Source organism: Varanus komodoensis, unplaced genomic scaffold, assembly GCF_004798865.1.
Source record: "Varanus komodoensis strain SLA01 unplaced genomic scaffold, ASM479886v1 scaffold9, whole genome shotgun sequence".
NCBI lineage: Eukaryota > Metazoa > Chordata > Lepidosauria > Squamata > Varanidae > Varanus > Varanus komodoensis.
The window spans coordinates 30,949,035-31,093,213 of record NW_025336598.1 but is presented as its reverse complement, the minus strand read 5'-3'; the positions used below and the strand labels follow the sequence as shown (position 1 = coordinate 31,093,213).

General features: G+C 42.0%; 2 protein-coding genes across 12 annotated transcripts in view; both read right to left on the bottom strand.

The window, feature by feature from the left end:
• The window catches only part of SLC38A11 (solute carrier family 38 member 11), a 24,204-nt gene extending 12,342 nt beyond the window's left edge, over positions 1 to 11,862 (bottom strand). Inside the window, exons 1-7 of the mRNA XM_044418312.1 lie at positions 11,785 to 11,862; positions 7,027 to 7,141; positions 5,413 to 5,487; positions 3,858 to 3,992; positions 2,486 to 2,551; positions 1,207 to 1,313; positions 407 to 486 (exon numbers count right to left, since the gene is read on the bottom strand). Coding sequence (XP_044274247.1) covers positions 407 to 486; positions 1,207 to 1,313; positions 2,486 to 2,551; positions 3,858 to 3,992; positions 5,413 to 5,487; positions 7,027 to 7,141; positions 11,785 to 11,862 — 656 coding nt within the window. The remainder of the gene's footprint in view (positions 1 to 406; positions 487 to 1,206; positions 1,314 to 2,485; positions 2,552 to 3,857; positions 3,993 to 5,412; positions 5,488 to 7,026; positions 7,142 to 11,784) is intronic.
• A 52,429-nt stretch (positions 11,863 to 64,291) lies between these two features.
• Positions 64,292 to 127,632, bottom strand: LOC123017145 (sodium channel protein type 2 subunit alpha-like). 11 transcript variants are annotated; one of them, XM_044418285.1, is made up of 27 exons: positions 127,366 to 127,632; positions 124,777 to 124,895; positions 123,905 to 123,994; positions 122,095 to 122,223; positions 121,534 to 121,625; positions 120,118 to 120,390; positions 118,352 to 118,415; positions 112,965 to 113,106; positions 112,512 to 112,718; positions 111,005 to 111,277; positions 105,752 to 106,138; positions 104,066 to 104,071; positions 103,558 to 103,690; positions 101,950 to 102,188; positions 99,422 to 99,595; positions 96,672 to 97,028; positions 94,565 to 95,050; positions 83,344 to 83,464; positions 81,408 to 81,562; positions 80,847 to 81,020; positions 75,810 to 75,932; positions 73,137 to 73,418; positions 70,915 to 70,968; positions 69,907 to 70,044; positions 68,457 to 68,561; positions 67,758 to 68,028; positions 64,292 to 65,484 (listed from the first exon to the last, which is right to left on the bottom strand). In XM_044418285.1, exons 1-27 carry the CDS (start codon positions 127,630 to 127,632, stop codon positions 64,292 to 64,294), a joined length of 6,054 nt encoding a protein of 2,017 aa, XP_044274220.1. The 11 variants fall into 11 exon arrangements, with proteins under 11 accessions (XP_044274220.1, XP_044274219.1, XP_044274222.1 ...); XM_044418284.1 differs by lacking the exon at positions 121,534 to 121,625 and adding an exon at positions 121,340 to 121,431; XM_044418287.1 differs by lacking the exon at positions 104,066 to 104,071 and having other exon boundaries at positions 105,788 to 106,138.
• Positions 127,633 to 144,179: the final 16,547 nt, after the last annotated feature.

The following is a 144,179-nucleotide window of genomic DNA, read 5'->3' as shown; positions in this document are numbered from 1 at the left end:
GCAGAGAGAGCCACGCTTGGCACTCCGGTCTGGCCGGCACTTCACTGGAGCGGCAACTGGAAATTTGTTTTATTTATGAATTATTTTATTTATTAAATTTATTTAAAAGCCATCCATTAGCATCATGTTCTCTGAATTCTTGTGCTACCCTGGGAACCAGCAGTCTCACAGAGGAATTACTGTTAATGGTGAATACTACTCACTCCTCTTTTGACTTTGCTCAACAAGTCTGCGGCCTCCAAAACCTATTTGAAAACACATGACACTGGGACAAAACCACTGATTATGTAGACTGTGTACACAGTCTCGAGTCCCATTCAGCTCTCATAGAAAACACCAGGAGTCCCCACCAATAAACTGTATGTATTTCACAGTTTTGGAGAGCCAGAAATGACAGGATACTTACATCTGTGAACTAAATGTTATTGTCCTTATAATCCCAATAACCAGGATGACAATCGTTAAAATTATAGAGATAAACGATACCTGCAGAAAGCAGTAAAATATTAAATTAAAAGCTTTTAGTAGCTTATAGTCAAAACTTTCAGAAATGACAAAAGCATAATCTTATTTTTCAAATAGGAGAAAGACAGAGAATCCATGATCAAGAGTAAGCATCGGACCATTACAGCTGTCATTTTAATATTAAAACACATGGGGTTATATCTAATATTAGTCAAATGTAAGCCCTGCTCGTTTCCAGGAGTCTGTGTATGACTAATATTACATAGAACCCAAACTGATGAAGAAACAAAGGCAAAACATAAAGCATATCACTCTGAAACTAACACATTTTTAAAAGGTGGTGCATTTTGTTTATTGGTATTGGTTGCAACCTTAAATGATTTCAGTAATATGTAGGGCTGCAAACCTGCTCTCCAAGCACATCAAGTGCAACTGGGCACTCTAGTTCCACAGACAGTAGCATAAAAAATATTCACATCCCTTTTCCATTAAAAAAAAGTGCCCATGAAAACTTATAAAATCAATTCCAGATAATAAAAAACACACAACATGATACCATGGATATCACATTAATTCATACACAAGTTTTATCAAGTGTTTTATAATTCATACACAAGTTTTATCGCACCCAAGATAAAAGTTTTATCGCACATAAAAGAGCCGTGCAACTTTTGATTATCTGACTTGAACATCCTCTAAAGTTCTAGCCAAGATCTAGATTTTTTTTCTGTAATGATTTACCTTCCCCAGTTTTGATATATTTCGATAAAGAGAAAGAGGAAGGGTGAAGATGATGGTAACACACAGAATAAGGACATGGCGACCAATAAATAAATTATCTCGACCAACTGTTTAAAAGAGAGAGAGAGAGAGAGAATTAAGGTGTATACTTCTATAAGTAATTGAGGTTTGATTGCTCATTCAACAACAGACTCAGCATCCAAAATTAGGCTGAATTTAGAAAAGGATAGAGTAAATGTTGCAAAAATTCTGTTCACACGGCCTGCCAATTTATTACCACAATAGCATGGATGAGAAGTGAGATGAAAAATTAGTCTAAGGGTAAAATCCAGATTTGTCTGTCCACCAAAGGAACAGTGTCAGTGGAACAGATTGCCTCTCTTCACTGCAGTCTCCCACGCCTCCAAATCTGCTCAGGTGGGCTGGAGGACCTCCCCAATCAGAGCTTGGGGGTATGTAGAAGGCAGAAGTGTGGAAGGGATGGGAGGAAAGTTTTTTCCACAGAGATGGCATTCAATAAAGTCTGCTCATGTAGCACTCAATGACAACACTAATTAAAATGCAGTATTTTCTAATTATTCAGTTCTGAGTATCAGTTGGCTGAGGTTTTGGGGAACTTGTTTAAAATTCCAATTAGCTGCAAACAATATTAAATATGGAGGTATTATAAAGAACTGAGCTCATGACACAAGCCTTGCAATCTCATTTTTAATGTAATTATGAAGCAGACTATTTCCTAGTAAGAATTCTCCAATGTTGTACAGCTACGAATTGCAGGTAATACACAAGTTTGTTTTGCATAAATGTACTCCATGTTCATGCTTTATTGTGAATGTTTTAATTTTTTGTGCAACAACCAGTAACTGGAAGGTAGGGGCAAAATTTGGTTAGCTGATGGGAAAGTCAGTCACAAAACTGGAAGAAAGTGACTGCAGGCTATGAGGAAGGATCATGCAGTTAGTCATGAAAGGAGCCAATGCTCCATCCCAGCAAAAAAGTGGAGACTTTTTAGATACCAAATCCCTGAATCCATAAGGAGCAGGAACCTGCCTTTCTAAAATGCAACCAGCTATTCTCAGTTCCTGAGCAACTGGGTCAAATTATTTACCAGCTACCAACACCTGAGCCTCCAAGAATCTCAAAGAACAGGGGATCACTGCATAAAATAAGCTTTTAGCAGGGGTTTTAACTTTAAAAAATGCAAAGAGTTTGACTAGCTTTCCTAATATACTATATGATAATATTCACCAGGAAGAACAAAAAACCCCAAAAGACTTACCTCCAGGAATTCTTTGGAAAACTTTCGTCAAAGTATCTCCTGTTATAATGTTGTAGCTAATCATGGCTAAATAAAAAAGGAGGTGCTTTATTTATATTATTTTGAAAGCTAACGTTTAAGACTAAACATACACATCTGCCAGTTGAAAAGATCGTAGAAAGGACCCCCCTGCAACCCACGTGCACCGTCCAACTCTGCTCTGGAGGAATTGCCAAGACTCCAAAGCAGATTTGGCAGTACAAAGGGGAAGAAAAGTTCCACTACAGAACGCTAGAGGGCACCCAAACAGAATTTCGTTAGAGGCAAGCTGTGCTTTCCCTGAGCATGCAATTCCATGTTAATTACTCCTCAGCTGAAATCTTAAATATACAGGGTAAGCCTCATTGAACTTGGTGGGACATGCACAGGAGTAAACTCTTAAAGTGATCTCCTTCCTGCCTTCCTACATCCAGAAGCTCTTTCAAATATGGGGTGTTGCTCTCTGGTTTTCTTAAGCAGAACCGGAAACTGTTTTCATATTTATTATTTTAATATTTGCATTAGCCGTTAAGAATGGGGATCTAAACAGATGGTTGAGCATTGCTGTTGGATTCTGTGGTTCAGGCACTTTTTTTTTTGAAACTTTAAAAATGCTTTTAAGGTTTCCGCTGTCTTCTATGGAAATCATGACCAGTCAGCATTTTAAAATCAACTCCCGGAGTTCGGGTCTGTGTGTTGACATTCATCATTAAACTGTAAAATCAACTATAGCAGAAAACTAGTGGTACCTGGACAGAGGGAGGGAGGCAGGGACACTGCTAAAAGAAACAAACAAGCAAGCAAACAACCAACAAGGAAAGTCAGCCATATGAATTTGTAATTTAAAAATCACAGTCTAGAGTTCAGTAATACTTTTATTAGAATGTAACAAAAATGCTACAAAATAATTATCAAGATTAGGAATTCTCCAGGTCTTTTCAGGGCTGCAGAATGGCAGAATTTCCCCAAGGAGTCCTTCCATGGGTACAAGGGAAGAGTAAGGGAAGTTGTGGGACCACACAGGCTTCCTTGCTAGTGATGTACCCAGTGGCTACATGCACCATTGGAACATTTCAAGTACATCAAAAGGGACTTCACCCATCTACACAAATAGAGCTCCTCCACACATGCAGACATTTCTTATTGGGTCCCACAATTCTGCTCTCAATTCTTTCCCCGTGTGTAGGGGTTGCATGAATCTCCCTTTCATCAGGCTGAATGTGAAGCAACAGCAAGGTTGAAAGACACACAGAGAAGAAAAACCACTAGTTTGATCTAGCCATAAACAGAATTTTAACCTCCAGTTTTCTTCTTTTACAGAATTGCTCATCATGCACTTGCAGTGTGACCTTACCAATAAAAGGATATAAAAACTGGAGAGCGGAAAGAATGAGGTGCCCTACAAAGCCATAAGCTTTATTGACCAGTGCTTGATAGCTGTTGGTTCCAGACAGATGCCCTCCTTTAATCAACAGTATAATAGAATAATCTGTTGTGGAGAGAGAGAAAATAATAATGCAAGAAATTCTGTTAAAAATCATCTCTTTTGGATCAGGCACTCTTTAAATACTTTAAAAAAGAAGCAGACAGAGAAAGGCCCAGGTGGATAAGGACTGCACACTTGGAAAAATGCTGTGGTGGTTGTGAAAATGGGGAAGATTTTGCAGAAAACTGAAGTGTCAGATCTGTGCTCTCAAGCAGAGGGGGAGACTTCTGCTGCCCATTCTGTCGAGAGAACAGACCTATTCATTTGGTAGGCAGAAAAGGGACCCCACTGATCCCATTAGATGGTTAAGCCAGTGGGGTCATTCCCTCCAGTCACATCTCCTGCATGGGTGGTGTTCACAGGCATCCCTTGCCATGGAAGGTGATGTGGCCCAGATGTTTCACCATAAAACTCCAAGAAGTCCCAAGCACTGGTCACACCAGCTAGGATTTCCAGGAACTGGAGCCCAAAGCATCTGGAGAAGGCTACTAGGTCGCCTGCCTCCCCATCGTGTACCTAGCCGCCTTCTTTTGCATGTACTCTGCATTAGGAGTGCAGTTTGTGTCTGTACACATGCTGTGATTTGGCAGAAACTGAGCTACTGGAGCAAGGCAAGGTCTGGGTGTGAATGCGATCCCCTTGCTCAGACATACAGCTCTCAAGATTTACACAGCCTTCCCCAACCAGCTGTTCTCCAGATGCCTGGCCAAGGGGTGTTGCAGTCCAACACATCTGGAGGACACATGGTTTAATTCAATTGTTTTAAAATTGAGTTCTGCATGCCTGAAATATGTCACTGACACAGAATAGTTGTGGCATTGTATATTTCTTACTTGTTTTGTTACACTTCCTCGGAAGAATTCAAGACACCACAGATCGTTCCTCACCCCCCCGCCAACTATCCACATTTTTCCTCATGACAAACTTGTGAGCTAGCTCAGATCAAAAGAAAACGATTGCCCAGGACCACCCAGTGAGCTCCATGGCCAAGTGAGGAGCTGGGCCTACCTCTGCCTCGGCTGTAGTATGAAGTCCCCAGACCACACTGACTCTTACACATGAGAATATAAGACGTGTAACTAAATCTGTAAAGTTCCTTATAGATTTAGTGTTTTGATTAAAATAGGAATGCTAAATCCTTGGTTTTGCACTGGAAATGCACTCATTTGCAATTCTAATTGGCAAGCACTAAAATTAAGTGATTTGCAAAAATCTACCTTTCCTGCCACCCTAATCTTGTAGAGGAAAGAATATCTAGCATGGCACAAAGCTCTACTTTTCCTAATCATCTTGTAAGATTTGTTTAAATAAAGATGTTTTGCATATCCCACACATCTTAATGCCTGGATCAAACAGCCTACTGTTGATTGAAAATCTTAACACTTTTGCCACTTGGCAACAGCAATAGTATTTAAAATGATACCTGTGATGCAAGCAACACCCAATAGGAGCAATATTCCCAGTGGAAAGCCAGCTTGCTTCAAAGAATAGGGCAGGCCTGTGGGCACAAAGCAAGCAAGCTAGCGACAGTGAAGAGATTTAAAATGCAATAACAGATTTAAAGCAGAAACTGAAAAATGGAATGCCTGGGAAAATAAAATGGCTGGCACAGAAAGGAGCACAGTGTATGTGCCAGCTAAGCCTCTCTGGAAAGCTCCTTCCACAATCAGGAGCCACAAGAGAAAAGACTCTTCTTAGTAACTACCCAGCCCATTTCCTTTGGTGGGGGCTCTCAGAGAGGAATTGCTGAAGACAATTTTTGGCTCCAGGAAAGAATATAAATGAGGAAACTATAGTTCAGGTGACCCCAAGCTGTTTAGGGCTTTGATGGTTGATACCAGCACTATGGATCAGGCCCAAACATGGACTGGTGGCCAGGGCAGATGGAGAAGTGCTGGCATAATACGATCATGCTGGCCAATCTCACCACCCTCTTCTGAGGCACTGAATCCCCCATTTTCAACATAGTCCCATGTATAGCACATTCCAGTAATTTAGATGTGAGGCTCTCAGAGCATGGATAACTAGTCTACTCTGCCCAGGTAACTGTAGCGATGATGCTGGATCCAAACTATGAACCAGATTCTTTAGTAGGATTGCAACCTCCTCCAGAACATGTTGAACATCACTTTGCTGAGCACGCACTAACAGTAGCTCCATTTTGCCGGGATTGAATCTCCATTTTTTGGCCGTTATCCAGTCTATTACCATGTCCATGCAATGGTTCAGATTGCCCACTGCTTCGCCTAGATTTGATGAAAAGGACAGGCGCAACTCACTGCCATATGCATATGGAGGGCACCTCAATCCATCTCTTCCCCAGCCATTTTGTGCAGATGCTGAATAGCATGGAAGATAAAACAGAGCCCTGTGACACCCTACATTTGAGCAAAAGGCTTATTTATTTATTTCATGTTAAGAAAAAAAGCTCTAAGGTTGGCCATCCTTTATCACAGGGTTGAAGGACCAGTTTCAGGTAGGAGGGCTGGATGACCTCTCTAGCCCTCTGTAGGCCAGAAGACATTAGGAGATGTGGCCACACATCCCTCATATGACTTGGGTCCCATGCAATTCATCCACTGGGGAAAGCCCACAAGCAGGAAAACCACCCCCAGCTGAAGCAAGAACTCAGTGGGCCACCTCCCCCAGGAGAATCCCCTGAAATTCAGAGCAAGGGAATTCCCTTGATATCTCCAAGTGTAGATCAAAGATAATGAGAGGATTACCATCTCTGCCTCAAAGCTGTTAGTCTCTAACCCAAGGGGCATGGCCTGGGGAGGGGAGTGGGCAAGGTGATGGAGGAGACACAATGGAGAAGTTCTGTGGGCCAGATTAGCTGTATGGGCCAGAGGTTCCCCATCCATGCTTTATAAAATGTATACGAGCAAATGGTGGCTAGTTATGGCTTACCCTTGGTCAGTGCCCTCAGTATAATCTGCTGAGGTCTCTAGCCTTGACCATAGACAATAACTGTAAGTATGACTGTTACTTACCACCCCCTCCAAAAATAAACCCAGCTGAAAGTGGCCGTACCTACCTATCATACCAGATCCAATAATAGAGTTGATAACATTAAAAGCAGCTGATGAGAAGTTGCTAGATCCTTGTCTATTCCTCAGTTTGCAAAGGGCTGTCCTTTCATCCATTTCCTCCTGTTTCAATAACGTTAGAAAATAATGTTGATGCTAGAAAAGTATTCACTAAACAGAGAGGGAAAGAAATCAGTCCTTTCTATTCATAGAACTTAGCAAGCCTAAATATGACAAGATTTCCATTTCAGAGCTGCTGCCGCTTCTGAAACAGAAACATTCACAGTTATAAACTGAGTTCCATGAAAAATCTCGGCAGTTATGACAGCATGAATCTAAATGATAACTAGCATCAGAAAGGACTTAAGTGTTGTGCAAATCTCCGCGTAACTAGAACAGCTGCTTTTCAAGATGCTTTAAGGCTGCAACCCTAAACACATTTTCTAGGCAGGAAGTGCCATCAAAGGTAGCTGTGACTTGCTTCTGCAAAAACCTCCAAGTGTAAACTTGGACAGGATTGGTTTACAAGTCCTTCATAAGTAGCAAAACAGAATCTCAGAATAGTACAATGGAATTCAGATAAAAGCAAGTACAACAGAAACTCCAGTCACACGAACTTCAGTTACATCATGATCATGATCATGAAAATGCTTCCCCTCCCTGCTCCAGGACAGGTCATACTAATGTAATGTTACATAGGTAGCATTGGTGTTTATGGGTGAAGATGAAGGACTCCTCAGTAAAGAAGCTGGTTAACCCTACTGCAACTTTTCCTCCCCAACAAACTTTTTCTGGGAAGAAAAGGGACTAAAGGAGCACTGGAGGAACAAGGGAGGGTTACAAATGGAAAGGGGTGGCATCTCTACCTCTTTTCTGCCACACCCTGTAAAATACCGCAGGTGAGGCAGGGCGACTGTGGTATAAAAGGCTCATCTAGAAACAAACTACATTAATTTGAATGTTTGGGATACTGTGCAGGCTACTCAAATGACGTCCCTCTTAGCAGTCTTGGCAACAACTAATCCAATGCAGAACAAAGCAGTTTTCCCTTTAGATGGAAGGTGGGGGATGTCAAGACATTTGTGTTCTACCTCCGTGGAGGAAAAGCTAGATCACAGACCTTCTTCCCATGGCAACAACGCTGTCATTCAGGACCATATACATCACCACTAACAAGCATATGCGTCTTTCTCCCAATCCAAACTCCGTACATTCAGCTGAAAGCACAGGTCTATTATCCTTCAACTTTTGTGCAAGCCATTTTTTCGTGCAAGCCAGAAAGCTGCCCCAACCTTTTTTCCTGCTGCCCCACCAGCCACATCATGGTCTTTGTGTCCACAGCACTCCAAATGCATCATAAAGCAATGCCTGGAGTGATGGAAATTCAACTCTCCTGCCTCTCTGTGCCCACTTCATTCCTGATCCTGCATTCTCTGTTGCTCAACAGGTACTCCCACCAGCTGCTCCTCCCAATAATCATAGAAACATAGAAACTGAGCGAGTCAGAAGGGGCCACCCAGGCCATCTAGAATGACCCCCAGCTCCAGCCAGATCCGCTCACGACATGCCCACCATGTGCATGTCCAGCCTATCATTGAACACCCTCACCATTGGGGCTTCAACCACCTCCCGTGGAAGCCCATTCCATACGTATACGTGATTGTTTTCCTGTCAGTAAAAGGAACTGGGGGTTTAGAGTGTCTTAGTAATGTTTACTTAATTCATACATATACAAGAAAAGTATATTGCTGTCTGATGGACATTCTTCTAATGGGCAAAAAATTCCTAAGTAGAAATTCCAAGTATTTCAAAATGTGTTCTTTTTTCTTGATTCTACTGTTTTTACTATTATTGCATTGTTATTTATAATTTTATATTGTTTCAAACTACCAGAAACAGTCCTGGAAACAAGTGTGTGTGTGTGTGTGTTTCTGTCTGTCTGCCCACTATTATTTATTTATTGCCAATACAGTATTTATATAGAAACATACAAACGCAGAAACAGAGCGAGTCAGAAGGGGCCTCCTGGGCCATCTAGTCTGACCCCCAGCTCCAGCCGGCTCCCCTCACGACATGCCACCATGTGCATGCCTAGCCTATCCTTGAACATCCTCACCAATGGGGCCTGAACCACCTCCCGTGGAAGCCCATTCCTTACCCTCGGAGTCCTAACTGTCAGAAAGTACTTCCTGGCATCTAAATGGAACCTGGGTTCCCTGACCTTTGCTCTATTGAAGTGCGTCCTGCCTTCCTCTGCAGGTCTCTACCCACCTCCGTGTGACATCCCCTCATACACCTGTATGTCACCAACAGATCCCCTCTGAGTCTCCTCTTCTCCAGGCTGAAGAGACCCAGTTCCCTCAGTTCTCTCATACGGCATCCCTTGCAAACTGGCCACCAACCTTGTGGCCCTGCGCTGCGCTGACTCCAACCTGGCTATATCCTTCCTGAATGAGGGGCCAAAAACTCAACACAATATTCCAGTTGCGGGTGCACCAGAGTCATATAGAGTGGTAGTAATACCTCTCTCGATCTAGAAGTCATGCTTCTGGCTAATCCAGCCTATTTCCAAATATCCAAATGAATCCTGCTATTCTGGAGGGTTTTCAACGTAAGCAGTTTGTGCACCATCCCTCCCAGTGAAGTTCTTGACTGATGGGCCCTCAACCTGGCATAGCCTGCAACCCTAAGAAGCTGCAACTCTTTACCCTCTCTGGTCTATGGTGACTGAAGTTAGGGTGACCAGATGCAGAAGAGGATAGGATTCCTATATTTTTATAGTAAAGCAATAATTGTCATGCAAGGTACACCCAATTCCCATCTCCCACACAACTACTTAAATTGCAGGAGACCTGTCTTCTTCTCCAGCAGCAGTTCTCCAGGTTTTCAGAGATGGGTCTTTCCCAAACTGAAGCAGGGATGCCAGGAATCTTGGCCGTTTTACATGCAGAGCAGGTGCTCTATCCCTGAACTACAGGCTCTGCGTGGGATATATTATTACCCAGGAAAGGGATCTTAAGGTCATGCAGATAAGTATAGAAGGAAAGAGTTGGTTCAGTGTGCTGTGGCAGTGAAAATGGCAAATATCCTGCTGGAAATTATTAGATTAAGAACTGAAAGGAAAAATAGAGCAGTCTCATGATGGCACTTGTGGCATAGCGATGACAGGGAGAACTTTATTAATAAACTTACATTGTGTCCTTCCACTAAATTTGTGTTCAAGGCAGCCAATGATAAAATATACTGAAGTACATAATGTCTGCAAAAGCTTGTCCCAGAATAAGTATTATAGTCTGGAAATTGCCATACAAGTCTCTTTGTTGCTTTTGCTGCAAGAAACTAACAGAGCTACCTGTTTGGAAATCAAAACATTAAAACACATCAAATGAAAGCATTGGTTGAAAATGGGTAATGAAAGAAAACACAAAAACAACCAAAAGCACCCCCTGGATTGAAGCATACCTTAGCAGCAGATTGCCTTACAGGATGATAACAAGCGCAGAGCCTGCCTAAATGAAAAAGCATTTGCCTGCTAGCAGGATTAAAACTCTACTGGCCTCCCTTTGTAGGGTTTCCACAGCCTGGGAACTTAGGTCTAGAATTCTAAACACACTGGTTTGGATCCAGAGTTAAACAAATGGAAGCTGGTTGGTGAAAGCAGACTTCCTTGCCTGTCTAGATCCCCCTTCTCATCCAGCAAAGTGCTGCAGAGAGCTCCCAGAGGCTCTGGTGAACTGGATAGGCTGTGGCGCTAGCAGTTTCCCCCCAGACTAGATGAAGGAATCAGCTCCCAAATAGTGCTTCTGCCCAATTTTGAGGAACTCCCTCCATTCTCCCTGCACCTCATTCTCCATGCAAGCAGGGTGCCCTGACCGTCTGTCTTCCACGTTCAAGAAGAGGCTGCTATTAGAAGGTGAATGGAAAATCACTTTCTATCAGCCCAGCTGTGCAAACCTATCTAGGTGCCTTCCCATTCTGGTGCATTCAGATATTTTGGATGCACCTCCCAGAATTCCTCAGCCATGCTGGCTGGAAGATTCCAGGAGTTGCAGTCCAACATCTCTGAGGCCACCAAACAAGCAAATGATTGCATCAGGGACCTGGGAAGGGTTTCCAATATTTGCCTTGTACCCTGGAAGCCTACTGACAAAGAGGGTTATAAATCGGGCACAGAGGTGGTGTTGCAAGTTGCCTATTAGGAGTGGCACCCCAATATCTGGAAGGCCATCTGCCCCACCAGCCTGCTGAAATGAAGGTACCAGTGGCCTGATGATCTCATTGATCTGATTTCCCAACTTAGCTGGCTTTCCACCCACATGTTTCACCTCCTGCTGTTCCTGCTCACCTCACCGTGAATCTCAGCCTTAGGCTTTTTTTTTTTTTCCTCGTGAAATGAGGTGCCCTCCGCTCTTCTTTCCACATCCCTTGTCCATACATCCCTTTTGACAAACAAAGCTATCGTTAGGAGGCCGGGTTTATTTTAAAAAACCGCACACAGAGATGCCCTAAGCATATGCGAATTAGCACTTGCGAACCTGTGCGGCTTTTGTTTCGTTTCGTTTTTGGTTCTGTGGGTCCGCACCGTGGACTGCCTCCGATCAGACGAGATCAATTAAGGGTGTAATCCCAGACATCTTTAGACAGATCAAACGAACAAGTCCTAGAACTCTCATGCTGGGACTCTTCTCGAGTTTAAACGTGCATAGGATGGCGCCTTAAATTAAACTGAAATTAAAACGCCCCCCAAAGCTCAGGCGTTCGCTTACCTGCTGGGCAGGGCTCGGGCTCGGCGTGAGCAATGGATGGTGCTGGACCAGTGCCGCCGCCGCCGCCGCCTCTTCCATGACGGCTCTTGCGCGCTGCCCAAGCGCTTTTCTCTCTCCTGCGCGCGTCTACCAGCGCTGGTGCCGTCCAGAGCCAAGCAGGCAGCCGGGCGGACGCTCGGGGCGGAAAGGGAAGACGCCAGCGCCAGGCTCGCCGGCTCCGGGCCACGTGAAGGGCCCCGGCAGCCGCCAAGCCACGGGCGACACCTAGCAGGGAAAGCGGAGGCGGCGCAGCGCGTGTTGCGCGGGTCAAGCCAGCGGCTCAGGCGCGGGGCGAAGCGGCGCTCTCTCCGCCTTTGGGGTCGCTTTGCGGGACCACCGGCCGGGATTGGAGCGTCGGAGCGAGGCAGAAATCAAGGGGCGAGGAGGGCGTGTCGAGAGACTATCGAAGATCAGCGCCACGTGAGAAAGCCTCGCTGTTCCCTCGGGCCTATCTGGAGCTGGGCGTAAATGTTCCCCTGCGCAGCGATCCCAGCTCGGGTTGCTAGGCTTAGTGCCAGCCGGGGAAGAGCAGTGAAACGATGCGAGGTAGAGGAGCCTTACCAGATATATTCATTTGTTATTAAACTTATATCCCGCCCTTTCCCCTTTTTTGCAAGGCACACAAGGTAGTTCAGATAGCCCTCCTTTCTGTATTATCCTCGCAGGAATTTTGTAAGTTAGGTCACGCTGAGAGCCAGTAATGACCCCAAGTCGGCCAGTGAACTTTATGGCCAAGTGGGGACTAGAACCCGAGGCCCCAGTAAAAAAACAGCCATTTGCACAACACTGGGGTGAAAGTTCTGCAAAGCAATCCCAGGAGCTGAAACGAAGCTCCCCTCACCCTGCACCCGATCACGTGGCTTCGCTTGTCAATCTCTTCCTCAGGAGAAGGAACCTTATCCTCCTGAATTTAGCTAGGGTAATGCATTAGGCTGTCAGTGGCCACTGGTCATGATAGCTCTTTATTCTCATGGGTACCACAGCCGAGGTGCCTCCTTATACCAGCTGCAGAAGAAAACAACCAGCAGGGCACTTGTCCTGTTTGTTGACATCTCTCTGGGGCATCTGGCTGACCAACAGTGCTGGTCAAGTTGGGCCTTTGGTCTGATCTGGTGTGCAGCTGATTATACCTATGTCCTGTATATGAATAATAAATATCACCACTGAAGGGTTTGGATAGTGTATGCTGTATTTTGTCCATATTTTGGGGTTCTGGCAGTTCTCTACAGGTTTGTGAAGTGAATGGTCAGAACATCCTGTTTACAAACTGGAATAGAAAAGGCAATGAAAGCTGTCTGCATGAGGGACAATAGTTTTCCCGTTTCCATAGTAGAAATCAGGTTGCCACAAAAGCTTTTGATTAGATAGCAGGTAATACTCAGGATCCATTTCATAAGTGACTGGATTTTTCATTCAGTACTGGCTTCTGGTGTCTTGAGTCAACAAGTATAGTGGGGGAAATGGAAGAAAGATATCTGGGCTTTATTATCCTCACAGAAGGTTCATTCCCTTTAGGCAATGCCTTTCTTTAACAATGACGCAGGTACAAAGAAGATAAATCAGAGTTTAATAACAGTCTGGTCATTTGTGGCACATTGAAGCTGAGCACACAATTCACCTTCTGTTGTGTTGAACTTCTTTGACTTTTTCACTCTTCTCCACTCTTACTCTTTTCTATCTTGTTACCAAGTTAAGGAGGGCTGATGATCAAGATGTAAATGGTCGGACTCAATCCTTTGGATTGCATTGATCCATCAAACCTGGACAGGTAGATGCTTTAGGCATTTTCCTGACCTATATCAACTTTGCAGATGTTTTCAGCGCAATCATGAATTACTAGATCTAGAAAATGTTTTAAAAAGCTGATCACCACAAGCAATGTAGTACACGCCACCTGGGATGGATGGATGAACAATCCTTTTGCTAGCAAAAGAAATTCATCTGGAGAGCACTGGATGGATGCTGTGGTAGAAAAGGAAAAAATGCTTCTTTGGAAGTCACTCTCCTCACTATAGCACATGCTCTGAAATGGACTCCAAGTATCTGATTGATACATGTTTAAAGAAAAAGTCCTACGACTCCAGCATGTATGTACCAGCCAACAGGGCTACTGAGAGAAGCTAGGAGTTACAGGACGTTTTTGTTTTGTTTTGGTCTGAACATGCATTGATTGTGCCCCAAACTTTGTTTGTCAAGTTGCTTCCAAACAGTCTTTCACCTGTGCTCAATCCCAGGGGTACAGATAGATTATTTTAGACCCTAGACTCAGTGGTCATAGTGAGCCCTTTATGCAGCCCTGGACATTACTTCAGTTGTGAAATGCACCATTAATAATTTTCCCCACCATCACTTCACACTTACAACTTCCCCTACTTGACTGATACCTTAGAATACAAAAAACTGATGGCCAACCCTGCTAAATGAAAGAATACTTTCAGCACATGCAATTTCACATGTTAAACTCGTCTAAATTAAAGCGCCATGATGACTACAGGAGCAATAAGAAGTTTGCCCGACCAGATGCTGACCTATTTGCCTCTGCCCCATAATCCACTGCTATCTGGGTGATCGTTCCACAGCCTGCTAGAGAAATGGAACACTGGCAGGAAACCACAATAGGCAACCAGCCCAGAATTTGGAAACATTGCACAAGATTAGACAGTCTGGAACCAAGTAATACCTTTATATCTGGGAACTCAAAGCTAAATCATAGAATTGTAGAATCACAGTAGAGCTGGAAGGACCGGGGACCATCGGGGCCAACTCCTGCCTGGGTGTGCCTGGGGGAACTTGGTGGCTGACTTGGGCAAAGGTGGGCAAGCATGAGCAGGAAATTCCCCAGGACATTCTGGAACCCCCTCCCCTAGATCATTAGGCCTTAGGTGGCCAACCAGCTTAAGTGCCCCTCAGCTCAGAAGAGCCCCAAATCTGCCTCCCCCCACATCAGGAAATGGTCAGATAGCAGCAAGGGTGGCACTAATACCTTAGGATGTATCATCAGCTTTCTAGCCGAAGAGCTCTGTTTGCTGAAATAATATTGTATCATCAATCAGTTCATTAAGACAATAATGATGATAAATAAGTGGGTGTAAAATCATCCTGGTCCACTGATCTTATCCTTTCCCCAGACAGATAAATTATCCAAGAGAGGCAGAGAAGGACGCCTGATCTGTGTCTTCCTGGCATGGGAGGTGGTGGGTGGGTCCCTGCACTAGGGCACTCAGCACAGATGCAAGATCAGGGTCTAGTCCTACAAGAGCCTGTAAAATTCTGTGACCAGATGCTCCTTGGCTTAGGCTGCAAGGGCATCCCATTTTTCTCTACCGGGTCAGCTAATCACAAATACAAGGCAGTTGCTTGTAAGAGCTCTAATTAGCTCTGTTCAAAGCCACGCTCTAAGAAGTGCACTGTGTGTGACCAGTCATCTGACAGGCTCAGAAGGTTAAAGAAAACCTTTCACTCCACAGCAGCTTATGCTGCTCCCAACCCCCATCACGGCCATTCCCACTGTCATTATACACGGTTGGCTTATGATAAACCACGGAGGTCAAGATGGGACCACTTCACACAGGATGGATGCCTTCAAAGCACTGTCAAATAAAAATGCCAAAAGGCTGTTACGAATAATCTCACAAATCTGTGATGGATTTTGTTGAAGCAAGTGAACAGCATTTTGTATTCTCACAGGGATTTTTATTTTAAAGCTGGTATCTGTATTTGCAATTGCCTGAAGTGCTGCAGTTGTTTGAAGCCTATTGAGGGAGGAGGCACAATACATGAGTTTAGGGGGAAAGGGGCTTACAAGTTCCAGCATTCCCCAGCAAATTCCCCTTGCTGGCTGAGGCATGCTGGGAATTGTAGGAATTATTGGCGGGCTGAACAAGCGTGGGATTGCAGCCTTAGGGATTTGATTCAGGCTTAATACCTCCCTCTTCTTGAGTGGATGCAATGGCAAGGCCTCTTAGAGCATAGTGCAGGCCGATTTGCAAGGTTCCTCTTCCTCACATGCAGAGGTATGAAAATCCACAATCATAAGCTCACTTCGGAGACAGTTTCCGTTTCTCTTAAAGTAGAGGCAAACTTGTTAGAAAGAGCCAAAACTTGTCCTTTTAGGGCAGCAGCAATTTAGGGCACAGCTATAGAGAAAAGTTGCTTGATAACTCTCTATCCTGCCTTTTTTCTTACAAAGAACTCAAAGTGGCTTCCATGATGTAATGCTGGGTAGGAAAGGATGCTGGAACGCTGACTGGAATCAGCATAAGTCCTAGGCCCCCCCTTCCTGCCCTCCCCACTCTTTGGGACCCCCCCCCCCACACACACAATATGCATTTCTTAAGAATAAGTCATGGCAAACTAACTTAATCTCATTCTTTAATTGGGTTACCACCTAAATGGACAGAGGAAATGCATAATTTCCCTAGACTTCAGTGCCCTGTGACATCCTAATCAATAAATTAGCAAAATGTGGACTTGACAGAACTGCTATTAGTTGGAACCACAAGTGGCTACTAAATTGGTCACAGAGACTGATCAGCAATGGTAGCTTCCCAACCGGAGAGAAGTTACAAGTGGGCAACACAGGGCTCAATCCTGGGACCAGTACTCTTCAACATCTTTATTAATTATCTTGATGAGGAAATCCAGGAAATGATAATTAAATTTGTGGGTGATGCTAAGCTGGTTGGAAGCTAGTACCCTGGAAGACAAAAAGAAGATCCAGTGGACAATGATCTGAGATATTTCAGACAAGCTTGAACAGTGGGCAGAAAACAACAGAATGAAATTCAACTAGGACAAAGGCCAAGTTCTGCAGCTAGGCAAAAATCAATCAATCAATAAATCAGCTGCATTGAAAAAAGATGGGAATGAGAGTGAAAGGGACTTTGGAGTTGTTGTAGACATCAAGCTAAATATGAGCCAGCAGGGTGATGCAACCGCAAAAAAAGGCAAACACTCTTTTGGGGTGCATAAAGAGAGATATCCCTCTCAGAAAAAGAGAGGGAAATACTCATTCCCTGCTACTCTGCATTAGTCAGTGTATTAGTGCAATACAGTGTTCAGTTTTGGGCACCCAGGTTTAAAGAAGGATGCTGATAATCTGGGGACGGTTCAGAGGAGGGCAACAAAAATGATACAGGGCCTGGACAATGAGTCTTATAACGAGAGGCTGAAAGAACTAGGCCTGTTCAACCTTGAGAAAAGAAGACTATCAGGTGACATGCTAGCACTCTACAGGTACTTCAAAGGCTGTCACAAAGGACAAGGAAAGACCTCTTGCTCATCCCAGAGTATAGGTCATGGAACAATGAACATAAACCATAGTACACCAGGTGCAGGCTAGACACAAGGAAGAATTTCCTAACTGTAAGAGCAAAACGACAGTGGAAGCAGTTGCCAAGAGAGGCTGTGTGCTCTTCCACGCTAGAGGCAATCAAGAACATAGGCAGTTATCTGAGCGCGATGGTGTAATGCATCGTGCACCAGCACGGGCATAGATTTGATGGCCTTCTTGGCCCCTTCTGATCCTCCTATTCTATGAGTCTATGATATTGTCTTAGGTGGGTGTGCCTCATATTCTAGACAGTCCACATCACACCACACTGGTTCTTTGCAGCACATTGGTGCACCAGAAAAAAAAATGAATTTCCTTGTTGTGAAAAGATACAAGCAAAGGGTGTGTGTTGGCAAGGAGGAGTGAAATCAGGAACATGTGGCTGCAGGAACATGACTCTTTTGTATGGGCAGTTTACAGAATGTGTACACTCATACACAACCCAAACATGAAAGGTGCTTCTAAGCACTCCCTCATATAATGCTGGAGGAGGTGAAGCTGGAACAACAATGTGCGGTTTTCCATCCCTGCGAAAGACAGCTGAGTTTGAGGAAGGCTTTTATGGCAACCAGCCACAGTCTTAATGTTATCTCATTTTTAATATACAGCTTTTCCTCTTTTGTTTGTTTACCTCTGTACTGTTCACCACTCCAGAATCTACATGGATGTGGTATACAAATATTAGTAATTAAATAAGTAAATGATGCAAAATTCCCTAAGAAAAATGGGCTTCCTAATCAGCAAAGGGTCACAAACCCAGGAGAGGAAAATTCTTCCTATGGCATCCACCCCCTGCTAAATAAGTGCTGCAGAGTCTGAAAGACTCCTCTGTTTCGTTCCTAAGCTACCACTTGCTGTATTAGTCACTTCTGCCAGCTGCCCACTATATAGATATTTTTATTTCTGCTGTGTGTTTCCCACACATGCATGCACACACTTTCCCCCCATTATTGTCCTGTGGCTCCATTTCTGAGGTTGGGAAGGAAGCACAGCACTCCAAACATTGCAGCCCACACAATCATAAATATTTTACTTTTCTGATCGTATCCTTTCTATTTTACTGTGGTAGGGGCATATATATGGCGATTTTATCTGTTGTTATTTTGAGTTCCTTTAAAAATGAAGCATCGATTTGTTGTGACTGAAGAATGAAACACCCAAAGCTGCAGACTTTCAGGGTTTACATTCATGTAAGAAATTTAATTTCCACTGGGTGCAACTTATTAAAGAGCAGAACTCTATCAGGAACTGGAACAGGCAGAGATAGGGAGTGATTTCTCTGCTTTTATCAGGAGCAACTGGACAATGCCAAGGACAAAGCTGTTGGATTGTTTATGTAGTCCTGAACCATCGCCTGTTGTGATGGACATGTGAATATCCAAGTCACATTGTTGCTTTTGTACGGCCTTCCCCTGAAACTATTTTCTTGGCCCTAGTGTGCGCCATAAAAAACTCATTCCTGTTATCTTCAGCTAATTGTTCCAGAATATGTGGATTAAAGTAGGTCATTTTACTTACCTGAGAATTCAGATGTTGTTCTCTGGTCATCCCTGCCCTAGGCAGATAGCTACAAGAAAGAGGGCCTTCTTAGAGGGGCTTCCCCACTGCAAAGATGGACTCCCATTTAGCTTCAGCCAGCATGGTCAGTGTTCGGAGATGATGGTAGCTGTAGTCCATTCTCATGATATGTGCAACGGACAGGAAGGTACATACTTGGAAATTACATTTGTTTTCAGTGTTTGCTTATTGCATTCCCACCATCCATTCTTGCTGAAAGATATCCAGAATATCTCAGATCATTGTGCATTGTATGTCAGTGTTCCCAGACACAGGATTTTGAAATCCAAACTGCCAAAAATTGTCATGATTTAGATGGAACGCAGGTTCTTCTTTCAAATGCTGCACAGCTGCACATTTAGGGTGGAATCTTATGGCACCCCAACACCATGAGGCTGCAGCTGGGCTTTTGAGGGAGGAAAGGGGCGCACCAGCGAGTGTGGAGGGTGGCGGGGGCTGGGGTAGGACTTATGCTAATTCCAGTCAGAGTTCCAGCATCTTTCCTCCCTAGCACTGCATCCTGAGTGCTGGAAATGGTCATCTAGAGGCGTGAAGTGTGATGGAGGAGATTTCTACTGCCACAGGTCATGCCACATAGAGGATGCAGGCAAGTCTTCAAGTTTGGAGGCCGTGGGAATGCTGGGATTTCACCCCAAGAGAATTTACCTAGGCACAAATCAATCCTTCTGTAAAATTCAACTCGACTCGAACAAAGAAGCTTCTTTCTCTCATGTACATACACGTTTTGTACTTTAGAATGACATGCTTTGTACTTGAAAGTAAGGTTTAGTAGGCCGAAGATGGAAAGCAGCACCTTTGTTGAATGACACTGTTTTACACAGTATTCTAGCTAGGAGAGGAAATAGCTCAGTGAAGGGAAGCATCTGCTTTGTGGGCCCAAGGTCCCGGGTTCACCGCCTGCCATCTCCACTGATCAGGTGACCAGCGATGGGAAAGGCACCCCTCTGAGGCCTTGAAGTGTTTCTGCCAGTCCAAACAGGCAGTATTGGGATAGATGGGCTAAAAGTTCGACGTGGTATAAAGAAGCTGCCAACATAACATTTGAGAACTTCACGCACTGAATATGGAGTGTTTCTTTTTCCAGTCATCCACGCTCACATGCCCTCATCCCATGTGTATGCACATCAGCATCTACGCATCTGCTCTCAACGGAGACAGAAATATGAGGATCTCTTGCACACTCGTGGCATGCATGGGCCAGAGGATGCCCTGTACCCAGAAAAAGTGGGGAAAGCAGCTCACCAAGGAAGATTCCAGTTGAAGCACAGCAGTTTTACAGGACCTTACATGCTTGGAAAAAGGAAAGCAGTGAATGTTATGCAGTTCCCCATCAGTGGAATGGTCTCTTATGATTCCTAACAAGCGTGTGAGAGCAGATGGAGAGCAGGATCACAAAATAAAGGACAGGCAGAGGGTAAGGAAAATAGCAAGGCAGCACTTGGGAGCTCCAAGCCCTACAGGTGACCTTGAGTTTCAGTGGCATGGGGCCAGCCATACACAGGGTAGAATGAGAAGTATCAACAGAAAGAGAAAAGGGCAGCGTGGGCAAATTCACTGTTTCATACGTGCCTGCAGTTTCCCACAGAAACAACCAAAATGGGGTGGTGGACTGAGCCATGGCAAAAGGAAGCACAAAACCTTCCACTTCCTGGTTCATCACAATTATTAGGAAAGCCAAAGTTACCTGTGGCTCTCTGTGATTAGCCAAGCATGTGGATACCAATTCACCATGAACAATGAGGCGATCTGTACAATGAGGCTGTGTATGTATGCGACAGCCTCTGCCAAAGGGATGATGGTGGACCAGTGGCAGGCTGAATCATTAGTAGGGCTTCCCGGGCCTGGCACGGGGCAAAATGTGGTTCAAAAATGAAATGTAGCACGATTATCAGTGCACCAGTTCCTCTCCTTCATCTCTGAGAAACCCAAGGAAAATCACATGCCCGGAGAGAGGCAAGGTAACGACAGATGGAGGAGGAAGGCTCAGTGTTGGATGCACTGGCATGAGATGCTCCAGAAACCCTGGAATGGCGCCTTCAGCAATTAGCGTGGCCAAAGGAAGGGCAAACCACCGACAGGCAGAAATTCTCAGCTGCTGGAGTGCTTGCTTCCACTGCAAGACACAGGCTTCCTGAAGTCCAGCAGACATACAAGATGCCCACAGCGCCAGTCTGGCAGCTGCACAGAGATCTCTTGGGTGTCTGGGCCCTTCCCGGACACAATGAGCATTATGAGGACAGAAAACAAAATCCATTAGGCCTGGTGGCGCACCCCTCCAAAGCACTACTGATGAATTATGCATTTCCATATAATATGCTACGTATATTCCCCAAATGAAAAAGGAGCAAGACTGCCGCATTTTCTTCCCTTTCTTGGCAGGCCTGCTGTGTACGTCTAGCAAAACTCCAGCAGATAAAATTATCACTCTCACTACATCTCTGTGCAGGGAAAACAAATATGAATTTGAATTCGTATGCCATACAGCTGTTAAAATCACATCAACTTTGCCAGCAAATAAATTTGCAACTATAAGGAAGTGCATGTAAGGGGGGATGGGACACCCCTCCCCCTTTCCATTATATCAAGTTTGTCTAAAATAAACCTAAATACTAATATGTTCTGGGCACTATCGTATGCATGGTTACACAAGTAAAAGTCCTGCAACTCCCAGGATTCCCCATTCCACTCTCCATGGCTGGCTGGGGAATTCTGGGAGAAGGAAGACTTTTTCTGCCTTTCTGAAAAACTTTTCCCTCTGGCTGACTAGTCACAGACACATAGCATTAATTTGCTATCTGAGATATACCATAACAGTGTTCAATCCTTGACATTCTAAGAAACCAGTACAGGAGTGGGAGATACACAGCTGAAAAAAAAATCTTATGACTATGGAAACATCCTGGAAAAAGATCGCCAACAGGATTTTAAAGGCTCAAATGCAGAAAGGTGATGGCTGCAGCCTTTAATAACCTTCACAAATCAATTTCCTATTTTGTTCTTATTTCAAAACAATGCTCGATATGTTAAGGTGGCCTATTAAGAAACCAGGACTTAACTGAAATGCTACTGAAAAGTGATGACATGTGCAATGTGAAAAAGCTAATTATTCTGCGCTGTTCATTCACTTCAAGAAGCAGGTCAGGGAGAAAAAGAGATCTCTTTTTATTTTAGAAGAATCACATGGCTCTGTTTCTCATGACCGACTTACATTCAGAAGTGGCTTCTGTCGGATCATCTCCCTTTCATGCCTTTTATCTCACCCACATGTTTTCAAGAAGTTCAGATCTTCAGAGTGATGTTAGACAAACAACTCTATTATTGATTTCTACCCTCATTTTGGTTTTGTTCTTGTGGTGTCACCCTACTTAACAATCTCTCTGTTAACACACCACACTCTATGCAATTGAAACTGGATTGCTGGTAATGGAATAGCATTTAACAGGATACACCCTAAACCGAACTGCCCTGAGCACAGACGGATGTGATAATGTCCCATGTGCGATTTTTCTAATTTATATGTATGTGTATGTAGGGCTAACAACAGGGATAGGGTGGCCACGCATTCTCCTTTACAGGGAACAGCCTCTATTTGAAGGTCTGCCCCTTCCCAGTTGGCTTTGAAGATGAAGAACTATCATCCCAGCAACAGTTACCTGGACAACAGACTGAGCAGAAATTGCATGGGTCACTTGGACACAATCTTCCCTGGTGGGAAGTATTCCATTTCTGTTTCAACAACAGCGATTTCTACATTTCCATCAATGCATATACAAGTGAGTCTGTGCCCTCTTTGGTCCTCCTTTTGGTGATGCACCTCCTCTTTTCTTGATGATGTGCAAGTAGCCGGCCGAGTCGGGAGGTGGTGCTGCTGGATATCTGAAGGCTCACAACCCCAGAGACCCTCTCAATCTCTTCCTCCTTACCATCCCCGCATGTTCACCTGTCCAACAGGCAAGCAAGGAGATAGAGTGCTGCCCCTAAGGGCTTCACTTATGAAGCTTCAAGACTGAATAGGCTGCAGTGATTATCCTGACTTCCAGTGTCATGGAAGATTGTTCTCTGGGGAAGACTTGGCTGACACATGGAGTGCAGACGGAGGATTGACAGATTAAAACCTGGAAAGACCTTCCCTTCATCTTTCATCCTGATGATGAGGCAGGAGATGAGGCAGCTAAGGTCCTCCTGTCAGGTCCCCCATCACTAATCCTCCTTGTTTCCTACCTGCTGTGATGCAGGACTCCAGGTGTGATACACAGCAAGAGAAGATGGAGGATAGGGCTGGGGGAAATTGTGGCAGCTTCATCTTCTGATTCAGCTGTTAATTTGAAGGTAACAAGGAGGGAACGGTCATTGAGGAGGCACTCTGGGAGTCTTAAGCAGAGCAAAACAGGATGCTACAAGCTCTCCACTCCTACAGTACATGGCTCAGTTTCCAAGTGGTTGTGTTTCAAGCAGCTGGAGGGGAGTGCTTTACATGCCTGCTTGCACATCTGGAGTGTAACCCACATTCACACAGCAGTCCAATTACTTACAAAGGCTTCCTCTCTTTTTAAATAATATGCCCTAAGCTTGTGGGGTGGGACATGATAAAAATGAGGCAAATGAATACATTGAGCCTCATTTTGGCTGTAATACGCAGCCGAGCTATCACTAACACACTAGCTGAGAAATTAGCATGCATACAATCTCTTCTACTGCACAACAGCACCATTCAACAAGCTGGAGGAGCTTTTAGGTAGCGGACCTGTCTTCCTTTTTCCCCATCCCAAATCACTAGAGGGCAACATTTGCCTTCTTTTCTCACTCAGCAACTGCTTTCCAGCCAACCCATCCTTCTGAGCTTCCAAATGCAGCTTTATTTGATTTAATATTTATTTCTAAAGCAGTTTTTAAAAAGACTCCTGTATGCTAAATTCAGAACACTGAGCCTGAACACTGAGATTTGCAGACGATATGTGCTGAAATTACCCTATGCAAAATCACAACAGTTTCCAAAGGGGTAACTGCATTTGTCTGTAGCAGCAAAATAGGCAAGTCTTGCTGCACCCCAAAGACAAACACATGTATTTTTTCTGGTATAAGCATGTATGGCACTGTCCACTTCATCAGACACAAGTGTCACTCTTAATCATTAAATCGTTACTAAGTGCTGTTACTAAAATGAGAATTTCAGAATCCTGGGCTCATTTTGTAGCCAATTATGTGGGTGTGAGAAGAGAAATGCAGTGATGCCTCTGGAATTTTAATTCATATGTTTATGTATTTAAAATACATATATAACATTCTTTACCAGAACTATTTCAAGAGCAGTTTACAAAATTAAAATAAAAAACCAGCAGATCACAGATTAGAAGATGTCTGTGGTGTTAGAAGATGCCTGTAAGGTCATCAAGTTCAACCCCTGCTCAGTGCAGATTGCAAGTTAAAGCACCCCTCTCAGATGGCTCTCCAGTTGCATCTCAACTGCCTCTAGTTTGGGAGAACCCACCACCTCACTACCTCATTGGTTCCATTGCCAGAGAGAGAGAGAGAGAGAGAGAGAGAGAGCGCAATCTGAATTTAAAATTTCTAAAATTTAAAATTTTTTCAAAAAGGATTTTTCCAGTTGCATAAAAGAGAGCAACACTAGCATCAGGGATGCTGTTGCTGCCAACCACGCTCCCCACTACCCCTCTCTAGCTGGAAGATTATGCACAGGAATGTTTGAATTTTGCTAATTCTCAATTGGTTTGGATACAGAGGAACATGAATGGAAGTCTGTCCATGCAAACAGGCTTTCCCGGATGCAGCTATGATTTGTGGTTAGTGAACCTGGATTCAGACAGCCCAGTAAACCAACAATCAAGGGTTGAGTGCATTGGTCATCAATGAAACATAGGTTGGTGGTGAAACTGAACTGAAACATGGGTTATTGTCTTGTTTGGATGCAGCCACACTAACAGAGCATGATTGGATAGCCACAAACACCTCACAACTGACAACAAACCAAAGCTTCTTTGGTCTGTGGTTCACACAAAGTGGCTTGTTCAGACTACATAATAAGCCACATTTCAACAGCCAGCCGTGATTCAACACACTCAACCCATACCCTTGAATTGTTAGGTATCATGTTGTGTGAACCCAGTCATAGAGTTGGGTTAAAGACCATCTAGCCTGAGATTGATGTAAGGAATGTTGAATTAGAATATCCTAACAGACAATACTCTGAAGATTTCCTTTAAGGAAGAGCTCACCAACCAAGAGGTTTCTCCTAACATTTAACCAGAATCTGCCCCCCTGTAACTTTTAAGTCACTGAAATCCCATTCTGCCCTCTGGGAACAGCAGAAAAGGAGTATTCACCTTCTTGCATATGACAGGCCAAGAGGTGCTTGAAAAGTGATAAGAGATCCTGCACACATGCATGCATGCACACATTTGCACACGTGCGTGCACATACACACACACACTCATCTCTTCTCCAAGCTGCACACTAGCTCTTGGTTATTTATTTACTGAAGTTATAATACTTGACTGTAAAAAAGCACTTTTCATGATTACACAATGACAAGGCCTTTCATTCCTATTCATTAAAGAATATGCACCCACAGCCCGATGAGGGACTACAAAGTATGCCGGGCTGAACAAGTTATTTGGGCATCTGAGGTACAAAATTCCAGAAGGAAGTCTCTGGAAGTAAAAACACAATCAGCTCTACTGGCAGGGCGCTCCCTGAACCCTAAACCAGCCTACTCAGCCTTCAGTGGAGCTTAATACCAGGTAAGAGTGCGTACGATGGCAGTCTTTCAGACGTTAAAAGTGAAAATAAAATCATCTGTTGGCACAATCGTATGCAAGATCAGACAGAAAAAAGCCCACAGCTTTCAGCAAGCCTTAGCCAACATAGCTGGAATATTATTGAAAGCAGTATACTGTTGACATGGCTTGGCCATGTATTGATCCAGCACAATCAAAAGGAGTTCCAGCCCAGTTTTAGCAACGTTGTTTCTTAGCAGCCAGTAGCTGAAATCACCATCATGGTGTTTCACAGGGCTTGCCTTGACATCCGAGACTGCAGGTCTTCAGAAGATGGGAGCATGCATTGTCTGCGGCGCTTGTAAGGCTCCACTCCAAAAGTAGCCTGTCTGAACATAGCCCAGCAAATGGCTGCTGAAACATCACGTGATAATGAAGAGGGTCCATTGGGCAGGACAAACTCTTCCACCATTATCCTGACCAGGAGCTGGATTTCAGTCTGGAGAAGCTACATGTTACATTTAATGCACAGCATGTACCTACAGCCGACTTTGGACTCTCACACACGGGGAGCGGCCTTACTGCGAATGCCGCACATGGGTGAGGAAGCCTACACGTTTTCTTCCCTAGCGGGATTGGAACTAAAATGGCTGGCTCACTCCCACCCAGCACCACTAGATCACTTGGGGGGAAAATTTCACTGGGCACAAATAGTCATTGTTCTAAGCTTTATAACCACCCAGCCTGTTCAGGGGGCTTTAGGGATGCTGCTGCTGCACAGCATTTCCCAGTGACGATTTCCTCTATCTGCATGCACATCTGCAATTAATACAAGTAAACTGGGAGCAATACTCTTCTCTTGCTTGTTAACTATCACGTGTTATTTGACCCTTAGCAATCTTCTGCCTTACACAGAAAAACGTCTTGGACCAGACTTGGAGATATATCAGGGCCTAAAGATCTTTGGACAATGGAGACAAAACATGGCTACATTTTGGTCAACAGCTATGGCAGAAAAAAAATGACCTACCAAATGACATTGGCTAAAAACAAGGGCAAAATACTGAATTTTAATAAATTGGCATGGTTGTATTGTATGTCCATGTCAGGGAACAACTGAAGTAATATCTATCAAAGCCTTTCCTAGATTTTGAAAAAGGGTCTAAATATAAATTGTTATCATGAAGAACCACATAAAAATCCTCCATGCACAAAATGGATTCCAGTCATATTTTTGACTGCAAATTAAAGGACAGGGAGACCCCTACATTTACTATACTCTGCTAATAACTGCATTCAATACATGGTTTATTTGGCTTTGAGTTTGGATAATAACATTTACAAAAATAATATTGTGGGACTCCAAATATTGCGTTCATTTTTGGTCCAAACATGTTACTGGCAATCACAGATCTCAGCTAGCCATGCTGACTTTTACACATTTATTTTGCTGGCATCACCATAACACCTGGGCAAATATATTTCATTGTTCTGGGAGCATACGCAAGGCAGCAAGGAATGGAAGGATGCTGATTGCAGTGTCTGTGCTATTGGCAGCAGATATAGTTTATGTCATCTATCTGGGCTGAATTAGGAGGCATGCCTTCTGTGAGTGTGTGCAGAACGATTCACTAGAAAAGAAGAAATGAATGATCAAAAAGAGGACACTGATTTGCATAAATTTGCAGGCACAGATGCAAACTCAGAAGCAATGTTTATACATTAAATAGAAATACAATGTATCTCACAACAGTGAGGAAGGCTGACCCAGTGGCCTGGGTCCCTGCTCAACCAGCTGTTCAGGTGCTAACTGCTGATGGGCAACTTCAGAACCCTTGTGCTCCCTTCATATTATAGGTATTTTTTTTAACCTTTAAACTGGGCTTGGACTTGACAACCCTTCAAACAGAGGACTATTTTCTGTATAGTAGGACACATGGCCACCCTAACAGAAAATGTTAGATATATACAGCTGCAAATGCCTTGTAATGAAATCCAGACAACTCAAGAGGTAAACTCAAGAGCCCTGACAGGAAATCCCTTCCAATACCAACGTTTCCTCTCCTCCAGGCAGACCATTATGTTGAAACATTACTAGGTGATCGATCCCTTGTGGTCCATTTTGTTCTAGCAAACAAAATTGTTTGTCCCTTGGAAACATGGCTTTATAATGCTTAGCCAGCTTCTCCTTAATCCAGGAGCCATGCTATGAAATCTTTTGTAGAAGCTCATCCGGAATACACCCAAAATTGAGAGCTAGTGTGATATAGTGGTTAGAGCCTTGGAACAGGACTCAGGGCACTTTGGGGTTCTTCAGACCAGTCATTGAGTTCCAGCTTAACCTACCTCAAACAGTTGTTGAAAAGATAAAATGGAGAGGAGGAGGAGGGCCATGATGTATGCTGCCCTGCAGTTTCGGTAGGAAAGGTGGACTATAAATACAACACATAAAGAAGAAATTGTTGGTGCTCTTGACTGAACTCTTACTGCACGAGTCTTTATGTTGAGGCCTGACAAAAGCCCTGCACCCTTATCTTAACACCTGCCCTACTCCTTATTTGGAAAATCAGAATTTCCTTCCTTTTATATGTTCTGTCTCATATGTATATGTTTCATCAGTTTTCTTGAGCTAATTTCCCACTGTGCCTTGAGTAGTGTACAAATAAGCAGAAATGTATCACAGATCACAGATCCTGATATTTCAGGGTCACTGAATACGAGTGTACAGATGTTTGTGTACATAGCGAACAATGCCACAGTAACACAGAGAACCTGAAGAGTGCTCTCCCTCCCTCCCTCCCTCCCTCACACACACACACACACACACACACACACACACACAATCCAGTATTTAGCAGCCTCTGTAGGCCCAATCTACATAGCTTTCTTTCTTCATCTATAATCCTAGTTTTCTTGCATCAGCAGTTCAGCCGGGAAGATAGACACATCTAACACAGATCACTACCTTGCACCCTTCATTTTAACATTCCAGTTTTCTTCCAGGACTGAATTGCTTCTCTCCATGGTATTCTTTTTAAAACTTTCTCACCTCCCACCTACTTGTACTTCCACCCACCTGATTTCTAAAGCTTCTGTCTTCTCAAGGTTTTGTGCTTTGCTGTCAACGTTAAAATGATTCTGCTTTCTGTCTCCCAACAAAGTGTGTTATTCCCCACTCCGATAATTAGTCACAGGTCGGTTATTCATTCTTTTGCACTGTTGAATTTATAGCTTGCACTCCACAAGGAAGACACCAAGTGCCTGTAGCAATGATATGTACTTTGAGTAAGTGTATTTTCCCCAGCTGTCTTATCCTGCACATTGATTTTTAGTATTACCTACTGAAGAATCTGTGTCAACAGTCAGCCAGAACCCTGTATTTTGCACAACCAACCAAATTAGTGAGTGTCTGGATTGCATTTGTTATGATCTCATTTATGCTAGAATGTTCAACCACATTGCCACTTTGGTTCACAGCATTCTTTCAGATGAGAATAACTTCTGAGTTAATCTGGAGTAAGTGCCTATGGCAACAGAGGTGCTGTCTATTAAACGTTAGATCTTGCTTTGATTGTTCAGATGGCATTTGGCAGTGATGGCCGGTGCCCTACAAAATGTGGGCTTGATCATAGCAGGGGCACATGAGGGCTCAGAAAGACACCCTTTCTGGTTCTAAAAATAGAGGGCCAAATAATGGCATGTCCATCTAGCCCTAGAGTTACACAAGTCTACCAACTTCAGACAACCTGCTCCAGAATAAACACTGATGCACTAATAGGGACTCCAGAAAAGCAATGATGCAGGCAGATGACACAATGACCTGTCTTGGTTTGTTGTAGTATGTGGGCTGCACGAACAAGGCCTGGGTCAGCCAGGGTGGCTTCAGCATGTTTTCCATATAACTAACCCTGAGAAGCCATAATAGGTTGTTGTGTTGTGTTGTCAGAACCTGGAAGACACAACCCACCATGGGCAAGATCCAACAACCAGCCAGCAAGCTGTTTGGCAAGAGATTTCACAAAAATTCCATTCTTTCAGATGCGTATGAAGGTGTATCTCATATTGCACTATTTGTGTTGAGATAAGGAAATCTCAACGAGCACTGTGTTGAAAGGAGGAAACAGACTGCAAAGGTGATTCCCTATTATATTAAATTATTCACTGGATGTTTTTATCAAACATATGTTCTAGCTATAACCTTTGTGTTAAATGACGCCCGGATACTCATGTTTTATGCATATGTCTTAAATATTGTTATCTTTGCATTTGTAACAGCCTATGTCTACAAGCAATAAAATTCTGTAGCTAGCCCAATATATGTCATGTGGAATGGGGGAAGTCTAACCTTGGTTTAAAAATGACAAGGCTGCCTCAAATGTCATTTCTTTGGTAGAAAACTGGAATATAAATCAAACAAAATACTCAGAGCTACCTGCCCCTGCCAAGCTCTAAAACGGGCTCGGCATGGTGGCTGGCGGCAGAGAGGTGGCATTCGCGGCATTGCTGGCCCACCCAGAACAAGTGGCAGGGTGGTGGGAAGCAGGGGTCACTCCCCACCGGCACTGTTGGCCTGAACCCACTTGTGGTGATGGTGGGGAGTGCAGGACGCCTCTCACAGCTGCCCACAAGTGCTGCATGGGCATCTGGGAGGCAGCTGTCAGCGACTCTCGCCACTCGATAAGGGTGGCAATGGGTTTTTGCTGCTCTTGCCATGTGCTACAGTTGTAATTGGAATCAATAGGTGACCTGTTTGCAGTTAGCAGAGTTATCTGCCCCGCCACCATCGCCGCAAGCCTAGAAAGGGGCTCCAGGCAGCAGAATGCAGTGCAGGGCTCTGTAGCCAGGTTGGGAGTGAGCTTTGGCAGGCTGTGCTGAGTTCAGCAACGGAGTGGGAGATACTGATCACCACTTCCCTGCTGCCTGCTGCTGGGTCCCCCTTGGAGTTCAGCCCACAGAACTCAACAGCACCAGTCCTGACTCCCCAGCAGGCCTCACAGTGCCAATGTAGTGGGGAGATTGCCCCAGCTGGCTTGGAACCACAGTGGTGATGGAGTACAGAGGGAAATTTCAGGATGGGGTTTCCTAGGCCCATGGCTGGCTCGGGACAGCTAGGAGTGGGAGGAATTTTGTCATCTAGGATTGTGTATTATGGCTGCAATTCCATAAAGTTTTGGCCTGTAACTCCCATCTTCCCTCACAGTTGGCTATGCTGGCTAGGACTTTGTAGGCCCAAAGATCTGGAAAGCCACAAGTTGCTCACCCTCATTGAAGCACTCCTATCCCATAAGACATGCCTGCCACCCACTTACAGCCTTTTCTCAGTGGAGGACTAGGAGCATAATTGAAATAACGTAAGTATGTAATCCTAAACTTGTTTGTGGGGAGGAACTCCCACAACTTCCAGCTTGGCTGGCTGGAACATGTTTGGAGTTGTAAGACCCTTTTCTGTCTAAACATGCATTGAATTGCATCCCTAAACCTTGTAACAAATGCATGCATGGATGCTGCACAATCATATCTTAAATGAAGAACCTCCATATTTCTGCTACTATAGCTTGTAAAGTGATAGCAATCACAAGCTTGTACTGTTTGCAGAATTCATGATGGAATCACAACACAAGCAAGAATGGTGTTCTGAAAACACATGCACTGCAGGGCACTTAAGCTTTGGTTGCACATGAGATGTAACAGCAGATCAAAAAAAAAAAAAATCAAAACTAACAAATCAGATAAGTCCTTAATGGCTTTGCAACACATACCCATTTTACACTATTTTTTTCTGTCATGTCTGCTCCAATCTCTGCAAATATACAATGTACCATGGATACCATCCTGCCATAGTTTACATGCCACTGGCAAAATATTTCCCAGATTATGCTGAATATCATGAAAGCAGTAAAATGAGCTATTTTATGCACATGTACTTCATCCTATTTGAGCTAATGAAATTACTGTATAAAAAGATATGCAAAAGCAACCCCTTAATGCAACCAAACTCATACTAGTAAGGCCCTCAGGATGGATGGTGTGCTTAAGGGGCCTGTGCCTGTTCCTTCTCCACTCTTCCTGAAGCTCAGAAGGACTTCGTGCATACAGCTGTGATGAGACTGCACAAAAGTGCCAGCAGGGCTTTCCCTTCCTTCTCCAGCTGCCCCCAGTCTCCTGCTGCTCCCTCCCCCTGCCCACTTCTGCTTCTGGAAATTAGGAACACTATGGGGTATGGTCAGGGGGCTGCAGGCGATAAGGGACTCGTCAGCAATCTCTGGCACTCAATGATGTGAATGTGGAGCAATTTAGAATCCAAACTTATCAATACACAGTTCTTCACAGATTAGATACCATTGCAATAATTTTCAATGCTGAAAGAATTTCCTATTTTGTCATAGAGATATGGAGGACAAAGGCACAGAACATCAGTGGCAGGGGAGCCCAAACCATTTTTTTCTAGATACAGGAATTCCAGTTGTTTTACTGTAGCTATGAAAAGTAATACCTATGTAATCATTATTGCTAGTGAAGCAAGAATCTTAGTTCTCCCACTGACAATTCTGCTTGCCACTATCCTGGGCATTCTTCCAAATCTCAAGTCAGCACTGAAAATTACAGGCTCATCCTACACAGCATTCTTTTTTAACAACTGCATCTAGGCCCCACATGAACAACTTCTAACTTTGTTCAGATTGCTTCCTACGCAAAGGTTTCTCTGCGTGGATCAGGACTGGAATGAAATGGAAACTGCTATTAAAAAATCTGTTGCATGATTCCGAGATGAAAATCATTCTTGTTTTCCAAATAAAGCAGGGTGTTTGAGATTGCCCTGGGATGATTCCTAACAGTGATTGCCAGAGCTGAATCTGAATATTTTCCCCCTAAAACTGGTCTATAGGGTAGGATATTGGATATTTTAAATGTGCTGGCCAAACTCTTCCTACATCTAGAAAAATAAAACATCATTCTGTTTTTTGACCCTGATATCTAAAATGTTGAGCCATGCAGAGAGCCCAGATATGGGCTATTGTAGTGGCATATAAATCTAAAATGTCACACAGTCGTTTGTCTGCTTCACCATGATGAGGTTTAAAAACAAAAACAAAGAACATGCAGATGCAGAAAAGACAATATTTATTTATTTATCGATTTATATCCTGCCTTTTTCCTACAAAGGGCTCAAGGCAGCTTACATCTCCTCCTCCATCTTATCCCCACAACAACAACCCTGTGAGGTAGGTTGGGCTGAGAGTCTGCGACTGGCCCAAAGTCACCCAGTTGGCTCCATGGCTGAGTGGGGACTAGAACCCAGATCATCTGAGTCCCAGTCCCTTGCTCTTAACCACTACACCACACTGGCTCTATATAAGGTGTGGTGTAGTGATTAAGGTGAAATATTTGTTTGAATAAATATTCACCCCCATTTTTGCATATAGCGTGGCCAACAGTTCTGAATCATCAAACATCACACATTCTAATTGCAACTACAAGCAACAAAAATGTTTTGGAACCAAAGAGGAAGAACATCAAGGCAAATTGATATGAACTGAGAACAAAATCATGCATAAATGTAAATGCTAGCATTGTTTGTTTTGGGGTCATTTTTATATCCCCTACACAAAATTTGCTTCAGTGAGGCTTATGTACATGTGAAGGGCCATGGCTTGGCAGAATCTTTTCAGCATCCATATAATTTCAAGTTTCAGAGACTTTCAGCTTCTCAGGTTTTGGCTGTGAGAGGCTTTTCTTCCTCTTCCTGGACCTCAAAATAGAGTTAAGATGACCTGTAGTAACCTTGAAAGAACTTGGGAGATTTTGTGGCCCAGTATGTATATGTTGTGTAGGGTAGCAAAAGCATCACAGTAGCCAAAAGTGAATAGATTACTGGGATATGTTGTGTCCTGGACATGATTTAGTTTGTAGAAAGAAAAGCGTAGAACATAGGTGGCTGCAATTTGGGGACATTTGTTTATTAAGATCCAAGTAACCAAGTCCGGGAAGAATTAGAGCCTGAGTTCACTTAAGTGGAAATTACAGTACAAAATCTGATCCCGAGGAACGAAAGTCCTCCAAGTTGTTTGAAGAAGTGTTTGACCTTGGCTGGATTGTGTCTGTATCAACTAACAAGAAAGAGCCCACAGGTGCACAGGTGAAGGCTGGAAACCTGGAAACAGGCGAGGGTGAGCATGCAAGCTGCGGCCAGTGTACCTGAGCATACTGGTCCTGCCAGGTCCAGTCCGCCCTGCATCTTGCTGTGCTGAGCAGCCAGGAGAGAACTGGGCTTCTGCGCCCTTTTGCTCAGGCCCATTGTCACCTGAGGTGTCTGGGGTGGAGGCGCCAAATAAGGATAGGAGCTGTTATACTTTCAAGTCAAAATGGGAAACTTTTTTAATTTTTGGCTTCCAAACAAAAATAAAATGGCAGCAGAGAAACTTAGCTGGATGACAGGCCTTTGTTTATTTGAAGGTGAACAGACCTGTCTGTGCAATTAAGAATGCTGATAAAGCAGAGTCCTCACACATATGGTTAAACATTCATTTGAAGAGTGGTTATGGCAAAAGCGTGGGGGGTCATGGGGGCCCTGATGAGAAGATCAAGGGCCTTCGTCACCAGATGAGGACAGGATGCCATACATGACGCCGATAGCAGCACTGACTCATCTTTTTTAATATGTGGAATGGTGGGCAATGCTTTGCCGTTATCAAATACTAGACAATGAACTGCCCTGCATCTCAATCTGGTCTTGTTTGTGAGGGAGGAATATTAGTTGCACTGGGACAGCAGAAGTGTGGGAGGAAATGTATATACACTTTTGCCTCTCCCTCAGAGGCATTGTTGGCTGAATTGTGTTTTAAATATATTGTAAAGCCTTGTGAACTTTGCTCAGTAGACAGGGTAGCAATGCTAACAAGAAAATGAAACAAAGCAGGCTTGCTTATATTACGAAAGGGAACTGATTTCTTGACTCTGTCAGAAAAGTCCCATTGAAAGAATAGTCTCCCATTGAAAGAACAGTTGTACCTGCTGCTTGATCCTCAGGCTGCAGCCCCATTTTGTGGAAGAGAGCCCCACCAAATGCAGCAGGACTTACTGCTGAGCAAACATGCATAGGATCATTCTGTTCTAACTACTTTAAACTCAGACAGGGATGAAATATGGGGAGGGGGCTTTAAGTTTCAGCCATGTCTTATGATGTGAGCTGTGCTGAGATTAGTGGTGATTCGTGGGGTGTGAGCCCCTTGGGGCATGTGCTGGAGGCAAGTTATCTCCCAAGGAACAGTGTTTAAAGGCTAGAGACTGATCTGCTCTAGAGGAAGCTGGATGATGAGCAGCCTGGTTTGAAATAAAAGAGTTTAGGAAAGTTGATGGGTTCAGTTTTTATTTTTAAATTCTCTGGAATGGAGCTCATTCACTTAGAAAGCTCCATCATCTCCCCACTCACTTCTCCAACTCCATCCTGCCTATTCTTCTCCACAGGAGATTGTTGTCATGCTTTCTCTTGAACAGGGTCAACCCACCTTCCCATTCTGGAGCAGAAGTCCCAACACTCCTGGTGTGTGCATTGACACAGGGTCAGGACATACATTACTTTAAGCGCCTGTTTTTTCTTCATTTTTATTCTAGAGTACATGCAAGAGGAGGAAGGCAATCCAGACATTAAAAGCTGTCCTACTTGCTGTGCAAGGATGCCAGCCCAAATCCACTCTCTTCCCTCCCATGCTTAGGTTGGAGGGGACTTGCTTGGCCTAAGCAATTGCCCTTTAACAACCTCAAGCAGGGCCCAACAGCAGTCTCTCAAAAAAACATAGGAAGAAAACCAGGGCACAGTGAGAATGAACTTCGATGTCTCTATTCCAATGCCCAGAATATGGGAAACAAACAGCACAAACTTGAGCTCATAGTACATGAGGGCAATTATGATCTTGTAGGAATAACAGACACTTGATGGGATGACTCACATGACTGGAACTCTACAAATGATGGATACAACCTGCTTAAGAGAAATAGAAAGGACAAAAAGGGAGGTGGAATTGCACTATGTGAGAGACACATATATCTGCACAGAAATACAAGAAGAGAAACCTAGTAGCCCCACTGAAAGCATCTGGCTAAATTTAAAGGGAGCAAAAAATAAGAAAAACATAGTTATTGGCATATATTACCGTCCACCTAGTCAAAAAGAGGACAAGGATACAACCTTCAAAAAGCAACTTGTCAGCATTTCCAAGAAGAATGATGTAGTCATCATGGGGGAACTTCAGTTTCCCTGATATATGCTCAGACAGCAATTCTGCCAAGCATGGCCCCTCCAAGAGATTCCTGACGTGTTGCCAACAACTTTCTCCAGAAGAAAGTAGAGGAAGGTACAAGAGGATCAGCTAGCCTCGATTTAATACTAACTAACTGGGATGCCTGGTGGACAAATTAACAACCATGGGAACTCTGGGGGAAAGTGACCATGCAATACTTGAACTCTCAATTATAAAGGAGACAAAGGGTAACTGGAGCCAAACACTTCAGGAAAGCCAACTTGAACAAACTCAGGAAAAAGATAAGTGAAGTGCCATGGCAACACACCCCTAAGGGAAAGGTGCCCAAGAGAGGTGAAAAATCTTGAAAAATAAGTTTCTCCAAGCACAACTATGAACAATTCCATCAAGAAAAAAGTGTAGAAGACAGCAGAGGAAGCCCATGTGGCTCCTCAAAAAGTTAAGTCTGAAAGAAAAAATGGACATGTACAGGAAGTGGAAACAGGGCCAGGCCATGAAGGAAGAATATAAGAAAATAGCAAGGAATTGTAGGATTAGCTTTAGGAAGGCTAAAGCAGGAAATGAACTGAGAATAGCAAGGGATGCTAAGAACATGAAAGCCTTCTTCAGATACATCCAGAACAAAAGACATGAGAAAGAGAAGAGTGCCCAGCTGCCTAAAATGGATGGCAGAGTGAAAACTGACAACAAGGAAAAGGTAGAAGCTCTCAATTCCTACTTTACCTCAATCTTCTCCCACAAGGAAATCTGCAATCAAGAGGAAGTACAAGGTGGAAGATGGCAGCCCAAGATTGACAGACAAATGGTCAAGAAATACCTAGATGGAATAAACACTTTCAAACCTCCAGGGCTCAATGAACTCCATCCCGGAGTCATAAAAGAGCTGGCAGAGAAACTCTCAGAACCACTGGCTATTACTCTCGTATCTCTGAGAAATCTTGGAAAACAGAAGTGCCAGACAACTGGAGAAGGACTAACATTGTCCCATCTTCAAAAAAATGGGATAAAAGATGAATCTGGTAACTACGGACCAGTTAGTCTGACATCAATCCCTGGAAAAAATCTGGAGCAAATTATTAAAAAATCCATCTGCAAGCATTTTGAAGAAAATGCAGTGATTAATAGAAGCCATCATGGATTTATCAAAAATAAATTCTGTCGGACTAATCTACTCTCATGTTTTAACTGGGTAACCTCCCAGATGGACAAAGGAGACACTGTGGACATCATCTACCAAGACTCTAGCAAAGCTTTTGAGACAGGGCCACACAACATTCTGATGAGCAAATTAGCAAAAACTGGACTAGATGGAAAAACTGTTAGGTGACTGCTACACGTAAATCAGACACAAAGAGTGCTCATCAATGGCACCTTCTCAAACTGGAGGGAGGTAACTAGTGTGGTGCCGGTCCTGGGCCCAGTGTTCTTCAACATCTTTATTAAAGATTTAGATGAGGAAGTACAAGGAATGATAATCAAATTTGCATATGATACAAAACTGGATGGAATAGCAAACATCCTAGAAGACAGAATGAAGATCCATGGTGATCTTGATAAACTTGAACACTGGGCTGAAAGCAACAGAATGAGATTCAATAAGGAAAATTGCCAAGTTCTCTACCTAGGAAAAAGAAACCAAATGCATTGATACAAGATGGGAAATACATGGCTCAACAGAAATGAAGAAGAAAAAAATCTCAGAGTAATTGTGGACAATACGCTAAACATGAGCCAACAATGTGATGCAGTCACCAAAAGGGCAAATACTATTTTGAGATACATTAACAGAAGTATTACTTCCAAATCCAAATATTCTATAGTTCTCACTAGTCAGACCTCATCTGGAATACTGTGTCCAGTTCTGGGCACCAAGATTTAAGAAAAATGCAGGTAAATTAGAAAGGATCCAGAGGAGGGCAACAAAAATGATCCAGGGTTTGGAAACACTGCCCTATGAGGAGAGACTGAGAGAACTGGGCATGTTCAGCCTTGAGAAGAGAAGACTGAGGGGGGACATGATATCCCTCTATAAGTATCTCAAAAGCTGTCACAAAGAGGAAGGTCAAGATCTCTTCTTGCTAATGCCAGAGTGTAGGACACAGAATAATCAATTCAAGTTGCGACAACCCAGATTCAGGCTGGACATCCGGAAAAGCTTCCTCACTGTCAGAGCAATATGACAGTGGAACCAGCTGCCTGGAGAAGTTGTGGGTTCTCCCACACTAGAGACATTCATGATGCATCTGGCCAGCCATCTGAGTGTGATAGTGTAACTTGGTGTCCTGCAACAGCAGGGGCTTGAACATGATGACCTTCATGGCCCCTTCCAGCTCTACTATTCTATGATTCTAATGAATCTCAGCATGCATACTTAGTATAAATTGCCCGCCCTTTTCCATTTTGTTTTTGTCCTTGTTCTAGGAGGGCTAGATCCTTGGTTAGAATAAATAGACAAGCTGAAAAATACTTTTCCTTGGATCTACAATGCTTCCTTTGTGCATCTGAAATAATATTCCATGTTCTGCCAAAGTCTTTCAAATAGAGATTTTTCCAGATTCTCTTGATAATCACCAAAGCCAGATGATAAAATAATTATGGCCAGAACAGGTGCATTTTGCAAGAACTCCATCTCTGGTGCTATTTAGATCAACCTGCAGCCCACACAAGAGCTAGTGCTGCTAGAAACCAGGCTTCATCTTCTTGCAGTGCATGCTAAATTGTAATTATAATGCAGAGCTTTTTAAAAAACATAGTTCTGCACTTTTGTTATGAGCCTGAACATTTATTAGCTATGATTAGTAACACCTAGCCTGATTGACATGATTTGCTGGCTTTTTAAAAGTGCTCGACTCCGTTTTGAGAAGCAAGGGAGCTTCCAGGGCTGACCACCCTACTTGAAATTCACATTCTTTCACTATGTGCAACACAAAATGTACTTCTCCCCTGCCCCCTCCCCAGTCATGATTTAATTTTTATTGTGATTTTCAGCAAAACAAAACTACAATGAAAAACAATGTACAATTTTCCTAGACAAACTGAAATAAATCACTCCCAGCAGATGAATAAGAAATGTGTACCCTGGAGTATATATATGAAAATACAGGTATCAGTAAAGCAATTATACATAAACTTTGAGAAAGACAAAACAAATATCCATATATTTATCAATTTGCAGGTGACATCTATATACCACCTGTTCAAATGCTGAAAGTACTATTAGTTCCTTCATGCATTGTGTTATACACAGTGGGTATTTATCTTCCCAGTGTTGAAATATCAGTCTTTTAGAAAAAATCATTTACATGGATAAGACAGCAGGAAGGTAATTAAAAAGACCATATGTAGCAGTACATATTAAAGAGCCTTCCAATACTGAGTTCATCACTTTTGTGACCTCTTTCTAAAAAGAGGCATCTACTGGACTTTGGCAAACATATGCCTAAGAGAAGCACGGATTGTTTTATACTTCCAGCAATTAGCCTATACTTATTGAAAAGAAATTATGGCACCCAAAAAGCAATATTTCTGCTAAATAAGATCTACTGATCTAGCGTAAATATGAATATGACAATCTGTTGATTAGGCATAACAGAACAGTCCAGTTCCCTATCCCATTCCTGCCACAGAATAAATATTTATAAATATGGATCGTGGGCCAACGAATCAACCTTCATAAGTACTTCCAACATTGAAGAGGACTCTGAAACTTTAAAAACAGCAGGCCAATCCCAGATTCCATTGAAAGTTGCAATTGTAAGTATTGTTAATCAACCACAGCAAGCAAGAAGTATTTGGCAGGCAAAGCCAAAAATGACAGAAACTCATCAGCAGCACCCCCTTATGGATCCAAGGTAAAAACCGACATATCTGCCCACTGTACCTTTATCCATTTTTACATGTTCAAATATCTTAACCAAAAATTGAATTTTAAGCATCTCATCACTGAGAAAAGAAACATTTACATGCTAGTGACAAGAGGGTCTCCGTGAGACTGAAAACAGATTGGAGCTCCAAACAGATTGGAGTATACCTTAAATGATCAATGTTTCAATCCTGCAGACACTTGTTTGACATCATAAAGATGCAGAAACAAACTTAAAGCAATCAAATCTAAAGCCATTATAATCAAACCTAAAGCAATTAAACATGTGGTCTTATTCATCGGGATGGAAAATTCTCCAGGCATCAATCAAACTAAGTTCAGACACGGATGCCTGAACTGTGCCTCTCGCCATCATGCGCCTCTTCAGAGCTGATCTGTCCCCCATGCAGCCAAGCATCTAAAACCTCATTAAAGCTGCCCACAATCAAATGATCATAAACAATATGAACCAGTTTGCTAACATATTCATGATTGTGACTGAACAATCATTATTAGGCCCAAAGACATGGATCAAAGCAATTTCTTTTTCATTATACTTTTTAACCAAAATCAAAAAGTGGCCAGCAGATTCACTATTGACCTGTTGAACTGAAAAGAAAAATCACTTATGGATTAAAATTGCAGCAACTTCAAACCATGTCAAAGTTATCAGTTCAGTCCCCTCAACCATTTTTCATCTGCAGCCATTAACTGGATTTCTTTTATAAAAGCCACATCTACATCAAGCTGTTTAAACCTAGAAATCACTTTTTCTGCTTACTTGGATTCCACAATGCCTTGACGTTCCACAAAGCCACCTGAAACACAGAAACATAGATATTACTTGCCTTTCCACACTTTCATCTTACTAATTCTGCAGAAATTACCTACTTTTCAATAATACAACATATAAACCATTAATATAATATGTCAGTGAATGTTCTAGGCTAAAATCCATGTTAATGAATTATACATAAACAAACAAAATAAATCAAAAATAAAATTGAAAATAAAAACGAAAGAAAAGCAATTTATTATATGGTGCCCACTCCACAGTTTGCACTAAAAGACCCCCCACCCCCATTGTAATAAACTTTGGAGAGCCAGTGTAGAATAGTTAAGAGCACAGGACTGGGACTCAGGCAATCTCGGTTCTAGTCCACATTCAGCTATGAAGCCAACTGGGTGACTTTGGGCCAGTCACAGACTCTCAGACCAACCTATCCTCAGAGGTGTTGGATAAAATCAAGAGTAGGAGGAGGAGAATGATGTAAACCGCTTTGAGGTCTTTGTAAGAAAAAAGGTGGGATATAAATCTAATAAATAAATGAATGTGATAAGCAGCACATTAAACAAAGAGCAAAGCAGAGGGGGAGGGGAAGAATAACTTTTTTCTTCCATAAAAAGTCGCAATTTTTGCACATTTCTCAGTACCCTGAACCCTTAGCAAACTGAAACATCCTGACTTTCCACACACTCTGCCTCCTTCAGATCTGGCTTGCTAGGCATGTGCAACCATGTCACAAGGAGTCATGCCTTCTAGAGTGCTTCTGGACAAAGCTTTGATCATGCCATTGTCTTGCCTCATTCATGGAATTTTCAGGAGTTTTACTGCCTGTGGATTTCTGCTCTTAAACCACCTGGGTTTTCCATCATTTCTTCACACCCCAGAAAATCCACTGGGGGAAAATGGAACAGCTGCACTATGTAATTCCATTGTTAATGCTGGGTGTTCTCCACCTGGAAGCACCCACCATCGCAAAGCATGTTATCCCTGTGATCCGTTGGGATGTCAGTCACAGCATCAGTGGGAAGCATTGCCGGGCACTTGGTGTGGTTGCACAGCCTGGCAGGAGCCTAGCAGCAAAAGCCTCCCTGAGCAATTCCTCTTCCTCACTGCAGCAGCCCGCTGGCTCACATTCCTGTTGCTCTGGTCCAGGCAAAGGCAATGGCAAGGAGGAGGAATGGCCAATGCCTGTGCCCATGAGGACACTGTAGCACTGTAGCATTGGGTGGTACATTTCAGTGTTAACAGCAAATGAGTGGCAATGAAATTCTTGGAGATGGTTCAGAAGGCTTCGCTCTTATGGTCCTGGAGTCAACAAGCACAAAAGTGGAGGGATGGAGACAGGTGAGGGAGATCTTAATTTCCCTCCAGGTTCAGGGAAGGTTCCAGGTCTTAATTTCTCATGAGAAGACACAAAATGCTTTTAAGAATATTGCTAGTAAAATCAATTTAATATTTCTCAAAATGGTCAATATAGAAGTGATATATAAATGTTACTACTAGAAGTATTATTATTATTACAATTATTATTATTATTTCATTAATAGGCACAATATTTTTCAAAGACCTCCTAAACCTTTTGTTTAAAGAAGTCCCCTGACATGCAGAGACAAGATTTTCAACAATTCAGCATATTGGGGGTGAGGAAGAAATACAAGTCAAGCCTACTTTTATTGCTGCAAAACATTTGCTATACATATTGCAGAGGTTTTCAAACATGTATGAAGCCAGATAAGCCAAAATTCTTTCATCTTTTCTTGTGAAGTCTGTTTTGAAAGATTTGTTTCTGAGGATTGTTTATGAAATAGCACCGCCCTCCTAAGCTCACAGGCCCTGAAATCTTTTCATCAGTTCACTGTGTTATGCCGTACATCATCTCCCCACTGAGTTGAGTTCTCTGTGTACTGACAAGACCACAGCAAGACCGAGAACTATTCTGTGCGCTCATTTCATGCATGTGTAAGTGTCCCTTATCACAATTATTCTCCCCAGCATCTATGTGACTCATGGATATATCATTGCAGCATTACAGGAGGTAGCCAAAGGGATCTATGGTGGAGGCTGAATTTCATGAGATTGCAAGTCTCTCTTTCTGGATTTGGATCCGCTACAAAGTTAATGAGATAGAAAGATTCATTCAGTGCCACCCTGAGATTCCACCATCAGGCTGAAAGACATCTGAGGTTGCTTTGGAACCTGAGGTGTTTGGTGGAGATTAAACAACATGGATGGTAAGGTGCTGCTGTTGAAAAGAAGTGATTCATGGGAGAATTAAGTAACTTCTCTTTGCAACATCACTTTTCAACAGCAAATGTGCATACATAAAGGCTTGTGTATTTTCTGAGACCCCTTTGAAGGCAACGGGGCACTGGCTGAAATATAAATAAGCAAGCCATCTATTCCTGCTCTGAAACAGGTTCATCCACCACCTCCACATTTTAAAGGCTTTTTCAAGGCCCGCTGGAGGCGTTATGGTCTCTGTAATTTGGGGCTTATAAAAGTTTAGTCCTATTGTACCAGATTTTATTGTTCCTATGTATTTTCTATTGTAGTTTTAAAAATATTATCTAGACAGTGTGTTTGTTCTTAACTGCATACTCCACCCAGAAAATTATAGGACATCATAGTCCTCTCTGAAGTTAAATAAATAAATAGTCAATGTGTTCTTGCAATGTTCATTATAGCATATTTATTAAATTGGGAGTTTTTCTGCCTAGTGGTAAGTATGTATAATATATCAGTTTTCTGCAACAGTAGCTAGACATTTTCTGCTCTTGTAATCCGCTGCCAGTGGTGGAGCCAGTGGCGGTCGATAATGGTTTCAGCATTTGCATCACTGAGCACATTTCGCAAGCACTTTGAACTATCCTACCATTCATTCATTCATTCATTCATTCATTCAGTCTAGGGAAATGTTGCATCTGTTTTGACCACACATTAAGTTCACTTGTAACACTCTTTTCATCCAGTATCAAATGGCATCTGTTGTCTGTCAGATTCAGTATTTCTCTTTTTTTTCTTCTTGGCAAAAATCCTCCTGAAAAACAAGAGTTTTTTTTGTGCGCCCCCCCCCACAAAAAAATTATTTCCTCTTAAGCACAACTATATTTTTTAAAAAATTAACCTGCAAAAAAAACTGCTTTCAAGTGGAGGACTTGTGTTACATGACAAGCTTCAGCCCCAGGTTAATTTAGCACTAAGCTTTTGGCCTCTGAAGGAAAAAGGAAAACCCAGAATATCCTTCAGTGAAAATGGCAATTAAGTCTCATCACTGCATCCACTGAGTCATAATGTTAGCAACAGAGCCATATATATTGCAAATAAAAGGGCTATCTTGCATATGAATTTAAGAAGGACAAGTAGATATACTATACATGTCAAGAAACAGCTATAGATTTCTCCACACAAACGGCCCAGCTTTCCATATAGATATTTCCAGCATAATAATGGTATAATGATGAAAAATAAAACCATAAAACACCACCCTTTACAGTTAGATCCAGGATCAGTCTTTTGTGAAGAAGGCTCCACTTCTGAAAATCCCATCCACCCAATTTTTAGGGATCCCTTCCACATGAAATGGTTCACTCCATTCAGTGAGGTCTCTGTACAGCATTTTCAAGGGTCTGGAGGGGTTGCTGTGGGAAGGAGGGGGTTATGAAGACTGCTTAAGTCAGCCAAAAACTGAATCCAACCCCATAACAGCATAAAACAATATCAAGGATAAATCGGTCTTAAAAGTAGCACTCAAACATTATCCTCAGAGTTAGAGAAACTAGAAAAAATAAAAATGATTTTGCCTGGCACTGGAAAGACATGAAAGTAGGTGCATGCCTATTTACATAATTTTTGAAATGGATTACAATTTTATATCCAACCCCTGGAGCAAGACTTTGACTATTGGTCTTTTCCCCCCAGCTTTGTTTTTACTTTGGAGAGGTACAAGACAGGAACATTCACCTTCTCATGGATAATTGATTTATGCTTGGAACTCCTGGAATGTGTCATTAGACAGAATAGTAATATTCATAACTTTGTGCATGACCATTTACAATTTTAAATTATTCTTTAAGCAGACTATCTCTTACTGTTTATTTCACAACTTCAGGTGCCTGTTCCAGCTTTGATGTAGTTGTTATATACTTTGGTAATTTGTCTGGCTATTCGGTTAATTAGTCCAAGTCAGAACTTATGACCATTGGAGACAATAGCTAATAGGCAATTTCAGTGGTGCCTGGATTTCATTGCTTAGTTGAGAATACTCATCCCCAGAGATACAAAACCATTAAGCTAATCCTGCACAAATTCACTAAGGAGATCTCACAGGATACAGACAGATGGACATCACTGAAGCAGAATATGGGGGCAAGGTTAATACATTTAAGATGAGTATTTCATTTTGGGTTGTTTATGTAGAATTCCCCTATCTATATCTGGCAAATATGTAAAAACTAATCTTCTCTTTCATAAATTTTGGGTGGATTGTTTTCTGCCACAAACACCCTGGAGAAGGATGCAATTGTCTATCATGGAAGGTAGGTATGAATTACCAGATCTTGCTTTATTTCTATGTGCTGACTTGTACTACATGAGGGTGTTGGCATATTAAAATGGGTAGGGTTCTTCCCACAGTTATGACTGTTAGGGATAATACCCATCACTTACAGTTGCATCTGTTTTTGCCTGCCACTCTTAAAGCTTCACCTCTGGGAGCAGTGTGGGCAGGCCCTCCATCTTCCTCTCCTAACCGCAAGATCCTGTTTAATGCTGTAGCACAGGGGTGGGGCACCTCAGGTCCGAGGGCCAAACCTGGCCCTTGAGAATTCCCCAGATGGCCATAGAGTTATTCCCCACCCATCAGTGGTTAGGTGGCGTCTTGGCTTTTAGGACGCACAAGGTTGAAAGCCCCCTCCAAAGGCTTAGCTCCTGATAACAGGAGCTTCAAATATGGGGGAGGGGGTGTGGCGGGGCTCTTGCGTTTTACTGTACCCCTATGTGGTTAGCTCAGTCTCCTCTTGCTTCCAGCTGTTGCAAAATTGCCCTTGGTCTTTTTCCTGGAGGGTCTCAATTAGCAGGAAAAAGAGAAGCAACACCCAGTAGAGACTTAAACTGTTTATTTTGCATGCAGAAGAGGTCAGCAGCATGGCTCATACCCAAAAGTGGAGCTGACAGAAAGCAAAGGTTTGGGCATGGTCCTTATAGCTTACAGATTGGCAAGCAGTTCTGACTGCACGTGTCCAAGTGCTCTCCTGTTTCAGATCTGCCAACCCCAGCGTGACACCTTCAGAGTGTCATCAGTGAGGTCTTGTGGCCAAGTGTTTCACTGGTACTTTTCTGAGAACTCTTTCCCAGGATATTTGGGGTTTCGTCAGGGACTTCTCTCTGAGCTAGCTTGCAGTTGGACACTTCTGATAATATGCTAGGTGCTACTTTCCAAACATCTAGGTGGTTTCCTCTCAGCGCATGGGGTCAACCAGCTCTTAACTCAGGGGTCCTCAAACCTTTCCACCAGGGGGCCAGTTGAAAGATGCCGGTGCTGGGCGCTGGCCGGAAAGGTGGTGCCGGCGGGGGGGGGGGGGCCGGGGGGGGGGGGGGGGCACGTGCGGGTGCGCGTGCGGAGGCGGGGGCAGGGTGGGTGATGAGGCAAGGTGAGGCAAGGCGCAGGTGGCTGGGCATGGCGAGGGGAGGGGAGGCGCGGGCGCGCGCACAGCGAAGAAAGGTGAGGTGCAGGCAGGGGCAGGCACATGCCGTGAGGCGAGTGCACGAGGAAGCGGCTTGCTCACCTGGAGATCATTTTCTCCGAGCGAGCAAACCACTGCTTCCCCATGCGTGGGGCAAGGTGGGCGGTGGCGGAGGGTGCATGCGTGGGCACGGTGGGTCCAAATGGGCATGGCGGGCTGGATCTGGCCCCTGGGCCGTAGTTTGAGGACCCATGTCTTAACTGATCTGTAGCTTAGACGCACAGAGCTTAGGAGCACCATCTGGGAGTTGCTTTTGGCAGCACCAGAGCTGTTGGTAAGGCAGGCTCCCCAAGGCCGTGGTGGCTGGGTCGCAGAAATGGTCTGTGTACGGCATTCTTGCAAGTTACAGCAAGCCAACAACGTTATAGAATGGCTGGCCTTTTTCTAACACAGCCCCACCCACCACTGAAATGGAATGGGATTCCGCTCCAAATGAAAGAGTAGAATTCATCCCAAAAAGGGTATTCAGCTCTTGTGCTGAAGAGGTTTCCCTTCCCTCCTGTATCAGTTCTTTGGGAGCTGAAGTAAGCGTATTAACAGTAGCCACGGTAGCGAGAGCCCAAGAAACGGAAAACCTGTTTGCCCGCCAATTTGAGTGGCTTCATACAGCCTGGAATGCAAGCATACTACAATCAGGTCCAAATACAGGGTGTCATACAGAACACCTTTCCAATTAGGTTATGTTTGCAATGTTATGGATTATATACATAACACAATATTAGACCATATGGGTTATTTTCATCCATTTGTATTAATTTTAAACAATTTTTGTGGATGTTTATAATGTTTACATTTTTAGTCAGCTCTCATTCCCCTTCCTATTATGTTTTTAGTTATATTAATTAATGATGCATTAAGGTGCTTTGAAGAGCTTTTAAAGTTTCTATTGTGCATTTCTAGGTGCTTTTGATAATAACAGCCAGTGTGGGATAGTGACTAAATTATTTGGACTGAGATTTGAAAGATCTCAACATGGTTGCAAAGATCAGTGCGTTTCTTGGACCACTCCCTGACTCTCAGTCTAACCTACCTTGCAGGGTTGTTGTGAAAATAAAGTAGAGAGGAAAGACATCATGTACTACTTTGGATCCTCAAAGAGAAAAGTGAGATGTGACAAATAACTGAGCTAATGGATTTTAGATTATGTTTCTGATGATGCAAGTGCTATGTTTGCTTGCATGAGGAATTTTTACAAATCAAATAAAGCAGTGGCTACTTATTTTGGCTGTTGTTATAATACTAAATATGCCAAATGAGCTCATTCAACACTCTTTCCCCATAGAGGCCATAATGGAATTTAGACTCTCATCCAGTATAGACCATTCTTGAGACTACAAGTGCAGTCTAGGTGTGACCCTTTTCTGATTCCCTTCCCCCGGCAGAAAACAAATAAAAAGCCAGCAATCATTTCTGAAGCGTGATCCTGTCATGCTGAACAGACAAACGTACAACTGACACAATGGTGAGTGTGTTCTGGCCAGCCGTCAGCTCCATCCATTTGTACAAGAGATGAAATCAGGAGGACATGACAGTAACTTGCCTGCCCAGAGGGCAAGACACCAGTCTTGGCCAAAGGAAGACAGCCTGGAGAAAAGCAGCCTGCCTGGTTCCTCTTCCCATGGAGGAGCAGCCCCAGGGACGTGAGGCCCTGATGGACAGAGGCCTGGCTGCCTGCAAATGGTCTATCAGGAGGCTTCCTCAATCAATCCAGTCATTTGGATAAAGGGCTGAACAGCAGCGATGGCATTTGTCCCTCAGGGGGCCATTCAGCGGACCAACTATTTCCCTTGTCTGTCAAAGGCACTCTGACAGAAAGGATGCCTCAGAGATTGCCAGATTGCCAAACAGAGGCATAAAAGAGAAGGCAGCAACCTTTCCAGAATTCTACAGAACCCATGAGGTGTGGAGACAGTAGTCCCACTCTGCGTGAGCAAGGTTAGGTGAAAGGCGAAATGACTTTTAGTGACACCACCAGGGTTCTGTGCCGGAAAGCAATTTCTTTTAAAGCAGCTTGAAATTGCAGACTTGTAGAGCATGTGTGCTAGCCGGGCCTGCCATGCCAAGTGCTGCACAGCTGCCAAGGTTAAGAAGTGCTCCTTAGGGAAATGCATGGACCAGCCAGCTGAAGTTTTTGCTTTGCTTTGCGCTCTGCTCTGCTCTGCAAACAAGGCCCATGTTAGAATTTTAGCAATGCCAGCCCGCCCACCTGCCTGCCTACCTTCAGGTAATTGTTCACCAACCTTAAGGACCTCAGCGCAGCATGAGGACAGAGGTGGATGGAGCTTCACCACAAATAGCAGTGTGCATCCCTTGTGCAGACGGCAGCATTACTTTCTCGCTGTGGCCCAGCCCTGGCCAGCCTTGTGTACCCTCAGGAGACCAGTGCTGGGAAATGGCAGCCAAGTGTCAGAGAGGGTTGCGAGCCAAGCTTGCTGCCTTCTGAGGTCATGGAAGATAACCATTTTCTTGCCAGGCTTCCCACCCTCCTGATTTTTGTTTTATTTAGTAAGATCTTTTAAAAATATTTTAAAAACACAGTTGGGAGGCAGGCATTTTTCTTTATCTATTAAATGTATCTCACCTTTTTTCTTACAAAGAACTCAAAGCAGCTTGCATCATTCTTCTCCTTTTGCTCTTGATCTTACCCACACAACAACCACCCTGTGAGGCAGGGTAGGCTGAGAGTCTGGCCCATAGTCACCCAGTTGGCTCCATGGCTAAGCAGGAACTAGACCCCAGGTCGCCTGAGGCCACCTCAGTCCTGCACTCTTAACCACGACACCACACTGGCTTTCCTGCCAAGAGGATTTTGGATTCAGAGTGGCTTTGCATTTTGGGACTCAGACCCCCACTTCTGTCCAGCACTTACCTTCTTGGGCAAGATAGTTTTCTTTCAGTCTTGCTAGTTTTCCTTCTGAAAAATGAGTTTTGTGACCAGCCCTGACCACCATGTCAGCCATTTTATGAAAGGGCAAGCACACCCCACAGCAGCCATTTTGATGCCTACTCATGTACTAAGTTTTGTGAGTACATTGATGATGGTCTGGCAATCCAGATGTGCCCAGCAATCAAGAAAGAGGTTGAAAATCTCTGCTACAACACATATTTTCTGTGCTTCTGATAAGTATCTGGGATTTTGGAGGAACAGATTGCAGCACTGTGCAAATCAAAACATTCCTCAGGATACATGATGAGAAGTGATTGCATATCCTAAATATGAACTACCTCTGTTCAATATTTATCTTGCAACACCTCTGCGCATACAGGTTGATGTGTCTTATGTGGTCCATCGAATAATAAATACTCTTGGTGGCATTCTGCTAACTGTGGACATATGGCTTTGTGCTGAGTATTACCAGACACCTAACTGTCTCCTGCAGAAATTCAAAGCATATAAAAGGGATTATTCCTCAGCACTTGTTTAAATTTTAATTGCCTTTTCTGGTAACAAACAAGCTTTGAGCAAAGACTTGCAGATGTTGAAAACTAGGTCATCTTGTTTATGCACAAAGGCTGTGTTCTATACTGCACAAACGGCACTTCAAAAGAAATGATGTAGGACAATTCTGCTAAGGTGAAACAAGTGCAAAAGTGTTCTTGCAGCTCCTCACTGCCCATCCACCACAGGGCTATCCTTGGTTCTTTCACTGGGAGCAGTTTAGAGGCATTTCTTCTGCCACGTGTAGGCCTGGACTTAATGCTGGCTGTCTGATGAATGGCAGCTGCCTTGCAATCAGAAGGAAGCAGTGCATCAGGTTTCCAGAACTGGCAGGAACGTCCTGAGTAGCCTTGCTAGTGAGGGACTAGCTCCGCCTCCGCCTATTCCACCTCCCATTGTTGTCTCTACTATGTAGCCTTCTTCAATCTAATGCCCTCCAGGTGTTGCTGGACTACAATTCCCAGCATCCTCCAGCCACACTTAGTCTGGAGGCAACTTTCATGTTCACTGAAGCTTTGGGTGTAGGCCTAGCTGTTGCTGTGTTTTTCTGTTTACAATATAAAGCATGGTTGTAGTGGATGAACTGTAACATCTCTAGAAGATGGCTTGAAGCTGTGAGATTTAGCCCAAAACTCTAGCTTCTAGATCTCACCGAGAGCAGCCTAGTTCAGGGGTGGAGTGCATGGAAGGAAGACTTCAGGCTTCATATAGACCTGGCTCTGTAGCAGCATAACCCGGAAAGTAAAACTTTTGTTAGAAGAGCAGGGCCAAGAGATGTACGTCAGTCTAAACTTGACAGCACTGCCTGAAGTTTTCCCCAAACCCACCTTTAAGCCTTAAGACTTACTGTTCTTTTGGAAGTTCTCATTCCACTGATAGATCCCAACCCTAACCCTGAAGGTAAAGGGGGTTGGGCAGTGTTACAGATGCCAGCATGTTTAGGTAAAAACTCAATAAGTAATCCCATTAGGCAAGACATATCCACCTGTTAGAATAGGGAAAGACAACACAAAACCCAAAGTGGTTGGGTGAAAGTGGATGAGGGTCAAAAGAAGAGGGGGGGGTCTTCTGAGGAACTCTGGAGGGCCAGATTTGACCCTCAGGCCCTCGATACCCGACCCCTTCCAAACAAATTGAAAGCTGAGTCAGACTAACGGTGGGAACTGCTCACAAGGAGACAGCCCATCCCTGGGAACCTGCTGTGCTTAACTTCAGTTCCACTGATCACGTTATAGCTCCCCTGATTTACAAATAATTGTAATGATGCTGTTTACAGCTTAATTGTCTGTGAGAATAAAGGCCAGGGGCAGGGAGAGAGAATCATGAGTCCCATCCTGAACTTTTTGGACAACTGTCATAAATATGTAACTAAAAAGAATTCTGAATAGCTCTTTCCAGGCACTCAGCCTGTGTATGTAAGGACTAAAAGGGGGCAGGTGGATCGTGAGCACCTGCACCTAAGCCAAATCCCCGTGCCTTTGGTTGGAGACCCTGCTTTACCTCGGTCCCTGATTGTGTGGAGGTTAACCTTAACCCTAAACCAAATCAGCCCTCCCCATTCCTCCCCAGAGCTGACACAGTGCTGTGGTTGACTTGGCCCTTTGCTAAGGCTATCAACAGTGCAGTGGTTGGGTGACCGTTGTCCCACTCCTTACGTTTGCTTCCAGGGGAGGTTTTTCCCATGGAATCACACCATTGCATTCAGGGTCGTCCAGATGCTGCCATCTGCCATTTGTAGCCATCTTTAGTTTTCCCACCACTTTCCTGCCTGCAAGCTGTACATGAAGCTACCACGTTGAGCCACGAAGCTAGCTGTACATGAAGCTAGCACACTGGCAAGGAACAGGGCTGCAGCTGGATGGGTGACCACATGTGACCACTGGGCACCAAGATTTAAGAAAGATGCAGGAAAATTAGAAAGTGTCCAACAGAGGGTAAAAAAAAATGATCCAGGGTTTGGAAACACTGCCCTGTGAGGAGAGACTGAGGGAACTGGGCATGTTCAGCCTTGAGACGAGAAGACTGAGGGGGGACATGATATCCATATATATTGATACCTCAGATTATAGACTGGCATACCAATCCTAATGCCTATTTAAGATTAGGTTCTATGGGATAAGCAGCTGAATGATGGCAGAATGAAACTCCCCAAAGGAAATGTAAGGTAGTCAGTGTAGAAAGAACTGTTTTGGGTGTTAAAGGCACTCTCTGATGCCTACAAAACTGAGACACACTTACCTGTTTGCCATAGCAACTGTATCATGGGGAAAATGGCTCTCTTTGTGAGTCATGTCTGACAGTTTCTAGAATCTTTCTGCAGCACAGTTTCCATTTGCTAGGCTAAGGGAAAGATACTGATAAGGGAACATCTAGGAGCTACCAATATAAGAAGTGTTTATCCACATGTCTACCTTCCCTAAAAGCAGCTAAAAATATGCAGGCCAATCTATATTTTGACTATGAAGAATTCTGTGCAAACAATTAAGACATGACTAATCTGTCCCAAGATGTTTGTAGGGCACCAGATTGAAAAGCTCTTAATAAATAAAACCAATCAATCAATAATGACTATCTTTTTTTTGTCTTTCAATATCAATTGTCCCATTCAGCAGGGATTATATCAGTTCTCCTAAAATATTGGAATGCGTGTGGATGGGGGAAAGAGACAAATCTTTGGCCTGATCTAAAAAAAACCCCCTCAGAGCAGACATCCATACCAGTCTCTGGCGTCACTGCTGCAGAAGGGCCTCTCTGCATGCAGCGGTGGCCAGATGTGGACACACTTCCCACCTGCTCGGATATGATCTCCTGTAGATAAGGAAGTGGCTCTGAGCGGGACCTGCGTGTCCTTACCCTCTCACTGTGTAAAGAAACCTGCCACTACTTTTTATAATGATCATAATTTGACAAAAAGAAACTGCAACAGGGAGAGGAGTCAGGGTACAGAATCTGTCTGCAGCATACGTTTATTATTTATTTATTTATTAAAACATTTTTATGCCGCCCCATTCGCCGAAGCCTCAGGGCGGCTTACAACAATAAATTAAAACATCATAAATAACATTTTAAAATATATACATTAAAATAAGATACATATATACAATATAAAATAAGCCGCCCTGGCCCAATAAAATTCAATAATATTATCATTTAAAATGCTGCTTAAATAAAAAGGTCTTTGCCTGGCGCCGAAAAACAAATAAAGACGGCGCCAGGCGGACCTCTCTGGGGAGCGCATTCCATAACTTAGGTGCCACCGCTGAGAAAGCCCTCCTCCGAGTAACCACCCTCCTAACTTCTTTCACGGAGGGTTCCCAGAGAAGGGCCTCTCCCGCCGATCTCAGGGGGCGGCTGGGCATATATGGATGTAAGCGCTCCTTCAGGTGACCAGGACCCAAGCCGTTTAGGGCTTTATAGGTCATCACCAACACCTTGCATTGGGCCCAGACTTCAATGGGAAGCCAGTGAAGCTGACGGAGAACTGGAGTCATGTGAACATAACGTCCAGTCCCCGTCAGCAGCCTGGCAGCTCTATTTTGAACCAATTGAAGTATCCGGACCGTCTTCAAGGGTAGCCCCACGTAGAGTGCGTTACAGAAGTCAAGACGGGAAGTCACCAGCGCATGTGTCACTGTCGCGAGGCAGTCGTTCTCCAGGTAGGGGCGCAGCTGATGAATCAGCCGAAGCTGGAGGAAAGCGCTCCTCGCCACTGCTGTTACCTGAGCTTCGAGTGAAAGCTCCGGGTCGAGGAGCACTCCCAAGCTGCGGACCTTGTCCCTAGGAGGGAGTGCAACCCCGTTCAGGGCAAGGTTCAATTCACCCTCTCCGGAGCCCGATCCACCAACCAACAGGACCTCCGTCTTGTCTGGATTGAGCTTCAGTTTATTGGCCCTCATCCAGCCCATTACCTTGGCCAGGCACCGGTTCAGTACAGCCACTGCCTCACCTGGATTGGTGGAGAACGAGAGGTAGAGCTGGGTATCATCAGCGTACTGATGATTCCGCAGCCCACACCTCCTGATGACCTCTCCCAGCAGTTTCATGTAGATGTTGAACAGCAAAGGGGACAAAAAGGACCCCTGTGGTACTCCATGGCATAGCTGCCATGGTGCAGAGCCATAGTCCCCCAGCACCACCTTCTGGAATCGGCCATTGAGATAGGAGCGTAACCACTGTAAAGCAGTGCCTCCGACCCCCAATCCTGCAAGCCTATCCAGAAGGATACCATGGTCGATGGCATCGAAAGCCGCTGAGAGGTCCAGGAGAACCAACAGGGACGCACTCCCCCTGTCCTTCTCCCTGCACGTTCCAGATCCTTCACAGAAGGCCATGAGAGTTAGCTCCCATCTCTACTTGCAGCAGAACAAGAACTGAGGTAGGACACAGATCTGCATCATTTTAAATTACAAATGGGAAACCCTGTTATTGAGTGCAATGGAACAATCTGACTGCGAATAGAAAAGTAAAACAAAAAGCAAACTGGGTTATAATTGTTGCCATGGGTATGCTAGGTGTTCTTCAGGGAGTATTTTCAAGGAAGAAACCTTCAAAAGTGGCACACACATGTCCTTGCATCCTCAAGTGGAATGATCTGCTTTATCATCTCAGAATTCTACTGCTTTATCCTTGAATGTCACCACTGCAGAACATGCTGTGGGTTTAGTATCTTGGCCTTCATCACTATTGCTCAATACCTGTCATTTCAATAATTCAAGACTGCATTTGAGTTGTGGCTCCAGTCTTCCATAATGGGAACTCAGATCTGTGATGCAGCAGATGCTAACTGAGAAAAGGCCATATTTGGGATGTAGGACTCCAGCAAGGAATATACAGAAAACATCAACACTATGCATGACCTAGTAGGAGCCTAGAAACCAAACCACACCCACAGTCTCTATGGACCATGTGACTGTTGAAAATGTATATATGTGTAGGATGAAATTCATACAGGGTTATTGGAAGGATCTGACAAGCAGATACACACATGAACACCAATGGGACCCAACATATGCCACACAGTAATAAGGAATTCTGTAAAACAAAAATGGCCCCAGGTATTTCTGCTTACGTACTGAATTTACAAGAAGAGGTTAGCAACTTCCATGATTCCTCTTGTACCATCCTACTCTCTTATTCTGGAAATTTTGGATTTTGTTTTCTATAACAGAAGAAATAACAGCTCCTTTTGGAATGTAAGAAGGTGGTATTCACCCTTTTTGGGTGGGCTTTGAGACTATTTGCAGCACCCACCACCCCTTTCAATGCTTTTAATGCATACGACACAAAGGGAATTCATGCAAATGCATGCTGCTGCTCTGTTTATTTGGCCCTTTAAATGTGCTTGGCTATGATTCCTCCCCATTCTGCCACCCCTGCACTGCTGATCTTTTTTCCATGTCTGTCTGCTTTTTATCTCCCCACCCCTCCCTGCTCAGGTCACGTGCTGGATGCAGTGCTCAGAAGCTGATGCATGCTGGGAGAAGCTGCAAAACACAGCGATCTATTCCAGCTCACCGCCTCCATTGCAAGGATATGCAGGTGGTGATGCCCCCCACCCCCACCCCGATGACATAGATTCCCCAGGGAGAACCCTGCTAGGATGAGACAGAGATCCCGAGCGCCTGGTGGTGGGGGCAGCAGCAGTGAGAGCAAAGCATTTGTATATAGCAACCTGAGAGACTGCGGCCTGTGGTAAAGCTTAGACTACTCCCTCATTCTGTTTTATTGTGGCATCTTTATGCCCAAAGAGCAGAGAAACAGTACAAGCTGTCAGAATGCGAGTAGCTCCTTTCCAAGAGGCAGCCTGCCTTAACCTCGAATTGCTGTGAAAGCATGTATGACTGAAGCACCGAAACAAGATGTGCCCTCTCACATACAGAGAACTGGCCACACGCATCTTTCCTCAGGATTTAATCACAGAGTGCCTAGAGCAGACTAGTAGCCCATGTAGCCTACTAGTCCAGTTAGGTGGCATTGTGAATCCAGGGCTCTTAGGGACACAATGCTTTACAGAAGGAGGGGGAAATACCTCGTACTTGCTGTGTTCGCTCAGCAGCTCCCTGCAGTGTTGGCCTCCACGCTGGCCCATGGCTAAGGGGACATCATGACAAGCTCCTGTGTTTTAAATCATCCCTGTACTACTGGGCCTAGCTCCAGAATGAGATGCATAATAAACTGATCGTGTTTTTCTATTTATTAACAAATATTGTTGCAGATATATGTGTATATAGATTTCTGTGTGTAAGGTCCCAGATGTGCTAAATCAACATTGTTACAACTAGGAAAAAAATTGTTACAGTTGGAATTGATGGGAATTGTAGTCCAGCTCATCTGGAGGGTATTAGTTTGTTTCGGAGCATGCCATGGGCTGAGCAAGGCTAAAGTCAGCAGGGCCAGGGACAGAGTCCAAAGTGGCAGGCTCACCCCTTTCTTCCCTCTCTCACCCCTTTTCTCATTCTCCATTTTCCTTCCCAGGAGGCTGCCAAGGAAGAGACAGTGCACCCTTGCCAGAGGTCTGAACTGATTTTGAAATCCTTGTTATTTGTGTTGCTCCAAGCATGTGTATTGTACTCTTTGATCAAAAAAACTTCCAGAGTAACTTAAGGGAAACTGCCGTGTGCCTGAGTGGAGACGGAGTGGTGACGGAGTGGAGAAACTGGCAAATTGTGCTGCTGCCCCCAGGCCCAGGCTGCCTCCCAGCCTACCTCACTTTTCCCCACAGCAAGAAAGGGGCTGGCAGAGTGCTCTGGAACGAGCAGCTGGGCATGTTGCTGCTGCTTCTCATGGTCATGCTGCGACCATGAGGATCCCCTCCATGGGGGGACTTGTGAGAGGCAGAAGCAGCGCAGTGGGTGGGTGGCCAGCTGAGCAGGTAGCAACAGCAAGTACCGCCGCTGGGCCTGAAACGGCAACATACAGGCCTCACAATCCAAAAAAGTCACAAGACACAAGGAAAGGGTAGTGGAGGGAGGAGGAAAATAAACATAGTGCACAGCATGATTGTGAGGCCTGATTTAGCAGTTGCTCAGGTTTGCACAGCCTCCACTTTTGGGGCTACCTTGTTCTTTGCTGGCTGGTTCCTCTTTTCTTTCTCTTCTGCATCTGTTGGCTTCAAGCTGTATCTGTTACTCCGTGCCACCCCAGCTGTGGGATCTTCCTTGTGAGATCCCAAGGAAATGATAGGCTAGATCCAGGTTTGCTTATAAGGAGACTGTATTTGTGTGCATACTACGAATTAGCTAGCTTTCAAAGAATTTAGCAGCAGGTCACTTCAATGCACAGCATGGACGGACCCGAAAGGCAGGCTTCAATCAGCTGGAATGGATGGTCAGCTAAGCTGCTTCAAGGTGATAGTCCAAGCTGCACACAATTATATAGACTCAGCAGTTACGCATCAAAGCATACTCTGAAAGGTAGATACCACTATTTAATAAGATTGTATTGAGACTGATCTCAAAGCAGGTGACGGATGTCACACAGGTGCCTATGACATACATGGGGAAACTCTGTTTACTTCATTTCCAGGCCCAAAATGTATAACATAAGAAGTTTCCTCATCTGTGCCAGTCAAAATGTCCATAATTTCATGTGCCAAAATAATAGCATGCAGTACCATAAGCTAATTAAGATAAGCACAGAACAAAGTATGAGGTAGGTCATTAGCAGGTCCAATAAGGTGCACTCCAAAACGGAAGACAGCTGCCTGTCCATCCTTTGTCTCACTTCTCCTGCCAAGAGTGCCTCTTTATGTCTCGGAAAGCACCTGCTCAAGGCTGCAAGACGATAACTAGAAATTACATAATTAGACTAAGCAAGGTAACTAGAGTGCAACTCTTTACTCAAGTTAAGCAAGGCCTATATTTAAGTCAGAGGCCAAGGCCTGGATGTTACAGCATAGGCCTGATACATCCTCTTATTTCCACAGGGCAACATGTTCCTCAGATGCCCTTTTGGTGGCAGTAGAGGAGCTAGTCCTGGGAAGTAGAAGGTGACATTTTGCCAAACTGCTTCTGCTGCTTTTCGCAACCCTTCCAGGCAAGATGTTGCTCAGAAGCCCTTCACCGAAATTAAGCTGAGAGCTGCATGCAGTCCTAGGCTGTGGTCTGCTTACTTCTACATTTGGATCATACATTGATCATAGGTGGGGCCATGATGACAAGTCTCACCTCATGTTTTAATAAAAAAAATAAAAATAAAAAATGTAGCATGTACCCCCCACCCCCATATAGACATCTGGAAAGGGAAAGCTGTTGCATGCAGTGTACATGCAACAGCTTCACATCATACGACGGCCTTCATATCACTGGAGACCCTTGATCACTAGCAAGAAAGTCTCAACGATGGCAGAGTTTTGTTCATCCAAGTGGGTGAGAACAAACATCTCCAAAACATGGCAGGCTATTAAGTGGTTTGCTCTTTTAAGATTCCATTGTTCAATTTCCTTCTCTGTAATTTATGATTTTGCAATGTATGGGTGTGAAAGCTGGACCATAAGGAAGGCTGAGCACCAAAGAACAGGCCTTTGAATTGTGGTGCTGGAGGAGACTCCTGTGAGTCCCTTGGACCGCAAGGTGATCAAACCGGTCAGTCCTAGAGGAAATCAACCCTGACTGCTCTTTAGAAGGCCAGAACCTGAAGATGAAACTCAATACTTTGGCCACCTAATGAGAAGGAAGGACTCCCTGGAGAAGAGCCTAATGCTGGGAACAATAGATGGCAAAAGAAGAAGGGGACGGCAGAGGATGAGGTGGCTGGATGGAGTCACTGAGGCAATTGGTGTGAACTTAGGTGGACTCTGGGAGATGGTGGAGGACAGGAAGGCCTGGAGGAGTGTTGTCCATGGGGTCACGGTGGATTGGACACGACTTCATGACTAACAACAACAACAATTTATGATTTCCCTTCTTTTTTGTTTCTTTGAGGATGGTGTCATGTGTACCCAACACAGAATAGCCCACCAGGAATGCAGTCTGTTGCTGCATCTGCTTCCCTGGCCCATTTTTTGGGCAAGAAAGATTATTTATTTATTTATAACATTTTTATGCCACCCCCATCGCAGAAAGTGTCAGGGCGGCTTACAAAGCAGGAGAAAACAAACATAGAATAAACATTAAAAATTCGGAGCATCTCGGCTGTATCATAAAACCAATAAATAAAAACAACAGTTAACAATTAAAATATCGTTTAAATAAAAAGGTCTTGGCCTGGCGCCAAAAAACAAATAACAACGGCGCCAGGTGGACCTCTGGGGAGCGCATTCCATAGATATGATCTAGCAAAGGGATGCTCATGTGGAATCCATGTTCCATGAGTATTGCTCATGCTGGATATGTGCATTTTTGTATGTGATCGCACTTCTGCTATGTAAAACTAACAGTGCACTGGGGTCCTGGATGCCTTGGGTTCCTTTCTTTAGACAAGACAACTTAGATCCCGAGAGTAATAGATGGTAAGATGTTAGAGGAAGGTGACTTTCCCTTCACTTACTTTCTTGGGAGGCCTCTCTGGAGGGCCAGGGGACCCTCCTCAATGGGGTGGGTTGTGACAGGGGGACTACTGAATGAAAAGCAGGGGACTGCTGAAAACTGGGTAGAACTCCTGGAAGGGGCTTCCACCTGATGCTGAGCAGCCACTTCCTTCCCATTCAGCCCCCCTGCCACAGCCCACCTCCCTCAGGAGGTTTCCACAAGCCTTACAAGAGGGATGCCCACATGAAGAGTGGTGGGGAAGGCACCTTCCTTTCTTGTCTTCAACACTTTCCAGCAGCAGTACTCAAAACCAAAACTATGTATTATTTGAAACTCAGAGACCATTTGGGGCTGACTCCTGCTTTTGGATCCTCTCCTAAGTGGCTGTGTGAAAAATGTTTTATATGGCATTGTTTAAACCAAGAAATTACTTTAGTGTAGAGTATTTGGCATGCCTGCTTGCCTGCCTGATATAAATTCTTCATGATATGTCTTCCTGAATCTGCATCAAACCTAATTCCTGCGGCCAAGATGCATGTGATTGCTTTCGCTCCAGAGAAATTGGATGCACTTCAGTTCACGCTGCTCAGAGTTACTGCAGTATAATTTATCTCTTTACTCTGCCTAACATTCAGATTGCAGGGGATTTCTTATCAGGAAGAATGAAATATTTAATTTTATGAGAGCAAGGGCAGTACTGTGGATTGGAGTGACAATGCGTGTGTGTGTTCTGAGGCATTTTGTAGTGATAATTCAACACGTCAGCATGTATTCAATCCATCCTCCACTCAAAGTGACGTCAATCAGAAAGCAAAGAAATAATGATTTTTGATAGGATCCAGAATAAAAGAAGATAAAAAGAGTAGCGGATGAAGCTCAGCTAATGCATTTAACAAGCTTAGCATGCAATCCAATAAGAAACCAGACCACCATAGTGATTTATAGGACAAGATGCTATGGTTCTGATGCTGAAAGTGGGAACCCTGTAGGGGTATTTGGACTGGGCATCAGTGCCTATCTCCTATCCCACCATACCCTCAGCATAATACACAAATGCTACCTAAGGGCACATCTGCCAAGCTGATACAACTAGAGGTTGGCCAAGATATTCACTCTTTTGGCACTCTTGAGGAGTTGGGGCTGAAAAAGCCCCGCAAATTTTGATTATATGGAGGGATTATGTCTAAATCTTAGTCATTTTTGATGTGGGTGAAGCAGCAGAGAGCTCTCTCTCTCTCACACACACACACACAGAGCAAGTGAGAGCGCTTTGCTGCTGCATTAGTCCTATAAGCCCCAGTGTGAAAGGTACTGTCATGATGTAACATCATTCCCATTGTGCCATTTTATGGGATGTGTGAGCACCAACACACTATTCACTGAAGCTCCTACTGTGTGAAACTTTGTACAAACCAGTATACATAGAAGGAACTTCACAGCTCTCTGCTCTCTTTCCGTAATAAACAGGATGCCGTGCCTTCCCTTCGAAAATCTCCGAAAACAGATGAGGTTGGAGAACAGCTTACACTGGCCCTGGGTGAGGCTGATGGAACTCAAGCTCTCTGCACTGCAGTGTCTGTTGCAGGCCCCCGTTTTCAAGGCTTCTTGTTGTGTTAGATTTTAAGAGCTGCAACATCTTTCATGCAGTTGACTAAGACTTTCCAAAGTGAGCAATTTACTAAAAAGAAATAGGCTACCTTTAGTTTTAGCTTGATCGTTAAATGCATGTCTTCCTCTTCTGACAAAAACATTGCCTTAGTGTGCTGCTGTTATGAAAAACACATCCCGAGGATGAATAGCAGAGGCACTGAAAATAAACTGCCAATATCATAATGCCTTTGTACAAGCCTATGGCATGATCATACTTGGAGTATTGTGTACAGTTCTCATCAATGCTCCTTTCTGAGCGGCAGATGAGGAGAACCAACCAAAACAGCAAAGGATCTTGAATGACTCAGCAACCATGACTACAATCAGGGCTTTTTACCTTAACAGATAAGGAAGGGGGGCATGCTAGAGGTACACAAAATTATGCAAAGTGTGGGTATATACTTGAAGCCAGGGTCACCTAACGAAGCTGGAATATGGAAAATTCAGGACCAAGAAAAGGAGCATTTCTTCATCTGGCACATAGTCAAACTATAGAACTTGCTACCACACGGCATAGTGATAGCCACTGTCTCAGAGACCTTTAAAAGGGGATTAGATGAACTTACAGAGAAGGTTATCAGTCACATGATTATGGATTACCTCGTTTATTGGGCTTCCATGTCTGTTTGACTAGTCACTTGAACTAGAGAGGCTTAAGAGCATAACAACGTGGGAAAAGCCGTGCCGGATCAGAGCATCTAGGATGCAGACACGGCGGCAACCCAGCTGTCCACAGGATCCCTGAAGCAGGATGGTGCAAGGCCTCCCCTGCCCAGCTCCTCAGCAACTGGTGTCTGCAGATATGGTAAAGATAAAGAAGCCTTTGATCTGATCCATCATGACTCTTCTTTTATAATTGGAACCTTTTGCTATTTTGTGCTTTAGAAAACAGAGTGAGTTTCATACTGTGTTTTGAAAAGATTAAGTCAACGTGTGTCAAACAATATGAGATGATGAGAATAAACACTCAGGGTGAGCAAATTTTATGAATATTGGGTTGGATAAGTTGAACCAACTGCATTGACAGGAATGGACTTCCTCGCTCAGCTCCTTCCCACCCTCCCACCCTCTGTGCACAGAGTCAGCAGATGCTGCTGAATGCAGTGAGCACTGGTGTGGGGAGAGGGATCTGGAAACATCAGTTGGAGGGACCTTCTGGGAGCAGAATCCTTCATGTCACAGAATGTCCCTTTCTCCTGTAGGAGGCAAATCCTGGATCCAACCCACAATTAAGTCCTTACCTTAATCTTATGGTTTAGGTGTTGTCTGCCATCCACTGAGTAGCTGCAGTCCTATACTCATTTACAGGGGATTAAGGCCCATTCAACCCAGCACTTTACTGTTGAGTAGACATTCATAGGGTCTCACTGTAAAACACTGTGTTAGAAATTCTGCAGACATATCTGATAACTGTAAAACTAAATACTATTGTCACAATAATGCAATATACATCTCAGATCCTTGGTCCTTATTACTTTGCCGAAATTTTAAACTAGATTTGGCAGAGCACCCACAATCAATTTACCTATGGGGTGGGGTGAAACTGCTGCTGCTGCAAGGAAGATCTTTTTTAAAACCAAAACCCCTTAGTGGAGCGATTTATTAGATATAACATTCAACAAATGTTCACTGATGTCTTTATTTTTATTTCATTTTATTTTTTGTATCGTGGAGGTCTCAGTTGAAAGATACAATGAATGCAAAGTAAACAAAGTGACTGTGGAAAAGAAAATTACATGAATCTGAACATAATTTTATCTCTATATATGCGGCTTTCTTTTTTTCTTTCTCTTTTTACATTATTTATATATGCTAAACTGCAGTATCACCTTGCAGTATTCCCTATACCATCTTGGTTTGCACCATATATAGGGAAGACTGGCGACTCCTATTTCAGTGAGGTTCTTCATGCATTAGCATTTTAATTTGTTGCTTAACAAGAGCCATGCATGGTGCGGATCCCCAAAGCAGATTCACTACCATGGACCACCATGAATAGCTCTTGTAATGTTCAAAGTAATAGCTGCAGTGGATGAGAAGCCCCTCTTAGGAATCACCTGTTCTCCTGACCATATGGTAGCCACCCGAATGTAAAAATCCCTCCCCCCAAAGGCTCATAAAAAACTACAAGCTATTGTTCAGTGATATGAAGAAATGATGGAATTGTCATTCACTTTACCACTTCTTATAGAAAATCAAAGTGGTTAGTGGAAGGAGCAAGGAACAATAGTAGCAAAGGCAATATTCACATGCATCAGCACCCTCTGAGTTATCTATAATGGTACAAAACACAAGGTATCACCTGTCGAGGGCTTGTAAGCTAGGCCTGCTGTGGCACATGGTTGCAGAAAAACACTATGGCCAGACTATTTCTTTGCTCACCTATATACAACTGAGTAAAATGAATATTTACATCACATATTAGAACTGAGCTTGTTTCAGAACTTAGGCATGAACTCTACTGAGAGCAGATGACGATGGAGGAATTTAAGACAAAGTAATGCTTTGAAGCCCCTTCCTTTCTTTCCTCTTCAAGTCGTAGCTATATGCTGCTTTCTTTTCCCGACCAATGTATTGAATCAGCAGGCACCTCCGGAACGGGGACACCTGGTTAGTTCCTTTGTCCTGCTTGATGGCATGCTGTATTTGTGAGATTCCGTTCTAGGAATTAACCTGTGATGCAGGTGAATGTTCAGTGCAGAGAAGATTCCACCACCTTAGGCGAAGGATTGGAGTTAGACAAATCCCTAAGGCAAAGCTTTACCTCTCTGTGCATGTGTGTGTGCGCGTGTGTGCTTGGGACTTAGTGCTAAGCATTAAAAATAATGCATTCGGGAAGTCTGAAAATAAACTGCAGGCACAAGAGTGTTTGCCCCTTGTCAACAGAAGGTGTAAAGTTTCTTTAAAAAACCATCGGAGCTGACCTGAAGTAGAGACTTGGTTCAAGCTCTTCCTGGTGAGGTCACACTGGCTTTTCACGCGTGTTCTAGAAGTGCGGCATGCCTCCATGCGGACTGCTCCTCTGTCCATGTGCTAGAGAGATTAGGCAATAGAACACCTGGTCCTGGTAACCCCACCCTTTCCCTCCCACCTCAACAGAAAACCCCTTTACAAAAATAGTCACATATAATAGCAAACACCCTGCAATTTTTTTAAAAATGATAAAATTCACTTACACTGTGTGTGTGTGTGTTTGTGTGTGTGTGTAAAAATATGGCAAATGTGGCAGTTGAAATATACACAGTGAAAAACTTACTAAGTGTCTTGCAATATATTCAATACGTAGGTTATAGCTTTGCACGCCTCTCTCTGAGCAGCCGGATCGTCTCTCCCTTCTACCATGTCAGTTGTAATGAGAACAGCCTGTCACTCTGTTTTACAGAACTACAGTCTGCTGACGATGGGTCTTGTTGTCACTGTCTTGTTTTAGGCACTGACCTTTGGAGAGATTTATATATATATATATATATATATATATATATATTTATATATGTAATATATTTATAAAGTAAAAATTGAGAGTTTGGCATAAATCTCCCACTGGAGTCTTGCAGACAAATACATCCCTATCAAAGGCTGTAAACAATTTTGCACACAAACAGAATTCCAGCAGTCTGTTTCACTTTTTGCTAACCCTGACATCTTTACCTTTGTAGTCTCTGTCTGTTTTGCCCTTTTCGTATTTTTCTTTGCCTGGCTTTGTAACACTATCATAGGAAGGTGGGGAGGTGGTGGAAGAGCTCTCATCTGTTTTCTCTGGCGTGGAGTTCCCATTAAACTTATCAGTGATTATGTTTTTGATGGGCAAGACTTCCCCATCTTTGCATTTATCTTTATTATATGTAGAGGTCACTTTTTTAACTTTTTGTTTTAAGAGGAAACGCCTGAAAGCCCGCTGAATTATGGTAGCAGATACCTCCTCTTGCTTTCGTTTTAGTGTGGTTGTAATTGGTTCATATGAAACTTTGGAAGGATTGGCTTGCATGAATCGATCTTCCATTTGTACTCGGAGTAAGTCCATTTCTTCGCTTTCTCCCAAAACACGCTTCGTAAAGGCAAACAAGATGTCAAGGCAGTGAATTCTGTCACCACTTACCATGGGCAAATCCATTGCAATTAGCTGAACATGGTTTGGTTTTGGTATTAGGAGAGGAGGATCCAGGGAAGCGGCAAAATCAGACAGCTTACTATATTCGATGAACTGCGATGCATCTGGGTCAAACTTTTCCCAGACCTCATAGAACATTTCAAAGTCATCCTCGCTCAAAGGCTCAGCACTTTCTTCAGTAGCGACACTGAAGTTCTCCAGAATGACAGCGATATACATGTTTACAACAACCAAGAACGATATGATGATGTAGCTGACGAAGAAGAAGATCCCAACCGAAGGACTGCCGCAGTCTCCTTTGACGGAGCTTCCCGGGTGGTCTACTTCAGGGTCACAGTCTGGTGGGCCACTGTTGAGAATGGGCGCCAGCAAGCCGTCCCAGCCCGCAGAGGTGGTGATCTGAAAGAGGCAGAGCATGCTGTTGCCAAACGTTTCGAAGTTGAACAAGTCGTCAATCCCAGCCTCTCTCTTCACGTAGGCAAAGTTGGACATCCCGAATATGGCGTAGATGAACATGACCAGGAAGAGGAGGAGGCCAATGTTAAACAAGGCCGGGAGAGACATCATCAAGGCAAAAAGCAGCGTGCGGATCCCTTTTGCGCCCTTGATGAGACGCAGGACGCGACCTATCCTGGCAAGTCGGATCACTCGGAACAAGGTGGGTGACACAAAGTATTTTTCAATGATCTCCGCTAGGAACATACCTGCAAAAGAAAAGTATTTAAAGGCAGCATTTGCTTTATCGCCCAAATATTTGCTACTAAGGGAACATGACCTGACCATTAAGTCCAAAATCCAAGTTACCCTAAAAAAACTAACGTGAAATTATTGCTAATTATTTCCATATTAGTCAGAGGCCAAGAGAACATTGCACAGATGCTGGTGCACAGATGTAATGTAACATGCAGAGAGCTTAACAATGAAGAAAAATGAAGTTGATGTTTAGGGTTATCTTAGGCAAATTTTAAAATAGGAGTAGGCAACTTCAGAGGCTTGGGGGACTGTGCTGGCCCCACTGGAAACAAGGCTCATGCAGACTCTTTCCCAGCAGAAAAGAGCTTTACCCGACCTGCCAAACAGCTGAATCCCAACTTTGCTGGGATTCTGGCAGTATGGTGACAAGTCCACAATCAACTGCAGCAGATGGCTTGAAGTCCGTGGGCCACATGTTGCCCATCCCTGTTTTAAATCAATTGATTTGAAAGCACAATACGCTTTGTAAAACTCCCTGGCTCTGTATTGTAATGTTTTTGTTTACTTGTTTTTTTAAAAACAAACTATCAAATAAATTGAATTGGGTGACATAAGGGTGTAAGCTAGATTATGGTAAGGATGCATGAAGTTGCAAATTTCTGGTTTCCCAAAGGGTTCTTCTCCCGGGTTCATGATAATTTCCCTACATGTGCATTACCCCCTACATAAAAAACATGGTTTGACTCATTTAGCTAACATATACACATATATTTTGCAGCTTGTCAGCACCACCAGATACCACAGCCAATCATGCCTTCACATTGCAATTTACACTGTGAAAGAAGCGGATGCACATTCATTATGCACAAGTCTGTATAGATGACATTAATACTATTCCTGTTTGGGTAGGGAAATAGCTGTGTGAGGAGCCTGTCTCCATGGAGATTTGATAGAAGCCACACATGCAGTCCACACAGGCTGTGTGTTCAGCCCTGTCCTTCCCCGACTGATCTCTGCTGAAGAAGCAGAAGACTGAAGGACCATTTCTCCGCATGCAAACCTCCATGTACAATCATGAAGCTTGTCCCTTACCAACAGCTATGGTGTGTTATGTGCAACTTAAAATGATGTTTTAAAATCACATGGTCTGTTGCCTAGAGATCATTTCAACATCTTCATTAGCTGTCAATAGAAGCTTTGCATCGTGTGAAACTTGTTGGCTGCATTAGTAGGCAACAGCAGCCTAATTATCTTCAAACTGCCGGTGCCCCACTTTCTGCAGAGCCTTTCTGTTCCTGCACTTTCTGTTCCTGTATGACCATATGAAAAACAGATTTTTTTTCTTGCTGGATTAGGGCAAGTCAATGGCTGGATTCAGGCAACATAATGACCCTTGTTCAAAGGCTGAGTATGGGTTAGCAATGAACCATGGGGTTGTTGCTGAAACATAGGCTCTTATGGTGGCTGAACCCGACTGAGATGACAAACCATGGTGAACAACCCACAGCTCACAACTCAGCAACAAGCCCTGGGTTCTCTTCATAGCTTCCTTTGTGCAGTTGGTTTCGGACAACACAATAGCCCACACTTCATCAACAAGCCTCAGTTCAACAACAACCCACATTCAATGCAAATTCAACCAGAGGGTGAGTTATCATGTTGTCTGAACCTACTCAATGTAAATTAGAGCCTCTTTTCTGCAGCATGCATAATTAGACTACAAAATGTGTGTGCAGCCTAATTGCAAACACAAACATGATTCTGGACAAACGGCATTTCACAAACTACCCATCTGTAGAGACATGGATACCTGGGGCACAAATTTCTATTAACACTGAAATGGAGATGGGAATAGGCACCCCTAGCCATAGGGCTTGGCCTATATGACTATGTCATTCAAATGTAGCATCAAGCTTTGTATCCTCTCTCCTCTTCCTCACATCCTGGGATTCCCTTGCCTCTTCTTGCCTTATGCCACAATCTGCCAGTGTAAATCAGCACATTTAAACTGAAGTTTGCAATTCTAGGTTGGAAGACAAGAGCAGAGCAGACTATAGTTTTTTGATCCCACGTAATGGCACACTGTGGTTTGTATGAAGTAGAAATTAAGCAAAAATAAAAATAAATCAGATAAGTCTCATTCGGGTAACACCAAATCATGGTTTGTCACTACAAAATCTTATGCTGAGTAATCAAAATGCACAAAATCCCATGTTTTAGTTCATTCATTCATTTACAATCACACTCTGGTCCCCATTCATTCTCAAAAACAAATGGATCTTACCTACAATGGAGAGAATGACAACTACAAAATCAAAAATGTTCCAGCCAATGGTGAAGTAATAATGCCGGAGTGAAATCAGTTTGAGTACACATTCCCCGGTAAAAAGAACAATGAACACTAGATTAATCCTAGATAAAATAGTTTCCATTTCTTTCGTTTGGTCATCTGTTTCCACCATCATAGTGACCATGTTAAGGCAGATAAGAATCATGATGCTGATGTCAAAGGCCTGTTTTGTTACAAAGTCAAAGACAACACCTTGGAATTTATTCTGTGAAAACAAAAATACAATAATGTTCAATATCTCTCCTTACAAATGTGCTACTTCCTGTTATATTTTTTTTCTTTTTAAAAATTGCCATATCATCTTTCCCTGCAGAAAGACAAATCTCCTTCCCACTCTTTCAGCTTTTGGGGAAAAATAATACTTCAGTCTTTGCTTCTTTGAAAGGTTTAGCAGGCAACTTGAAAAGAAATCTACAGTGAGGCATGTCATGAACTAAAATAAACTTTACTACCTATAGCTTCATGTATTTAATTGTGCAGATGTACGTATAGTAATTTCACCCTCAATTAATTGAGTCAAAATGTTTGGGGTGACAAACATGATTTAGGCATGTTTAGAAACAAAAGCAGAGACCATGCAACAAATAGTGAAAGATCTATCTTAAAGGATATGAAATGGAAGGAAATTCTTACCCCTGGTCTAGGTATTGGTTTTTGTGGCTTTTTTGAACCTAATTTTTTCATTGCATTATAATATTTCTTCTGTTCCTCTGTCATAAAGATATCCTGTCCTCCAAAGTAAAGAAATGAAATAAAAACTAGTTACAGCCATGTCTACAGATTAATTTATGCTATGATTAATGAACACATTTGACGGTAAACACTCTGGAAAAAGCACCACACAGATTAAGGCCTAAAATTTTATTGGCCATTCATTTGTTTTCAGAAACAATTCAAAGTGATGGCTTGTCCTAAATGGCTGTCTAAACGGATGTAAATCAGGGAGGTCCAACTTTTTGAGGGCCACACGAGGACTTCAACATGGAACCCTCTTGTACTGGAGCTGACAAACTCTCCCCTGCATGCAGTGCCTGCTCCTGCTGATGAGTGCAAAGGGGCATGCTGGAGTGAGTTCTTGTGAGGCTGCCAGCCTGACCCGCTGCCTTAGGTAAGGGGAAAAATGGAGGTAGCCCCATGTAAGCCACCTGAGTTTCCCAGGGGGAAACTGGGGGATACAGCTTTGGCGGGATCATGTGCCCAGACTAGTTTTAATGCCTTCATTTCTGGAGCATCCACCTGTCCATGAAATGCTTATCGGTGTTCACCTTTACTTTAAATAAGGGTAATAAGGTAGAAATTATTAATTATTATTAAAACATTTCTATGCCGCCCCTTGCCGAAGCCTTGTATAAATAAAAACATAGGGCGCTACCCAGAACTATGCAGAGGGTAGCAGGACCCAGTCCCTCCTAGAGCATCTGCAGTGGATCAGTTCAATAGAGTTTTGGTTTGTTTCCTGGGTTCCTCCATGTGCAGCGCTGGCAGGAGATCCTATTGGTGCAAAGTAATCAGCTAGGATGGGTGTAGAATGTTGGACAGTGTGCATGGTAAATAAAGGATAGGATGCTTCCCACAGGGAAAAGGTGAAGCTGTTGGAAACACGTGGAGGAGGAACGTGGCCTGTTCTTCCCTGCAGTGGAGGGCAGGATGCGTTCCAATGGGGCAAAGCTCAAGGAACAGGGCCTCAGGCTGGATGCCAGGAAGTATTTCCTGATGGTTAGGACCCCTAGGATATGGAATGGGCTACCAAGCGAGGTGGTTGAGGCCCCATCAGTGAGGGTGTTCAAGGAAAGATTGGACAACCACATGTTGGGGATTACCTGAACAGAACTGGCTGGAGCCGGGGGTCAGACTAGATGGCCCTGCAGACCCCTTCTGACTCACTTTGTTTCTATGTTTCTATGAAAATCAAACTTAGAATAAAATATATGGTAAATTGTGTAGCATTTTACTTGTATACATGAAAAATGTCCATTAGTCTAATGTTTTAGGGTGATTTCTTCATGCTAAGTAAGACTGATGTTTGGCAATATAATTTATAGTTTTACTTCCAGAGCACAGAGAAAACACTTTTAATACTTATCTTCTTTTTTTGCTGATTGAAGTTATCTATGATGACACCAATGAAAAGATTTAAGGTAAAAAATGATCCAAAGATGATAAAGATAACAAAATAAAGATACATGTACAGATTGTCCTCATAATAGGGCTGATCTTCTACCTACAATCAATTAGAAAATTACAGCACCTCATTAGATACCCTAGACAAACAACAGCCCATTTTCTTCCGAGCACAGCAATTCAGTATAATGCAGAAACACACAACCTAGTACATGTAGCTAGCTGTGTGCAAGCACTGACTTGGTTTAGATGACTTGGCAGTCCATGGTGGGTTACTTCACCTTTGGGGTGCTACAGCTGCCATTATGAATGTGCAAGCCCCAGGCCAGCATGGATGTGGTTTGTCATGCAATTCAAGCCTAGCTGGTGGAGCTGGAGGGTTAAACAATCCTAACTTAATGCACTGGTTGGGGTTTAGACATTCTTAATGGTGGCTGGAAGGCACCATAGCTCACTGCTGGTAAATGATGGGCTGTTGTGTTGTGTGAACTGGTACACATTGTTGGAAACGTTGGTTTGGAAACAGCCCTTTCTCCTGACAATCACAGCACTTCTGAAGCTCCTGTCAGGATGCTTTGGCTGGAGGGGAAGGGGCAGGAACCACACTTTGCTGATTCTACTTGCAGACCGCAATGCTACCTACCAAGCTGCCCCCACACAGGCCAGAGCTTCAGGGGATTTGAAGGGGTAGCAGGGTCAGCAAGGGTTGCACCTCCATGTTCCAATCAGAGGAACAATACTTCAGTGGATCAGAAGATAGCCATGGAAAGAAGTGCCTTTCTGTTCATGGGAGGCAGATTCTGGAGCCAAGTCATTGAGCCATGACTTTGTTTTCTTAGTTTACTAGACCTTAGTAATGTTCACATATATCTTTTTAAATAACACCTAATATTTTGATTGAAGGTATAGCCAATATAATCTAATGAGTTACAGAATGCAACATTCAAGAATACACTGAAGAAATACTTACATCCCTTGAATCAACAGCTGCATACATAATATCCATCCATCCTTTAAAAGTAGCCTTTAAGTAAAACAGAAATGTTCAACAGAGTTGTAAAGATACAGGAGGTTGTATCCAGTAAGAGCAGGTGCACTCGAATCAATGTGACTCAATGTTACTCATGACTAACTTAGGTCCAATAGATTTCAGTGAGTCTGCTTTAAATATGACTAAACCTGGACTAAATTCAGGGTTCAGACAACAGCCACAGCATTATCCTACCTTTGCCATATGTATACAAGAAATTTTGCTGCCAGTATTTGGCAGTCAAGTTGTATCATTACCTTTCAACATGATCTTATGCCTTGATAGGCTATGGAGAAACCTGTGATCTGCTACTAAATTCTCAGAGCTATAGGATGGAGGCATAAAAATATTCCTTTGCTCTATGTTCTGTGGTGTGGCTCAGATACACACTGCTGTTGTACTAGTATATTTATTCTGCTTAAATGGAGCAATTATTTTTGAGACATGCAGGGCAAACAGGTAGGCACAGACATTAAGCTACTAAAGGCTTTTAGGATGTATCTAAAGGGCCGCAATCCTGCCTAGCACTGGACCATTCTTGTCCAAGAGGTAGTATGCCTCTTTGGGCAGTTTCCTGGTTAAGATAAGCTATATAGGCTACAGCAGCAACCCAGAGTTGGCCTTGCATTCGTTTCACAACTGGATTTTCTAGTAGATAAACCATAGGCATTCCATTACCACAATCATTCAGGTCCAATTCACTGTTGAGACCCCATGCTGAGGCTAACAAAAATGCTTCCATGTTGCAGTGCTGATGCTGAACATCTCTATCTCTATCTAATCCTGCACGCTCCCCAGATATGTACTCCCTTCCTCAGTCTCTGATTTCCCAGCCTATCTCATTTATGTTGCCAAAATGGCTGTTCAAATGCAAAAGCATCAATAGTTGTTTGCCCTTGACCTGGAATGCAAATAAGAAAAGCCACCATGGGAAAATTTCCCTGTGAGTTTGCTGCTGCAGTATCCATCATTTTAAATATGTGAGCTGTAGCAGGAATGCACTCTGCCTGTATGAACCCAACAATCCATGGGACTTGTTAACCGCCTCAAGGACAACCTGCCCTCACCACACCTCATGCAACAACAGGCTATAGTGTGCCCCCACGGAGGCTGATGGCTGTGCCTCACAGGGAAATTCACATACAATGACTTCTCATTATGTGCAGCCTGAACCTTTGGGCTGGACAAAATTGCACTTATCAGCCGTATGCTATGAAAAACTTAGTACTTGGAAACTGAAATTTGGTTTGTAAGATTAACATATGTTCAATATAGGAATTGCCTAGGTCACCTGACTTTCCAAGCGGGAGCTTAAACTACCATGATAGAAATTATTTGGAAGGCATAGTGAAAAGCTGTCACACTTTAGCTTTCAGCAACCTTCTAAAAACATTTTATTTAAATAAACCTGACTGCTTGACTAACCCTGGTTTTACTGGTATAAATTGATTCTAAATGTTTTACTTCTGTACTTTGATTCATTCTTTCTCTTATTTCTATGTTCCAATACTTTGGAATATTATTTAAAATAGTATTTAAAACCTGTGAAAATAGAATATATAATTAAAATACATATCATATTTTTATAATGTGGAGACTGATGATAAGTCAAGTGGGCATTTGCTCATATAATTCTGCTAATAATACGGTACATGCAATATGTATATATTTCTTTGCAATGTATTTTTGTCAATGATTTCAAGGTGGTTTAAAACAAAGTCCCCAGCAACCTAATAAATGTATAAAAAACAAATAGATAAAATTAGAAACTAGGGAGTTAAAAATACTAAAAGACCACGTAAAATAATTAAATTCCTGGCTAAATGAAGTTGTTGCCTGGAACCCGAAACACAGCTAAGTTGATGTCAGGCATACTGCTGCAGTAGGGGTACCAAAATATTTTCTCTAATGAAAGCAAAATTTCAAGAAGGGCATCAGGCCAACGATGTAAACATCTTTGATCCAGGATTTCTTCTAGCACAAAAATGACTGTCTACACGTGAAGTGCCAACGCCTTCAAGGGCTTTCCTTTCTGCCTTTAATGTTGGGAATAGTTTCAGGCAAGTGCCACTCTTGTGGAGCTCTGGACTGGAGCCAAGGAAGCTGAACATGTTATGTGAATACTCTTTTTATGCAGGGATGCAGAGCAAAAAATTACTTACAACTTGAAGTAGAGCAAGATAGCCCGCTCCAACATTGTCAAAGTTCACTTTCACATTTTTCCATCGGGCAGGCTGATTGTTGCTAATGAGCATATCACACTGAGTTTTATTCTCAACCTCGCTGATATTAAACATTTCACCTGTTGTGGTGTTAACACAGTGGTAGAACTTGCCAGCAAACAAGTTTACGCCCATGATGCTGAAGATCAGCCAGAATATTAGACAAACTAGAAGGACATTCATGATGGAGGGGATTGCGCCTATGAGAGCATTAACAACCACCTAGTGTAGAGGAAGAAATAAAGAAAAAAAAGAAATTCTGGTTGGTCTTTTACTGCAGAAAAATACAACCTCTGGACTTCTATTCTCATCTTTAGAATCCAACACTTGAGCTATTTCATGTATACATATACACATACATGTGGGAGAACAATGCATTAAACAGAAATTTCTACTGTTAGTGCTATTTTTTTTAAGTTAACGAAGATGCAGAAACTAACTCTACAAGAAAAACAAGTAGGTGCAAAAAAGAAAAGAAAACCTGATTGTGGTAAGATGGAATCATAACATTTGTGTGCACTAGGGGGAAAGAAAAAGAAAAAAGTTAAATACCAACAATAGAAATCAAAGAATACTAAAACAAATTATACAGAATGTCTGAAACGTGTATACCAAATAAACAAAAGCTATAAAACTACTGTCTGTGCCTCAAGATGTCGGTACAGTGACAGGGAAATATGTTTCTCCGGTTGTGGGAATACTGACAGTTCACAATAATGGTGAGACAACTGTGCATAACTTTAAACCAAACTTAAGTAGCCTTTCAAATTTACAAAGCTTTCTAGAGGAAGAAACACACATATTTGTTAATATAGCCAATATATAATTGATGAATGCGTTAAATAGTTGCTCTCTTAGGAAAATTCTTTTATTATGACATGCAGCAATTTACTCCAAAATGAAGATGTACCTTCTGAGCCAACCTAAGACTTTGTGCACAAAGGCCCATTTTTTGTGATTCTACCAAAATTTTGTGGATGGTAACATTTAGACAGTAGATTGCAAGGAATTTTAATCTAATCTGAGGGTAGGCAATGTAGTTTGCTGAGGTGCCATACACATCCTGCTTCTTGTTTGTTTTTTTTAAATAACATTTCTTACTGGCAGCTAGCATTGCAACCCTCAGCTGCTCCCACCTTCTTACCCCCCATGTGGGGTCAGACTCCTGCTGGGGAGAGCAAGATGGCAGGTCTAGGCTGATGCTTTTACCAGTCACACACCCATTTTGTGATGGTGCCAGGGCAATTTTCAAGCTGTCAGATGTGTGCAGGTGCCCATAAACATTACTTATGCAGATCCAATCTATGTCCCATTCATTTGAACAGATCTACTCTAAATAGGCCTAACACTGGATACATTCTATCCCCCAACACAGAAGCCAAGGAAGCGTGAGCAATAATTTCCAAGAGTGCATTGCAGATCAAACAAGGCGCACTTTGAAGAAGCATCAGTACAATGCACCCACACAGTGTGTTATAGCACTATGCACCCTGACAATGTAAGCCCCCTTCCATGCACAGGGCACCCTACTGCCTTACATGCATCTCCTTGGAATGCAGAGGGAATTTACAGGTTGCAGCATGGCAGTCCCAGGGTAAGTCCCAAGCAGGCTATGCTGCTTACTGGGATTTCTGCAGGCCATCTGAACCCTTCTGTTGCCTAGAAAATAGAACAGGCCCTCCTTGTCCACCCCCACAGGGTGACAACTCCACATTTAAAAAAATGATTAAAAAAAAAAAAGAAAAATACTCACAGAAAATTGGTTTTTCTGTGAGTATTGGGGCCTCTATTGGGTCAAGGATCTTCTGATTTGGGGGTAACTTCTTGATCACAAACCCATAAAAAACCAAAATACGCACAGCATCACACTGAAACCATAACACAACGTGGACCACCATAATATACATGCTCACCTTCATTCCACTGCTGAATTGACAATAGCCATCTTCACTGTGAACTCTGCTATTTTCAAGTGATGCTCATACAGAAAGCATCCCTCTTTTAATTAAAGCTGGCAGCCTTGTCAGAAATGTATGTACAGTGTATGGGTGCTGTGTGTATGGATGCAGCTCTGTGGGGGCACAAAATGAGGGGCTCGGGGCAACAATTCTTGTTCTGCTGCCTATGAAGATACCACAGAGCATACGTGGGCACTGCCTGTCAAATGTCAGGCACCACACAGGTAGTCAAATGAGATTTTCAGAGGGGTTTCAGCTCAGCTCTTTGCCCCTCCTTCAGCCTTTGGATTTTTTTATTTTTTAAATTTGGGGAGTGTAGTGTACACACAGCCCTGTAGACTCAAACATGTCAGTGGCACGAGAAATGAATCACAGGGGAGCAACTTCCCATGACTGACATAATCCAGAAATACATTGTTTTAATTAACATACATGCAAGGGACCTAAGTCACTTAAATGGTTTATTCAAAGGGAAACCTCCAAGGAAGTTGCAGAACTATAGGGTTTTTTATTTTTCTGGCTTAGAAACGGAGGTGGTTGAGGCACACAGTAGGAAACCGAGCAACATTTCAGCCTGGATTAGTCATCCCTTATTCTGTAGAAAGAGCCATGTATCATGCACATATCATGCCAGATGCATTTATCACTGTCTCACCCTCATGCCTTCAAATCGTGACAGGGCTCTCAGAGGCCTCAAAGCTCTCAGTGTTCGCAGAGATTTAATGGCGCCAAGTTCAGAGTAGCCCAGGGCATTGGCTATTAAACTGACTAATGAAACCTGTTGGGGAGAAGGGTTAAAAAAAGTTACTGGCATTTCAATGGAATACAGATATAAGGATCAAGGGGCTGCTATACATCGATGGCATGTTGAGTTGCACTTTCAGTGGAACTTGGGCTCAGAACTTGTCTTCACATGGAGACTCAGGCCTGGTGTGGATGAAGTAAGCATGAAGAAGCAACACCCAGCTTGTGGCCCACCAAGGCAAACACAGCCTATGAAACCTGCCTGATCTATACAGTGCACAGGAAGCTGCCTTGTACCCAGTCTGTCTAGCCCTGTAGTGCTGATGCTGACCTGCAGCAGTGGCTCTCTAGGGTTTCAAAGTTCTTTTCTCTACCTGGAGGGTCTGGACCAGTGTGGTGCAGTGGTTAACAGTGTGGGACTGGGATTCAGGAGATCTAGTCCCCACGTAGCCACAGAGCCAACTGAGTGACTTTGGACCAGTCACAGACTCTCAGCCCAACCTACCTTGCAGGGTTGTTGTTGTGAGAATAAGACTGAAAGCAGGCGAATCCCTGCTGTTGGCTCACAGTGCAGTACTGGCTGAACCACCCAACTGCATCCCTGGCTCCAGCACAGCAGTGGTGCAGTGGAGCCAGCATTCACAGGGCTGAAGCACCAAGATCTTCTGATTAGCCAGGCTGATGGTGGTGTTTGCCACTCCCCTGTTCCCTCTAAGTTTAGCTGCAATCCTTTACAGTCAGGGGTGGGAAAATGGGTTTCCCAGCAACAGCTTTTCTGAGCTTTTATAATACAAACAATTTGAGTGATAGTCTTGAAAAGGTAATAAAGACCCATTAACTTCCAAAAGAGCTAAAAAAGACATAGAAACATAGAAACAGAGCAAGTAAGAAGGGGTCTCCCAGGCCATCAAGTCTGACCCCCAGCTCCAGCCGGCTCCACTCATGATATGCCTACCATGTGCATGTCCAGCCTATCATTGAACACCCTCACCATTGCGGCTTCGACCACCTCCCGTGGAAGCCCATTCCATACGTATAAGCCTGGATTTTTGGACTCTCCTAAAGGCTATGCGAAAGTCATCATGATAAGGGAATGCACTTCAAGAGTTACCACTACTCCACTGCTGCAGAAACTTTAGACCGGAACACAAGTGAGCTGTGAGATTGGAAAATAATGCTCAAAAATGAATTTTGAGGCAACCCCATGTGGACCATGAATTTGGCATTTAGCAACAGTCTCCAGGCCTTTGGATTAATCATGTTCCACAAAACTTCCTGCAGTCTTTTAGGTAGGGCACATTTAAAGGAAAAACTCTAACTCTAACTTTTGTACCTGGCTGGTATAAAAGTCTGATACTTTAATTTTCAGTTTTTTTTCTGATTTGCAGCCTGCAGGGTTTAAAATATCTGTAAGAAATCAGCAAGTTATTGAAATAATGTTTGGGAGGATCATGAAGAAGGTTTAGAATAACCAGTACAAAATGTGCATAACACACATGAAATAAATTTTATTTTTTAGATGTTTTATGTAAGGAAAAATGGTCCTTGGTTTTCACTGCATAATATATGCCAAAATTGTCTCCATTTAGTCTCCTCCATTGAGAAGCTATGCAAGGATCTAACAATGCACCTTGTGGGTATAATTGCCTGAACAAAGCAGAGCCCCTCCTCTCTTGCCTCCTCTTTCGCTTTTTCATCTTAGCTTTACCCACATACCTGGTGCATTGTGCAAGTTTATACCAGTTTCTGGCTTTCTGGACCTACTTCAGAATCTTGGACTGGCTGAGGACATTCTCTTTTCACCTAAGCCACACTGACCTGTCACTGAAGCAGCTTGCAGGGAGAATGTCCCTGTAGCAGAGGTTGGCCAATGCAGTGAAGGTTTACAGGAAGAAAATCTACCAAGCCAGTTCTTCAAGATGAAGGGAGGATTCTTCAGACCTATCTGTCTCCAAGCTGAGTCTAGAGGCAGCAGAAATGGGTACTTCGCTTGGAGTTTATCTGATTCACCCACACAAAGCCACAAGGACCAAGGTGGAGCAACACCTCCAGGGTGTGAGCTGTGAGGAGTCTTGGGTAGGAGTAAGGCTAGCCATTGACTCTCAGCTGGGGAGCTCACCCGAAAACACTGAAAAGGAAGGAGGAAGGCTTCTTTCTCAATCTGTCATGGCATGCATGCAGAAGGCTATGTACCTTAAGTTAAAGAAAACTTTCTTGTCTTTTTTTAAACCCTAAGGAACTGGTGTCTTCTCTCTTCACTCTGCAGGGTACCCATACAAAGACTCATTTTCTAAGGGCCAAAACCAGCATTACTTTAAATTGTCTTTCTAAGCCTAGAGTAGGCACAGTGGAATGTCCCTTACCCCCACATGAGGTTCCCAATCTGGATTGGGCCTCCTGTACTAACTCTAAAGTAAAAGAGAAAAAGGCACAGCTGCTAAACACAGTTTTAAAGTACATAAGGTCTGTTTTGGCTCTGACTTACTCAGCCTACAAACACCTGTCACATCTCTGAATACTTCTGAATAGCTGGCTGCCCCCCTCCGTCTGTCAAGCCATTCTGGGAAACACCATAACAAAGAGTGGTTCTTAGGTGTGCCTTTGTCTTCCTTTGCACTGAAGATCTTTAGCATTCACAGGAGTCCCATGTACCAATACACATAAAGGACATTTTTTCATCTTTGTGGATGCTGAAAGACGATAGTGATAGAGAATAACAGTATATGTTCTTTTCCTTCAATTTGCCATCTTTTATTCTTCAGACCACTCAGCAAATAATTCTATATGGAAACCTGGAACTGGGTCCAGTTTTATTCATCCTTGGAAGGATGAATAAAACTGGACCTATTGAAGCCAATGGGAATTGCATCAGTCACAACAGACTTAATGGATCTACTCTAAGTATGTCTAAATCTGGATCCAGCTCTCAGAGTTCCTTTTACATGAATGGTATTTAGGAACCACCCACAAGTGCCCGCTCTACTTAAAATATTACAAGAGTAAATTCAGGTCTGAACAAATCCATATACTTGGATTCCATGTGTCCAAATTTGACATGGCGGTGGCTGATGTTTGCATGTAAATAACAGGCAAAGTGTTCAAAAGGAAGGAGGAGGAGTCCATTACCAAGTCCTTATTTTTTCCTGCAATAATCTCTGCCAATTTATGTTAAACCTGCAAATGTACTTCAGCCTTCTGCTTTTAGGAACTGAAAGACCCATGCAGTTCTGACCACTCTGTCCATGGCGTAATCCCACTTTTGCATCCAATGGACTTTGGACCCTCATGACTTCTCACAAAAGCATGAAAGGTGGCCTGTAGGGCCAGACATTTATAATAAGAGACTGCACATTGGCTAGTGCACCTGTCTGTCAACAACTCCAACTAGGCTGAAGAAGGATGTGCAAATATTATAAAGTCCAACTCATCTGAGCTCGATGAACTTCATGCCTGCTTCCAGTCCAGTGATTGGAAGTGGGCTGAGTTGCGTTTCTTTCCTGTGGATTTCTACCTCTAGAAACAGGCCACAGTTTCTACACATTTCAAACACTTGTGCAAACTGCAGTATTTTGTGCAAACTGGCACCTGACAAACATGTGGATCTACCACAATTTGCATAAAATCAGCCAAAGTGGGCAAGTCAGTCTCAAAAAGGCCTGTGGGGCTGGCACAATTTGAACAAATTTGCTTTTCATGTGCCAGTTTGCACAAATCAGGTCATTCCCCCTCCACATTTAGCCTTTTTTGATGCATATACAGCAGTCCATCCTAGAGACAGAAGTCCACAAACTGGTTCGATGTACATCATGGTGAGCCAGTGCCAGTGCAGGACTAGCGAACCAGAACCCAAGGGGCCTAACCACAAAATCCTGCTGGGATTTTTCATCCTTCTATTGGATTCCTCACACATCCCTAAGGGCGAATTAAGTGACACCATCAACTAGTATCTCACATGCCACATTGCCTCAGGCAAGCATTTTTGTCCTTTTCCACATGAAAGCCTTATGCCATCCTGAAAGGAGAGGGAGAGCTAGTCTGTGCATCCTGCAAGCTGTCCAGTGGAGCACAGCTGATCACTCACAGAGATAGCATAGCCAAAGGGAAAGGCATCACTCAACAGTACAGCAATACTCTGCAGACAGAAGACTCCAGGTTCACTACCTGGCAAATCCAGACAGAGCACGAGAAACTCCTGCCTGTCACCCCAGAGAGCCACTGCCAGTCTGTGCAGACAATACTGGGCTAGATGGACCAATGGTCAATATAAGGCCACTTCCTGAGTTCCTATATCCACCATCACTCATGTATAATGATTTGCCAGCTGCTTGACAGCCTCCCTATTTTTGAAGTCACAGGCAAGCAGAAAGAACAGGAGCTTTCTCAGCTTGCTGGTGAGATGCTCACAGAGCTGATGGCCTGTGGTTTGCTTGGCTGGTCACAAGTTATGCAAATCAGTAGTGGAGAATCTTAGGATAAGCAACAAGAAGCAGAAGGCTGTGCAGTGATCCACACAGGCTCCTGACTCATCACCTCCAATGTCCACTCTGAAAATAAAAATACAGGAAGATACACAGAGTCAGGGGGATGCAATGGGTCTGACATCATAGTCTGTCATCTCTAAATGATCATGACTTTTACTGACGGAATGCTGTGACAACCAGTTTCACGTAATATATATAACTAATGAATGACCAGTGCAATTCTGGAATCTTATGGACATTGCAAATCCGTCCCCAAATTAGCATTACAATCATCAATACCGCAGTTACTTAAGTAATTATTAATACTGGAAGGACTGTTATTTGTGGAACAGCTGTGTTCTTTCCTATTTGCAATTCATTTGTTTTCATAAAGCCATTTTTATTGGAAATACGTTAAGTTATATCAACGCTTTTACCTTGCTAAAATGTATGCAGGAGCAAAGCAAGCCTTGTGTTCAAGTACTCACATCGACAATAAGGAAATCCAGCCAGCACCAGGCGTTGGTGAAATACATCTGAAAGCCATAAGCCACCCACTTCAGAAGCATTTCCAGAATGAAGATGTACGTGAAGACCTTGTCAGCATATTCCAGCATGGTCTTGATAGCCTTGCGCTGCTCTATATATATGTCTTCAAAGGCCTGGGGTAAGAAAGAGTAGGGTGGAATTGTTGTCTTAGCATTCACAAAAGCGAGTCATATTTTAAAAATGCGGAGTGCTGTAAAGAAAAAAGTCTGTTCATTTTCTACTGGTATAGTACCAAAGAATTACTAACAGGGCAAACCGTTCTCATTTCATTCTTTTTCCTTTTCTTTCATTTCTTTTTTTTTTTTAGGGTGGGGGGGTGGTTACTTAAGTCAAATCCTGAGTTTATACACACACATACTATCCATGTGTGGCTATTTTTTAACAAATGCTTTCAAATCTGAAAATATACTACATCCTTGCCAGTATGCATGCTATAATGCCCATTTTAAAACCTTGCTGCTAAGCCTTTGAGGAAAATGTTAAATTCTATTTTTGCTCACCAGGGCACCACTGCTGAGGAGAATCATAAACACAATGAACGACTCAAACCAATTGTGTTCAACTATGCTGTAGCAGGTCTTCCTAAAATTCCACCAGATTTTTCCTTTGCCATCTTCTATACTCACTTGACAACATGGGAATTTCTTGACGCAGCCTGTGTTAGAGCAACATAAAACGTTAACTATTGGAATAAAATAAATTTGATCTTGGCTGTGTTTAAATCATCACTTTGTTCCTTACAGTTCAGGTAAGCACTATTTTGTCCTCACAATAACTCTTGTGAGGCAAGAAGATGGCTGCTCTTGTGCCTCAACTTTAATAGTCACATCCAGAATGCTAAGACAGCCAGTTAGGCTCTACTGGCAAATAAAGTGTGCCAAAGCCCACTTCTGATTAGCTGTGGAAAGCCAGTAGCAGCTGTGTGTCTTTTCTGCATTTCTTGCATGAGATAAAATGTATCCAGCAGCATGCATGCAATTTCCTGACCAGAAGTAGTGCATTCCTGCTCAAGCAATACATTTCAGTCAGGATCCAAAGAACTGGGCAATTAGTTCCACATTGGCAATGGGGCTTTGGGATGCTGTTTCTCAAACAGCGGCCCCAAATGCACAAAGCACACTGCTTCTGGACCTGAGGTGACTTTCAAAAGCAGGTGGCATGTGACAGAGAGGCTTTAAGTGGAGTGGGGAGTATAGTTAGTGTTTTTAAAAAACATTCCACTGGGCATGCCCAAAAGGACTTTAAGATTTTTATTCTCCTCCTGTGTGTCTCTGCCATGAGGATAAAAGTTATGGTTATGTGCTTCTTTCATCTACTAAGAGTTTGGTGTTGTCATTTTTTGATTCCTGAGAAGCAGTACTGGAGAATACTATTAGGTGCTAAAGAAAACTGGGAAGAAAGAAGTTGCTTTATTCTTTTCCTTCCTACTATTTATCACTCATCCCCTCTCTCAAGCTACTTTCTTTTAACTAGAACAATAGTTTTCTCTACAGAAAGAAACAGCTGGCCATGTGATGACAGCTTGCAAGTGGACAAACAGAAAAAGTGAACATCTGGCCTTAAATCTTCCATTCACCCACTTCTAAGACTGCATGTCAAGTTTTTATTTTTTCAAAGTCAGCAAATCCACATGTAGCATACAGTCTGGATATAAACTGGGTGTCTTTGTTTTGTTTTTGGACAGCTAAAAGCACACAATTACCTGATTCACAGAACATGACAACCTACCATGAGTAACCAGCCACATTTCAGGACAAGGCAAGACTGCATATTTTCGGTTAGTGCAGCTCTATCAAAAGGGAAAAAAAACCAGAAGGTGCTCCAAAAGGGGGTAGGGACAACATCTCCTACTTAGCAATGTAATCTTCTTGGTTTTTAGTATTGAAAAAGTATTTTTCAGTTTCTTCCAATGTTCCAGTGACTCTTCAGCCACTCCAGAAAGGGGAGATTAATTCACCCCTATTTTTGAAGTGTTTTCTGTTGTAATTTGGTTCCCTGAAAGTTCTAACCCTGCCCTGCTCCCATTTCACAGAAACAGACACAAATTTGATGCCTGGGAAGAAACTGGCAGGAAATTTAAGCCAGTTTTGTGTAAATACAAAAAAAAAAAGACTGTAAAAACTGAAAATATGAATTCTATGCAACTTTCAGGGACTTATTGGGGTTTTTCAAGGCTCCAAAGGAAAAGGAAATTGCAACAAATGAAAAGGGGTAAAAAAAATCCAAGCTGGGAGGAAGAGACAAGTTGGGTTCTGCCATAAAGGACTCTGAGATACTGACTGGAGATCTGAGGGGGATGGAGGTGGAGAACAGCCCTTGATGAGGCTGATCTTCCGTTGGGACCACCATCGGAACAAAACCAATGGAACAGCAATGTTCTAAAACGCTGGGGCAAACCCTTAATTTCTCAAGTATGGATTTTTCTCCCCCAGTTACCTTCTGTAAAACAGGCTTCAGGTTCAAGGGCCTCCTCAGGTTCAATCTCTGCCTGTTCACCCTCTCCAGGTGGGGCAATGTCAACTGTGCTGCCTTCTGATGAACTGGTTGCATTAAGCTTCTGAAAATAAATCCCACAGAAGTTTCCCCCCCATGTAAGTCTATGCCACACTCAAAAGGATAAACTGATGTAAGTCGGCACTGCTTAATTTTATATCAGTAACAGACAGGAGTATGTTGTTCAAGATGAATAAAAATATAGCATTCCAACTGCCACTGCATTTTGTTTATTCACAAGTCTTATAATACATACTGTCAATTTCTCCTCCTACTTCCTTGGAGAAGTGCAAATGAAATTGACAACATGTAGAGAGGATGAAACTGACAAGTAGATTTATAAGACAGGCAGATGGACATGTGTTCCTGTGCACTTGGGCAATGATGCCACCATTTAAAAAAAGTGATGGTACAATTTGTTGTGCAAATTTCAAGATTTCCCTACTTCTCAAATGGTAGAACCTGAATAAAATAGGCAAACTTTTCCCAAAATTGGTAAAACAAAATCTTCTACAGATCACCACTGCTAACCAGAATGGAAATGCTGAAGAATCTCATTGGACTTAAACGGAATTGAATTTCGAGGATGGCACATCCCTAAACTGGAAGCACCTGGCTCATGGCTAAAATCCTGTATTAATACTTAATTCAGCTTGAGTTGATCAAACTATATGGACTGCTTTTCAAAGCTGTTTTTGGTAGAGCTGTTTTTGAATGGAGGAAGAGGGTTAATATAGGTTGATTTTACACCATTTTTTTGTATTTTTTGCTCAATGCTTTTAGAATTATTGAGCCAAACCAATTGCCTACTTTATTCAAGAGATAAGCAAATGGACACTAGGAATCATGTTTTTCCATTCTAGAATCAATTTGATCTATCCAGTTATGATATATACACCACTATTTGTTTAAACTTACAAGTGCATATATGCAGTAGTCTGTGTGCATAAATAAACTGAGCTCTCAATTAGATTGACTACGATATATTTTATTAACACACTGAATCCAGACCACATGCTTAGAGTACACCAAGTGAAATTAGTGGGCAAGGAAATCATGACTACCTTAAATCCCACTGATTCTAAATAACTCTAGGGTAAGTATGCCTAATCCTAATTCCTCAACCCAGGATGTATAGTTTGTGCAATATAGAAATATGCAATAGCTTTACTTGATATTTTGCTGCTAGAAGTTCTAGGTAGTTTCAGTTTTATTAACTTGTTTTTTTATATTGCTGACCCAATCTATACTTTAATTTAACTTCTGCATGTAGGAGGGATTGACTTAGAACTCAGGGGAGTTCTCTTCCCTCCATCCTCAGATGGTGTTCAATGAAATTCATATCCTTTCACTAGTGAAATCCAGCAGCCACAGCCACTTTATTTCCTAAGAGATAGAAGAAAAAATACCTTGACTGCAAGCATATGGAACCTAGGTTACACAAGGAAGCAAGTCTTAATTTCTTTTTAGACTGTATTTCATAACCAATTAACATTTTTAAAGATTTTTCCCTTCCTGATACTGCAATTTTGAGCTGCTAGACCAGCTGAACAAAAGGAAAACCCTTCAGCACTTAGTGAGAAAACATTATATGATGCATTGAGCTGAGTAAGCTATAAGCAAAATGGCTTTGTGTATTATGTGTCTGATATTAGACCATTAAAGTCAATCAAAATTTAAATCATGGGCTTAGGGAGAAAACTACATGTAATGACTTGTTCTAAATGTAATGAGAAATTAGGGGTTCTTGATACATGACTAAGCTGTGGTGAGTCTCAGGCTCAGGCGGTCCTCCTTTCTTTATCCTGCTCTTTTGCACCAGTGAGTCAGAAGCTTTTACTTTCAGTTTTAAATGAGCCGCAGTTCACATTAACATCACAGCTCATGGTTTGTTTAAATATAGTTAGAGAGAAGAAGCCAAGATCAAACAAGGCTTTCAGATCCTGGTTTGTTCGGAAACAATAGTTGAAACAAAACACATTTCCCTGGGATTGCATATTGCAAAAGAAGATGGTTTGTTTGAAACTGAAAGTGAATACTTCTGATTTCTTCCTCTATGGAGCAAATTATGAGGATAGCCAAAGGGAAGTGCACAAACCTGGGCTTTGATGAAAGTTGTTCAGTGTAATAAGAAACCCGTGATTCCATGTTACGTTTGCAAGGGACCAATGGGAGCATTTCTATTGGCTCCTTAAACAGCAACAAAATCAGACCCAGTGTTTTAATGCCTCCGCCAATTCTAAACAAATATACAACTGTACCTTAAAAATCGAACTCTACATCATAATTATTAACAAAAATGAGAAAATGGTAGGGTCTACTCCACTGAAAAAACTGGCAGCTTGTCGTTATATGATTTGTACAGAAATGTTTACATAAGAAATGAACAGTTTGACAAAGGTTATCACACCATTTTTTTCTTAGAGACCATTGTGTACTCATAGGGAAGAAACATCTTATTATCTGCAAGGAACACACTGGAAAGCATTTGTAGATGATGCAGCATTCCCAAGGCCTGAATCAGCAAAACAACATGCTTGCCTGGAGCAGAAGCCTGTGCAATACTAGTGAAACTGCACCAAGAAAAGAAAAAGGAGTCCCAACTTCTTTTAAAAAATGATCTGGAAAAATATTTTGAATTAAAGACATTGGGTATTACATTGTTTCATCTAAATTGGCATAGCGAGCAGTAAGACAAGCACTTGAGCAGTCTCTTTAGGATATTAGTGCATCTCTTGATTTTTGCTCACATCATCATCATCATCCTCATCCTCATGAACACAAGCTTTGCCCAACAGCATGTTAATGGGGCCCATTTCCATTATTACAGCATTCACTTAAGGCCCAGTCTTGCTCTCATTTGATTTTGCTTCATGTTGTTTCAATGGGAGCAGGAGCAGGCCACTTATACAAATGTTAAAGCTTTACAAACTGCTTCATGATTCAGGTGACATTAAAATAAACAAAGGGATTCAGCCATTATAAATTATCGGGAATAAGTCAGCTTGAGATACTGTTTGAGCGCTCAAAATGCTTCATGGCTTAACTAACTCTCAGATAAGCAATTACCAATTACCTTCTCATTTCAGCCACATTGTTAATTTTAAAAAGGTTTTAACTATATATACAGAGTGAGGCAAGATGTTTCTTACTCTCCCCGTGGAAGTCTTTTCTAGATTTTCTGGACTAAATAGAGCATTTTTCAATTTTCAGCATTTATGTTTATATTTGTATTCCAACACTGAAAAAATAGGAGCTCTCAGTCACTGAACTTGCTCAAAATCCATAAGCTTTAAGCTAATACTGTAAACAAAATAGAGATAAACAATACAATACTTGCCTGCATGCCTTCCTTGAGTTTACCAGTTGTGCACTAACAGCTGCTCTAGCCACTGCATTCACTCTAGGCCATCTCCATGGTGAAATTCCCATACCCTTTACTGTATCTTACTTGCATGTATCAAACCCATCATGCAATTAGTTTCTCTACCCATGATCCACCTTAACGGTGGGCATTGGGAAGCAACAGCCAACTCACACGGTATGGGACATGGCCAGGGGATGTTAATGTTGCCATGGAGATGCAGATTCCTGTGGCAGATGAGACATCAGCAGAACACATTGATTCAAATGAAACAACAATCAACCATGGCCTGATTTACCCAGGGGGGTTGTTGCAATCCATCGGGGACCTGTGGGTGCCATTTTTGCACAAAGCCCGACGGCTCCAGACTTGCCATAGGATGTTGTGTCATGAGAACCCAGGAAGTAGGACTGAGTTTCAGGCAACCCTCAATTAACCCATGATGAATTTAATCATTTTATTTGGACTTTCAAAGTGGGCACCATCCACCCAGATTTTCAGATTGGATAGGAATAAAATATTTTTAAAACCCAAGTTTTGGATTTAGGTCTGCAACTCATTTATGAATAGCTGTGAATGTTTAGACTCATAACCAGTGGGGTTCTTATTTCCTCTTAATTCTCCTGTGCACTGCTAATTCCACTGCGTAAGTGGCCTCCACCACCTTAGTGCTTTGCAGGAGGAAATCCAAGCAAGTGGAAATGCTCATTTCTAGAAGGATACAGGTTGGCAGAGCTCAAATAAGGAGGTGTCACTGCCTACTTTCGGAAATGAGTGCTTCTGCTAGTTTGAGTGCTTCCTTCAAGAAGAGATACTCTCTCTTGCATAAGTGGTAGGTCCCACTTGAGCAATCAAATTGGTGGGATCCTTCCTTGAGCAACAGAAGCAGCAAGGCAGAAAGGAATCATCATAGGCCTAAGCATGCTATTGGATACTGCTCTCACATCTTCAGTGTTGACTTCTCCCTATTTCCCTACCATGGGCATTACCCAATTCTACTGCTGTGTCTCTGTTCTGCTGCATCCACAGGACCCACTGCTAGTGCAACAGGAAGCTAGTGGTTCCTGAATCAATCTTGGAAAGAAGAAACAACTTCCAGAAAGGAACAAGGCAGTGGAGCAGCCTTCTTTGAGCTCTGCTGACCTGCCTGTTCTGGAAAAAAAAAATCACTATTCATTTCTAGCAGTTTCAGGAACTGCAGGCTTCCTGTTACACCAATGGTGGGTCTCGGTAGCTTGCAGCCAACAGTAGATACTGTCCTATAGCCTTTAGGGAGTTATCCCTGGGGCTACTTGCCTAGCAAAGAGACAAGTGCCAGCTGTAAAACTGAACATCACACTGATATGTCTCCTTAGAAGTAAAAATATATGAAACAGACCAGTGAACATTACTCAGGCTGTTCCAGTATTATTCCTTTGGTTGAATGAAAATAAAAGTATTGGAAATGTTTATGGTAAGGTTGACGCAGTGCATTTATTAGAAATACCAGTTACTGATTGAAATTTGGAATTTTTTGCTATTCACCATTTGTAATAGGCATATCGGTGCCAAAATCAACGTACTTATCAGAAATAATTTCTTCTTTTCAGTTTGTCTCTGTCTTGCTCACTATTTGAGAAAATGTTTCATTTGAACTTATCAAAGAAGAATGCCTCTTTCCTTTTGCCTTAAACAAGTTCTAATGTATAATATGTCTTAACATCCAAAATACTTTGTCCTCAGACAAATATTGGAAGAATGGCATTGAGTTCAGAGAACCTTGCTGCAAGACAACACCTTGAAAAAACATTGAACAATACAAAAACGTATATGTAAACCAACAGATAAACTTAGGAAATTATTTAAATTTGAAATTATATTCCTTGAAAGTCCCACCCTCTGAAGAAGAGAATAGCATCAATCATAATAAGTGAAAGCCACATTTATAAGGGCTGAATCAAAAAGGGGTTGTTTTTATTGACTTTAAAAACGATGCATGCTCCCTTTTTTCCCCCTTGGCCTTTGAAGAATTCAACATTCTCATCAGTATATGATCCATCTTACAAAACCTATAGGTCATGCAGTAGCTGTTCAAAGGAGTTGATAATAAAATGTATCTAGGAGAGTCATTAGCAGAATCAAACTCTATGTTGGGGTTGCCAATCTTGCCTGACCATGCTGTGATGTGTGAGTCATACGACTCAGCAGAGAGCGGTTGTGCATGTCTGGACTATCTTGCAATGGACAGGGAAGGAAACAGCTCAGTCGCATGCAGGCCAGTCCATATTCACCAGAAAGTGATTATATACGTATAACTTGCTTAGGTAGCCTGTGTAAGAGTGGTGATACATCAAATCTACCTGGTTAAATAGCACCAGAGCTGCATTCTTGATTGCTCCAGCTTGATTTTACCCCTGTGAGAAGTAAGAATGGGAGGCAATGAAGTTCATGACACAGCACCTCCAGTCTTTCACATTTTGGAGACTGGCATTCAAACATGGTTTCAAACATTTCTTTTTCAGGAAAAAGAAGATACAATTACCAAAGTCGCTCCAGCTTGATACAAAGGAGATACATGCTGGTTTATTTCAGATTTCAGCTCACATCCCTAACCACCTTCTACAGGATCTATGTTTGCATAATCAGAATAACTGAAACTACCACAAACCAGGCTTAATGATCACTGGGTCTGTAACATGCAGCAACTTTTTGTCTTTATGTACTAACAACCTGATGCCACCATTTCTTTAGCTATGGTTAAGCAATCTGGAGGGGGTCCGGTGATGCCCTCTCTCTTTCCTTCTGAAGCATGAACTTGCGCATCCACAGCTGGCATTGCTGCAACCTGCCCACAAATTGGCAGGCAACACATTCTGATTGGTGCCCCCAAACCAAGTGCTGATACTGGACTTGCTTATCAACAGTGAGGCCAGAATTCACTACCTGGCTTTGTTCAGTGCCTCTCATGTCCCCCACCTGTGGCAACACCACCAGTGATGCTGACAGGAAGGGAACAGAGCCCCAGGCAAGGAAGGGAAGCCATGGCAGGCGAAAAGAGGGGGTGCATTACGGCTCTCTTGTTCAGAGCTCCCATAAACCTGGAGCCAGCCCTGTGTGAATTTAAGGTCCTCTATATGCATCTTTATTCAGAAGTAGGTCTTAGTGACTGAAATGGGTTTAACTCCCCAGTACACATGCACAGGATTTCAACTAGTTCGGTGGATTTCTTCATTCTAGAATATGAGAATAACTTGAATTTCAGGGGGCAAATGGAATACCCAGAGCCCTATTGCTCTGTTAGAGCAAGACTCACATCTCCAGAATGTCCCATACCAGACTTTCATGTTTACTCTCCTTTTAATCCCTGCAATGGGATTCTGAGCCATCAACATGTCCCCTTTATTAAGTGTTGGTTTTGAAACGGAAAGTCACTTTATGATCCTTGGTAAAGGAAATCTCTTCTACTAGTAATTCATTCGACAACAGACTAAACTAATTTGTTATTTAAAATAAAAGTCCTCAGAAATTAGGAGGTTCCTCTCTCCATCCAGTTTCTGCTGAGAAGCCTTTTACTAAACTGCATTTGTCACCACAGCCAACAAAGCTCCAAAAAAATTCTGATGAACCAAAGACATTAAGAAGAAAGTAGAAGTAGTTTATTTTTGGATGTAACTGAAACCTCTGTGGTTTCTTTTTTTGAGGAAAGGGCCTATTGTTTTTGTTTTGTTTTTTTCTTTTTAAGAAGGCAAAGTATTAATATATAAAACAATGGAAATACCTATACGCAATCCAGTTTGGATAAAAGGCTTCCTGCTATCTGTAGAGCATCAAGGCTTCCTGCTATCTGTAGAGCCTGTATTTTGCCCTGCTATCTGGGCAAAATAAAACAGCTCTGCAACATAAAAGGTTGTCCTCAGCTTGTACCCCTTTGTATGTGCAAATGAAACTAGAAAAAAGCAAATCTACAAATTCTTTTTTGCCCAAATAAGTAAAAAAACTAACCTTATACCCTGTTAATTTATCTATTACACAAAAATACTAAAGGTACCATCCTCTGCACATTTACCACAGAGTTAAGTCCCACAGAACACTGTATGACTCACTTCTTAATAAACATGCATAGCACTGCAACAAATGCTGATAGTTGGGTCCATGAAAGCTTATGCCATGGTATACAGGCTTGCCTTTAGGGTGCCAGTAGGCTCTTCATCGTTTCTGATGGACACTGCATTCCATGTTATCCCCTTACTCTTGCAAGATATGCACCTTGTTTGATTGTCTGGGTTTTTCTCTTGGCGCTCCAGATAGGCTTTTAAAAAATCTTAATTATCAGAACTCTAGGGAAGAGGGGAGAACAGGACACCCATCGACAGAAGGTATGACAGATGAGTATTTGGAGCTGTAGGGATAGAGATGTTCAACAGAGCAATCCTAGCCATGCTTACTCAGAAGAAAATTTCGAACTCAGAACACTGGTTAGGACTGCAACCTAAAAGCACAACATTAAGAGTCCCTGCTTCCCTAAAGCCAACTTGGTTATTCCCACACATAATTTTACAGCACAATGGCAAACTGGTAGTAGTTTTCATTTTCCAATAGCATTTTAGATTAAATACCTTTGCTCGGAAAGATATAGCTCTTCTGGTTAAAAATGATAAAAACAGAATTATCATAGCAGTGATTTAGAGAAAACCAGTTGCTGTCAGAGAGCTAAGCTACACATAAAGCTAAACTCCTTCCACCCAGTCCCAAGTATCCTGTCCCTGCAGCTACTTTTTGTCTATTAAAAACTTCATCCAACCTAAGGAGACACATGCAGAATCACATGTAGTTCAGCTCAAAAATGCACATGTAAAAGAAGGCAACAATTACTTCCATAAAAGAGAAAGATTGCCATTAGCTTTGGAAATAGTTATACTCAGATTTAGAAAAATTTGCAAGTTTGCCCATTTGCAAATTAAACATCCATTGGCAGATAAAATATTAAAGAGCAGAGAATCTGTTCTCAGACAGATACTAGAAGACAAGCACATTACCAAAATGGAAGTTTCACTATAGCATGGCGGTACAGACTGGTTGCATACTAACAAACTGGAAAGCCTTCAAGTACTTTTAAGTCTTCTCTACACCAGGTCTGTAACCCACCACTTTACTGCAAATTCTGCTTCTGGAAATGTCCCCCTTGCCCCCCCCCTCGAACCCATCCAATTAATATGATTGCCCTATGCTCTACTTTATTTATTATTATTATTTTATATACTACCCAATAGTTCCACTTCTCTCAGTGGTGACAGGAGATGGTGCTCGATTTATAAGGTTGTCAGGGGACAGTTCTCTATTTGAAGGTCCATCCATCCTAGCCACTTCCGCGTGGCTAGCTGGGGCACGCTGGGTGTGGTAGGTTTGCTTTCTGTCTAAACTTGCATAGGATTGCTTCTTAAATTATGCAGCATACAGATACAGGGAAACATGTATGATTCTTTTAGAAATGACTCCCTTTTAAAGCAATTGCAAAGTATTTGCAGAATATGAAAAGGTTCACCTGCATCTACAAAAAAAAGTAGTAAGGTTTGTTTAGACTCCATTCATATTCTCTATTCAGTAATATCACTTGCTGAGTTTATGATAACTGTAAGTCAGTCATTCCTTTGGCCATTCTGAAACATGACAAACCTTAAAAAAAGAAGTTGATGTCAAGATGTCCTACTCAATACAGTAATTTTTAAGCCATTCAAATAAATACCTGCCAGTAACTGTGTGTCACTGAACAACCAAGTATTTACTCACTCAGTAGTAAAATAAAAAGAAAAAAACATACAGAGCTTGCATAGGAGAAAGAGCTGATCCACCATAGGTTTTAGTCTATAACAGGAAAAATAAATATCTAAAATATTCTTTTAGCACTTTCCTAATAACGCTTATGAAAACCATGAATTTTCAAGGCAAGATATCTTCAGGACCTGAACAGACATCCTCCGGACATGAGTTTTCCTGAATTTTTGCACTGTCACACCATTTTCTCCCATAAAATATAAAATGTTTATCTTTTTGGAGTATTCATAGACGTAACTAAACAATACTAAAGATTCTGAATCCATTGGATTAAATCCAACCTAAGTCCTTAAAGTTCTACTTTAAGTTCCTTTCAATGAGTGGCTCTATCAAAGTAGGATTTATCCTGGATTTTATCCATTATGTTTCAGTATTTGAGCTTCCATATAGCTGGAAGAGTCGGATCCTGCCTCATCTTGGAAATTAAGCAAGGTTGGGCTTGGTTGAAATCTGGATGGGTGACTTAAAATGTTGTGAACCACTAGAGAGCTTCAGCTATGGGCAGTATAGAATGTAATGCATAATAATAATAATAAATTAACTAAAGTACATTCAGAAATATTCATTACAGCTTGGTTCCAAAATGCTTAATACTGTTCCAGTTTCTTAAGGAACTTTTTTGCTTTGTTTTCTTCAAGTTTATTTATTTATTTAGAGCATTTTTATGCTGTCCCCTTCACAAAAAGCCTCGGGGTGTCTTACAAAGCAAATAAACAAGTGTAGAATAAACCATTAAAAATTCGGATACATCTCGGCAGAACTATAAAAACCAATAAATAAAGACAACAATTAACAGTTAAAATATCGTTTAAATAAAAAGGTCTTGGCCTGGCGCTGAAAAACAAATAACGATGGCGCCAGGCGGACCTCTCTGGGGAGCGCATTCCATAGGTGGGGCGCCACCACAGAAGCTGTTGTTCCCTTCTAGCCTCCCTGCAAAAGCCTCCATGTACAAGCATCCTCTAGAGTAGCTCCCCTTGTATTGCATGGAACTGCTACTGGAAGAATATATCACGCTTGTGTATATACACATTTGTATATTTGAGGGAGCTAAGGGGACATCACTGGTCTCAACTCTTCCCCACCACTGAGTCTTTGCCTGAGCCACTCCATCCACCAGATGACGTGATCTCTTCTGCCACTGGGAAAAGCTGACAATCAGTTTCTAAGCCCTGCTGCCACAGCACAGCTGAGGGCAGGGGTGATTAGAAGACCTACATGTTATTTATTTATTTAACTTACATTCCTCATTCATTACCCCAAGGGCTCTCTAAGAAGATGACAATAGAATAATACATGTACCACAGAACATGGGAATACAGGATGCTGCCTTCTATCAAGCCAGAATACGGATCCACCTAGCAGAGCACTGTCTACACTGCCTGGCAGTCACTCTCCAGCGTTTCAGATGGGACCCTTTCCCAGACTTACCTGGAGATGCCAAGGACCAAACCTGGGAACTTTTCCATGCCAAGCAGGTGCTCTACTGCTGAGCTATGAACATCAGATTTTATTGCTCATAATCCCAAAAGTTATCACAGGGAAATTAAAAATGGCCAAGCTTACAATAATTAAAGGTACCAGTCATCACTAAGAGGGTTGCTGTAAAAACACCTACGTAATCTCCCAGTACATTTGAGTTACAGAACCACAACTAAGACAATTTCAATGTAATGATATATTTTTCATTTGTTTGCTGCTTACTTTATATAAGTGAACATAGCGTCACAGAGAGCCAATGTGGTACAGTGGTTAGAGTGTCAGACTGGGGAACTGGGAGATCCATGTTCTAGTTCCCACTCAGCCATGAATTTCCCTGTGTGAGTTTGGCCAATCACAAACGTATTCTCTGCCTAACCTACCTCACAGGGCTGTTGCTGTGAGGATAAAAATGGAGTGAAGGAGAACTATGTAAGCCACCTTGGGTTTCTCACAAGTGGAAAATAGTGGGATATAAATACAATGTTATAATAAATAATAAAGTCCTACCTCTTTGCTTTCTTCGAGGTCAGATTCACTGCTAAACTCTTCAGTGTTTATATTTTCAAAATCTGATTCTCCAACTGCGATTGGAACAGTCACAGTAAGGCCTGGATTATTTATAAATGACATGTAATCATTTTCATCAATAACGTATTTTTCCACACTGCTGCCTGTGCCTACACCACTTGTGGTTCCATTCCCATCTCTCAGATAATTAACATCTCTACTTATTTCAACCATAGTATGGTTGGAAATGTAGGCATCTTTCTTGTTGTTCAGTTCTTCAAGTGCTTTGACATCCTCCACAGCTTTGTGCCTTCTACCAAAGCTCTTTTGGACAACTTCTCTCAATTTTTTCTTAACAAAATCTATTCCCTTCTGAATTCTTGCCACCGCGATCTGCAGATTGTTCATTTCATTATCATCATCTGTAGCAGCAAGGTTATCTGAACTGAAGGAGCTCAGCAGCAAAGCTAGAAACAAATTCAATACCTAAAAGATGGGAAATAGAAGGGAAAAAATCATATGGGCTTCCTTTGCACAGAGAAGAAAGATTAATAAAAGAACTTTGCCATAACAGTCCAAACTGTGTAGTGACTGCCCTTTCCAGCTTAAGGTCCTCAGGAATTGTTGGCCAATATTCTTGCAATACCCTGACAGTGAAGCCAATGGTCAGGCATGTTGGGAGTTGCAGGCCATAGGCTGGGGAAGGCTGGGTTGGACCCTTAATCCAGCTTGTTTAGATTGCATATCAGATCTAGAGGGTATGAAGGAAGCTTTGGCCTACCTAACACAGCCACTTCTATTCTTCATTATTGCATGACCCAAGGATGCAGCAATATAGCTCTGCCTCTCATATATGTACAGTACATACTTAATTCTAAAGCACAATCCTGAGAGATTGTTTCTCAGTAGACAGGGGTTCCAACTGGAGCTCTCGGACTATGAATAACCAAGCGGGGCAGGAAGAGTGCAGGGAGGGAAAATGCCTCCTATCCTGTTACACTTTGGGCTAGTCAAGGCTCTGGGCTCATTTAGCTGGCCTATCTTACTGTGGGTGACAAAGAAACTGTAGAATCCTGCAGAGCTTGGCCTGCCATCCTTCTCCCTCTCTGCTTACTATCCTACCACCCCCTTTTCCCTCTCCCTGAGAATTTCCAGTGTTGCTGCTGTGATCTCAGAAGCACAGCCACAGCACTGTTCTCTGTGCTGCCTGAGAGATGAGGAGATACAGCGAATAAGTTGATTACTCCAGCCAAGGTCACAGCAGTGCTACTCACCCAGGAGGGGTGATCTCCCATTCCTATAGTTACAGGAAGGTTTTCTTAGGGACCATGGATAGCTCTGTCCAGTGTGTAAGCCGGTATAATATTTCCAAAGCAGAATCAAACCTGGACAGAATTTCCCCAGTTATGTTTCTTGAGGTGCAGCTGTGAGTAATGGAACTTGCACGATAGGTTGTGCAAGCAATATTATAAGCAGCCCCCTGAAATGCTGTCCAGCACAAGCATTTCTTTACTCCTTATCGCCTTAGCATTTCTTTACTCCTTATGAGGATCAGTCCTTGGACCCATGCATGCCCTCACCAAATCACTCTTTCTTTCCCTGGGGAGAATGTAACATGCACTAGCACAATTCAGGGTTCATCACCATAAAGGAGGTCTCTTAACCAGGTATTTAGAACTTTTAAGCTGGTAGGCACAGCAGGTTCAGGAAGATTCTGGGTAGAGATGAAGACAGCATCATGCTGGGTCATTTATTCCTTTCTATACAGGAAAAGCAGGTTGGAGAGCCCCAGAGAGTGGTGGTGCTCCTGACCCTTTGATACTCAATAAAGGAATTCTCATGTAAAGAGAGAGCAGAGAAGCACATCTGACTCAGGTTATTTATCCCAGGGCAAATAAAATGTCATCCTCTTCTCAGTGGCTGACCTCTTTATTCAAGGGCCAAGCATATAAAAGCCATTCATATAAATTTGTGCAAAGTCCCATAAGGATTCCAAGCCAAGCTTCAGCCAAATCACTGTTTCTATGAGGTAATCATTTAAACATATTTATTGGACATTATAGTAGTTTGAAAAACTATTTACTTTTGAAAAAGACTGGCTACATACCACAAGGTTTCCAATTACCATGACCAACATGAAAACAATAAGGCACATGGTTTGGCCTGCAACCTCCATACAGTCCCACATGGTTTCTATCCATTCTCCACAAAGAACTCGGAACACGATCAAGAAGGAGTGGAAAAAGTCGTTCATGTGCCAGCGTGGAAGGTCACAGTCTTCTGCAATCTTGCACACACATTCCTTGTAGCTTTTACCAAACAGCTGCATGCCAACTACAGCAAAAATGAAGACAATGATGGCCAGGACCAAGGTCAGATTTCCTAAAGCTCCCACAGAGTTGCCAATAATTTTGATCAGCATATTTAGTGTTGGCCAGGATTTAGCCAGTTTGAAAACTCGCAACTGCAAAACAAGAGCAAGGAGACAGTATTACTATCTAAAATGGTTTTGGTGTGTCGTGTGTTTTAGTTTAAAACATGAAAACATAATGGGCAGTATCCTTTGCTGCCCAACATTAGTGCTAAGGGAGCTCATGTTTCTTAAAGCAACAGGACAGTAATTTCAAAAACAGGACAGGTTCACAGAGCTCACAGAATGGAGCTCCACTAACCTGCCCCAATCTGGAAACAAGCATGACTGCCCATTCCCAGGTTTACTTTATGAAGCACTAAGCAGCAGTAGCTCTCTGTTGCGCTAGAAGTGAGTCCAGTTGGTGCAATGGGTTCAGTGAAAATGCAGCAGCAGTACTGCATCTTGGTCAAGACATTTGGTTCACATCCACAGGGAAAAAGACCAAACTACTTACATACCATCAGCAGAATGTACGGTGTAAATCAGGAACAGTAAACTTAATGAGCTCTGAGAGTCACAATTTCATTTGCATGCAAATGACATAGTAAGCATAATTCACAAGTTATTTTATTTTATTATTAGAGGGCTGTGAGGAATCTGCCCAGGGGTGGCAATCTGTTGGATTACCTGGACTCAGCTCAGCTCCCTGGACTATGGTTGCTTTGCAACAGCTAAGAGTCTGAATTCCCGATGAGCATGGCCACTGTTTGTGGGGCGTTCGCAAGGAATCGAGCACCATGTGCAGCCCAGTAACAGCTGCTCAAACAGCAGCTGCCCCTCGTGCAAAAGAAGGCTGGGTGCAGGGTGCATGGTTGTGAGGAGCTCGCCTGGAAAGCAGCACCCCCACCAACCACTGAGCAAGTAGTGCCCCTTTTCCTTTTAGGCACCTGTTGACATGAATAATTGCTAGTTTTGCAACCAGGGCTCTGCAAGCATTTACAAACTTCCTCTCCACTCACTGGTCCAAGCACAAGAGGAAGTCCATGAATTCTTGGAGGGGGAGATTCCAACATGGTTTGTCCCAACCCTAATTGCAATTCACATTTCTGTGGTGATGGCTGGTGACCAGACAACTTCTGTGTCAAATAGCTTTTTACAGTGATATTTGTAAAACATGGAAACGTAAATTTCTAGAACACTGTTGAGTTGATTGTTGTTACATGTCATCTCAAATTTGTGGCAACGCTTTGAATGAATACCCTCCAAAATGTTCTGTGCTTGACCGCCCTGCTCCGTTTTTGTATAGTCAAGGCTGTTGCATTGATGCATGGAATTGATGCATCTCATGGCAGGTCTTCCTCTTTTTCTTTCACTTTCTTTCACCTTCTCCAATGAGTCTTATTTTTCATGATGTGCTGAAGTAAGACAGCTTCCATTTCATCATTTTTGTTTCCAAAGGTTGGTCCAGAGCATTCACAAATCATTCCTCCAGCACCATGTTTCAAATGCATCAATTTTCTTCCTTCCAGTTTTCTTCTTTGTCTAATTTTAGTTTTCAGACCCATACAAAGTGGTCAGGAATACAATAGTGAATGATCTCAGCTTTAGTCTCCAGCAAAATGTCCTTACACAATTCTTTCAAGTTGCTTCATCACTGCCCTTCCAAGTCTCAGTTGTCTTCCAATTTCTCAGGTGCAGTCTCCATTTCAACTGATGATTGAGCCAAGGTATGCAACATCTTTCACAAAATTAACAATTTTTTTCAAATATTGCTTATTAAAGTTAAAACAATGGAAAAGGTTTCTCGCAGTTTCACACATACTGCCTGATACAAATGCCAATTTAGGGCACAATCCTGTGACAGAATGAAATCCAGAAACTCCCAACATTGCCACCAGCCAGCCATGCCAGCTGGAATGTCAGGAGTTATAGGCCTTTTTCTGTCTAAACCTGCATAGGATTCAACACTTAAAGTATGTTGTGCTGAAACCATTGTTATGCTATTGCCACTTGGCTTTGTACACAGTCCTATATGGAAAAGTGGCATAAAATTGAACTGATTTTGAAAATGCATTTCAATGTGTTACCTCTTTTTTTTGCTTTGACTTACAGCTAAACAACAAACTACTACCTCTGTATTAATTTCAATAATTGCTTTTCCAGGTTGCCCTCTATACCATTAAGGGTTAGAAATATCTTGTCTTAGGTTCTGAATAGATGCCCATTTGGCTCAGAGATACTAAGCTCTCCTTCAGTCCCAAGAACATTCATGCAATGATTCCTATGTACACGTATGGACTGCATTTACATAGTCAGGTATGAAAGGAGCTGTTCCTTTAGAATTCATAGGAACATCGGGAGAGTCATCACATTTAAAAACAATTGTACAAAATCAGTATGATGAATGCTGCCCAGCAGTTCATCATGCTACACTGATGCTACACTCTGCTAATAAATACTGAACATTCTGTGAAAATGACTGCTGTGCTAATTGGCTGATTTACCAGTCTGAAGGATCTCAGGACTGACAGGCCTTCCACATTGGCAAGACCCAGCTCCATCAAACTCAGGCTGACAATGATGCCATCAAAAATATTCCATCCTTCCTGAAAATAATAATAAGGATCCATGGCTATTATCTTGAGGACCATTTCTGCAGTGAAGATCCCAGTGAAGACCTAAGTGCACAGATAATGAATTAACTTATGTTTAATCTGATTCCTTTACATTAAAGCATCCAAGTAAAACCAAGATCTCCCATATCACTCATTGTATATCAGTGTCTTTCAGAGGAAGCAGCCTTAGCAGGTCAGACCATTCGTCCATTCAGCTTAGAATTAGATATCCTGGTTTTTAGAGTCCATTGTCCCAAATGGCTGCTATGCAGGGGATACAATCTCATAATTCTAAACAAGCATTCTTATCATTAATAGCACTAGCAGCACCAGCAGCCCTCCAGACATTCTGACAGGGACCGTTTCCAGTCCTATATAGAGAAGCCAGAGAGGTTTTCCATACAAAGCTCTACCACTGAGTTTCAGCATTTCCCCATGAAAAACACAGACAAGGTTTAGGTAAATGTAGCCTGCTGTAAAGGCATATCAACATCTAGACAGGCTGGTACTTTGCTGCACTGAAACACTGCAATTCTATAAAACAAAACAAAACAAGACATGAAAATAAATTCCACTGATTCCAAAGGGACACAACACCCTAATATGGTGAGTTTTGTTGTTTTAGTGTCCACACTGTTCTTTGGATTCAAAAACAGAACAGCATTCAGTGCCAGAGTATGTGTGGACGTGTGTGTGTGATCTGCATCCTAGTACTTTCAAATGGGGAGTCTGTATAAATATGATGGCAAAGATTTTCAGGTAATGTAGCATAACAAATACTGTTATCCCTCTTAACCTAACATATCCATTGCTTCTATACATCTTGAACTTCGCCTGCTACAGAGCTTCTCCTCTTTCATTTTGGATGCTCAAGTATGTTTTGTTGTTATTATAATTAAAAAGTAGGTCAGAATATGATAACTTTTAAACTATGTGGTAATAACTTTAATAATAAATATTAAACTATGTAAATAATAAGATACAGATAATAAAGACAGGTATATAGATAATAGTTATAAATATATACATAATTATGTTGATAATAAATAATCAATATCAATTAGGGCATCACCCCTAATTAAATTTAATATTGTATGAAGACTACTTTATGTATTATGCTGGGCAAAATCCAGTACCCACGGCAGGGAGCTTAAATTAGTTGTAAATATCACACAGTATATCCCTGTTTTACACATGCATAATAAAAGTGATTGGTAACAGATACGCTTTTGCCATGTCCTATTGATAGCTAATTTTTCTGTTGAGTGTGTGCACTTTGAAATATTTATTTTCATAAGTAAATTTAAGCCAAGTTCATTCAGTGAGATGTTCAGATAGCAAAAGGATTAAAAGTAAAATCCTATCCATGTCTCCTCAGGAGTAAATCCTTTTGCGCTTGATGAAGCTTTCCTCTGGAAGAGTGAGCATAGGACTCCAGAAACTTTCTAGCAGCAGAGACAATTCTGTTTCAGAACAAAGCTAGCACTAGTAAATCAGCTTCTATAAAATTATACGGGCTAAGCCTAAGAGATGCTCCAAGTGATCTCTGTTAAGTAGCTTAGCTTCATTTAAGATTGTATAATATTGCCAAATAACATTTGTAATCGCATTTCCATTATGAGAGCCTAAAAGGTGAAGGTAATAGTAAGCCTAATCCAAGGAGAATTGTCTGTTTAAGAATTTTGCACAGTCATTTTCCACCAGTCCTCCTGATGGCATAACCAAGGAGACCCACCAATGGAATTAAATCTTTCAGAATCCAAATAGTGACCTCACCCCTTACAGAGAATGCCTCTTCTTAGACTACATGACTTCATTCCTCATAGCATTCACTGCCATGCTGCCAATAATCCATTCTTACATCTCTTAAACATAACCCCTCCTTTAGTAATCACATGAAACAATTTTCAAACACATCTGTCAAAACCTGAATAAATGGTTAGAAATTATAAATTGCATCTAATGCTTTTTTGAGTGGAAGTAAGATTATGCAAATAACTTTTCTCTTCCTCTCTTCTCCCTCTATACCTCCTCAAAAGCTTGGGGGGGCCCTCTTTAATAATGTGATAATAAATTTAATGATAATAATGTGTTCTACTGGGCTGCAGTGAGGGGTCCTTATGCAGGCAGAACTTTGTGGAACATAGGTGCTAAGGAACAAATGAAAAAAGTTTGGCTGAATAAGCCGATCATGCTCCTGCAACCACTGGATACAACCTTAGATGTTCATAAAACTGAGTTTAATCCCAAATTAAATTTTCAAAATTGTATTGTTGGCTAGAATGTTTTCCAGGACTCATTTAAAGAAGTGGTTATTATATCAGCCATATATGACAGCACACTGCATTAAGAATTCTTATAAAAAGATAAATAATGTATTTTAAAAGAAATAAATTCTTACTTGTGTATATACATACCAAGTTTCCTACCAAAAGCACATGGTTGAAATAGGGAGTCATTGGATAATGCTCCATGGCCATAAATAGTGTATTCAATACAATGCAGATAGTAATAGCAAGATCAACAAAGGGATCCATCACTATCAAGTTCACAATGTGTTTCACTTTCAACCAGGGACTCCAGCAATCCCAAATTAAGAAAACATTTGCAAATCTATACCAGCATGGTGGGCATTTCTGTCTGGATTCTTCAAGTTCTGGAAGGAAATGAGAGTATGGTTTTCTATGCATTATTTTTGTTAAAAAGCAAATTAAGTATTCTGCAGTGACCTGGGGAAACATATTGGTACACAGAGTATTTCCTCCATAAATATAACTCTCTTTGTGTATGTTTACTATGATTAATTTATCAACAATGCTAATAGAAACATGTTTACTTCCCCTACCAACATACTGTTCATGCAAAATGACATACTGCAGCGTTTATTTTGACAAGATAAATTTTAGTCCAAACAGTTGGGCCAGTGAGGGACTTAACACTGCCAATTGCCAATGCTACCCCCCTCAGTCCTAATTACAGTTTACATTGCTTCTGTCATAACAGTTAACTATGGTTAAGCCCAGTGGGTGGGTGGGTGGGGGATCCTACTCTATAATGAAGGGAGAAACAGTTAACTGATTCCATGGGCTGTTATTCATTTCTGAACCCAGCCATACGCCTAGCCTTTTCCCCAACATTTTATCTCTGCATTTGCTATGTTGAAAGAACCATTTAGCACTATGTTGCTAACAGCCATCACAACCTGCCTCTTCTGACAGGCAAACTTCCTGACTTGTGAATTATTTGCATGCATTGAAAGAGCCTTTTCTTGGATCCGATGAAGCCTTCAAGCAAATTTACACAGCTGTCAACACTGGACAGGCTCTGCCTACCTCATCAGACTGAAGCCATGCCCAATGGCAGGCTCCCTTCCATGGTCCATCCCTGTAGTTCTACTCCATTCCCTTGAGGTGGGAGCTGTCATACAGCAGCGGGAAAAGGAGGGAATATAACTGTCCCTCGAAAGTAATGAGCTTTTATAATGAATTAATCCAAGGTAAACAACTCAAGTATGCTTGCATGTTTCAGGTGCCTAGCTTTCATGGTCTTGGCACCAGGGAAGTGATGGCTGGACAGACAGACAGTTTATTACTGAGGATTAATATGATCTCCCCCAAGTCACCGGCACCTGACCTTTTAAGGAAATAGCACTTTGCTGATTTACAGTTCAGGCATGAAGCAGTTATTTGATTGGGAAGTAATGGCTTCCTCTGCTGCACCAGAAGTATTCATTGCTCATGCGAACAACAGGCACATCATCATAAGCAATAACAATAATAAGCAATATCATGACAACCCATCCAAAAATTTCTTAACAAGGAAAGTAGTGGTAAAATTAGGGAATTTTACAAGATTTGAATCTACTATCATGTTTGGAAATTGCATGAGAGAAACCTGGATGTCTAAGGCTTCAACACTAAGCTTGCTAACTTTCCAATGAAATTACATTGGCCTGTTCTGTCTTGGGCTTTAAGGCTTAGAGTGTATTCTCTGTATGGTATGCGGTCAAACATGTCCTCCCATACCTTCCATAGTATTTGTGAGTATGCTGGCTATGCTCATGGCTCTCTGTCTTGCTGCAGATTCTTCCATCAGTTCCATAGAAATTTGGTAAGAACTTAATCTTCTTTTTCTTATTTCCGTTTCAGTAGTGGTACCCTGAAAATATAATTATTGTTAATAATCCCTGGAACTCAAACAATACACTGCACAGGAAGTGAAACTATTGTAAACCATCCAGAGTTCTGTGCACAAAATGTTGTAGTAAAGAGTGCTCCTTTTCATATTTCCAGCTAGTCCGTGCCATTCCCCCATCCTGGTTTTCCATTTTGTTCACCCACAGGCCAGTTGGCATGTTGTGGCTACTGTACATGTTTTGCCCTCACTGGGCTGTTTTGGGGGTTCCCCCTTAGAGGTTTTCACTAATGAATTTCAAATGTCTGCAAACCAATGGGCTCTCCCATGCTTACTCACACTTCCTTCGTGTGTGTGGATGCTGCCATTTCAGCAACAGGATCTGCACTCAGAAAACACATTTTCCTTTAACATGTGTAAACTTATGGTTCAGTTTTGGAGGAATTACTACACATTTGTTAACTGTATGCGTGATGATCCAAAGGTGATCCTGCAGTTTCAGAGGGGGTGCATATTGTCTGACCTACAGAAAGACGCCCTGTGTCCAAAAAAGCTAGCTGCAAGATTCTCTGGAACCTGCACAATGTCCACTGGACAAAATACAGCTAGTCGGATTAGTAGTTAAGAATCAAGATATTAGATTCTCTTGCTAGCTAGAGAGTCCTCAGAAAGGTGCACAACAGGGTCATTCTGAACATGATGCTTAGCACATAGTAAGTACTGGACAGGAAGCTGTAGTCAGTAATGGCTCTGTAGCACAGGTATGCTAGAGAGCTAGACGCTGCCATAATTTACATTGGGCATGAAGCTAGATCCAATGTAGGGTATGAGGCATGGCAGAGGCACTCTCCAGTACCTTGCACCCTGCATTTAAGCTGGTTAGCCATTTTCAGCCATCCAGATGAAACAAACAAATTCAGGGAGGGAAGGAGGCTGGAGGCTGCTTGCATACAGCATATGTGGTCCACCCTAGCCTCCTCCCCTCCTAGCCCCTTTAGTTCTCTCCAGAGCCAGTTTCAGTGCCAGAGAGCAAGCCAGAGTGGTTCTTTCTGTGCCAGCTATACGAGAAACAGAACGGGGGCTCCGTGTTCAGAGTCCCAGCTCTAAAGTTGCAGGACCCTGGAGCTGTGACTGTAATTAACCCTATGGCACCCCAGACAGTGTTGGGAAGCCAGAGGATTGAGCCATAAGTGTATTTTTAAAACACCCTAGGAATATAACAATGTCAGAACTTTGCTTTAAAGAAAATTGTGACTATGTTAAATATTTTAGCATGAAATAATAGAGGTTATTTTAAAAAGATGAAATATATTTCTTGTTTTTTGAAGACTCAAAGGAGATAGGAAAGGGACTCCCAGGCTTTTGAGTGACAGAGTACTACAATACAAAGTGTTGCCACTTTGGTTAGGTTATAGCACTCCATCTTTGTTTGATAAATGGATTGGTTTTAGTCTCATCTTATGAGTTTGTTGCATTTAATTATCTGTTTTGCATTGTAAATCACTTTAAGAACCTATTTAAACTTTAGGAGCTTAATCAAGTCAGCAATAAATATTAAAAAAATAAATAAGGTGAATTAACATGCCAACCATATAGGTTAACAATAGGTTAGATAGTATAAAAGAGGAGCCAAGCTGGTATTCATGACTGTGCAATACCAATATGATTAAACAAATATATTTGTGAGTTTTCTTATGAATGCAAAGGAGTGCATGTGTGCACTAATGAAATATCACACAAGAACTGCCTTGGGGCAGTCATACATCCAACCACAAGATTACCATGCGGGGCTTTTTGGACAATATATTCTATGGGAAAACCGGGTGGCAACAACTTGCACAAGCAGAGACTCACACTCTGCCTTTGCAGAATTTTCTCAGCACTTCAATGCCACTGCACAGTCCTGTGTCTCAGGCCTTTCCTGAGGATCTTCCGACTCTAAGGAGAGGTTTTTGGAGGCCTGCAGTAGGGTGGGTGGGGGGGATTCTCCCTATGTGAAAGTTCTTGTATTATGCCTCCCATTATGAAAAGAATTACAAGCACAGATTTATCAGAGTGGGCAACATGAGACCCATGCCTGTCTACATCAGCTGTGGTAGAATGGAAGAGATAATGTACCACCTCTGGCATAAGTTGTCCAGTAGGTGAAGGCAGTGCTGGAGGTCCTCCCATTAACGAAACAACACCATTGCAATCCACAGTGCTATGCATCTTCCCATTTGCTGGAAGTGCTGGAACCATCTTTGATGACAGACTTGCTTGGCTGCTGTTACTGTTGCGGCGTTCACCATTGTGTTTATTAGGAACAAAGAGAGAATCTCTTCTGCTCTCATTGTCCTCAAGAGTGCTGTGTTCATCATCAGCAAAGTCATTTTCTGATCCTATATCTTTTGCTCTGCCTCTGAAGCTGAAAATACTTGTTCTGCTGTTGCGTCTTGGGGAAAACAAGGAGCCACGAAGGCTCAGCAAAGACTGTGGGGAGAGCAAAAGAAAAAAACATGGTTATCGCTTGAAAGTATTCATGCTTTTTTCCCTTTCACTGACTTATTGTTCTATTTAAGGGTGCTTTTGTTCAACCAGTTGAAGTTACAAAGCATTTATTCATAGATCTGCACAGAATATTCACAAGCATTCAGTATCAGAAGTTGATTAGATTTAATAGCAGTACACCTTCTGATTTCATAGAATCATAGAATAGTAGAGCTGGAAGGGGCCATGAAGGCCATTGGGTCCACCCCCTGCTGTTGCAGGACACCAAGTTACACCATCCCACTCAGATGGCTGCCCAATTTCTTTTTGAATGTCTCTAGTGTGGGAGAGCCCACCAGCTCTCCATGCAACTGCTTCCACTGTAGTACTGCTCTCACAGCAAGGAAACTTTTCCTGATATCTAGCCTGAACCTGGCATGTTTGCTCCATTTCCTCCATCAAGCCACCCTCTGGCTCAGAGAAGGCCTATAGCTCAGCAGTAGAGTACGTATGCAGAAGATCCCAGCCTAAATCTCTGGGATCTCCAATTGCAGAGGATTTGGGAGACGATAGGAAAGAGCAATGCCTGAGAACCTGGGGAACTGACTGCCTGTCCAGTGAATGATGCTAGGGCATATGGGGAGAAATGGTCTGATTTGGTATCTAAGGTAGCTTCCTATCTTCCTAAAATGCTGCCTAACATCACTTGGCAGAATCCAACAGGAAGTTTACATCCGATTCTCTTGCAATCTGATTATTCTTTCACACAAGTGATGGGTACCACAAATTCCACTGCAAAACCCACCACTTGCACAACAGACATTGAGTGTTTCCCAAACAAAGTCCTGAAATGAATAGAACTACACATCTCTTGACCAGAAGAGGAAGGCAGAGCTCTCTTTAAACAAGCTTCAGCAACTTGTTCTGTTCCAGAGGCAAGTGTTTTGGCTTATTTTCAAGTGATGAGTAGTATTTGTGGACAAGAATTGACAGGTCTCAAGAGAATTGGCACGAGGACAAGAATCCCACTGGATTCTTCCCTTTGTTTCTTCAACAATTTCTTTTGAGAATGGAAGGCAGATTATAAACATGCTGAATATGATGACGCTATAAGTTCCTAATTTCAATCTGAGCAAGTCTCTCATAACTCAGGATGACTTGCTCTTCTCTGGCCCATCGTAGAATTCAACACTAATAAACAAATCATATTCTTGAAAAATGCTTACAAGCACTTATTCATCCACAGTAATGACCCACCCAGCAATATTCTCAAGTGGGACACTCTCAGATATCTCCAGGTATTCCCTAAGGCAACGGAAGGCATGTTAACTGGCCAGCCAGAGCCTACAGAGGCACAGTGCCTTCTAGCAGAGACACAGAGACTGTCATGAGCCAAGGTTCCTCCTTCAAGCAATCACAAGCCACAGACCATTTTCCTTGCAAAACTTTCTTTATTGCTCCCAAGTATAAATCGCTCAGAATCAATTTCTGAGCATGCACAGAGTAGTTTGTTGAACCAAATCTAGTGTTTACCTCCAGGAACTCTCCATATGAACGTGCCTGGGCCCCATCCCTCAGGAGGGGCTTTCTGAAGGCAAGCATGCCTCTTCTCTGTGAGCTGCGCGTTCAATTGGGCCTCCCACCTCTGCTGACACCTTGCCATGGGATTGAGAGTGGGCATGGGGCTGGTCTGCATCGAAGAATTCCCCATCATCAGAGACCCATCCCACTGGCTGCGCAGCTTGATCATTCCCAGAAACTGCCTGGCTTGGCAAAGTGTCTGGCCTTGAGAAAATCACCTCCGCCTCCTGCATCTCAGAATCTTGACCTAGCCCATCCCCCACAATCACAGTGTAATTTGTTGCACATTCCAATTCCAAATTGCCTGGGATGCAGTGAGCATTTCACGAGAACAACTGCTCAAGACTGCCATCCTTCTCACTCTCAACAGTGACTAGATCCATTTAACTAGAGTTGCACAATTAATCCACCATCAGTTAATGCGCTCAGCAACACTCACCAACCATAGAAATTCCCCATGATGGTGAGTTTGCCACTGAGGACAGGAAAAATCAATTTTTGCTGGCCATTCTTTTATTTAATTGCACTACAAGAAACTCCCTGGTGGAATCTTGCTTCCTCACTACATATTTCATTACCAGCAGACATGAATAAGAAAAGCTATCACCAGTGCTTGGGGGTGTTGAAAGGTGTGGAGCTGGGAAACAATCCTTAGATTCAGATCTATTGTTGCTCTCTTATAATCTGCTTTCATTTCTGGTAACTTTAAACTTTAAATTCTAGACCTAGTCTAATGGGCTTTCAAGCTGGTTCAAAAGATATGCTGAAATGCATGCTTTCAAGATCACACAGTTTAGCAATTTCAATTTGACATGTAGGTCAATAATAGCATTTACACTCAACTCTGATCTCGTTTTTTAGAAGAAAGGCAGGTTATAAATTGCCCAAATAAGTAAATAATGGTACATAAAGGAGATACTGTTTTCTTCTAACAGATGCTGACAAATGTTGGAGGACAACCATATCCCGGACTTTGCCTCATCTCACTGAATTTATCTGTAACACAATTTGCTCCATGTAAATACTTAAAACTGTAACTTTAAAGAATTTCACTTCAACTGGATTTGCAACAAGGAGGGCTGAGGCCCATTTTGACTGCACTAGTTCCAACATGCTTGTCTGAAAAATGCAGTTTCTATGACATTTTTATGGTTCTACTTCACTAAAGAGAGCTTATTTGACTCCGAAATTGGCCTTGGCTGCCCTGGTTAAGGATCTTTATCAGAATAAGGGTGATTGTGACCCTGGTGCTTCTCCTTCTGATACCATCGCTAAGGGTGTTCTGCTGGAAGGCTCCACAAGGTTGCCTTAAGGACTAGTTGTGCATTACAGAGATTCTGCTGTTATCTGCAGGGTTGGCTGCAGAGAGCGGCATTTGAGGATTGTGCCTTGCCCCCCTGGCAACTGTGCTGCTAGTGCCACAAGGTCATCTACAGTGCCATCTTTAGGAAGCTTGCAAGGTGTGATATCGGGGGAGCTGGGGCAAGAAGCCATCAATATGCTGATTTTGCATATATCTATTTTTCTGAGTTAGGTGCAGCAATGCATGACCTGGATGGCTGATTGGATATAGCAGAAGGCTGGATGAGGCTCAACAAACTGAAAATGAATTCAAATCCTGGTGTGGCAGGGGCTTAGTGGATGGGCCACCCCAGGTCTGACTCTGGCAATCTACCTGTCCTGAAATGGGGCTGTAGGGAAAGGTATATAGTTCTGGAAATGATCTTGAATCCAAGATCAGTCTCTGTCACTAGAGGGACAGGTGGCATCAGAGGCAAAGAACACGCATTACCCGCTTAGGATGGTATAACAGCTATGGCCATTCCAGGACAGAGAAGGCTTGCAGACTTCAAGACTGGACTGTCACACTGCACTTTATATGGGGCTGCACTTGAGATCAATTCAAAGGAGCTGCAGCCAGAGCAGGTGGTGGCTGCTAAATGGCTAAGTGGAGCTGGTTAGCATATCTCTGGCTTCTGCGCTGAAAGCTCTGCACTGGATGCCATTAACTTAAAGGTGTTCCTGCTGTGTCATAATGCCCTAAACAACTCAGGACCAGAGACTGCCTTCTTCTCTTTTCCATCCCACAGGGGAGAGGCTGCTGCACATACTGAGTGAATTTCTATGGCTCATTTGGCAGTGCTGCTTTGGAGGGACTTCTCAGCTCTGGCACCCAATTTGAAAGGATCTCCCCACCAATACCAAACAAGCCCCAACTGCAAAGTGCTTCTGCCAACAACTGAAGGCAAACTTCTTTGCCCTGATTTTTCCTTGACAGCTAGCACTGCCAGCTGCCCCAAATTATTTTAATGAGATTTTATTGTTTTTATCTTTGCTTTATTGTCTATTGTGTATTTTATTTTATTTGTACCCTGCTTTGTACCAAAAATAGCACTTGAGGTAGCTTGTAGAAACAATTAAAATTGATTAAAACAATGCATTAAAATACAATAAAAATAACAACAGGACAAAAAATATTAAAAACAGCACCCAAACCAATAAAAGCCCCTTATAGGAAAAGTCTTACAATTTTAATGGTATTATCTTTTATCTCATAACTAACTTTGTTTTTTATGCTAATGAAAAGCGGTATAGACATTTCTTAAAATATATAAAGCAAAATAAAAGTTCTAGGCTATGTCTGCTTATCCATCAAGCAACTGTTATATTCTCATTAACTGAGATTAAATCATCAGGCCTTTAATCTGAAGTGAGTTCTGTTCACTTGCTGGGAAGTCTGTTTGAGGTTCTAAGTTTTACTTTCTGTTTCTGCTTTTTACTGGTTATTGCATTTTTGGATTTTACAGTTTTCAGTTACTGTACATTGCCTTTGGGGCTTGTCTGAACTGAAAGGTGAGGAAGGAGAAGTAGGAAGGAATCGAAGGAAGGAAGGAAGGAAGGAAGGAAGGAAGGAAGGAAGGAAGGGAGGGAAAGTATGTTGTATTCAGCATGATGCATTTCAAATATGAACTATCCTCCAAAGGCAAGGATATATAAATTATATTTGTACCTCACCTTTCTTCTTCTGGCAAAATAAATACAGATACACCAGATGTCTGTCTCCTAAGCTCACTCACTCTGTCTCTTGTCTGTCTCCTGCTCTCCCCCTTGGCCCTCTTATGCTTCAAACTCAACAGCAGATATGCTTTTTGCATTCTGCCTGGGTGAATATGAAAAGCGTATTTTGTCCTCCCTACAACCATGCCACTACATTTAATGGTAGGAAGAGCACAGGGTTGGAATCGACTTTAACTAGAATCCCAAATTCAGACTTGAATCGTAGTATACCTGGTGAGTAGAAGTCCTCTTTTCATAAGACAAACGACCTCCTCTCCTGATGCTGTCTTCTGACTCAGATTTAGGAAATTTTTCCACTTCCCCTCTATCTTCTGTTTCCAAAAGCTCCTTTTGTCGTCTTTTTTTCCGCTTATTTCTTCTTTCTTTAGCACTCTTTGAGCTTAATTTAGAAGCCTCTGAAGAACTTTCCAAGAGCTCCCCCAATCCTCCCACACCGCTGAAATCTCTTGATGCAACCGATGCTGCTGCCACAGCTGCTGTTGTCTGTTGTGTTACAATGTCAAGTAATTAACATTAGTTGGATTACCACATTAATCATAATCATAGAGAAATTCATTATTACACCAAGGGTATACAGTCACAAAGCAATTAAGTGCTAATGCCAATCATTAGCGTCCCCTTATTTGAAATTAAATTTAAAAGGTAGCACAGTTCTCTGAACACATGGTACAGCTCGGCTGTCTGTCAAGTTTTTAATAAGGCTGTCATCAGTGGGATCTTGCCTGGCTGCACCTCCTGTATTGTGAACAAGAGGCCACTAGTTCCCCTGCCGCCCTTGGAAGCACTAGCCAGCAGCCTGCACAGCAGGCTCCTGCGATATACCAGCCGATTCCATCCTACTATTTAAGAACTGCTAGTTACCTACATATCCACACATGCTCCGAATCCCCGGGGAAGATCACAACTGCTTGGCCAGCCTTCAACTGCAGTGTGTACATGAGTGTCACACCGCCCTCTTTGTGACTGACCCAGGTACAGTCCTACTCCTTTTCCACACAGGATAGACAGAAAACACCTCGCCCTCTGTCACAAGGAAAATAGGGCTTAGCTTAAAATTTGGGAGGGCAGGTAACAGTATTCCAGCCAGACTATGCAGGCTCCAGTGCTGTCCTGGACCAATGTAGGTCTCTTAAAAAATAATTCCCTTGGTGAGGGGCTGGAGGCAATATCACAGTCCATATTTAAGAGAAGAAGAGTCATGTAGGAAAAACATATGTTGACATAAAGCCCCAATGCCTTGCATATACATAATGCTAAAGAAACATTTTCACAGCCTGCAGCAGCAAACAGGAGAAGGGTCTTGTTTTGTAAGCTTTAAAAACACTGGCAGCTTCAGATCTGGGGTCAAGATGGGCCTGCTCCTCCTGTATTAGCATCACCACTTGATCTCCCTCTGCTGCCCAGAGGAAAGGGTAGGTATGTGAGCGGGCAGGCCCTTCCTGCTTTTAACCCTAGAAGCGGTCAGTGCCCTTGATGCCCCTTCCGACTAGAGAGAAAAAGGGATCAGGCCAGTGGCCAATAAAGGCCAGAACTGTAGCAGGACCGAAGTGGTCAACCGTGAGCCCTCTTCTTTGACCCAACAGTGTCAGCTCACCTGACCTTGGCCCTATATTTCATGCTCCACATACTGGAATATTATAGGGTGAAATCAGGGAAAGTATGATATATGCCAGAGCTTTTTAACAGACTAAGAAGGATATTTCCCAAAGAAAGCTACCTGAGCTTCTTCTTGTTGCTTCTTCAGCTGCTCCAGCATCTGCTGAAACTCTGCCTCCTTCTGCTCCGCTTCTTCCAGGGTGGCCTGGTTCTGCTCTTCATAGGCCATGGCAACCACAGCCAGGATCAGGTTGATCAGGTAGAAGGAGCCCAGGAAAATCACCAGAACAAAAAAGATCATGTAGGTTTTGCCAGCTGCACGGAGTGTCTGAAAGGTTGGGGGGAGGGAGGAAAAAAAGTTCTCATTTATTCAGCCTTTTCCTACTAAGTACTAACAATACTGCTTGGCCTACTCATCAACTTAAACATGCAGTGACATTACCAGATATGCACGAATAGTAATTGTTTAAAGTTGCTTGCTGGATTAAAACATCTTAATAAGCAGATGGGCAGCAAAGATAATGTCTTTGTTTTATTATCACACATACTAAGCTTGCCTCATGATGATTCTCACCAGTTGGTAAAGATTTTCCCAGTAGTCCTGAGTCATCAGCCGAAAGAGTGACAAGAAGGCCCAGCTGAAGGTATCAAAGCTTGTGTAGCCATAGTTGGGGTTTCGACCTGCTTTTACACACACATATCCTTCTGGACATTGCCTACAAAAAAGTAAATCATATTAGACATGATTTAATATTTCTTCCACTTGCATTTCAAAGTTACATTTTTATTCTAATTGGAACTGTTTTTCTAAGCAATTATTTTCTAAGGATGCAATTGAATTATAAAAGCTGTATCCATAGTTAGTCTGATTTAGATCCCACTGAAATCTATTAAAATGTTAATTACTAACTTAAAACTTCATGAATTAAAAATGGTATTGGAGTCAACTGTACCCCAAAGAAAACCATGCACACAAAATACCTGGTGGGCATTATTAGGCATGATACCATTTGCACCTGAAAGATACCATGCCTGTATTAAGACCTTCCTGTTTCTAATAAAATATGTAGCAGCACACTAGTCCTTGGATCAATAACACCCTGCAATGGAAAGTAAAAATTTTCACAAAAGGTATGTAGAATCTGACCCCTTAAATTTAAAAATTTTATATAAAAATTTGCATAATTAACATACGTGGAACGTAATTACAATAAATCAGTTGTTAAATATATCCCAAGCCTTTCCACTAACAATAGCGGGTATACAAATATAACAGCGAGAGCATTATGAGTTACGAGTCACTGTCAATAACTCCAACCAAGGAAACCAAAGAGCCCTGCCAGATCAGACCAAGGCCCTCTAGTCCAGCTTTCTGTCCATGCAGCTGCATATGAGAAGCTCACAAGCAGGACATGAGTGCACTAGCATCATCCGATTCAAGTTCTCCAGTGAGTGGTGTACATAGGCTTACCATCTCTGATACTAGAGGTGGCATACAGCCATCAGGACTAGTAGCCGCTGAGAACCTTCCCCTCCTTGAATCTGTCTAATCCCTTTTTAAAGCCAACACAACACCTTTTAATTGTGTAATTTAAGCACGTTTAGCAGATGTTTGATGAAGTAGTTCCTTTTATCTGTCCCGAACCTCCTATCAGTCAGCTCCATGGGATAGTTAGGTTCTAGCATTTTGAGGAGAAATATTATTCCCCTTCTCTATTATTCTACCTTCTCTACACCATGCATTACATCATACACCTCTGGTATTTCTCTCACTTTTCTCTTTTTCTCAGTTAAACGTTCCTAGTCACTGCAACTTTTCCTTCAGTTCCTGGATAATGTTAGTTGCCTTTTCTTCATTTTTTCCAACTCTAAAAAATCCTTGCAACTATAGAAGGCCTTGTGTCAGGAGTGAGGAAGATGGTTGCTTTGCATGCTTGTTCTCAAGGACTGCTGGCTGGATTTCAGAGGAATTTGAATTTGAAGGAGAACAGCGGCAGGGGAGGGCAGCTGGGAATGTGGGCCCTGCTGAGACACTGAGATGAGAGAAGCAGAGACGCAGTCTGGGAATAACCAAGATGTAAATTTGGAGGCGGGGGAATTGGTGAAGAGGAGTTTCTCAGACTCGGGCAAGGCAGGCATGGCTCTTGATGCTATGCTGCATCGCCAACAGAGAAGGGTGGCCCAGTGAGAGGATCCACATGTGGAGGGGAGGCACGTTCACTTTCAGAAGGCTTCTCCTGAAGGGATGGGGCCCAGGCATGCTCATAAGGAAAGTTCCTGAAGGTGAACACTAGATTGGGTTCAGCAAATCCTTGTGCATGCTTGGAGATTCTGGGTGTTTTGTGCTTTTGGTCAGTAAAAAACACTTTGCAAGGAAAAAGGTCTATGGCTTTTGAATGCGCAGCTCATGACACCCTGCTTGAGAAATGTATATGTTGTTAGTTACCACATTTCACATTGCTGTATGAGCAAGCAAGCAGACAAAAGTTACATGAAGTGAATAACTACTGCAAATTTCTGTCATGGTACTGACTGCAGTGAGAACAGCTGCTCCTTTTTTTGAGGCCTATAGTAGCAAATCAACCCATGCTGATTTTGCCTCTCTCAATGTCCCTGGAAAGCTCTTGGAATGTTCACAACATTGTAGGTCGCTTAGGTTCCAAATACAATAGGTGTTTAAAAGGCAGTGTCTGGTATATTAAAAACAACAATGCGAAACCTCAAACACTGTTGGGCACTGTTTATTTTTGTATTTACTCAGAGAATATTTTCTCTGAGTAAAATAGTGCAAAATCTCAAAAAATAGTGCAAAATCTCAGGATCAGATTTCTTGTTTGAGACTGTGGCATATTAATGCACTAATGCACTAAAGCAATGCAAATCATTGTCAATTTTTGGTCTGTAATGAGTGTCACATCCTTCTGAAAACCAAAAATGCTGCATTTATACATCTGGAGTTGTGGGTACAGCACACTAGGGACATTTCTGCTTTCTGTGAGCTTTTCTAGACAAGTCTATTTCACTGGCAGTTCCTACTTCTTATTTCATTGTGGAATTAAGATCAGAGCTCTGCATGAATTTATTTTTCTTTCCTAGCTTTCTAAACTTTGCACTACATAACCTCCAGGTGGTACTGTGGCACTGGTATAGCGGAATAATGCAAGTACACTGGTGGGGATTTGCATATTGTTTCCGTGTAGCAAACAATACTGTGGCAAAACTCCCACAAAATTGCTTTAAAAAAACAGATGCATAATTAGGTGGTGATGTCATTTGAAGGACCTGTAAATAACTATGCAGGATGATAAGCACACAATAAAAGCCTCATGTAGAAAAGATTTTTTTTAAAAAAATCTGTCAACCAGAGCAAAGTTTTTCTTGGCACACCAGTGAAAAAGTGATCGGTTGTGATAGTTCATCTAGAATCCTGAAAATATAGGTTAAGTTTATCAGCAATTGTGCTTAAGGCATTTTATATATATATATCAGCACAAGAAACATGTTTTGGAGTTGCAGCACAAACTGATCTTTTTAGGTTTGACATGACCTGCCTTACTAGTCACTTACTAACGAATAGCATACATTGTCCATCATTCACAACTCTTATATACAGTAAGAAGTGCTCTGGGAGTCTTCCAGTTGGAGCCAAAACGACCCCAAAAGCTTGATAAATACATAACTGTGAGCCGCCCTGAGGCTTTGTTGCGATGGGGGCGGCATAAAAATGTTTTAAATAAACAAACAAATAAATAAATAACTGTTGCAGGGAAAGATTTCTTAGGTCACCAGGAATTCTCGAAAGGTGTGTGAGGGGGATGTCTGAAAAATTCTATGGACCCCCAGTACATTTGATTTAATGTTAAGGAAAATGAGCAATGGATCTTTTATGTGGATAGATAAAATGTTGTTTTCTTACCCGTTATGAGCCTTTCTCGTGCAAAATGAATAGAACAGGTTCAAGGATAAGCCACTGCAGATTTAATAAGTAACTAATCGTTCTAAGCAGGACTGCTAGGGTCATTATGACCCTTACCACCTTATTTATTTAAAACTTTTGTATGCCATCCTTTATGCATAGCATCTCAGGATGGCTTACAATCCTTACAATCAAAATACAATAAAACCATCAGATCTATAAATAAATAACATAGTAACAAGAAATTTAAATGAAAATGAAAATCAAAGTGACTGTTAAAATGTTAAAATATTAATTTTTAAAATGACAATTAAATAAAAAGGTTTTGACCTGGTGCTAAAAAGAAAATAAACTCGGCGCCAGGCACACCTTATGACATGGATTTTCCATTGCCCAAGTAATTTCAGGAGAGAATTGAAACCCAAACCCACAACCATTTTATTTTTCACTAAATAAGGGTGTTGCTGCCCTTTAACACCATATGGCAATTTGGAACATGGATTTGTGGAAAGCTGACACAAATCTTCCCAATTTTGTTTCAGTGATCTCAGGGTAAGTTTGAATCCCTCTGTTGACAGAGAATTGTCCCAATAAATTCAATGAAATTTCACTTTTTCTAACTTTTACAAGTGGCTTTGTATCCACCTATAAAAAAGAAATTTGGCTTATAAGACTATATTCATTATAGGCTTTTTCTTATCAGGGACAGTTGATAATATTAACTAGTCTTCAAGTTACTACATGAGTCTTGGTCATTTTTTATGCAACAGACTATCTCAGCTACAGTTCTGGACATTCATGATTAATTTCAAGGCAAAATGCTCACACACTAATTAAATACTAAGCAAATGTCTCTTGGAGGGCAAACTTTGACTACTTTAACACAATTATTTTATTATTACTAATTGACTCTTGAGCAAACATTTTGCTATAGCAATGATTTGGAATAAAACTAAAGGATAGCTTAATACAAGTAAAATATGGTAGAGGCATGCTTCGCCATGGAATTGTTTTGGTACGTTTTGTACTTTTTAGCCTTGTCTGTCAATATTCTTATTCCCAAGTTACTTGTTTGCACTCCAAACTGTGATTTACACAACTAGCCTTTTTCTTGATGACAGCGTTTTGTGAGAACTTCTGTATCAAAAATTTCAGTGGATTAATTATGTTACATACCATATCAAAAATCTACTATATAAAACCTAGAAATAGTATTCTAAATTAGCTGAAACCAAAAGAAACCTGTGGCAAGTGGAAAGAAGTTCTGCTTGTACAAAGAGGTTCATGGTTTCCTCCTCTTCTAGGTGCAACTCTCCATGTCACATGCCATCATGAAAGTGGCAAGGATAACTGACATGCAAAGTATGCATGTTGTGGGGTCTAAAATGTTGGACTGGGATATAGGAGCTCTGGATACTAGTCTTCACTTGACCATAAAGCTGATTGGGTGACTTTGGAACGGCCACTGGTTCTCAGCCTAGTCTACCTCACAGGGTTGTTGTTATAAGCATAAAATGGAGAACAGGAGAATTATGCAGGCTGCCTTGGACTTCTTGGAGGAAAGACAAGATATAATCAAAATGCAACAAACAAGCAAAAAACCAATGTCGTGCCCAAGGGTCACTCAACCCTCAGAATTGGCTTCTAGGGGTGGGGACAGCAGGAGGAAAGAGGGCGGGGAAAACTCCATTTTGTGGTCATAGTTGCAAGGACCCAACCATGGCCTGAAATATAGGATAATAAATAGTGGAATAACCTGAAAGAGAGAGAGAACAAATTTATAGCGTTATTGATTCTGGGAAGTTGTTACTTGGGCTAGCAGTATCTTGAGAGCATGGGCATTCATTGTGCAGCTTGGACTCCCATGAGTGCATGGGCCTCTTGAAAACCATGTACGTGATGTGTGCGCAAAGTTGGAAGTTCATCCATACTGAAGCTCCTTGTGAGTGCAAGAGTGTTTATGTAGCTCTGGATCAGAGGTTTGGTTTTCTCTAGCCTCATTGCATCAGCAGAAAATTCTCTGGAATATTCAAAAAAAATCTTACCCAGCATCTGAGCTGTTACCACAAAGAAGGGGATCTCTTTGTCCTTCCAAAGTATAAAAATGATCTGATTGGGGGGAAAATAAATAAACAAATTTCTAGTTGCTGGCATTAAACATTAATTTACATGCAAATATAAACAAGGCAAAATATTGCATTTTTAAAAATCACATGGGCATAGCCAACATTTTATTATTTCTAATTGACTCTTGAGCAAACATTTTGCTATAGCAATGATTTAGAATAAAACTAAAGGGTAGCTTAATACAAGTAAAATATGGTAGAGGCATGCTTCCCCATGGAATGATCACTTTTTAAAAAGCACATGACTAAGGATCTCTTATCCAAACCACAACCAGCTGGGCTCAGTGGCTAGAAGTATTGTGCTGAGAGTAATATATCATTTAGGTTTGCACATTGTCAAATCTTAGTCTACAATTCTATGCCCAGCTTCCTGGAGGTAAACCCCACTGAACTCAGTTAGTTAGTTGAGTACCATGACTAGACTCACATGGCAAAAAAACAATTCAGAAGATGAAAAATACATTTTGTTTTTAGACAGTATATGTAAATTTTCAGCATGTACCATCTTGGAAGATGCTCCTCCTATCTGAGAGATAAGGGACTTTTGTAAGGACTTGGACTGAAATATCATGAATTAATTTTGTAAAAAGATACCTGCAGCCTGATTATTGGAAAGAAGCTTTTTTTAAATGGTTCAAAAAGTTGTTTATCCGATAAACTATGTCTTTAAACACATAACACACTGATAATGCCATACTGAACTCTGGGACTTACTTTTGATAAAATGTTTGTAGGACTGCAGTGTAACCAGTTTCTTACTAACACTTCATTCCTATTTTGTTGTTTTTTTTTATCAAATATTTATTTAATCCCACAACATTAAATTTTCCTTTAATTTCTCTTACAGGCAGACCACTAGACTATTTTAAATCTTTTGGTTTATATCTAACGTTACTCCTATCTGTTGTGATCCCAATGAAATAAACCAGACCAGAACTAGACTAACACTGGACGTGATCCTTTGGACTTCTCTATATGAAGCATTTATTGTGCACTCATGATGCCTCACTCAAAGAAGTTTGCAGGGCCTTTTCATGATCTTGTCCTCCTGAGTTTTCCAGCCTTCAGGGATTTGTTTTGTTTGTTTTTTAGAGAGAGAAAAAAACTGGTATTTAATTTTAAATTGCAACAAACTGGAACAAAAGCCTTGTGAAAAGGTGAAAATCTGCTATACTGCAGTTATACCACAGCACCACCTTGTGGCTATTTAATAGAATACATCGAAGGCCGAGAGAGCGAAACCCTAGAAAAGCCCTGGGGAGAGGTTACATTTTTTTCTCCACAATGAAAACAAAAAAAGAAGCTTGTGTACAGCAGTGGGTTAAAACCCCTCATATAGAGAAGCCCTTGTTTTACTGTGAATTGCATATGATCGTATCCAATTGGTGTCCTTTTTCTGATGTCAACAGCAAAGGGAGGAATGTGATTTTGGCAATCACCACTTTCTATAGGGCCGCATTACCCGCACACTGTTCCAAAATGTTCCCTAATGCTCTAGGGAAGATTTAGAGAGACAGGTGCAGCAAGGGAGAGGAAAGCTGCAGAAAATCCCTCCTCTGACTGATGCTTCTACTGAATCAAGGACCTTTTTGTTAGCTGAGAGATCGTAAATGGATGCAACTTACGTACAGTACATTTTACATACACGCACATGTGCACACACAGGTTGTACCAATCATCCTTACTTTCATTATCAATGTACTCTTCCCAGTCAAAGTTGCTCACTGTAGTGTTAACAAAGGTACCATTTGCTCCCAGTGCGCTGTTGAAGTAGGAGGTTATGTTTATCTCAAAAGTAGAATTGTCTGGTGGCCAAATGAGGCACTTATGCCTCAGGTTCCCCATGAAAAGCTGGAGCCCTATGAGGGCAAACACACTCAGACAAAACACCGTCAGGATCATGACGTCTGAGAGCTTCTTCACAGACTGAATGAGGGCCCCCACAATGGTCTTCAGGCCTGCAAGCAGAAAGGGATTAAAAGACATATGAAGACATGTCACACATTCTTTTGCTATATTTAAGATGCCATGCAGAAACAGCAAACAACATTATGTTTGAGAAACAGTAAAGTTTCATGAACAGCATCAGCACTTGTGAAAATGTATGAAAAGCAAAAAATTGTCTGTTCATGGAAGTACTATGTACATTTTATTAAATGTACACATTTATTGCAAAACAGAAGAGATTTTATCAGTCATGGATTGCTTGCATGTAACAACAGCTTTTAGTTTAAAAACCCCAAAAGCACCCCGGTTTACACTATTTTTTTCTTACTTCAAAAACTTTTTTTTTAATCTATCACAGTTCATTTTTAACACAGTACTGAAGAGAAAAATCGGTGGATAGTAAACTCCCAGGCCAAGTTTGACATTCACTAATATAATTCCAGGCAGTGCCCTCCTTGATCCATTTAAACAACTAATTTAAAAGATAACTTTCAAATTTAAGTCAAACCTGACTGTGCAGTGCAATCCTATGCATGTTTACCTGGAAGTAAGTCCCAATGCATTCAATGGAGCTTACTTTCTAGTAAGTGTGTTTAAAATTACAGCTTGAAACTAAGTGCTAAAAATATGGCAATACAAAAGCCATACTGTTAAAGCTATTCATTGGAGGGAGAAAAAACAACCTTGTCATTTTTAAATGGAGCAGCAACACAAAGCAAACCTCAAAACAAAATGTAATGCATAGGCTATGTATTCTATAGATGTCTCATGCAATCATTTGTTAAACTCAAAGGCTGATTTTGCAAATTAAAATAAATGTTACATTTGAAAAGACAAGGGATCTTCTGATTCCTGCCTTTTAGTAAGATGAGCTGTAATTATGAACCTTATGCTAGAAAAATGTAAACTTGAGTTCAATGGAAATAACAAGTCAGCCTCTGTGTTTAACCTCGCTCTCACCTGGAATGACTGATATTGTTTTCAATGCCCGGAGAACTCTGAATGTTCTCAACGCTGAGACATTGCCCAGGTCCACAAACTCTGTCACATATCTGCAGTAGGGGAGTTCACACACAAACACAATGACAACACACAAAAAACAGTTGGAGATACACAAGGGGCCTGGCACTTCATCAAACCAGTCCACATCTTACCTGGGATTACAGAAATAGTTTTCAAAGCTCTCAATACTCTGAAAGTTCGAAGAGCTGAAACATTGCCTAGGTTTACAAATTCTGTTACATACCTGTAGAATTAAATCACAGTTATTCAGAATTGAGGCAGAGCTGAAGCTAATCACTTAGGGTCTTTCATCAAGACCACTTTGGTGAATTCACCTTTCACAAGACTAAATCCAACATATATTCACATTTGCTAATTTCTACCTGCCTGCAGTTAATTCAGTGGAATTGAAACTCACACTTTGGATCTAAAAAGCTAAATTAGAATAATTGGACAAAGTAGCATGAAGTTGAATGTTTCCCATTCTAATAAACAGAATGAATATAGGACATGGAATTAGTGTCCCTAAAATATAAAAAACAAGTAGACACACTTTTGTATTGTTGCAGATGAAGAACTGGAAAGTGTGTCAATAAGGTAACTTCACTGCCCACATTTTTGCCTATTTTAATTAATGCATGCTTCCTACTACGATATACACTGACACTAATTTCATGCCCTTATAAGTTTTTTGTAATTGTTGAAGCACTTACGCCATCAAAATGACACTGAAATCAAGCCAGTTCCATGGGTCTCGAAGAAAAGTGAAACCTTCCAAACAGAAGCCCCTTGCAAGAATTTTTATAAGTGATTCAAAGGTATAAATTCCAGTGAAAGTGTACCTAAAATCATGCAAATAAAGTGTTAAGCACAATTACTTTTTAGATGTTTCGTATCATTCCCTGCCCAGTATCAATATGTAACCTATGGATCTTTTGAAATGGTCGGTGATCCCATATTGCACTAAATGTCATATGCATGAAATGTGGTTTAAATCAGCACATGATAAACAATTAAAAGTGTGATCCTATGTTTAGTTAGGGAAAAAAGTCTTCAAAATCCAAGGAATATCGGGAGTTGTAGGCCTTGTTCTGTCTAACTACTGCAACCTAACTTCTCCTAACCTAAATAATTTATTGGCAGCTATGTTTCTACAGAGCACTATTTTGTATTCATGCAATAAATGAATGGCTTTAGCCCTAAGGCACACTACACTAGAGAAATTTATCTACCATAAAAATCACCAGGGCAAAAGCCAAAATTCTGCTACATAATATACATTATCATGCATTTTCTGCATTGCCACAACAAAATTGTGTCAAATCAGCCTCTCAACAAGTATACTGCCATCAAAATACGTAAGCTCTTCAGTTTCTCCACCTAGAGTCTCACAATCATTTTATTTCTGCATAGGAAAATAATACATGTGAAGCAGTCATAAGGAATCAAACAAGATACTCTTCATATATCACAAAAACGATTTTCTAGATTCCCTTCCCATATCCTAGCAGTGAATGTATTCTCTAAACCTTAGAATCTAAGCACTGGTCTTTTAGCCGAAATAACAGCATCTTCACACACACAATTACCAGTGGTCTTGTCGGAAGATCACAGTGTTTGAAGAAAAACTAAAATTCTTTAAGGAAAAATACCCTCTGAAATAGCCAAAAGAGGACTGAGTGTGCTTAGGGAGCATGGAATGGTGATTGTTGCTGGACTCAGGGGGATAGAAAGCTAGTAGCATATTTATTTATTTATTTTTCAATTTAAATCCTGCCTTTTTCCTACAAAGGGATCAAGGCAGCTTACATCATTCTCCTCCTCCATCTTATCCCCACAACAACAACCCTGTGAGGTAGGTTGGGCTGAGACTCTGTGACTGGCCCAAAGTCACCCAGTTGGCTCCAAGGCTGAGCCCCGGGGACCAGAACCCAGATTGTCTGAGTCCCAGTCCCATGCTCTTAACCACTACACCATCTTTAAAAGGACAACTCTCCGGCTTTCTGCACTGAAGTCTGAACAAGGACACAGATTGCAAGATTTTGATGCAAGGTCCACAGGTTCACATGATCATCATTCTTGTTTCCTTTTACTCTCACTCCTACTTTCCTATCTCTTGTTGTCTGCTCCCCAAATTGCTTCCCTGTCCTGCACCGAGTGCTTCCTTTTGACCCATTTCTTCTTCTTCAAAACAAAAGCCTTGTGCAAGTTGTAGCAGCCTCATCTACACTGCACCTCTATTCCTGACTCTCCATTATCCCTTTTCAAGGCCTTCCAACCCTGCTTACTGCCTGCATCAAACAACCCTGAGATACAATCAATGTAATCCTTTTTTTGCATTTACTCTGTGTGTGTGTGCAATGCACATCACAAGTCCTTGGAGTCAGTCCCCTTATCAGTTTTTCCAATCACTCTTTGTTCTGTTGATCAGGCATGCATAATGAATATCAAACTAGTAGCCATTTCCTGAAATAGCATCAAACCAATACAGATTACTATTTTTCAAAGAGGGTTTTGACTTACTCTACATTCTTTGTCCATTCCGGAGGGTTACTCATGGTCATAAATACACAGTTGGTCAAAATAGTGCACATAATAAGCATGCTGAATAATGTAAAAGACAGTCAAGGAATATCAGCCATTAAATCAGATATCATATTACAAAATAAACTTAGAGTGCAATCCAAGGCATATTTGGACAGAAAGCCTTGCAGCTCCCAGCCAGCCACACTGGGAACTGCAAGACAAGGCTGCACCCTTAATGACAGCACTTGCTAGTCTCAGCAAACTCCAAACCCTTTCCTTAAGTCTCCAAAATTCTTCCCATGCCCAGTCTCTCTCTCACCTTCATCTGCTGCTTGCTGCTGCCACCACCAAAACCACCAGCAGCACCTACAGAATACATGAATTGCCTTATTGCCATGCAGGTGCGTGGGGAGGGACTTATTCATGTCAGTAGCCCTTACTTTAAAGTAGTGGTAGGGAACATGTAGCTCTCTGGATACTAGATTACTCCCATCATCCTTGACCATTGGCCATGCTGAATAGAGCTGATGCTCCCAATATGACACATTCATTTCTAAATTGTCAGAGGAGAACTGCATTAGTCTCTAGCAGCAGAAACAATACAGAACTCTATGGTACCTTAAAGACTTGCACATTTATTCTGGTATAAGCTTCTCTGAACCAGAACACACTTAATGGACATCCAATGAAGTGCACTATAGTCCACATAAACTTGCATTTAAATAAATGTACTAGGCTTTGGCAAAACTCTTCATTGTTTCTATTTGTAAATCTATTTGTAAACATGGCAGTCACTTTTCAAAAAGCATTAGAAAAATACTTCATATTACATTTCAAACATCTAAAAGGTAACTTCTTCAAAAGGATATGAATGTACCAAAATTTTAATAGCAATTTTTCTGACAGGATTGAAAGGGGTTAAAATGTACAAGGCAGATGTGGCACTGAATCGAAAAATTGCCTTCCCTCTATTCAATACTATGAAGGTCTGGAAAACAAAAAGAAAGTACAATGAAAACTAGTTACCTATTTATAAACAAATAATTACCCGATATATTTTGTTGGTACCCTGATTTCAGAGGAAGATGTAGGCTCTTGTTGACTTGTGATATCGCATCTTTAGCAACTGGATTAAAATACTGCCCATTTGAATTAATGTATTATGTTAATTATAATATACAGATTTATGATTATAATATTAATGTATTAATATTTTATGATACAACAGCAAGTACACTAACATCATTATCATCATTATTAATGGTAAGAGCAGTTGAAGTGAGTGTTTTTGTCAATGTGATTCAATGTGTGAGAACTTCTTGCCCTAAAATATCTGAAGGTGACTGAGAAGCTTAGAGGAATGTATGCCTGCATAACTACTCCCATCTAGCTTACCTTCCCACACATTTTCCTAAAGTGGACTCAAGAAGGCTATGGGGACCCACAAGCCGGGAGTATGGTGAAGTGCCCAGCGAACACAGACACGCCATTTCTCCCCCACCCTTATGGACTTGTGAACCAACACATGGTTGCATTGTTACAAGGGGTGTTGTCTGTGGTTATTCAACAATTTTACTCAGAAAAGTTATCCTTGAAGGAGGAAGCAGAGCGATTGGGAGAGGCTGATGTAGATTCCCTAGTCTAAGTGGAGGAGGAGGATTCCGCTGCAGGACCCAGTATCTGCAGGAGCCAGGTGGAGTTGAGCCTCACCAGTGCAGAAGACACTGCTGAGTCCTGGGAACCAGTCATGTGCATGTACTGTATTATGCTTCAGTCTGAACCTGAACACAGGACTACTTCCTTTGGCCCCAAAAGCTGTCATACTGAGAAGCACAAGTAAAAGGGAGGGCAGTGTGGGATCTTCCTGTAGGTAGCACTGCCTCCAAGGAAAGGCCCTTGCTCTCAGCTGGCCCGGCATGGTCCTGATGAGTGCAACAGGAAGAGTTCAAGGACCAGCTTTGAAAGCCCTTCCGCTGCTGCAACACCCACTCTGATCATTGCTGATTGCAGGCTCTAGCCAACTCACTGACCAGCTCCTCTGCTACTGCTGCAGCTTTCCTCCAGGCTGTGCCCTTTTGCCCAGTTGCACAACACCACTGTTGCCCCAGTAGATGCTGAATCCAGGCCTTTGAACCCCAGTATTCAGGAGTATAGGATATATAGGCATCCATCAGATTCCTGCATGTAGGAGAAATCAGTGGAGAAATACAAGAAGCAGGCAGCCTAGATATTTAATTGTTTCTACACTCTCTACCCTTTCTCTGTCTCAAGTTTCCTTCTCCTTTCCCCTCCCCAACCTTCTCCTTCTTCCTTTATTCCTTTTCACTACTTCCTGTTGGATTCCTACTTTCCCACTCACTGGTCAAAATACTCTCAAATCTCTACCTCTTCCTCCCCAGCTCTGCCCCTCTTCAGGATCTGGAGAGTTTAGTGGATGGCAGGCAGAGACTCTTAAATGAGAGCCATTCAAGCAATGGCAAGCAGCACAACCACATGTCAAAGATAGCGACTTCTGAGGCAATGGGTGCCACAAAACCCCTCCTGCATTGCAGTGCATCTAAAGAGTCAGCTATTAATACAGTAATGGCTGTTGGCTTTCAGCAAGCCACTCCTCCTGGAGTGGGTTCTCCCTCCCACAGTGGTCCTACCTCCACCTAACTTCCGTTGCTCCTGAATACTGATGTAGCTCCTCCTTACCACTATTGCCAGTCAGCTTGTCAAGAAGAAATTTTGACAGGGGAGTGAATTTTCTCCTTTATCATTGTCCACTCACTTGATAAAGAACAACTGAGCAAGCAAGCAGCAGCAGCAAACAGCAATGATTAGGCAGCTCCTAGTGATGTGACTGGACCTCAGCATATGCCAGCCTTTCTCCACTGCAAAGGTAATCAACTTAAGACTAAATTCCATTTGGTGACGCTCTCAGAAGACCACAATGATGAGCAGATCTTTGCGCAAAGTGGACAAGGTCAAAGACCAAATGGGTGGAAACAAAGCTACTGGCATATTTTAGCTTCATCTCTCACCACCTGTAACTAAAGCTTAGTTTAGGCATTTCAACCTTTTAGAATGTGAGCAAAATGGCACAAAAGCCAGGAAACAATCAAAAGATCAGTGACTGGGCTGGGGCAAGAGGACGGTGACATATGGAAGACTCTAAAGGGGTAGGCTGGTAAACCAGGATGAATGGTTTTGGCCCCCTGGCTTAAGTTCTACACACCAGGTCTAATCCCTGAAGCTAGACCAACATGAAGCTTATGAGTGTTAGTAAAAGGATGGTGCCCAGAGTAAAATGTCTTTGTGCAAACCTTTCTGAAACACCAAATGATTTTAAGGTGGTTTTCAAGTGCAGAAAGAGGTCTGCAGAAGTTAAAAACATTGGAGATTAATATAATATTAGACATTTGCAAAAGCTAATAAACTCAGCTAAAATCCAGCCAGTATTGACAAAAACTCACTTTTTTATTGCTATAATATGGGTCGAGGTCCTCCAAAGGTTCGGACACCATTCCTGGAGGAATGTCTCCATATATAAATGGAAGAGTTTTTCCTGCTTCCAAATCACTATTTGGCTTTGGCCCATTTTCATCATCAGCATCTGAATGATCTTGTTTGGGCTTTTTAACTTTCTCCTCTGCACAGCGTTTTTCAATAGCTGCAAGAGATTCTCTAGTAAAATAGCGGAAGCTGTCAGGTCCTGGTGGTACCAGCCGTGCCTGTGCCATTTTTTCATCCTGCACATTTAAATTACTGTTAGCCTATTGCATAAGAATGACCTGCAGAGAGAGAGAGAAAGAGAGAGAGCATAAGTACATGAAAAAGTTAGGAAAACATATCTCCATCACCAACTTCTACAAGGCTAAAAGGTAACCTGTTCAAAGATATAGCAAAATTAGGCAGTGCTCACCGTGGAAGGAGAGAAAACACGTGCCTCCCCAGATGTTGCTGGTTTGCCACTTACATCATCACCACTGACTAGCCTTCCTGAAGATTATGGGAGCTGCAATCCAACAGCATCTGGAATATCACAGATTCCCCAGTTCTGCACTATGAAGCATACCTTTTTTTCTTTTGCTTAAAGTGTCCAGCTTTTCCTGGAGTCTCATTCATACAATGTAGAGATTTGCTTAAGAAATAGGATGCCTAGGAGCTGCAATGGGCCAAGTCTATCTCCTGTTTCAGAAATTCAGCAGCAGGTGATCTACAAAGCAACCGCAAACTAAGTTCCATTGTGAACTCTGAACATCAAGGCAATCCATAAGTCTTTTGCTAGCTATGCCTAGATTACTAAATGTAACACATTATCATGAGTATATGAGGGTAAGACTCTATTCCATGCTTCCATTCTGACTGGCCACAGTTGACCTGGTTTGCTCATAATGCTAACCCATATTATAGACTGTCAAATTCTGGATTGTACTAATGTACAAACCAGGCCATGCTAATAAACCATGGGTTGGTATCTATGAACAACTAAGAAAAAAGAGGACCCAATTTAGTGTTGCCTTGTGAACTCTAGTTTGTTCAAACTATGGGTTACTGTTACGTGCAACCCTACGGTTGTTCATAGATTGTTTCATTAGGCTGCAGAGGTGGCAAGCAAGTTCACATTTGCCAGTATCACATAGCCACAAAGGCATTTGGATACAGGGAGGGAGCAGGCAAAGAGGAAAGAAATAACAATCCAAGGACTGAGGAAACAACCCCTGAGATGGGTTATTGTGTTTTAGAATGGACAGCCATGTTATCACTAGGAGCCTGGCTCTAGACTGGACAGCAGAAATAAGGTTTTTCTTTCTAAGGCTACTTTGGAGCAAGCACTATGTTGCTCAGTAAGGGCACAGCAAGAAAGACAGAAGACTTCAATCTTTACTGAGGCAGTGACTATAAAGAAATAGAAACTGTAAGGGAGGGAAGGAAAAGCTAGTTTAATAGGAAAGAGAATTAGGAGAACCATGTGAAGAATCAGACCAGATATTTAAATGGTCTCAAGTATGAACCATGGGATGCACTAGGATGGATGGGGATGGGGAAATCTAACAAGTACCAGATAGATCCGAGAAAGGACACACTGGAGTAAAATTTCCCAGACGAAAATGAAAAGCAACTGAAAATATAGCCTACCTTTTTATTACCAGGCAATGTCAGATCTTGAAATTGAGCCAGTGGAGCCCCATGTATTTTCTCTGGGTGGAATATCCAAAAGATGTAGATTAAAAAATCTTCTTTTTTTCAAGAGATAAAATGAATGCAAGACATTCCATCTTTAACCCTGGTAGAAACTGAATGCTTCTGTCAGCAGATTCTGGCCATGGTGGCACACAAAGTACTTGGAAAAAACCAAGAAAAGGGATTTCTGCATCCAGTCACATTACCACAAGTTTCTCTAAACTAGGCATGTAGATCCTTGGGAAAGCTAGAATTAAAAATAAGAAGATTACGACATATGGTATCAAATGCCACATGGACACAAATTGCTGGAAGTCTGAGATATCTAATTAATTAATTATCTAATTAAGTCTGAGATAACCAACCTCACAACACTAGCATCTGATGAGAGAAAACCAAGGACAATTTCATCTCAACACCCATTTTGACATTCGCTCAATCTATATTAGGGATTTGAAACAGGGATTTTGGATATTTAGGTGTGTACGATATACATACATATCACTACTAATGCTTTCAAGTCCAGTTCCATGTATCTCAGATCATTACTGTGTGGCTATTAGTTGTTGCTGTTACTGTTCTGTGTTTTTTGTGTTTTGTTAAAAATAAAAATTATTAGGAACAAGGAAAAAGTCTAAGATAACCAGTCTATGGAGGTCTTCATATGCTCTAAAGGCACTGTCATAAGGAGGTAAGATCCTATGATATTGGAATGCTCTGGGGAAGTTTTCGGTGTTGTTTCTGGGGAGAGGCTCTGGAACTGTCTTCCCCAAGAGGCTCCTTTGGCCTCCATTCTGTTTGTTTATACGCATTTGGTGAAGATGCTGCTATTTCTATAGGCAATAGATCTGGATGACAACCAAATTGCCCCCATAACTGTTCTGTACTTTTTAGACGATTGCTATTGCTTCTTGCAGCAGCTTTACTGTTTTGCTGCTTGTATTGGAACTTTAAAAATACTTTTGGGGGGATGATATATGGTAGGACTTGCTGTTAGCTGCCAAGAGGTTTTGTTTTGGTTTTTGAGGGGGACAGCATGTTCCTTCTCTAGATGAAGAAGTGGAATAAAATTACACAAATAAATCTTTATCCCTCAGCAAATATGAGTTGTAACACAGTTAAATCTTAGTAAGACATCTCAGTACAAAAGATAGATAACATGATCTTTAAAATTCTGATACAAATAGAGGCCTTCACTCAAAGAGTTGCTTCAAATTGGTGTTGCATGCCTTAAGCCTCCCTTGTTTCCAGGGGTCCTTGTTCATGTGCACTTCTCGTTTTTAGCCATTTGCCTTTTCAGATTGCTTTCCCATCTTAGGCGTTCTCCTCCCGCTCATTCCTCAAGACCATGCTCTATTGCTACATGTATTTCTGAAATCCTATTGCTTCCTCAGGCCTAGCAATTTCCAGCCTGCTGCTGCCACTAATCCTGCCTGCCCTGCCAGGACAACGGGAAACCCTCCTCTGCCTTCCCCTCTGGGACTCTGGGACTGCTCAGTCACTATCAGAAGCATCACCAACCCTGCCATCAAATTCTGTTTCACAATGTAGTTAGTGGGTGATTTTTATGATATCTGAAAGTTCACAATGTTTGGCTTGCAAAAAAGCCTACACAGAATCTGAAATCCTTCCTACATCCTTCAGCTCCCAATGTGCTTTATATGTTCCAGAAATATTGATTTAATTATATATATTAAACACTTCATATGGTAGGCAAAGGCCTTCCTACACCAATATGCAGCTCCCAGTGTGCTTTATGTGTTTCAGAAATATTGATTTAATTATATATATTAAACACTTCATATGGTAGGCATTCTTGTCAATAATGTTGGCCTGTTATCCGAGATCCCTTATCTCTACAGCCAAGAAAGCCCTCAGATAAATAAAATTTAAATCATAAAACTGTCTACTTACTCCATTTAGAATAATTGAGTGCTGCTGCTTGCACTAAACAGCTCCTACAGTGTTTAATCTCATTCAGTATGGTATTTATTTCCAGTTGTTTTCTTTCTTCTCCTAACCTTGTCTTTATTATTTGCTTTCCTATGCCTGAACAAGAAAGATATAAACTTGGATTGTCAACTATTTTATTGTGTCTGGGACATTTCAGTTTAACACATGAAAAGTGAGGTTGTGAAGCTATTAAAACCATTTATATATCATGCCCCAACAAGGTAGCGGAGCCTTAAAATATGTAGGACTACAGGGGTGGTAGTGTGGCTCCCTGCTAAGAAGTTCAAGGTGTACAAAATGAGAGGAAAACATTGGAACCACTTCAAATTCTAATTATGTAAACAGCATATAAATACAAGACTATACTCTTTACCCATTAAAAATAATACACAAAATGTGCCCTCAGTGACCAGATAATTATGAAAAGTAGCCTATCCACTGTTCCTGTTCACCTGAAATATAACAGATACAGAGAGCTCCTTTCCCTCAAATCTTTCACGGAAGAGCAAAGCAGAAGTTTCTTTGGAGCACTTCTCCCAGCAACTGCTCCTTCCGACTCCCTACTGGGAGATGAGCATGGCAGAATTGAATTTAATAGTAGCAAATTATGAAAAGCAAATTAATATGAATTTAATATAACACTATTGAGTCTCAATACAAAATTTCATTGGCATGAATTGTGAAATTAACTTGTTTTCATCCTTCCTGTTGCATAAACGGGTGCAGCAAATGTACCGTGGCTTGTCAGGGATAAGACAACCTTACTACCTTCTCTTTGTACAAATAAAAATAGTAGTAGAGAATCCATTATGCCATCCAATACTCCTTGCAATGATAAATTACCCTTGCATAAAATATATCACAGCAATACATTATGGTTTTGGATTCCGATTCCCCAGGGTTCATCTTCAGATGCCTCCTTCTGTTCCAGTGAGACATAGTGCTTGTAATATACTATCACACATCGAAAGTATTGCAAAGCACTGATAATATCAGTTTTGTCTAACGAGCCGTACTCTGCCAATAAGACAGAGTAAGTGAATGACTGGGGATCCATAACTAACCCCAATGGTCTCAGTTCCATGTTTCTACTTTTCTTCTTGTTTGTTTCCTCTTTTCATTTTTCTCTCTTCCTCTCTCTTTTGCCACCTTTAAAACAAACTCCTACTTGGGGCAACTTGCCAAGAATACTCTTCCCGTCTCATGCCTGGCACCAAGTTGTGGTACACAAAGACTTTTTAAAATTTCCTAGAGTAATTTTAGCATGTGAGTTAGCTTTCACTATGGTATCATCAGTACTTCTGAATTTTGTGGGTTATTCTAATTGGCTGTTTCTAACGTCCTATTGTGTAGCATTTTATATATTTACTTAAAAAAACACTGTATGTGGCCAAAGCCCCCTCTTGAATGTACGCCTTAATGTAATGATGGGTTTTGAGAATGCTGGAGAAACCAACAGCAATGTCACCTGGGGGTCAGACTATTTTACTAGAGTGGTCTCTTAGCAGGGCTGTCCATGGCAGAATGGTCAAAGCTTCAGACTAAGAGGCATCCATCCTCTTCTGTAGTATTGGTTGCTTCAGCAGAAGAGAATGAATATTTCTAAAGGTGCTGTGGGTGGAGAAACTCCTGGAGGGCAGCTACTGGGCAGCAGTGGTAGTGGAAGGCAACACTGGTAGAGGATCTTTCACAGACAACAACGATGCTCCAACTAACTCTGGTTAGTATTGTGCTGAAGAAGGCAATGACAAACCACTTCTGCGTATTTCTTACTTTGAAATCCCTATGATGAAATAATCCAAAATTAAACAAGAGATAGTGCCAGAAGATGAGATTCCCAGGCTGGAAGGCATTCAAGCAGCTACTGGGGAAGAGGAAAGCACAAGAACGAACAGTGCTGTTGCTAGTACAGAACTAGAACAAAGCCCAAAGGAAGGCTAGTGGGCAACATGCACACAGAGGAAAGAAAAGTCCATGCTGCACAACACATGAAATTGGAACATGGAATGTGGGAAGTATGAATCAAGACAGCAATCAAAGAATGAATCCATGAATCAAGACTAAAGCAAGAAATTGAATGTTTAACCCCTGCAGGACTTGGTGCAAGTGTACTACAATAGACAGGAATGGGTCAATTTCAGTCAAAGTGTTTTACTCTGGAAATGATAAACTCAGAAGAAATGGAAAGTATCTAATCCTTAGGCAAGATATAGCACAGGAAGTGAGGGCTACAGTACAAAGTCTGACCTAATAATATCATTGAGAATTCTTGAAAAATTTGTCAATATAGTATCATTGAATTTTATGCTTCAGCAACAGATGCTGTAGAAGTAGTTGAAACTTTTATGCAAGCGTCCAAGAGGAAAATGATGAACCACCAAAATAAGGTATTCTGATAATCATGGGTGGCTGGAACACAAAAGTAGGAAACAAAGCAGAATCCAAAGTTGTGGGGATAATTCAGCCTGGGGGTCAGAAATGAAGCAGGAGAAAATGACTCATAGAATTCTGTGAAGCCACCAATCACTTTATTGCAAATCCATACTTCAGGCAACCGGTCAGATGGCTACACAACTAAACATCACCAGATGGCAAACAGAGAAATAAAATTGATGGCATAATTCGAATAAACTGATGGAGAATCTGTATTCTCACTGCCAAAACAAGACCAGGATTGTGCTATTGTCTACTAGCTATTCATGTAAAAATCAGAGTTAGGCTGAAAAAGATCACTAAAGGAAGCATAGTGCCCAAATTCAAAAATACTTAAATAGCATTTCTGAGTAATTAATAGTCCATATAGGAAACAGACAGGCATAACTGAACAACGAACAAGAATTATGGACTGAAACCTCAGACATTCTTAGGCAAAAAGTTAAGTATTGTAGCAATAAGAAGAAAAAGCCTTAGATGGATAATGAAAAACACAATTGCTAAGGATAGGTGAGAAGCAAAACCACAAGGTGACAGAAATAACATTTCAGTGCTGTCACATTGTGACAAAAAGAACTATTTCAATGGCCAGTGCAAAGAAATCAAAAGGAACAACAAACAAGGAAAAACAAGAGACCCTTTCCAAAAGATCCAAGAAATCTAAGGGAAAATCAAACCTAGATAAGAAATTCTTAAAGACCAAAGGAGGAACATGCCATCCGATCAAGATAAAATAAAGGAAAAGTAGAAACAAGATATAGAACAGATAAAAATATGAATATTCCTTCAAAGCAGAATCCTATGAGGAAGAACTTACTAAATTAGAATGTGCGGTGAAAGCGGCTCTGAAAGCACTTGGAAGGAATAAAGCACTCAGAGTAGATAGGGTACTCCTAGAACTCTTCCAAGTCCAAATCCTAATAAGCAAATATCAATGAATAGGGGAAAAAACAATGGCTCACAGACTAGAAATGTTCAAAATGCAATCCAATCCTCAGAAAAGGAGATACTAAGGAATAAAGCTACTGTGGAACCATTGCACTAATTACGCATGCACAGGAATTAGTCAAGCTGTTACAGCAAAGAAATTTACCCTATATGGGAACCTTCCGTGAAAGAAATTAGGAGGGTAGGTACTCGGAGGAGGGCTTTCTCTGCGGTGGCGCCCAATCTATGGAATGCGCTCTCCAGAGAGGTCTGCCTGGCACCGAAAAACAAATAACGAAGACCTTTTTATTTAAGCATCATTTTAATTGTTAATATTATTTGCTTATTTTATCTGGCCAGGGCGACTTATTTTATATTGTTATTTGTTGTATTTTAATTTTATGTTGTGAGCCGCCCCGAGGCTTCGGCGAATGGGGCGGCATAGAAATGTTTTAATAAATAATAAATAAATATGGAGCAAAAAATTCCTGACATTTAAATGGGATTCTAAAAAGGAAGTTCACGATCATACTATATATTGGCTTGTGGAGTGCACCAAAGAATTTAAGAAGAAAATTGGTCTGTTCTATATATATTACAGCAAAGTCTTTGATTGGGTGCATCATAAGAAATGATGGCTAGCTCTGAAAGATATCAGTGTGCCTCAGTATTTGATTGTCCTGATATGACAGCTTTAGTGTCAGCAATGAAAAAAACTAAAATTGTGAAAGATTTGGCATATGTTGGCTTAATCATTAGTTCAAAGGAGACCGCAGCCAAGAAGCATGAGACTTGGAAAGGCAGCAATGAAAGAACTAGAAAAGATCTTCAAGTCTCATACAAAGATGTTTCACTGGTGACAAAGGTCAAGAGCATGCACACTATTGTATTCCTGAACACTGTGAATTGTTTTGAAAGCTGGACAGTAAGAAAGTTGACTGGATGAAAACTGATGCATTTGAGATTAAAGGAGCACAGTTTTGCAAATACCCTGCATATAACAGAAACATGTGGGTCTTAGATCAAATCAAGCCAAAACTTTCTCTGGAAGCCACAGTGGTGTAACCGAAGCTGTCACAAAGAGGAGGGTCAGGATCTCTTGCTGCTACCAGAGTGTAGGACATGGAATAATCAATTCAAGCTGCAACAACCCAGATTCAGGCTAGATATCAGGAAAAGTTTCCTCACTGTCGGAGTAATATGACAGTGGAACCAGCTGCCTAGAGAGGGTGGGCTGTCCCACACTAGAGACAATGAGAAAGAAACAACCATTTGAGTGGCATGGTGTAACCTGGGTGTCCTGCAGCAGCAGAGGGTTGGACCTGATGGCCTTCATGGCCACTTCCAGCTCTACTATTCTATGATACTAAGCTGTCATATGTTGAGCACATCATGAGAAGGCAAGACTCACTGGAAAAGACAATAATTCTAAGGAAAGTCAAAGGCAGAAGAGGAGGACTAAGGATGTGAGGGACTGATCCCATAAAGAAAGCCACAGCCTTGCAGGGCTGAGCTAGGACTGTCAGGGACATGGCTTTTTGAGGTACTTCATAAATATGGTCACCTTAAGTTGGCGGTAACTTGACAGTACATAAGAACAATGAATATTTCCTAAACAGTATTTGCTAATAGGTGTCATAGAACATTTTAAATAAATAAATTGGGAAACATATATGAAGAATCTCTCCTAAAAGAATGCTATATGCAAAACTGTAAATGTGAATTCCCTCATATAGCCTGCCTGGGGCTGGGGAATGTTTTCCTTCCTACATTTGCTATCTGCTGAAGGTTCACTACAGAGGAACTGCCATTTTACCATCTTTTTAAGGTTATGCAATGGTTCTGCTTTGCCTCCAAAGCAAAATATCTGAGGCTGAACTGATATTATGGAAGCTTTGACTTCCACGGACCTAAATATTGTGAAATATGCCTTCAAAATCCTGCTGATAAATAATGGCACCTACCATTTCTAAAGCATCTTCACTATTTGAATGGCATGTAAAACTACCCTAGTTATACAAATACCAATTAATATATCAAAGAAATGCAAAGTTTTCCCTGAAAATGTGAAAAGGGTTATAGCTCATTCATGCTGTACCTTGGGTTTGAAAACAGCCAACCCACCTGATTGCCTGTGGGAAGTAAAAACTGTATTCAGATAACCAGATAAGTCTCCACTGCTGTGAGGGTAACGGCACAGTGTTCACATTGATGACCACATGGATGGTGTTCTTGCCTTTTGGTTTTAAAGGGTTACTGATTTGAATGGGACAGGCCCATTGACACAGTACACTGAGAATGCACAAGGAAAATAAGAAAAGCCACACAAAGTTTTCATGAACCTTTCTTTCGACACTGCAAAGGCTGCACATGGGATTGTCACACAGCATGCGCAAAAGCAGGGCTTTTCCCATAAAGCAGCAATGCCCATCACTGCTGCAGGAGAAGGTACTGGTAATACCATTGGCATTCCTTTATTTCCACGACTGCTTTAACTTCAGCAGAGGTAACGAATGGGTGGTTCATAGGTCACTTCCAATTTTCACTGCACGCATTAAGCCCCCACTTCCTCCCAAACTCTTTCAACAACTTGCTACTCAGCACTTCACTTTCTCCCCTCTGTAGTCAGTGATTGTAAAATGTCTCCATCCTGACTGACCATGAGGCAAACAAGAACTGTCCTTTCAACATCAGAGAAGTGCTGCTGCAAGGAAATAACAGTATTTTTAACCCAGAAGTAGAGAATCTTTTTCAGCCCAAGGACTGAATTCCACGTCAAAGAAGCTCTCTGAGGACAGATTCCAGTAGTAGGTAGGACCAAAAGAAAAACAGGGCAGGGCTATAGGCAAAGAGGGCAGGCCCAAAATACGAAAATAAGCAGAGTATTTTACTTAAAAGGTCTTACTACTGGTAACTCAGCTATAAAATAGGCATTTCAACCTAGCTGGGGAGCATTAAATATCATTCTTTAAAAGGGAAATCAGGAACTGTGCGGTATAAGCAAAAAGAGAATTAAGTGTAATGATAAAACAAATGAACTTCTGATGTTTTTGGAAATATATTGTTTTATAGGCCAGCCATTTTATAATGATGCTGGCTTGCTGTAACTTGCAAGAATGCCATATACAGACCATTTCTGTGACCCAGCGACCATGGTCTTGGCCACACTGACCTCTTTTGCATGCAAAATAAATGGTTGAAGCCTCTACTGGGTGTTGCTTCCCTTTTTCCTGATAATTGAGACCCTCCAGGAAAAAGACCAAGGGCACTTTTGTAACATACCCCAGTCTAAAAGGTCGAAATTTCTCTTTTAAGACATTTCGGTATTCTGTTGATGCAACATTGCCCCTGGGAGGCAAGTCTGTACTGTGGACCACACTATTTTTCTACTTACACTCTCTAGGCCACTCTAGGCATAACAATACTTACACAAAGAACAGCAGTGATGTGTCACCACTGTCATAGTTGAAGAATCACCACAAAATTGTGAATGGAAACATTTCAATAGCACATTGAACACATCGTCTGTTCCTCTTTAAAAATGATTCACTGGGTTTAACACAGAGATTCACTAACAATGGAATTCAGCTTATATATTTCCAATATGGTAATAGTCACTACTGTTTGGGGAAATTCATTGCGCCCACAACCTGGATCAGGAATTTTACTGTTTTTATCACATTTAAATATAAAGCATTTTGTGATATTTATGACATCACAGTGTAATAGATGTTGTGACCTATCACCAACATAATAACATTTCTTCTAAAAACATAATAACCCTTTTTGTCTGTTTCTCTGTTCTGGCTGAGGTCAAACAAGCCTGTGTAAAAATGACTTGATCTTTGCATAACTTTAAGATTACAGGCCTAAACTTACTTGTTTTCCTTAGGGATGAGAAATTTTCTCCTAATGGGCTTCACCTCCACCTAAGATTTGGGAGTCAGTGTTTCATCAGCCAGGCAGCAAGCTTTTCTCAGGTAAGTTCTCTTAACATGCACAATCAGTGCTGATAAGAATCAAAACAACTACATCAGTTCTAACTCCCACAGTCTCCTCAGATGTTAAGTAAAGCACAATTCCTTTTTCCTGTCTTAACTAAAAAGGAGCAGCAACAATTAGTACATGTGATCAAATTCTGCACTGCAAAGATGAAATAACTTCATTTTGACGTGAAACCATAATCTTAAGAATTAGCAGGAGAATTGGAGAAAACTAGTGCTGAACTGGCCCACTGAAAATATTGTCTTAGTGCTACCATTTGATACAAGCAATCATGAAAAGTCAACTTGAATTTCGTCTTTCCCTTGCTTTGGACTCATAACACACTCAGTTCCACAGGCATACCGAACAACCCAATTTAGATGTTACAATATATGACAGTATTATCCACAAATCCCACATCAGGTGTAACAGCAGAATCTGACAAAGAGAAGTGTGAGCTGTTCATATTCTGGCAAGCAATTCTCCACTTAGAGCTTTTGTAGACTCAGCTGTTCAACCTGCTATTTCTACTTCTAAATATATTTTGCAATTAGGTTCGGACCTCTCCACAAATTTCTTCTTCTTCCCTACCTTTATATACTTTCCACTACATAACTTCCAGGTGCTACTGAGGTTATAGTAAAGTGTTGCTTATATGCTGGTGGAAACTTGCACTTTGTTTCTTAATGCCAAAATATATGGGATTTCCCCAGCTTTCCATGCAAGTTCAGAGGTAGTTTTAGAACACAGTAGCAAAACTGCTGTCATCACCCAGAAACAACCATGAATGAGGAATGGTGAGTGCACAATAAAAGCTGCATCTAGAAAAACCACTGAAGTGTCTGCATAGGCTCTAAGATTTGAAGAAGTACAAGATAAATCCTTTACTTCCCTGTTCTCATCCTATGTTCCTATACCTAAAGATAGGATCAAGAATATCACCTTGCCTGTCAGAAAGTGATATAGATCTATTTTGACATTCAGAAGGAATGGTAATCTGCATCCTTCTACAAACTCCCCTGCCCCATTACTTATAATTTATTTAATGAAGGTCTAACACACTCTTCAGCTAAAAAGGGCTCCCAGAATGGTGTACGAAAATAAGTGTACCATCACAATGGTGATCTTAAAGTGGCATCTAGGGCCATTGACAGAGTTCTCAAACAAATACTTCAGCATCTTTTCTCCATGCCCCAGAAAGAAAACTTTCACAATGAAAAAGAACCATAACTAATGGTTTGCATTAACTGTGCCACATGACACACTCCTTTTCATGGATGGGGACCAAAGATTTTAAATCTCCCAAAGCAATCACGCAGCAGCAACCAGAACCACAGTGAGCTAGACAAGGAAGCCCAGCACAGTTAATGAGACTGCTTGATGGGCTTGAAAGGTCCTCACCAGAAGCCTCTCTCTGGATGCCCATGGACTATTTTGTTCAAATGGAAACATCCCATTTATGCCACGCCAAGCATCTTGGAGGCAGAGCAGGCTACAAATGTATGAAAGACCAGCCAACCTGGGAGGGGTAGAAAGGAGGTGGCATCAGTACAAAGAGTCTTGATCTGGGCAAAACTTGAGGGTTACCTACATTCCTGAAAATCTGTAATATATATAATAAAATCACCGTTTCAGACAGCCCTGCTAAAAACAGCTGAAACCCAGAAAGGGAATGGGGAAATAATATACAAGAGCAAATAAGGTGAGCAAGATCTTGGTGCACGTCAGAGCTGATTAAACCACAATTGTCTCTCAGGTCTGGGCTGGCTGTGCACCAGGACAGTGCTCCAGTTTAAATCAGGTGAGCCACAAGGCATTCATAATTTACAGCAGCCACTTATGGCCTCCCCAGGGGCTGTTCTCATAAGCAATGTTCAACTGTTTCAGCTGCTTCGCCTACAACAATTTGGATATGAATCTCAGTATCTTTATCTTTTTTTATATGTTCATGGTATGGTGGAGGCAACCAGGAGGCAGGAACAAGCAACTTGTGACCCTCCAGATGTTTTAGACTACAGCTCCTACCAGTCCTAGTTAGAATAGCCAATGGTGAAGCTTAAGATGCCGACCCCTGCTATGATAGGAGCAGTCACCATGATTCTGCCCAGTGGAAGACATCCTTTTGTCCTCCAGATGTTTTGGAGTAACATTTTCATCAAGCCCAGCCAACATAAACCATAGACAGGGATTATAGGAATTGTAGCCCCAAACAACTGGAAGACACTGGGTTTTCTCACCTTCTCTATACCAATGCAGTACATCCAAGTACTTTTTGCTGAAATATCACATGGCTCAAAATATTCCAATTACTAACACATATCCTACGCCAGATCAGACTTCTCTCCATTGCCCATGGTTCATTTCCTGAAGCCATGCTACCAGGGGGGAGAGGGATCACTCCCATTTACAGTTGTACATTCAGCACTAATGTGCTCACACAGATGGATTCAAGATTCTGCTCATGTACAGGAACTTTATACACATACATCTGTGTGTGTAAGTTCCCTTTCACGCTAACGATGAGTGTCTCAGCACCTGGGGTACAAGCAGCAGCTGCTCCCCTTTCATGCATTCAGTAAAGGAGGGTGTCTGAAAAGGACCACTATCTCTTCTTGGCTCCCTGTGCTGCTGATATTACACAAGTTTATACTGAACTATAGCTTGGATAGGAGATGTTCAGCAAGGAGCACTGGGCCTGATCCTAAATATCATCCAGGTTCATGAAGATACAGTTCCACTCCTTTCAACAAATGCATTTTGATTCATACTGAGAGAAGGCAGTAGAAAATTCATTATGCGCTGATTACAGGCCAGGGAATAGATGAAATATAATGCTGGTGATTGGCCTTTTGTGTTACTTTGCCCCTGAAATGATTCATCCTGAGCTCTCCCTTCCACCTTACACCAAGAAAAGTTGTTCCCTGGCAAATAAATCAGAAACAATTGTGGCAATGTCTTCCTCTTGAGCAAATCCCTTCCAATCAAAGCACCCGAAGAACATTAAAAAAGTGAAACATATTCTCATATAATTCAAGAATGCAGACCCTGAGCAAACTTTAACTTGAACTAGAGGCCAAATGTATTTACTTCAGGTCCTTTTTCCTGCTCCCACAGTAGAAAGTCCTCTATCAGGAGGAGTGTCCTCTATTTTGAAAGGTTTTTCTGCATGGAAATCTGAGTCCAATTCAAGTCTGGTTGAAAGATACAAAACCACCAGAAGGGAGAGAAAGCGGGAGCCTTTTAGTTGCCCATCAACAGTGACCAGGTAATCTAGTCCAGGTCTTCCACACTATACTGAGATGCACTGTTTCTGTTTTATTATATTTGGTTTTATTATGTATGGTTCTGAGATCTTTGGCTACAGGGTGACTCATAAATTGAATACATCATCATCATCATCATTTCTAAACTTGCATTATGCATATAAAAAGCAAATACCTCCAATCCACTTAGAATTGCTACCTTTTATAGTTGTGTGCCAAGCAGAAAATCCAGAGGTATGGACATACTGATTGGAAATGCAGTGATGGGAAAATCTTCACTTGCTGAATTTCTACAGGTCTGCAAAGAAAAAAAAAACATGGAGGCTTTAAATAATTGCAGAATATATTTTGAGAAAATCATTGTTACAAAGGAAATAACAAATTGACTTTTCACCCTCAATTGTCAGAGGGGTCTTATGACAGGGCAGACAGGGGATACGGTAACCACCCCAAGCATGGCAGGCTGGAGTCCTGTGGGTCTTCAAAGGTAGCTGAAGCCTCTTTCAGGGTTCAGCAAAAGTCAAGGATGATGCTCTGATCCAACAGGAAGTGAAGACAGGTGATTTCTGGTTTAAATGGAGTACAGTCCTTCCCTTTTCAGAACCTGGAAAGAAGCTTCAGCAACTACATAAGACCAGTCTGACAACCAGGGGTGCCAACTCTATTCTGCATTAAGCTGGACATTGCAGCTTTGAGTATGCCGTTCCTTGCATCTTTCTGATTGTTGCTTCAAGCATAATAATGCAATATTCAATGGTGTTGTTCCACACAGTCAAATAGTGCTAGTGGAGTTCCTCCTAATCTTTCCAGTGCATGGCCAGTTGTCCAATGGATTGTAGAAGAATTATATACAGCTGGTTGCACAACAGGTTGTGAGGTTGTGAAGCATAATGCACAACCACTTGTGCCATTGTGGCCGTGCAAAAACAACTTTAGTTGGATTCTCCAGTTTCGTGTAGTTCAGAACCCAGTTTCAGCTAGCACAACACCATTTGCACTAACAAAATGACAGTATCTCACTACTTGTACTTTTTGCAATTATTTTAAAGTTCAGTTGTATTTTTACTGGACTATACCTGCCATACAGTCATGCTGATACATGTCGAAAAGGAAAGGGTTACTTCCTCACTAAATGTTTTGATATATAGCATTGGAACAATAGTTTTTTTAAAAGTTCTAATGATTCATTCTAGTCAATGCACGTTCTCTCTCTCTCTCTCTCTCTCTCTCTCTCTCTCTCTCTCTCTCTCTCTCTCAATCCCAACTATACCTATCAATATTCATTCAGATCTTCTGTGACTATTTTGAGCACTGAACTCAAAATAGGCAGTATGTTTTAATACAAAAAAGTGTGTGCTCTAGAATGTCTTTGTTTTAAAATGTCAGGGTCCTTTCCATCCATATTCTAATGAACTATGACCACACAATAACATTACTGTCCTGAATCTGGTTCTGAATGTCACTGTGGCCAGCTGGTCCTAGCTTGTAAGCTTATGAGCCACAAAAGTCTTGCAAAAGCAGAGGAGACCTATCAGATAAGCCATGCCATTAGTAAAATCATGAAGGAAGTGAACTGAAGCTCAAGCACAAACAACGATACTTTTCCAATACCCTATATTGTACTGTGCAGATTGGGACTGAAAAACCTCTCCAGAAACAGCATGTAAACCAGCCAAACATGGGGAGCAAAATGGTGACTTGTTTGCAGCCTAAACCTGTATTTGCTTACTTAAACTCCAACAAGACCTATTTCCACTGAAAAGTCTTAATGTGAAATGGAGGTACAGGATTTCAATCTTTGCCACCTCACACTTCCTCTGAACAAAGAGAAAAGAGAAACTGTCAGTGTGCCCTTCCACTTTCCCTACAACCCACCTTAAAAGCAGTTGTTGCAGAATAAAACGACAAATGAATTCTTGATAAAGACAAAGATGCAAGAAAAATCATGATGCATGAGACCAAGGAAGCATCTAGTCCAGCATTCTGTTTATATGGCTGCCTGACTGTGAATAATGGCACAGACCCAGACATGTTCCCCAGCAACTGGTATGCACACCCCTACCTCCTTCCATGCTATAGCCATCCGGCAAGCAATTAGTCATAGCCACAACTACCGAAGAGCATTGGGTGGATGAGAGGACAGGGCAGAGTGCAGCAGTAGCAGAACAGCTGCTCTCCCATGGAGTTACTTGGAATAAGCCTGCACTCAATAGGGTTGCCGGTGAAATGCACGTAAGAGTGAAATCAGACATTTGGCAGCCAAAACACTGGCTTGGAGCTTCTAATTATTTTATAACAATATCTCAAAAGCTATATATTAATTGGTTTGCAGAGAATGGGAAGAAGGCTACATCCCAAAGAATAATGTTGGGGGATAAACACTGCCCCCCTCAATGACTTGAGGTAAAAAGGTCCTTGGTGAGGTGAGCCCCTCAGCTGTACCCCACCAGCTGTTATGGAAGTACAAACTTCCTTTCCCACTAGGTCAGTGGTCCTCATGCTGCCACCCGCTTTTCCCTTGGGTGGCAACCTTAGCGCCCCCA

Bases quoted from the DNA above. Each gene is read 5' to 3' on its own strand.
- LOC123017145 (XM_044418285.1), bottom strand. From the start codon at position 127,632: ATGGCACAGGCACGGCTGGTACCACCAGGACCTGACAGCTTCCGCTAT. The intron at 123,995-124,776 runs ATATCCTTTTGA...ACTGTCTTTTAC, and splicing joins ATTAAAATTTTGGTACATTC to ATTATTCAGCATGCTTATTA. The intron at 122,224-123,904 runs GTAAGTCAAAAC...GCATGATTTTAG, and splicing joins GAATGGACAAAGAATGTAGA to GTACACTTTCACTGGAATTT.